This window comes from Phyllobates terribilis, unplaced genomic scaffold, assembly GCF_046119375.1.
Source record: "Phyllobates terribilis strain yellow unplaced genomic scaffold, ASM4611937v1 Scaffold_4__5_contigs__length_816908805, whole genome shotgun sequence".
Taxonomy (NCBI): domain Eukaryota; kingdom Metazoa; phylum Chordata; class Amphibia; order Anura; family Dendrobatidae; genus Phyllobates; species Phyllobates terribilis.
The window spans coordinates 559166919-559281621 of record NW_027362764.1 but is presented as its reverse complement, the minus strand read 5'-3'; the positions used below and the strand labels follow the sequence as shown (position 1 = coordinate 559281621).

General features: G+C 43.1%; 1 protein-coding gene across 2 annotated transcripts; it reads left to right on the top strand.

The window, feature by feature from the left end:
- The first annotated feature begins 2814 nt into the window (after positions 1-2814).
- Positions 2815-114100, top strand: PRELID3A (PRELI domain containing 3A). Of its 2 annotated transcripts, none has more exons than XM_073676706.1 (7): positions 2815-2952; positions 80824-80992; positions 90910-90999; positions 92000-92070; positions 98291-98393; positions 105803-105889; positions 113908-114100. In XM_073676706.1, exons 2-6 carry the CDS (start codon positions 80855-80857, stop codon positions 105854-105856), a joined length of 456 nt encoding a protein of 151 aa, XP_073532807.1. In that variant the 5' UTR covers positions 2815-2952; positions 80824-80854; the 3' UTR covers positions 105857-105889; positions 113908-114100. The 2 variants fall into 2 exon arrangements, with proteins under 2 accessions (XP_073532807.1, XP_073532806.1); XM_073676705.1 differs by lacking the exon at positions 2815-2952 and adding an exon at positions 21550-21884.
- The last annotated feature ends 603 nt before the right edge of the window (positions 114101-114703 follow it).

The window sequence follows — 114703 nt, the reverse complement described above, 5'->3', positions numbered from 1 at the left end:
TCAAAAGTCTCTTTGTGGAAACAGCTATAGTTGAAAGCCTCATATGGGATTGTGGGCTCTGCGAGATATGGCGTTGTATCAGAGGATATTTGGCTGTGGGTGCATATCCAGCAGCTTTTAAGAATGTCTTTAAAAACTATGTCTCGCAGCAGGGCTTGCTGATACTTATCAGTTTGTTGTCCCAGTCCTCTTTTAGTACATCATTGAGAGTTAGGGCAAGGGATGCAATTGCCATCAGCATGGTCCAAAGGGGCAGGGTCATCATCCTTGCTGCTGCCGGGGATCAGGACCTTTTTCAGTGGCTGGCGTTGATCCAAGTATCTTTGCCTTGGAGGTTGACAGAAATAGCGGTGGTCAGTAGTACTTAAAATGCCTCACTGTATCTGGGTCCAGTGGTCTCCTCATATGTCTCTTGACCACGACCCAGTCTCCTGGTACCCATGTGTGTGCCACTTATGCAGTTGGGGTCTGGGATGGAGGAAAGAACACTGTTATGAGTAACAGTCAGATATTTGTGCAGCTCCAAGACATATTCAGTGAGGGAACTGTAGGAGACCTGCAGCTGCAGCAAGAAATGCAACCCTGTCTTAGGGACACTACCAAACAGTATTTCATAGAGAGACAGCTTCTCTCTACCCCTTGGGGCAGTCCTCACTGAATATTATGCAATGGGCAAGCAATCTACCCAGGACAAGTGTGTTTCCTCCATGCACTTCTGGATTTTTAATTTCAGAGTACCATTAAGGCGTTCCACCTTCCCACTACTTTGTGAGTGATAGGGAACATGGAAAACCTGTTCGATCTGTTTCATCAGTTCCCCAGTGAAGTGTGTCTCTGTCACTCTCTATGGTTTCGGTTACCCCATATCTGCAAACCACCTCATTTATCAATTTTTTTTTTGTACTAACTTTTGTCACGGCCCAAGCCTCAGGCAACCAAGGTGTTACGCTCGCGCCCGGACTGACTGGCGTGAGCGTGATTAGTGATCCCACTGTACCATGAACCGAGGAGTGCCTGGAGGGGCGTAACTAAGTATCTACCTGATCCAACCAAGGTCGCACGGCGGCTAACGACTCCGTGAACCAAGGAGGAACCGAGCAGAGGGACCAGGTGCGACTCCAGGTCAGACCCCGGTCACAGCTGTTGACCCACACCGGAGAATGCAGGACCAGGCAGGTTAGGCTGGCATACAGACAGGTGGGTATTGGCAGGCACGGCTGGTATGCAGACAGGTGGATACTGGTAAGCACGGCTGGTATGCAGACAGGTGGGTGCTGGCAAGCACGGCTGGTATGCAGACAGGGGGGGTACTGGCAGGTTGGAGCACAGGCAGGATAGGGTCCAGTACAGACTGGGATTCAGAAACAGAACCGCAGATGCGGTAGACAGGCAGAGCAGAGCGGAACCGCCGGAGCGGTGAACAAGGCAGAGCAGGAAGGAACCGCCGAAGCAGTGAGCAAGGCAGAGCAGAGAGGAACCGCCGGAGCGGTGAGCAAGGCAGAGCAGAGAGGAACCGCCGGAGCTTTGAGCGAGGCAGAGCAAGAAGGAAGGAACCGCCGGAGCGGTGAGCAAGGCAGAGCAAGAAGGGAGGAACCACTGGAGCGGTGAACAAGGCAGAGCAGGGAGGAACTGCCGGGGTTGGTGAACAAGGCAGAGCAGAGAGGAACCGCCGGAGCGGTGAGCAAGGCAGAGCAGGAAGGAACCACCGGAGCGGTGAGCAAGGCAGAGCAGAGAGGAACCGCCGGAGCGGTGAGCAAGGCAGAGCAGGAAGGAAGGAACCGCCGGAGCGGTGAGCAAGGCAGAGCAGAGCGGAACCGCCGGAGCGGTGAACAAGGCAGAGCAGGGAGGATCCGCCGGAGCGGTGAACAAGGCAGAGCAGGGAGGAACCGCCGGAGCGGTGAGCAAGGCAGAGTAGGGAGGAACCGCCAGAGCGGTGAGCAAGGCAGAGCAGGGAGGAACCGCCGGAGCGGTGAGCAAGGCAGAGCAGGAAGGAACCGCCGGAGCGGTGAGCAATTCAGAGCAGGAGGAACCGCCGGAGCGGTGAGCAAGGCAGAGCAGGAAGGAACTGCCGGAGCGGCGAGCAAGGCAGAGCAGAGCGGAACCGCCGGAGCGGTGAGCAAGGCAGAGCAGGAAGGAACCGCTGGAGCGGTGAGCAAGGCAGAGCAGGAAGGAACCGCTGGAGCGGTGAGCAAGGCAGAGCAGAGAGGACAGGGCTCTGTTCACACTGAACAGACTGGAAGGGACAAGCAGAACCAGATACACACAAGGTACTTGCAATGAAGTAGCGAGTGGACTCTAAACTCACAACAGAAGTACAGAGACAACGAGTAGGAGTTAGGTGCAAGTTCAGACAATGCAGGAGAAAGGGAGGGTACGGACATAGAGACAAAACAGGTAACAGGCTAGGATACAGTTTAGACAGGAACTGACACTGCAACAAGATACAGGAGCGAGTCTGGGTATACGGCCCCCAAAGAGGCGGACAAACAGGCTAGGAGAGTGTTCAGACAGGCCAGGGAATACAGCCCCCAGGTTGGCGGAACAACAGGCTAGGGTACAGTTCAGACAGGAACTGCTACTGAAAGAGATACAGGAGCCAGTCTGGGAATACAGTCCCCAGAGTGGCGGAAACAGACTAGAAGACAGAGGTAACAGGACAGGAACTGGCAATACAGAATGAAAAGACAAACTGAGTGAAGGTGTTGCTCAGGCCCCTCCTACTGGGTGGAGGGGGTTTAAATATCCAGAGACTGACAGCAATAGGCTGGAGACGCAATAGGGGTGCGCCCACAGCAGCTATAAGAAGCAGGAAGTAACCGGGCCGCTGCCCTAAGCAGTCAGACCAGAGCATGCACACAGTATGAACAGGAGCACGGCTTACAAACTGGACTGAAGGCTAAGATTGCGATCTTGCATAGAGGGAGATGGTGCACTATGCAAGTACGCCGCCAGGTATGTTATACAAGGAACAAGATCAATGCATACCAGGATGTACTGATAAGTACCCACTTTAGGTAGCTGTATGTAGCCCACCTGAGGTCTCTGAAACTGATAATTTCGATTTGGTGTGCATTTTGGTGGGATTCGAATAGGTCTACTGGGGTTATGTTTCGCACAAACGAGACATACTTTGTAGCCTCATTCGGGAACGTCCACTGGGGCCGGTGCGGTGACAGTCTCCTCTGTGAAAAGGGGCTTCCCGCACTTTCGGTCACTGAGTCCCCTAGCGGGGCCGTGTCTGCTATGGCCAGTATTCCAGTCAGAGGTAGTCATGCTGCTTCCTTAGCCACCTGGTCGGCCAATTCAATCCCTACAGCAAGGGGAGTTTGTTCTGTGTGTGCCGATAGCTGTCCTTCGGGGAAGGGTGAGTGCTGGGAGTAGATGCTCTATCGCCTCATAGGCTTGCCAGCAGAGGTCAGGAAATTACAGCTCCGCCAAATGGCGCCAAAGTCATGTGCGACCCTTTAAAACATATCTCAAGTCTGAAAATACATAAATCTCTTTACCTTTTCCCAGATTGCATTCTGCAGCGAGCGCCTTCAGCTCAGCCTCTGGCATAGAGCAGCTGGAGGAGAGTGGTTCATGTATTACTGCCTTACCATTGTGGACTACTGCATACCCGGTGATGAACCATCCTTGATAAGTGTCCCAAGCTATGGGACCATCTACAAAATACTGAGCAGAGGGGTTAGTAAGGGTACATCAGTGATATCTAACAAGCCCTATGTGTCTGCATCCATCAGTGCCTGACAGTCATGTTCATGTGTCAATGTCACACTGAGCTTTCTCATCTGCTAGTTTACAGGGGCAGGTTTTGGCTCACAGTCCCTCCCTCTATCCCATCCTGATATTCTCCTCCCTTTTCTAAATCCATTGGTAATTGTGTACCTGGATTTAGAACATTACAGCGTTTGATAGCTATATGGAGATGTAATAAACGGGGAGATTATAGGGACAATAAGACCTACTCTCTGGAGCTACCGGATGTTGTCATGTATCACAGCATTCTGGACAGCACTTATAGAGTGCTACTTTATACAGGGGAATGGACACCTGGTTTAAGTTTTACTGTCACCGAGAATGGGCAGTTCTCCCACATCACATTTGCTACATGCCCACAGGTGGCTGGGTATGTTCTCAAACCAAGTATATAGGGAATGGGATTCAGAGCGTGTGCTGTCCAGGGCTGTCGGAAGTGTCAGGGACAAGAGACTACACAGGATGCCTTCATATAAGGGGGTCGTTATCTTGGGGCCATTTGGAGCGAATTCTATGCAGGCTCCAATTTTCTGCAACACTTCTGTCCCTTACAAATTAAAAGATTCATCAGAGAAACTAAAACCTTGGTCACAATTGAAATTGAATCATGCAAATTCAGTTGGAGGGGCTGAGGTCATTTGTAATTTAATAGCTCGTCCCTCTACCCCTTCACAAGTTACATATTTGGGGGACAGTATATCTTCTGATTTTTGTTCTTGCATTAATACTGTACAGGCTGCTCCAGTGTCTATCATGAATGTAACAGTCTATCCCTCCCAGTGAAATATCTCCCCCTCCCTCTTCCCTTTCTTGCTGCACAGGTCCTAATTAACTCTTTCTTTGACATGCTTTCTACTTCAGCCTCCAGGCTATTTCCTTTAGATCCACCCATTGCATATTGCGCCACTCCGGGCGACTAGTGCATTCTACGGTCAGGACTATAGGTCTAGGGCTGTTCATGAAACACTGCAGCAATAATAAGGGGTCACTGTAAAATGACTGAGACTAGACATGTGGCCCGATATGCCTCCTCAACACCATGGAGACACATTCTAAATGTTAGGGGGGCCAGGAGCTGGGTAACAAGAGTGATGAGCTCACTGGGGGACCAGGGCCAATGTATTATGCTATTGGCTCTACTTGTGGTGTGTTACGGATCTGGGTGGTGGAACCTCTGTGCTGTGATACAAGGAGGGACCAGAGGGGCGGAACTAAGTGCCTACTCGGACCGACTCTGGCCACACGGCGGCTTAGTCGACTCCATGAACCAAGGAGGGACCGGGAAGGTGAACCAGGTGCCACTCTGGGACCGACCTTGTGTGAGAGCAGGCGACTCCCATGGGACTGATGGCCGAAGCCGACAGGCCCAGCAGATGAGCATGGCTGGTAGACAGGCAGGTGATGTGAGTAGACAAGCAGGTGGGCACGGCAGATAGACAGGCAGGCGGGCACGGCAGATAGACAGGCAGGCGGGCACGGCTGATAGACAGGCAGGCGGGCATGGCTGATAGACAGGCAGGCACTGGAACCTGAGGGCTGAGGAGAGTGTTAGCACACAAACAACAACCTTGCACAGGCACCTCCATTCTGGAGGAGGTGCCTTATATAGGAGCAGTCCTCCGGCCACTGGCCGGGACTCTTTAGGACGGCACGCGCGGCCCCTTTAAAAGGGAGGGAGCGCACGCGCGCGCACCCTAAGTACAGTGCCCGGGGAACTGCGCGTGGTGCGCGCATCCTGGGCAGACGCAGCAGGGGAGCCGGAGGACACTGGACCGGGACCGCGGCAGTGAGGGGATCGGCGTCTCTGCCCGTCAGGAGGCAGAGACGCCGACGCTACAGTACCCCCCCCTTTTACGCCCCCTCTTCTTTACTCCCGCAAGAAATTTTTCTAGAAGACGAGGAGCATGCATGTTTTCCCTGGGCTCCCAAGACCACTCCTCAGGACCAATCCCCTTCCAATCCACAAGAAAGAAAATCTTTCCTCTTACCCTCGTGATGGCCAAAATATTCTCTACCTCAAAGACGTCCTCAGCGGAGACTGGAGCTGGAGTGGTACCTGGATCGTTAGAGAAAGGATTGAGGACAACAGGCTTGAGGAGAGACACATGAAAGGAATTGGGAACCCGTAAGGAGGCAGGGAGTTTCAGCTTGTACGCCACAGGATTTATTTGGTTCAGAATCTCGAAAAGACCGATGAACCGCAGGCCCAACTGGTATGATGGTATCTTGAGACGGACATATTTGGAGGAAAGCCAGACCTTGTCTCCCGGACAAAATAGAGGCGGATCCAGACGTCTCTATCAGCATGCTTCTTCATCAGATCGAAGGACTGAAGAAGCGCAGATCTAGTGTCTTCCCAAATCACCGAAAAGTCACTGACGAGAGACTCCACGGCAGGATTGTACACTGAAGAAGAGACGGGAAACGGAATTCTGGGGTGTCGACCGTAAACCACAAAAAACGGAGACTTAGCAGAGGACTCACTCACATGGTTGTTATGAGAAAACTCGGCCCAAGGCAGAAGTTCTACCCAATCGCTATGGTGAGCGTTGACAAAGTGCCGAAGAAAACTGGTAAGGATCTCATTAATACATTCCACCTGACCATTAGACTGAGGATGATAGACCGAAGAAAAATCCAAAGAGACATCCAGCAGCTTGCACGTGGCTCTCCAGAAGCGAGAAGTGAACTGAACTCCTCTGGCTGAGACAATGTGGAGGGGTAAGCCGTGGAGATGAAAGATGTGACGGATGAAGTCCTTAGCCAGCACAGGTGCGGACGGAAAACCAGGCAAAGGAATGAAGTGAGCCATCTTGGAGAAACGGTCAGTGACCACCCATATGACGGTAGAAACGGCAGATGCCAGAAGATCAGTGATGAAGTCCATAGCAATGTGTTGCCAAGGAGCAGAAGGCACGGGGAGAGGAAGAAGACGACCAGCTGGGAGGTGCCTAAGTATCTTGTTACGGGCATAGGAGGAACAAGCCGTGACAAAATCCGCAACATCCTTGCGCAGGCTGAGCTACCAATAATGTCGGCAATGAGCAGAAGCGTGTTCCTCTGGCCGGCATGACCAGCCAGTTTGGACGAATGACCCCAGAGTAAGACCCTCTTCCGATCCTGAGCCGCTACAAAGGTCTTACCTGGTGGTAGATGAGACAGGTCAAACGGAGCAACAGTCATTATTCTGAAGGGGTCAATGATGTGTAGAGGCTCCTCCTATTGGTCGGTAGACAGAAAAGAGCGGGATACAGCGTCAGCTTTAATATTCTTGTCTGCCGGGCAGTAATGGAGCGTGAAGCTGAAACGAGCAAAAAAACAAAGACCATCTGGCCTGACTAGGATTTAGTCTTTGGGCGGCCTGCAAGTAAGCGAGGTTTTTATGGTCAGTGTAGATGACCACCGAGTGCAGAGCCCCCTCAAGCAAGTAGCGCCACTCCTCCAGCGCTAATTTCATGGCCAGCAGTTCTCGATCTCCTATGGAGTAATTGCGCTCGGACGAAGAAAAGAGTTTGGAGAAGAAGCCGCAGGCCACCATTCGCCCAGACGAGGATTTCTGGGTGAGCACTGCTCCGGCCCCGGAGGAAGAGGCATCAACCTCCAGGAGGAACTGTTTATTGCAATCTGGATGATGTAGCACTGGAGCGGAGGAGAAGGCTTGCTTAAGAGAGACAAAGTCACTTTCCGCCTCGGAAGTCCATTCCCTGGGATTTGCTCCTTTACGGATGAGAGCAGAGATGGGAGCAGTCCGGGAGGAGAAATAAGGAATGAAGAGGCGGTAACAGTTAGCGAATGTTACGGATCCGGATGGTGGAACCTCTGTGCTGCGGTGCAAGGAGGGACCCAGAGGGGCGTAACTAAGTATCAACTCGGACCGACCTAGGTCGTACGGTGGCTAACGACTCCGTTACCAGGGAGGGACCGAGCAGAGGAGAGGGACCAGGTGCTACTCTGGGGACGACCTTGTAAGAGAGCAGGTGACTCCCACGGGTCAGATGGCTGGGACTGACCGATACAGCAGATGGGCACAGCAGGCAACAGACGGGAGCCTCTAGGTAGGCTGTCAGGTGGTCACGGCAAGTGACGGGCAAGGAGCCTCCAGGTAGGCTGACAGGTGGTCACGGCAGGTGACAGGCAGGAGCCTCTAGGTAGGCTGTCAGGTGGTCACGGCAAGTGACGGAAGGAGTCTCTAGGTAGGCTGTCAGGTGGTCACGGCAAGTGACGGGCAGGAGCCTCCAGGTAGGCTGACAGGTGGTCACGTCAGGTGACAGGCAGGAGCCTCTAGGTAGGCTGTCAGGTGGACACGGCAAGTGACGGACAGGTAGCAAGCAGGGGCCTCCAGGTAGGCACGGCAGGTAACAGGCAGGTGCTTCCAGGTAAGCAGGCGGGCAAAGCCCATAGACAGACTGGCGGACTGAACGGAAGACAGACTGTCGGGCTGGAGAGTAGTCAGGCTGGCGGGCAGGACAGATAGTCAGGCTGGCGGGCAGGACTAGTAGTCAGGCTAGCAGAGGGACCTGAAGGCTGAAGCAGAGGTAAGTACACTGTGCATCAACTATTGCTCGGGCACCTACATATTGGAGGAGGTGCTTTAAATATGGGAGGACCTCCGGCAATTGGCCGGGGACTCCTTAGGGCGGCGCGCGCGGCCCCTTTAAGAGGGAGCGCGCGTGCGCCCTAAGCACAGTGTCCGGGAAGCTGCGCGTGCCGGCAGAAGCAGGAAAGGGAGCGCTGGAGGACGCCGGGCAGGGAGCGCGGCGGTGAGAGGGACGGCTTCTCAGCCTGGCAGGCATATACCCCAAAAATGGTAGGGAGGTCTGCTCAAAGAGGCATTTCTCATACTTTGCATACAGGCGATTCTTCCGGAGCCTCAGCAGTACCTGACGAACATCCCTCCGGTGAGAGGGCAGATCAGGGGAGAACACCAAGATATCGTCCAGGTACACCACCACGCAGGAATACAGTAGATCTTTGAAGATGTCATTCACTAACTCCTGGAAGACGGCTGGAGCATTACAGAGACCAAAGGGCATCACGTAGTACTCGTAGTGACCATCCCGTGTGTTGAATGCCGTCTTCCACTCGTCTCCCTGGCGAATCCGGACCAGATTGTACGCCCCACGAAGATCGAGCTTAGTGAAGATCTTCTCGCCTTTTAGGCGGTCAAACAGCTCAGAGATGAGAGGCAGGGGGTACTTATTTTTTATGGAAATCTGGTTTAGGCCCCTATAGTCGATACATGGACGAAGAGAGCCGTCTTTCTTTTTGACGAAGAAGAATCCTGCTCCAGCCGGAGAGGTGGATTTCTGGATAAATCCCCTAGCAAGATTCTCTTCTAAGTACTCATACATAGCACGGGTCTCGGCCAGTGACAAAGGGTAGATTAGCCCGCGAGGAGGTGAAGCACCAGGTATTAGGTCGATGGGGCAATCATACGGCCTATGAGATGGTAGTGTCTCTGCCTCCTTTTTATCAAAGACGTCCGCATATGACCAGTAGGGTGCCAGCAGGCCAGGTAGGTTAGCTGGAGTAGACGGAGGTCGAGCAGGATGAACTGGAACCAGACAGGACTTATGACATTCCTGACCCCAACGGAGCACCTCACCCAAGCTCCAATTCAGGACGGGCTCATGTCTCTGTAACCAAGGCAGGCCAAGCAAGAGGGGATAAAAGAGACCGGACAGCACGTAAAAGGGGATCCTCTCCAAATGTAACATTCCCACCTGAAGAGTTACAGGCTCAGTGACAAACAAGATGGTCTCAGAGAGAAGCTTTCCATCCACAGAGGAAACCGCTAAAGGATCAGCCAGACGTATTGTAGGAATCGGATATCGCTCCACAACGGCCTGTTGATTGAGGTTCCCAGCGGCTCCGGAATCCAGATAGGAAGTCTCGAAGAAGTGGGTCTCATCACTGATAACTGAAACGGACAGAGTCTAGGGCGGAGAGGAAGAACTTTTGCCTAGGACAACCTCTCCGAGCAGTCCTAGACACTGGAGTTTCTCGGTCTCACTGGACAGGAGCGGATTACAACTCTATACTGCCACAGTAGAAGCAACTCCCCTTGGTGTGGCGGATCTCCTGACGAGACTTGACCATGTTAACTTGACCTATTTGCATAGACTCTGGAGAAGACACCGGAGGGGATGCTGGTTGCGAGACTGGCCTTTGGAAGGTTGGTGCAAGGTACAGGGACCTTCTGTCACGGGTCGCCTACTTAGAACGCTCCTGAAAACGGATATCGATCCGTGTAGGTAATGACACCAGGTCATCCAGAGAAGGAGGTATGTCACGACCGGCTAGCTCATCCTTGATCCGTCCGGAAAGGCCCTCCCAAAAGGTGGACACCAGAGCCTCATTGTTCCAGGCAAGTTCAGATGCGAGAGTGCGCTAACGCACGGCATACTGTCCCACAGAAAGACTCCCTTGGAGGAGTCGGAGAAGAGAGGAGGCAGTCGAAGATTTTAGTCCGGGCTCATCGAACACCTTCCGGAAAGCCGCGAGGATGGCCTGGAGGTCGGACACCAGAGGATCCCCTCTCTCCCACAGAGGGTTAAGCCACGCCAACGCCTCTCCGGTGAGATGAGACATGATGAATACCACCTTGGCCCGGTCAGAGGCAAACTGGTGTGCCAGGAGCTCAAAGTGCAACGTGCACTGATTAATGAAGCCCCGACATAAGGCAGGGCCACCACCGAAACATGGAGGAGCAGAAAGCCGGGGTCCTAAGCTGGATGCCACAGTGCCACTGGGTTGAGGTGCCTCCGGAGCGGGTGCCGCTTGGTTAGAGGCGGACACAGTCTGGGTGGACAGCGCGTCCAAGCGGGAGTTGACTGTCCGCAGTTAGGACAGGATAGTATCCTGTTGGGATCTCTGGCGATAGACCTCTTGGTAAGGTCTGAGAGCGAAGGAGCCTGGGAGCCACCGGATTCCATGGCCTGTGCAAACTGTTACGAATCCGGGTGGTGGAACCTCTGTGCTGTGATACAAGGAGGGACCAGAGGGGCGTAACTAAGTGCCTACCCGGACCGACCCTGGCCACACGGCGGCTTAGTCGACTCCGTGAACCAAGGAGGGACCGAGAAGGTGAACCAGGTGCCACTCTGGGACCGACCTTGTGTGAGAGCAGGCGACTCCCACGGGACTGATGGCCGAAGCTGACAGGCACAGCAGATGAGCACGGCTGGTAGACAGGCAGGTGATGTGGGTAGACAAGCAGGTGGGCACGGCAGATATACAGGCAGGCGGGCACGGCAGATAGACAGGCAGGCGGGCACGGCTGATAGGCAGGCAGGCGGGCACTAGAACCTGAGGGCTGAGGAGAGTGTTAGCACACAAACAACAACCTTGCACAGGCACCTCCATTTTGGAGGAGGTGCCTTATATAGGAGCAGTCCTTTGGCCATTGGCCGGGGACTCTTTGGGACGCCACGCACGGCCCCTTTAAGAGGGAGGGATCGCGCGTGTGCACCCTAAGTACAGTGCCTGGGGAACTGCGCGTGGTGCGCGCACCCCGGGCAGATGCAGCAGGGGAGCCGGAGGACACCGGACCGAGACCGCGGTGATGAGGGGATCAGCGTCTCTGCCCGGCAGGAGGCAGAGACGCCGACGTTACATGGTGGATCATGTACCAGCAGGTTATTTTCTATTCTAGGAGGTAGAAAGTGCACATGATTCGTGGTCCTCATGGGGACAGAGGCACCTTGGACATCCATGGCCTTGGGACCCACAGGACACAGTAATTAACCCCACAGGGATTCTATAAACAATATCTGAAGTTCTAGCATAAGGCAGGGTTTCAAGAAGGATGCAAGTTTTACATCAAGTACAGAGACTACAGGGGTCTCTGCATTTTCATGTATCATAGATTACATACACAGTTCTATGTCTATTTTCTCTGATTTATGTTCACTCATTGAGAAACGCTTTGAATACTTCTAACCAAATCCTAGCCAGCTCAAGTCTGCTCTTATCTATCTTCCAGTAATCCTTCCCAATTGCAAATACACTTCTCCCATTCCTTCTCTGTCTTTTACTATCTGTATAGCTGTTTTGGATCCCATAGGGGGCCCTGACTATTCTTCACACAGTTCACCTTTCTGCAAATGCCCTCTAAGTGTGCCTAGACCTTGTCCACAGGCCAGACTCTAGCAAGTCAGAATGAGCTGTCAAGGTGTAGCGGGAAGGCTCTCGTAGCTCTCTCACCCGGTAGACCGACAGGGTGTAACGTTGTGAAAGCTCTGGTAGCTCTCTCTCACCCAACGACTGTAATAGGAAGGCCCAGATGTGATAGGCCTCTTACCTACCACACCAGCTCCATGGACAGTGGGAAGGCTCACGCGGCTCTCTGACCCACTAAAATCCGGCTGACTAAAGTAGGAAGGCCCAGGTGTGATAGGCCTCTCACCTACTAGACCAGCTGTGCAGTTGGCTACCCCCCTCAGATGATCCTTAACCAGCTGTACAGCAACCACACAACACAACTGGAAGCAGGTACAAACAGACACTGATGCCCAATTAATCACTTCCAAATCTTCCTAAAATAGACACAATAATTTACTTTCAGCATCAAACTTCAACTTACAATTTTACTTTCAACTTTTGTACAGTACTGTCTCTTTAAAAATCCACACACTTCTCAGCACAGAAAACTTGCACAAACCTACAGCAGCAGCTTCACCCCTGCATGCAGCAGCACCAGCCCCTCCCTTCAACACTGCACTAAGGATTTTTCTCACACAGGACTAGGAAGAATGCAACAATTATGGCAGTTTCTTAACAGACTTAGGCTGCGTGCACACGATGCGTTTTTCATGCGTTATGCTGCGGAAATTCTGCAGCGGAAATGCATGAAAAACGCATCGTGTGCACGCAGCCTTAGGGCCCCGTCACACTAAGCGATGCAGCAGCGATCCCGACAACGATACGACCTGTCAGGGATCGTTGCTGCATCGCTAATACATCGCTGGTGAGCTGTCAAACAGGCAGGCTCACCAGCGATCAGGGGAGCAGCGATATCGTGGAAAGAATCGTTCCACGATGTCCTGCTCCCGTTACCAGCCTGCTGCAAGCAGGAGCAGGCTGGTAACTATGGTAAACATCGGGTTACTAAGTGCGCGTGTGCCCCTAGTAACCCGCTGTTTACCATGGATACCACTCTGCTACGGTGCGCGGGAGCCTCCGTGCACCGTAGCAGAGTGGTATCCATGGTAAACAGCGGGTTACTAAGTGCGCGCGTGCCCCTAGTAACCCGATGTTTACCATAGTTACCAGCCAGATCGTTGGTCCCGCTGGTCACACACAGCGATGTGTGCTGGCCAGCGGGAGGCCAACGACCAAAAAATGGCCCAGGACACTTTGCAACGATCAGCGACCTCACAGCAGGGGCCTGATCGTTGCAAAGTGTCACACACAGCGACATCGCTGGTGAGGTCGCTGGTGAGTCACCAAAACCGTGACTCAGCAGCGATATCGCTAGCGATATCGCTATGTGAGACGGGGGCTTTAGGGTATGAGCCCACGTAGCGTTTTACAAGCATATATGCTGCGGAATTTCCGCAGCATAAACGCTTGGGAAACGCTTGGTAATCCGCCCCCCATGGTCCCCAATGACAAGCCGCAATGTCAATGCCCATGCTGCGGATTTTTCCGCAGCGTTTGTGCTGCGCTCAAAAATCCGCAGCATGTCCATTAATTTTGCGGACACGCAGCGTAATCGCCGCCATTGACTTGCATTGAAACGCATAATATCCGTGTCAGTACATTTGTACACATGGATATTATGCGTTTCTATGTGCGGATGGTACCCAAGTCTGGAGGAGAGGAGACTCTCATCCAGACCTGGGTACCATAGAAACTGTAACAAAAAGAATTTAAAATAAAAAATAAAGTTTATACTCACCTTCCGATGTCCTCCCGGTGTTTTGTCTGCTCCGTCCGGTGTCTTGCAATGCTCACGCTGTTGTGAAGGACCTGCCATGACGTCACTGAGTCATGTGACCCATCACATGGCTCAATGACGTCACCACAGGTCCTTCACACCACCGCGAGCAATGCAAGACACCGGATGCAGCAGACAAAACACCGGGAGGACAATGGAAGGTGAGTATAAACTTTATTTTTTACCATTCTTTTTTTTTTTTTTTTTAACTAACTTGGTCACACTACTATAAATCCATGCCGGTTGCATGGATTTATATAGTTGTGATGCTAAAATCGCTTGGAAAAGCGCTTGATAACCCGCATGCAGAAATGCATGCAAAGACGCTTTACAAACGCTTCTACCTGGCAGGAAAAACGCATGTAAAAAACGCACGCGTTTTTTCTGCCAGGGAGAAGCGTAAAAAATATGCAGCATTTCTGCATCGTGGGCACATAGCCTTATTATAACACAGAAACTCCAAAAATTCCACATGAAACTCCTGTAGGGCTCAGCCTGGGCACCCAGGGCACCACTTCTGTGCACCTTTCCCAGAATGACAAGTGACGATTCATTCATGCGTGCTCATTCAGGGATCTACTCCACAGCAATCTTTTTTTTTTCTCTCTTCACGTAGAATCCCATATCTCAATCACTCCATCTGTTTCAACTCACGCCTAATGGGATCTCTTATATCAATCAAGGACTTATTTATTTGTCCCTTTATACTCAGTTACTCATCCAATTTCATTCAACAATTGTTAGTTATATATATCTAAAATCAATTTGAAACACATAATACACAATAAATTATCTTATAACTCTATAAGTTCAATCATACACACAAAATCCAAACAATGGCAAAGGTTTGATAAGAATGGTCTTGTAGGACCACTACGTACCCGTCTTGGACCACCAGAAAGCACTGAAACTTTTGTAACACAAAGGGCTACTCACTGCAGAATTATTTTCAGTGATTTATGGAAAGATCTGTGCAGTCGGGTCACAGAGAGGTCCAGTTAACATTCAGAGAGGTTAAAGATCAATTTTTGCTGCAATTCTCAAGAGAAAAGATTAGAATATCCATACATAGCAAATTTCACCCCTTATACTCTTTGGGGCCGATACATAAAAATGTTTAAATCAAGAAAACTGCCACAAAAGACTTTGAAAAGCCACAATTTTTGCGCAACTTGACGCAACTCAGCAATTTTGCTACTTTTGGTGTTTTCCCGCCAGTCTTGGCCGACTGCCAAAGTGGGTGGAACATAAATGGAGCATGGGGGCACTTGGCCTATTCATGAAAAGTTACACCACTTTAGTGTCGTGGTAGCCCTTTCAAGAAGAGCTCATTTGGATTGAGATAAATTATCTCTAAATCTAAATCAACGTTGTAAATTATGGAAACTGATGCAGATGTCCTTGAACTAAACTAGCTCTGTCCAATTAACTATACTTAAAAAAAAACAGAGGAAAGTGTAACGGAAAGACAACTGTATATAACATACAATGCTGTGTTATTGCTTTTATGAATAACACTTATAAAGCTAAAATACTAAATTATCAAATATATATGTAGATTTAATTGTCTAAAATAATAATCAAAGCAAAGTATAAATATTTACCACAATATTAGTAACTCACATCAGAAATGTTACCTCAGTCTCTGGAGCAGGGGTCCTCAAACTTTTTAAACAGGGGGCCAGTTCACGGTCCCTCAGACCATTGGAGGGCCGGTGTAACATACCTGGCGGCGTCCTTGCATGGTGGTCCATCTCCCACTGTGCAAGAGCGCGCACTTGATCTCCAGTCCAGAATGTCTCTCTGGCTTCCCTCCATGCTGTCTGTTTGTGTCTGTTTCTGCTGCTTAAGGGCGGCGCCCGATCACTTCCTGCTTTTTGTACCTGCTGTGGGTCACACCCCTTGTGCGTCCTCAGCCTATTGCTGTCTGTCACCTGGTATATAACCCAGCTGCTCCAATCAATCCCTGCCTGAGCATAGTGTTTCATTCAGTGTGTGCTTGCACTCTGAAGGTGCCAGGTCCCGTTCTGTGTTCTCTTGTCTGCCTATCCTGGAGGCTGTATTTCCAGGCCTGTCTGAACACGCTCCTAGCCTGTTCCTCCTGCCTTCTAGGGGCCGATTACCTAGACCCGTTCCTGTATCTTGTCTGTCCTGTCTGAACACGCTCCTTGCCTGTTCGTCCTGCCTCTCTGGGGGCTGTATTCCCAGACCCGCTCCTGTATTCCGCTGCAGTGTCGGTCTCCTCCGTACACTCAGTTCCAGTCTGAACTCTCTCCTATCCTTGACCTGTTTTGCCTCTATGTCCGTTCCCTTCCTTTTTCTGCAGAGTCTGAACTCGTACCTAACTCCTGCTTGTTGTCTCTGTACTCCCGTTTGTGAGTTTGTGGTCCACTCGCTACTTCTCTGCTAGTACCCTGTGGGTGTCTGGCTCTGCCTTTCCCTTCCTGTCTGTTCCGTGTGAACAGAGCCCTGTCCCCCCTACTCAGCCTAGCCTGCTCTGACTCCTTTGCTCACCGCTCCGGCGGTTCTAGCCTGCTCTGACTCCTTTGCTCACCGCTCCGGCGGTTCTAGCCTGCTCTGACTCCTTTGCTCACCGCTCCGGCGGTTCTAGTCTGCTCTGACTCCTTTGCTCACCGCTCCGGCGGTTCTAGTCTGCTCTGACTCCTTTGCTTACCGCTCCGGCGGTTCTAGCCTGCTCTGACTCCTTGCTCACTGCTCCGCAGCCTTGCTCCGCTCTGACCCTTTTGCTCACTGCTCCGGCAGCCTTGCTCCGCTCTGACCCTTTTGCTCACTGCTCCGGCAGTCCTGTCCTGCCCTGCCCGCTGCTCCGGCAGTCCTGTCCTGCCCTGCTTCTGCCCGCTGCTCCGGCAGTCCTGTCCTGCCCTGCTTCTGCCCGCTGCTCCGGCAGTCCTGTCCTGCCCTGCTTCTGCCCGCTGCTCCGGCAGTCCTGTCCTGTCCTGCCCTGCTTCTGCCCGCTGCTCCGGCAGTCCTGTCCTGTCCTGCCCTGCTTCTGCCCGCTGCTCCGGCAGTCCTGTCCTGTCCTGCTTCTGCCCGCTGCTCCGGCAGTCCTGTCCTGTCCTGCCCTGCTTCTGCCCGCTGCTCCGGCAGTCCTGTCCTGTCCTGCCCTGCTTCTGCCCGCTGCTCCGGCAGTCCTGTCCTGTCCTGCCCTGCTTCTGCCCGCTGCTCCGGCAGTCCTGTCCTGTCCTGCCCTGCTTCTGCCCGCTGCTCCGGCAGTCCTGTCCTGTCCTGCCCTGCTTCTGCCCGCTGCTCCGGCAGTCCTGTCCTGTCCTGCCCTGCTTCTGCCCGCTGCTCCGGCAGTCCTGTCCTGTCCTGCCCTGCTTCTGCCCGCTGCTCCGGCAGTCCTGTCCTGTCCTGCCCTGCTTCTGCCCGCTGCTCCGGCAGTCCTGTCCTGTCCTGCCCTGCTTCTGCCCGCTGCTCCGGCAGTCCTGTCCTGTCCTGCCCTGCTTCTGCCCGCTGCTCCGGCAGTCCTGTCCTGTCCTGCCCTGCTTCTGCCCGCTGCTCCGGCAGTCCTGTCCTGTCCTGCCCTGCTTCTGCCCGCTGCTCCGGCAGTCCTGTCCTGTCCTGCCCTGCTTCTGCCCGCTGCTCCGGCAGTCCTGTCCTGTCCTGCTTCTGCCCGCTGCTCCGGCAGTCCTGTCCTGTCCTGCCCTGCTTCTGCCCGCTGCTCCGGCAGTCCTGTCCTGCTCTGTTCTTGCCCACCACTTCGGGCGTTCCCTCTCTGCTGTGGTTGTCTACCGCATCTGCGGTTCTGTGACCCAGTCTGTACTGGGTCTTAACCTTTCTGTGCTCCAGCCCGTCCTTTCGGCCTGTACCCCTCTGCCTGTATTGTTCCTGAGTCCCAGTGTGTACTGGGTCCTATCCCGCCTGTGTTCCTACCTGCTAGTGCCTCCCTGTCTGCACTCTAGCTGCGCTTGCCTTTACCCGCCTGCCTGCATACCAGTCGTGCCTGCCTATACCCTCCAGTCTGTGCGCCAGCCTAACCAGCCTGTTCCAGTAATCCCTGTGTGGGTCAACCCCCGTGTCCAGAGTTTGACCTGGAGTAGCACCTGGTCCTTCTGCCCGGTTTCTCCCTGGTGCACTGGCGTCGTATGCCGTCGTGCCATCTTGGTCGGATCGGCCAGATACTTAGTCACGCCCCTCCAGGCACTCTCCGGTTCATGGTCCAGTGGAACCACAACACCCGCACACGCCAGTCAGTCCGGGCGTGTGCATAACAGCCGGAATATAGTTTTTAAAAAAAACTATGAACAAATTCCTATGCACACTGCACATATCTTATTTTGTAGTAAAAAAAAAACAATACAGGAACAAATACAATATTTAAAATGAAGAACAAGTAAAGTTAAATCAACCGGTATTTCAATAGGTAGGTAACTGTACCCAATAGGCAGCATAGGTCCTCAATAGGCAGGTAAATGTCCCCAATAGGCAGCATCGGTCCTCAATAGGCAGGTAAATATCCTCAATAGGCAGCATAGGTCCTCAATAGGCAGCATAGGTCCTCAATAGGCAGGTAAATGTCCCCAATAGGCAACATCAGTCTTCAATAGGCAGGTAAATGTCCCCAATAGGCAGGTAAATGTCCCCAATAGGCAGGTAAATGTCCCCAATAGGCAGGTAAATATCCCCAATAGGCAGCATAGGTCCTCAATAGGCAGCATAGGTCCTCAATAGGCAGGTAAATATCCCCAATAGGCAGGTAAATGTCCCCAATAGGCAGGTAAATATCCCCAATAGGCAGCATAGGTCCCCAATAGGCAGCATAGGTCCTCAATAGGCAGGTAAATGTCCCCAATAGGCAGCATCGGTCCTCAATAGGCAGGTAAATATCCCCAATAGGCAGCATAGGTCCCCAATAGGCAGGTAAATGTCCCCAATAGGCAGGTAAATGTCCCCAATAGGCAGGTAAATGTCCCGAATAGGCAGGTAAATATCCCCAATAGGCAGCATAGGTCTCCAATAGGCAGGTAAATGTAGCCAATAGGCAGCATAGGTCCCCAATAGGCAGATAAATGTCCCCAATAGGCAGGTAAATATCTCCAATAGGCAGGTAAATATCCCCAATAGGCAGCATAGGTCCTCAATGGGCAGGTAAATGTTCCCAATAGGCAGGCTGTTTCCCCCTTATAATGCCATATGCAGGCTATTCCACTCCTTATAATGCCCCATGCAGGTTGTTCCCCCCTTATAATGCCCCATGCTGGATGCCAAACCCCATATAATGCCCCATGCAGCATGTCACCCCCCCCATATTATGCCCCATGCAGCATGTCACCCACCCATATTATGCCCCATGCAGCATGTCACCCCCCCCATATTATGCCCCATGCAGGATGTCCCCCCCCATATAATGCGCCATGCAGGATGTCCCCCCCCCATATAATGCCCCATGCAGGATGTCACCCCCCATATAATGCCCCATGCAGGATGTCACCCCCCATATATTAAGCCCCAAGCAGGATATCACTCCCCTGTCTTTATAATGCCCCATGCAGCATGTCACCCCCCCATATAATGTCCCATGCAGCATGTCACCCCCCCATATAATGCCCCATGCAGCATGTCACCCCCCCATATAATGCCCCATGCAGCATGTCACCCCCCCATATAATGCCACATGCAGCATGTCACCCCCCATATAATGCCACATGCAGCATGTCACCCCCCATATAATGCCACATGCAGCATGTCACCCCGCCATATAATGCCACATGCAGCATGTCACCCCCCCATATAATGCCCCATGCAGGATGTCACCCCCCCATATTATACCACTTGCAGGATGTCACCCCCCCCCATATAATGACCTATGCCTCCATACATTAAAAAAAAAAATAAATCCAATACTCACCTCACTTCTCACTTGCTGCCGCTGCTCTACTCTGGTCTGGACTCCAGCGTCGCGGCGGCGTTGTCCCGCTCTGCGCTGCCTGTGACGGCACTCGGGAGGGCGCGGTGTAAAGACGTCACCGCGCCCTCTGACCTGAGACGTCACAGGAAGCGCAGAGCAGGAAGACAGCGGATCTGTGGAGGCACGGGGAGAGGTAAGTATCCGGCTGCCGGGGCCCTGAGCAAGCGGGGGAGAAGGGCGGGCGCTGACACCGCTCCCCTCTCCTCCGCCCATAGCCCGGTGGGCCGGATGAAAGTCCTCCGCGGGCCGCATGTGGCCCGCGGGCCGTAGTTTGAGGACCCTGCTCTGGAGTAACATTTCTGGAGAGGCACATGCCACTGAAACGGTGTGCCAAATACATTTAGTGATGTGCCCCTCTTAATTAGTTTGGGTCATCCTGCTCCAAAACACCGCTTAATTGAGGCTGGCGTGTACATCCAAGTTTTAAAGAATCTGGCCCTTTACCTCCTCAACATTATGTTTGACAGCCATATCATGCATCATTCGAAAATAACAAAGATTTTTTACAATAACTATTCAACTATGTCCGCTGTATGTCCGCTGTATGTCCACTCTATGTCCGCTGTATGTGATGTTTCTCTGTGAGATCCATGTGGAGACACCACTAGGAACGAGTTTAGCAGTTGTGATGTTTCGAGAGCCGCTTCCTCAGACAGCGGTCAATTTTGCAATGATGTAAGATTCGGCTGTCAATTTCAATATTTAGAAGATCAACGATATCAGAAGTGAAGCTTGCAAAGAGGTCATCTCTGCTTACAAACTACATAACTGGACTAGAAAAGTCCTGAAGGCCATCAGTAAGGCAACAGCCCCACTATAAGTATTTGGTCAGCATTTTTTCTCAGGAGTGGGAGCCAAAACCAGGTGCGGAACAATCAGAGAAAAGGTATAATAGAAAGATTACCATGTAGGGTAAGGGGGGAAGGATTATTACTGGTTTTGACCATTTAAATTGCTATAGCACCATGGAATGCTAAAAAGCAATCAGCTAAATATATTGTATGTTAAATTCTGCATGAGCTGAAAGATGAGCGTCCTCATGATGGTATAGACCGGATGAAGACGGGAAAATGAGTAATACACACACTCCTAATTAGTAATTAGTGTTGTTCGTATACTCTTCATGCATCAGTCTTCATAGCCAGACTTTTCTTTGTGAAAATTTAAAAGGGTCAATTTAAAGGGATCATTCCTTTTTTTAAAAGTAAATTTTAAAGGAAATCTGTCAGCAGGATTTCACACCCCGTACTATTTCTATATGTAAGTAAAGAATAAAGTCCTGCAAGTGATGATATGACCCCACAGACAGACTCCATGATGGTGAGATCAGGCTTTGTGGGGGGCCGCATCATCACTTCCAGGACTCTTTGTTCTTCTGTACCTAGAATTGATGCTTTGAAGGCAAACGGTGGTCACAGGCGGCAAATACTGATTTTAGATTTCTTTTGATCACTCACTTTACATTTTGTTGATAAATGATAACTCTTATTTTTTTCAAAGCATTCTTACGGCATGGTGGTGCCAGGTCATGGTGGGTGCTGAGCGCAGGTGAGGGGCGTACACAGACAGAAGACACCTGTGCAAGAACAGTATATGGGCACTTTGTGCTCCAATAGCTCAATATAATGTACTGTTAGGTAATGTGGTCCCCTGGGCCCCCATGGGGCTGCACAGGCTTCACCAATGATGTGTCTGCCCCTTGCACAGGTAACAGGAGGCCACAGAAGCTGTGATCAGGGGATCAGTTCTCCTTCCTTTAAGTCCCCATGAGCCATTAATACAAGAGCTGCGCTGAGAATGGCGGCAGCTCGGCCATGGCGCCCAGTGACAGCCCGTGCTGCAGTGAATGCCATCTGCTGGTATCCGGAGGCAGCCGTGCTCCTCCATGGGCCTCCCCCAGGGCAGCACAGAACACAATGCACTGGTCCAGCCCTCACAGTAATGGCAGGAGCCCCGTGGTGACGTGCGCTGCTGCTGCTGCTGATGCGACACGGTGGAGGGAGGGAGGGAATGCGCATCCTCAGCAGCCGGTAACCAGGGAGGCAACGGCGGAGCCGGGTACCCCGGAGCCCTCACACCCACTGCACAGAGCACCGATCCCCGACCGTCCCCCGTCCAGACATGCCGCATGCCGGACGCGCATCTACAGGGCTGAGGAGCCGTCCCCGGTGATGAGCAGCTCCACACCGCACTGAGCGCAGCTTCTCCGCACAGGGAGGAAGACATGAGGATCTGGAGCTCGGAGCATGTGTTCAGGTACCCGCGGCCATTGTCCTGGGTCTGCACAGCAGGGGCTATATATGTATATACATGATATGGCTGTATATAGGTGACACTATATTACTGTATACTCCTGACCGCCCCATTCATATATATATGTGATATAGTGACTGTATGTACCTGACCACCACCATTCATATATATATGTGATATAGTGACTGTATGTACCTGACCGACACCATTCATATATATATGTGATATAGTGACTGTATGTACCTGACCACCACCATTCATATATATATGTGATATAGTGACTGTATATACCTGACCGCCACCATTCATATATATATGTGATATAGTGACTGTATATACCTGACCGCCACCATTCATATATGTATGTGATATAGTGACTGTATATACCTGACCGCCACCATTCATATATGTATGTGATATAGTGACTGTATGTACCTGACCGCCACCATTCATATATATATGTGATATAGTGTCTGTATATACCTGACTGCCACCATTCATATATATATGTGATATAGTGACTGTATATACCTGACCGCCACCATTCATATATGTATGTGATATAGTGACTGTATATACCTGACCGCCACCATTCATATATGTATGTGATATAGTGACTGTATGTACCTGACCGCCACCATTCATATATATATGTGATATAGTGACTGTATATACCTGACCGCCACCATTCATATATGTATGTGATATAGTGACTGTATATACCTGACCGCCACCATTCATATATGTATGTGATATAGTGACTGTATGTACCTGACCGCCACCATTCATATATATATGTGATATAGTGACTGTATATACCTGACTGCCACCATTCATATATATATATGTGATATAGTGACTGTATATACCTGACCGCCACCATTCATATATATATGTGATATAGTGACTGTATGTACCTGACCGCCACCATTCATATATATATGTGATATAGTGTCTGTATATACCTGACCGCCACCATTCATATATGTATGTGATATAGTGACTGTATGTACCTGACCGCCACCATTCATATATATATGTGATATAGTGACTGTATGTACCTGACCGCCACCATTCATATATATATGTGATATAGTGACTGTATATACCTGACCGCCACCATTCATATATATATGTGATATAGTGACTGTATATACCTGACCGCCACCATTCATATATATATGTGATATAGTGACTGTATGTACCTGACCACCACCATTCATATATATATGTGATATAGTGACTGTATGTACCTGACCGCCACCATTCATATATATATGTGATATAGTGACTGTATGTACCTGACTACCACCATTCATATATATATGTGATATAGTGACTGTATGTACCTGACCACCACCATTCATATATATATGTGATATAGTGACTGTATGTACCTGACCGCCACCATTCATATATATATATGTGATATAGTGACTGTATATACCTGACCGCCACCATTCATATATATGTGATATAGTGACTGTATATACCTGACCGCCACCATTCATATATATATATATGTGATATAGTGACTGTATGTACCTGACCACCACTATTCATATATATATGTGATATAGTGACTGTATATACCTGACCACCACCATTCATATATATATGTGATATAGTGACTGTATATACCTGACCACCACCATTCATATATATATGTGATATAGTGACTGTATGTACCTGACCACCACCATTCATATATATATGTGATATAGTGACTGTATGTACCTGACCACCACCATTCATATATATATGTGATATAGTGACTGTATATACCTGACCGCCACCATTCATATATATGTGATATAGTGACTGTATGTACTTGACCGCCACCATTCATATATATATGTGATATAGTGACTGTATATACCTGACCGGCACCATTCATATATATATGTGATATAGTGACTGTATATACCTGACCACCACTATTCATATATATGTGATATAGTGACTGTATATACCTGACCACCACCATTCATATATATATGTGATATAGTGACTGTATGTACCTGACTGCCACCATTCATATATATATATGTGATATAGTGACTGTATATACCTGACCGCCACCATTCATATATATATGTGATATAGTGACTGTATATACCTGACCGGCACCATTCATATATATATGTGATATAGTGACTGTATGTACCTGACTGCCACCATTCATATATATATATGTGATATAGTGACTGTATGTACCTGACTGCCACCATTCATATATATATGTGATATAGTGACTGTATATACCTGACCACCACCATTCATATATATATGTGATATAGTGACTGTATGTACCTGACTGCCACCATTCATATATATATATGTGATATAGTGACTGTATGTACCTGACTGCCACCATTCATATATATATATATGTGATATAGTGACTGTATGTACCTGACTGCCACCATTCATATATATATATATGTGATATAGTGACTGTATGTACCTGACTGCCACCATTCATATATATATATGTGATATAGTGACTGTATATACCTGACCGCCACCATTCATATATATATATATGTGATATAGTGACTGTATGTACCTGACCACCACCATTCATATATATATATGTGATATAGTGACTGTATGTACCTGACCGCCACCATTCATAGATATATGTGATATAGTGACTGTATATACCTGACCACCCATCATTCATATATATATGTGATATAGTGACTGTATGTACCTGACCACCACCATTCATATATATATGTGATATAGTGACTGTATGTACCTGACCACCACCATTCATATATATATGTGATATAGTGACTGTATATACCTGACCACCACCATTCATATATATATATGTGATATAGTGACTGTATATACCTGACCGCCACCATTCATATATATATATGTGATATAGTGACTGTATGTACCTGACCGCCACCATTCATAGATATATGTGATATAGTGACTGTATATACCTGACCACCCATCATTCATATATATATGTGATATAGTGACTGTATGTACCTGACCACCACCATTCATATATATATGTGATATAGTGACTGTATGTACCTGACCACCACCATTCATATATATATGTGATATAGTGACTGTATATACCTGACCACCACCATTCATATATATATGTGATATAGTGACTGTATATACCTGACCACCACCATTCATATATATATGTGATATAGTGACTGCATGTACCTGACCGCCACCATTCATATATATATGTGATATAGTGACTGTATATACCTGACCACCACCATTCATATATATATGTGATATAGTGACCTTATGTACCTGACTGCCACCATTCATATATATATATATATATATGTGTGATATAGTAACTGTATATACCTGACTGCCACCATTCATATATATATATATGTGATATAGTAACTGTATATACCTGACCGCCACCATTCATATATATATATGTGATATAGTGACTGTATGTACCTGACCGCCACCATTCATATATACAGTACAGACCAAAAGTTTGGACACACCTTCTCATTTAAAGATTTTTCTGTATTTTCTTGACTATGAAAATTGTACATTCACACTGAAGGCATCAAAACTATGAATTAACATATGTGGAATTATATACTTAACAAAAAAGTGTGAAACAACTGAAAATATGTCTTATATTCTAGGTTTTTCAAAGTAGCTACCTTTTGCATTGATGAATGCTTTGCACACTCTTGGCATTCTCTTGATGAGCTTCAAGAGGTAGTCACTGGAAATGGTCTTCCAGCAATCTTGAAGGAGTTCCCAGAGATGCTTAGCACTCTGCGGTCCAGCTCACCCCAAACCATCTCGATTGGGTTCAGGTCTGGTGACTGTGGAGGCCAGGTCATCTGGCGTAGCACCCCATCACTCTCCTTCTTGGTCAAATAGCCCTTACACAGCCTGGAGGTGTGTTTGGGTCATTGTCCTGTTGAAAAATAAATGATGGTCCAACTAAACGCAAACGGGATGGAATAGCATGCCGCTGCAAGATGCTGTGGTAGACATGCTGGTTCAGTATGCCTTCAATTTTGAATAAATCCTCAACAGTGTCACCAGCAAAGCACCCCCACACCATCACACCTCCTCCTCCATGCTTCACGGTGGGAACCAGGCATGTAGAGTCCATCCATTCACCTTTTCTGCGTCGCACAAAGACATGGTGGTTGGAACCAAAGATCTCAAATTTGAACTCAGACCAAAGCACAGATGTCCACTGGTCTAATGTTCATTCCTTGTGTTCTTTAGCCAAACAAGTCTCTTCTGCTTGTTGCCTGTCCTTAGCAGTGCTTTCCTAGCAGCTATTTTACCATGAATGCTGCACAAAGTCTCCTCTTAACAGTTGTTGAAATGATGTGTCTGCTGCTAGAACTCTGTGTGGCATTGACCTGGTCTCTAATCTGAGCTGCTGTTAACCTGCGATTTCTGAGGCTGGTGACTCGGATAAACTTATCCTCAGAAGCAGAGGTGACTCTTGGTCTTCCTTTCCTGGGGCGGTCCTCATGTGAGCCAGTTTCTTTGTAGCGCTTGATGGTCTTTGCAACTGAAAGTTTTCCCAATTTTTCAGACTGACTGACCTTCATTTCTTAAAGTAATGATGGCCACTCGTTTTTTCTTTACTTAGCTGCTTTTTTCTTGCCATAATACAAATTCTAACAGTCTATTCAGTAGTACTATCAGCTGTGTATCCACCAGACTTCTGCACAACACAACTGATGGTCCCAACCCCATTTATAAGGCAAGAAATCCCACTTATTAAACCTGACAGGGCACACCTGTGAAGTGAAAACCATTTCCGGTGACTACCTCTTGAAGCTCATCAAGAGAATGCCAAGAGTGTGCAAAGCAGTCATCAAAGCAAAAGGAGGCTACTTTGAAGAACCTAGAATATAAGACATATTTTCAGTTGTTTCACACTTTTTTGTTAAGTATATAATTCCACATGTGTTAATTCATAGTTTTGAGGCCTTCAGTGTGAATGTACAATTTTCATAGTCATGAAAATACAGAAAAATCTTTAAATGAGAAGGTGTGTCCAAACTTTTGGTCTGTACTGTATATGTGATATAGTGACTGTATATACCTGACCACCCATCATTCATATATATATATGTGATATAGTGACTGTATGTACCTGACCACCACCATTCATATATATATGTGATATAGTGACTATATGTACCTGACCACCACCATTCATATATATATGTGATATAGTGACTGCATGTACCTGACCGCCACCATTCATATATATATGTGATATAGTGACTGTATATACCTGACCACCACCATTCATATATATATGTGATATAGTGACTGCATGTACCTGACCGCCACCATTCATATATATATGTGATATAGTGACTGTATATACCTGACCACCACCATTCATATATATATGTGATATAGTGACTGCATGTACCTGACCGCCACCATTCATATATATATGTGATATAGTGACTGTATGTACCTGACCGCCACCATTCATATATATATATGTGATATAGTGACTGTATGTACCTGACCGCCACCATTCATATATATATATGTGATATAGTGACTGTATATACCTGACCACCCATCATTCATATATATATATGTGATATAGTGACTTTATGTACCTGACCACCACCATTCATATATATATGTGATATAGTGACTGTATATACCTGACCACCACCATTCATATATATATGTGATATAGTGACTACATGTACCTGACCGCCACCATTCATATATATATGTGATATAGTGACTGTATATACCTGACCGGCACCATTCATATATATATGTGATATAGTGACTGTATATACCTGACTGCCACCATTCATATATATATGTGATATAGTGACTGTATATACCTGACCGCCACCATTCATATATATGTGATATAGTGACTGTATGTACTTGACCGCCACCATTCATATATATATGTGATATAGTGACTGTATGTACCTGACCACCACCATTCATATATATATGTGATATAGTGACTGTATATACCTGACCGGCACCATTCATATATATATGTGATATAGTGACTGTATATACCTGACCGCCACCATTCATATATATATGTGATATAGTGACTGTATGTACCTGACCACCACCATTCATATATATATGTGATATAGTGACTGTATGTACCTGACCACCACCATTCATATATATATGTGATATAGTGACTGTATATACCTGACCACCACCATTCATATATATGTGATATAGTGACTGTATATACCTGACCGGCACCATTCATATATATATGTGATATAGTGACTGTATGTACCTGACCACCACCATTCATATATATATGTGATATAATGACTGTATATACCTGACTGCCACCATTCATATATATATGTGATATAGTGACTGTATATACCTGACTGCCACCATTCATATATATATGTGATATAGTGACTGTATGTACCTGACCGCCACCATTCATATATATATGTGATATAGTGACTGTATATACCTGACCACCCATCATTCATATATATATGTGATATAGTGACTGTATGTACCTGACCACCACCATTCCTATATATATGTGATATGGTGACTGTATGTACCTGACCGCCACCATTCATATATATATGTGATATAGTGACTGTATATACCTGACCGCCACCATTCCTATATATATGTGATATGGTGACTGTATGTACCTGACCGCCACCATTCATATATATATGTGATATGGTGACTGTATGTACCTGACCGCCACCATTCATATATATATATGTGATATAGTGACTGTATATACCTGACCGCCACCATTCATATATATATGTGATATAGTGACTGTATATACCTGACCGGCACCATTCATATATATATGTGATATAGTGACTGTATATACCTGACCACCACCATTCATATATATATGTGATATAGTGACTGTATATACCTGACCGCCACCATTCATATATATATGTGATATAGTGACTGTATATACCTGACCACCCATCATTCATATATATATGTGATATAGTGACTGTATGTACCTGACCACCACCATTCATATATATATGTGATATAGTGACTGTATGTACCTGACCACCACCATTCATATATATATGTGATATAGTGACTGTATGTACCTGACTGCCACCATTCATATATATATGTGATATAGTGACTGTATGTACCTGACCACCCATCATTCATATATATATATGTGATATAGTGACTGTATGTACCTGACTGCCACCATTCATATATATATGTGATATAGTGACTGTATGTACCTGACCGCCACCATTCATATATATATGTGTTATAGTGACTGTATGTACCTGACCACCACCATTCATATATATATATGTGATATAGTGACTGTATGTACCTGACCACCACCATTCATATATATATGTGATATAGTGACTGTATGTACCTGACCACCACCATTCATATATATATGTGATATAGTGACTGTATGTACCTGACCGCCACCATTCATATATATATATGTGATATAGTGACTGTATATACCTGACCACCATTCATATATATGTGATATAGTGACTGTATGTACTTGACCGCCACCATTCATATATATATGTGATATAGTGACTGTATATACCTGACCACCACCATTCATATATATATGTGATATAGTGACTGTATGTACCTGACCGCCACCATTCATATATATGTGATATAGTGACTGTATGTACCTGACCGCCACAATTCATATATATATGTGATATAGTGACTGTATGTACCTGACTGCCACCATTCATATATATGTGATATAGTGACTGTGTGTACCTGACCGCCACCATTCATATATATGTGATATAGTGACTGTATATACCTGACCACCACCATTCATATATATATGTGATATAGTGACTGTATGTACCTGACCGCCACCATTCATATATATATATGTGATATAGTGACTGTATGTACCTGACCGCCACCATTCATATATATGTGATATAGTGACTGTATATACCTGACTGCTACCATTCATATATATATGTGATATAGTGACTGTATATACCTGACCGTCACCATTCATATATATATGTGAATGTGATATAGTGACTGTATGTACCTGACTGCCACCATTCATATATATATGTGATATAGTGACTGTATGTACCTGACCGCCACCATTCATATATATATGTGATATAGTGACTGTATATACCTGACTGCCACCATTCATATATATATGTGATATAGTGACTGTATATACCTGACTGCCACCATTCATATATATATGTGATATAGTGACTGTATGTACCTGACCGCCACCATTCATATATATATATGTGATATAGTGACTGTATGTACCTGACCGCCACCATTCATGTATATGTGATATAGTGACTGTATATACCTGACTGCCACCATTCATATATATGTGATATAGTGACTGTATGTACCTGACCGCCACCATTCATATATATATGTGATATAGTGACTGTATGTACCTGACCACCACCATTCATATATATATATATGTGATATAGTGACTGTATGTACCTGACCGCCACCATTCATATATATGTGATATTGTGACTGTATATACCTGACCACCACCATTCATATATATGTGATATAGTGACTGTATGTACCTGACCACCACCATTCATATATATGTGATATAGTGACTGTATGTACCTGACCGCCACAATTCATATATATATGTGATATAGTGACTGTATATACCTGACTGCCACCATTCATATATATATGTGATATAGTGACTGTATGTACCTGACCACCACCATTCATATATATATGTGATATAGTGACTGTATGTACCTGACCACCACCATTCATATATATATATGTGATATAGTGACTGTATGTACCTGACCGCCACCATTCATATATATATGTGATATAGTGACTGTATATACCTGACCACCACCATTCATATATATGTGATATAGTGACTGTATATACCTGACCGCCACCATTCATATATATATGTGATATAGTGACTGTATATACCTGACCACCACCATTCATATATATGTGATATAGTGACTGTATATACCTGACCGCCACCATTCATATATATATGTGATATAGTGACTGTATATACCTGACCACCACCATTCATATATATGTGATATAGTGACTGTATATACCTGACCGCCACCATTCATATATATATGTGATATAGTGACTGTATATACCTGACCACCACCATTCATATATATGTGATATAGTGACTGTATATACCTGACCACCACCATTCATATATATGTGATATAGTGACTGTATATACCTGACCGCCACCATTCATATATATATGTGATATAGTGACTGTATATACCTGACCACCACCATTCATATATATGTGATATAGTGACTGTATATACCTGACCACCACCATTCATATATATGTGATATAGTGACTGTATGTACCTGACCGCCACCATTCATATATATATATGTGATATAGTGACTGTATGTACCTGACCGCCACCATTCATATATATGTGATATAGTGACTGTATATACCTGACCGCCACCATTCATATATATATGTGATATAGTGACTGTATATACCTGACCGCCACCATTCATATATATATATGTGATATAGTGACTGTATGTACCTGACCCCCACCATTCATATATATATATGTGATATAGTGACTGTATATACCTGACCGCCACCATTCATATATATATATGTGATATAGTGACTGTATGTACCTGACCCCCACCATTCATATATATATATGTGATATAGTGACTGTGTGTACCTGACTGCCACCATTCATATATATGTGATATAGTGACTGTACGTACCTGACTGCCACCATTCATATATATATGTGATATAGTGACTGTATATACCTGACTGCCACCATTCATATATATATATATATGTGATATAGTGACTGTATGTACCTGACCGCCACCATTCATATATATGTGATATAGTGACTGTATATACCTGACCGGCACCATTCATATATATATGTGATATAGTGACTGTATGTACCTGACCGCCACCATTCATATATATATATGTGATATAGTGACTGTATGTACCTGACCGCCACCATTCATATATATGTGATATAGTGACTGTATATACCTGACTGCCACCATTCATATATATATATGTGATATAGTGACTGTATGTACCTGACCGCCACCATTCATATATATATGTGATATAGTGACTGTATGTACCTGACCGCCACCATTCATATATATGTGATATAGTGACTGTATGTACCTGACCGCCACCATTCATATATATATATGTGATAGTGACTGTATGTACCTGACTGCCACCATTCATATATATATATGTGATATAGTGACTGTGTGTACCTGACTGCCACCATTCATATATATGTGATATAGTGACTGTACGTACCTGACTGCCACCATTCATATATATATGTGATATAGTGACTGTATATACCTGACTGCCACCATTCATATATATATATATATGTGATATAGTGACTGTATGTACCTGACCGCCACCATTCATATATATGTGATATAGTGACTGTATATACCTGACCGGCACCATTCATATATATATGTGATATAGTGACTGTATGTACCTGACCGCCACCATTCATATATATATATGTGATATAGTGACTGTATGTACCTGACCGCCACCATTCATATATATGTGATATAGTGACTGTATATACCTGACTGCCACCATTCATATATATATATGTGATATAGTGACTGTATGTACCTGACCGCCACCATTCATATATATATGTGATATAGTGACTGTATGTACCTGACCGCCACCATTCATATATATGTGATATAGTGACTGTATGTACCTGACCGCCACCATTCATATATATATATGTGATAGTGACTGTATGTACCTGACTGCCACCATTCATATATATATATGTGATATAGTGACTGTATGTACCTGACCACCACCATTCATATATATATATGTGATATAGTGACTGTATGTACCTGACCGCCACCATTCATATATATATATGTGATATAGTGACTGTATGTACCTGACCGCCACCATTCATATATATATATGTGATATAGTGACTGTATGTACCTGACCACCACCATTCATATATATATATGTGATATAGTGACTGTATGTACCTGACCACCACCATTCATATATATATATGTGATATAGTGACTGTATGTACCTGACCGCCACCATTCATATACAGTACAGACCAAAAGTTTGGACACACCTTCTCATTTAAAGATTTTTCTGTATTTTCATGACTATGAAAATTGTACATTCACACTGAAGGCATCAAAACTATGAATTAACACATGTGGAATTATATACTTAACAAAAAAGTGTGAAACAACTGAAAATATGTCTTATATTCTAGGTTCTTCAGAGTAGCCACCTTTTGCTTTGATGACTGCTTTGCACACTCTTGGCATTCTCTTGATGAGTTTCAAGAGGTAGTCACCGGAAATGGTCTTCCAACAATCTTGACGGAGTTCCCAGAGATGCTTAGCACTTTTTGGCCCTTTTGCCTTCACTCTGCGGTCCAGCTCACCCCAAACCATCTCGATTGGGTTCAGGTCTGGTGACTGTGGAGGCCAGGTCATCTGGCGTAGCACCCCATCACTCTCCTTCTTGGTCAAATAGCCCTTACACAGCCTGGAGGTGTGTTTGGGGTCATTGTCCTGTTGAAAAATAAATGATGGTCTAACTAAACGCAAACCGGATGGAATAGCATGCCGCTGCAAGATGCTGTGGTAGCCATGCTGGTTCAGTATGCCTTCAATTATGAATAAATCCCCAACAGTGTCATCAGCAAAGCACCCCCACACCATCACACCTCCTCCTCCATGCTTCACAGTGGGAACCAGGCATGTAGAGTCCATGCGTTCACCTTTTCTGCGTCGCACAAAGACACGGTGGTTGGAACCAAAGATCTCAAATTTGGACTCATCAGACCAAAGCACAGATTTCCACTGGTCTAATGTCCATTCCTTGTGTTCTTTAGCCCAAACAAGTCTCTTCTGCTTGTTGCCTGTCCTTAGCAGTGGTTTTCTAGCAGCTATTTTACCATGAAGGCCTGCTGCACAAAGTCTCCTCTTAACAGTTGTTGAAGAGATGTGTCTGCTGCTAGAACTCTGTGTGGCATTGACCTGGTCTCTAATCTGAGCTGCTGTTAACCTGCGATTTCTGAGGCTGGTGACTCAGATAAACTTATCCTCAGAAGCAGAGGTGACTCTTGGTCTTCCTTTCCTGGGGCGGTCCTCATGTGAGCCAGTTTCTTTGTAGCGCTTGATGGTTTTTGCAACTGTACTTGGGGACACTTTCAAAGTTTTCCCAATTTTTCAGACTGACTGACCTTCATTTCTTAATGTAATGATGGCCACTCATTTTTCTTTACTTAGCTGCTTTTTTCTTGCCATAATACAAATTCTAACAGTCTATTCAGTAGGACTATCAGCTGTGTATGCACCAGGCTTCTGCACAACACAACTGATGGTCCCAACTCCATTAATAAGGTAAGAAATCCCACTTATTAAACCTGACAGGGCACACCTGTGAAGTGAAAACCATTTCTGGTGACTACCTCTTGAAGCTCATCAAGAGAATGCCAAGAGTGTGCAAAGCAGTCATCAAAGCAAAAGGTGGCTACTGTGAAGAACCTAGAATATAAGACATATTTTCAGTTGTTTCACACTTTTTTGTTAAGTATATAATTCCACATGTGTTAATTCATAGTTTTGATGCCTTCAGTGTAAATGTACAATTTTCATAGTCATGAAAATACAGAAAAATCTTTAAATGAGAAGGTGTGTCCAAACTTTTGGTCTGTACTGTATATATATGTGATATAGTGACTGTATGTACCTGACTGCCACCATTCATATATATATGTGATATAGTGACTGTATGTACCTGACCACCACCATTCATATATATATATGTGATATAGTGACTGTATGTACCTGACTGCCACCATTCATATATATATGTGATATAGTGACTGTATGTACCTGACCGCCACCATTCATATATATATGTGATATAGTGACTGTATGTACCTGACTGCCACCATTCATATATATATGTGATAAAGTGACTGTATATACCTGACTGCCACCATTCATATATATATATGTGATATAGTGACTGTATGTACCTGACCGCCACCATTCATATATATGTGATATAGTGACTGTATGTACCTGACCGCCACAATTCATATATATATGTGATATAGTGACTGTATGTACCTGACTGCCACCATTCATATATATGTGATATAGTGACTGTGTGTACCTGACCGCACCATTCATATATATGTGATATAGTGACTGTATATACCTGACCGCCACCATTCATATATATATGTGATATAGTGACTGTATGTACCTGACCGCCACCATTCATATATATATATGTGATATAGTGACTGTATGTACCTGACCGCCACCATTCATATATATGTGATATAGTGACTGTATATACCTGACCGCCACCATTCATATATATGTGATATAGTGACTGTATATACCTGACCGCCACCATTCATATATATGTGATATAGTGACTGTATATACCTGACCACCACCATTCATATATATATGTGATATAGTGACTGTATATACCTGACCGCTACCATTCATATATATATGTGATATAGTGACTGTATATACCTGACCGTCACCATTCATATATATATGTGATATAGTGACTGTATGTACCTGACTGCCACCATTCATATATATATGTGATATAGTGACTGTATATACCTGACTGCCACCATTCATATATATATGTGATATAGTGACTGTATATACCTGACCGCCACCATTCATATATATATGTGATATAGTGACTGTATGTACCTGACCACCACCATTCATATATATGTGATATAGTGACTGTATGTACCTGACCGCCACAATTCATATATATATGTGATATAGTGACTGTATATACCTGACTGCCACCATTCATATATATATGTGATATAGTGACTGTATGTACCTGACCGCCACCATTCATATATATATGTGATATAGTGACTGTATGTACCTGACTGCCACCATTCATATATATATATATGTGATATAGTGACTGTATATACCTGACCGCCACCATTCATATATATATGTGATATAGTGACTGTATATACCTGACCGCCACCATTCATATATATATGTGATATAGTGACTGTATATACCTGACCACCACCATTCATATATATATGTGATATAGTGACTGTATGTACCTGACTGCCACCATTCATATATATATGTGATATAGTGACTGTATGTACCTGACCGCCACCATTCATATATATGTGATATAGTGACTGTATGTACCTGACTGCCACCATTCATATATGTATGTGATATAGTGACTGTATATACCTGACTGCCACCATTCATATATATATGTGATATAGTGACTGTATGTACCCGACCGCCACCATTCATTTATATATGTGATATAGTGACTGTATATACCTGACCGCCACCATTCATATATATATGTGATATAGTGACTGTATATACCTGACCGCCACCATTCATATATATATGTGATATAGTGACTGTATATACCTGACCGCCACCATTCATATATATATATGTGATATAGTGACTGTATGTACCTGACCGCCACCATTCATATATATATGTGATATAGTGACTGTATATACCTGACCTCCCATCATTCATATATATATGTGATATAGTGACTGTATGTACCTGACTGCCACCATTCATATATATATGTGATATAGTGACTGTATGTACCTGACCGCCACCATTCATATATATGTGATATAGTGACTGTATGTACCTGACCGCCACCATTCATATATATATGTGATATAGTGACTGTATGTACCTGACCGCCACCATTCATATATATATATGTGATATAGTGACTGTATGTACCTGACCACCACCATTCATATATATATGTGATATAGTGACTGTATATACCTGACCGCCACCATTCATATATATATGTGATATAGTGACTGTATGTACCTGACTGCCACCATTCATATATATGTGATATAGTGACTGTATGTACCTGACCACCACCATTCATATATATGTGATATAGTGACTGTATATACCTGACCGGCACCATTCATATATATATGTGATATAGTAACTGTATGTACCTGACCGCCACCATTCATATATATGTAATATAGTGACTGTATGTACCTGACCACCACCATTCATATATATATGTGATATAGTGACTGTATGTACCTGACCGCCACCATTCATATATATATGTGATATAGTGACTGTATATACCTGACTGCCACCATTCATATATATATGTGATATAGTGACTGCATGTACCTGACCGCCACCATTCATATATATATGTGATATAGTGACTGTATATACCTGACCACCCATCATTCATATATATATGTGATATAGTGACTGTATGTACCTGACCACCACTATTCATATATATGTGATATAGTGACTGTATATACCTGACTGCCACCATTCATATATATATGTGATATAGTGACTGTATATACCTGACCGCCACCATTCATATATATATGTGATATAGTGACTGTATATACCTGACTGCCACCATTCATATATATGTGATATAGTGACTGTATATACCTGACCGCCACCATTCATATATATATGTGATATAGTGACTGTATATACCTGACCACCCATCATTCATATATATATGTGATATAGTGACTGTATGTACCTGACTGCCACCATTCATATATATATGTGATATAGTGACTGTATGTACCTGACCGCCACCATTCATATATATATGTGATATAGTGACTGTATATACCTGACCACCACCATTCATATATATATGTGATATAGTGACTGTATATACCTGACCACCACCATTCATATATGTATGTGATATAGTGACTGTATGTACCTGACCACCACCATTCATATATATATGTGATATAGTGACTGTATATACCTGACCACCACCATTCATATATGTATGTGATATAGTGACTGTATGAACCTGACCGCCACCATTCATATATATATGTGATATAGTGACTGTATGTACCTGACTGCCACCATTCATATATATATGTGATATAGTGACTGTATGTACCTGACCACCACCATTCATATATATGTGATATAGTGACTGTATATACCTGACCACCACCATTCATATATATGTGATATAGTGACTGTATGTACCTGACCGCCACCATTCATATATATATGTGATATAGTGACTGTATATACCTGACTGCCACCATTCATATATATGTGATATAGTGACTGTATATACCTGACCGCCACCATTCATATATATATGTGATATAGTGACTGTATATACCTGACCGCCACCATTCATATATATATGTGATATAGTGACTGTATATACCTGACTGCCACCATTCATATATATATGTGATATAGTGACTGCATGTACCTGACCGCCACCATTCATATATATATGTGATATAGTGACTGTATATACCTGACCGCCACCATTCATATATGTGATATAGTGACTGTATATACCTGACCACCACCATTCATATATATATATGTGATATAGTGACTGTATGTACCTGACCACCACCATTCATATATATATGTGATATAGTGACTGTATGTACCTGACTGCCACCATTCATATATATATGTGATATATTGACTGTATATACCTCACCGCCACCATTCATATATATATATATGTGATATAGTGACTGTATATACCTGACCGCCACCATTCATATATATGTGATATAGTGACTGTATGTACCTGACTGCCACCATTCATATATATATGTGATATAATGACTGTATGTACCTGACCGCCACCATTCATTTATATATGTGATATAGTGACTGCATGTACCTGACTGCCACCATTCATATATATATGTGATATAGTGACTGTATTTACCTGACCACCCATCATTCATATATATATGTGATATAGTGACTGTATGTACCTGACTGCCACCATTCATATATATATATGTGATATAGTGACTGTATGTACCTGACTGCCACCATTCATATATATATGTGATATAGTGACTGTATATACCTGACCACCACCATTCATATATATGTGATATAGTGACTGTGTGTACCTGACCGCCACCATTCATATATATGTGATATAGTGACTGTATGTACCTGACCACCATCATTCATATATATATGTGATATAGTGACTGTATATACCTGACCACCCATCATTCATATATATATGTGATATAGTGACTGTATGTACCTGACTGCCACCATTCATATATATATGTGATATAGTGACTGTATATACCTGACTGCCACCATTCATATATATATGTGATATAGTGACTGTATATACCTGACCGCCACCATTCATATATATGTGATATAGTGACTGTATGTACCTGACCGCCACCATTCATATATATATGTGATTTAGTGACTGTATATACCTGACCACCCATCATTCATATATATATATATGTGATATAGTGACTGTATGTACCTGACCACCACCATTCATATATATATATGTGATATAGTGACTGTATGTACCTGACCACCACCATTCATATATATATATGTGATATAGTGACTGTATGTACCTGACCGCCACCATTCATATATATATGTGATATAGTGACTGCATGTACCTGACCGCCACCATTCATATATATATGTGATATAGTGACTGTATATACCTGACCGGCACCATTCATATATATATATGTGATATAGTGACTGTATATACCTGACCACCACCATTCATATATATATGTGATATAGTGACTACATGTACCTGACCGCCACCATTCATATATATATGTGATATAGTGACTGTATGTACCTGACTGCCACCATTCATATATATATGTGATATAGTGACTGTATGTACCTGACCGCCACCATTCATATATATATGTGATATAGTGACTGTATATACCTGACCACCACCATTCATATATATATGTGATATAGTGACTGTATATACCTGACCACCACCATTCATATATATATGTGATATAGTGACTGTATGTACCTGACTGCCACCATTCATATATATATGTGATATAGTGACTGTATGTACCTGACCGCCACCATTCATATATATATATATGTGATATAGTGACTGTATGTACCTGACTGCCACCATTCATATATATATGTGATATAGTGACTGTATGTACCTGACCACCACCATTCATATATATGTGATATAGTGACTGTATATACCTGACCACCACCATTCATATATATATGTGATATAGTGACTGTATATACCTGACCACCACCATTCATATATATGTGATATAGTGACTGTGTGTACCTGACCGCCACCATTCATATATATGTGATATAGTGACTGTATGTACCTGACCGCCACCATTCATATATATATGTGATATAGTGACTGTATATACCTGACCACCCATCATTCATATATATATGTGATATAGTGACTGTATGTACCTGACTGCCACCATTCATATATATATATGTGATATAGTGACTGTATATACCTGACTGCCACCATTCATATATATATGTGATATAGTGACTGTATATACCTGACCGCCACCATTCATATATATGTGATATAGTGACTGTATGTACCTGACCACCACCATTCATATATATATGTGATATAGTGACTGTATGTACCTGACCACCACCATTCATATATATATGTGATATAGTGACTGTATATACCTGACCACCCATCATTCATATATATATATATGTGATATAGTGACTGTATGTACCTGACCACCACCATTCATATATATATATGTGATATAGTGACTGTATATACCTGACCACCACCATTCATATATATATATGTGATATAGTGACTGTATGTACCTGACCGCCACCATTCATATATATATGTGATTTAGTGACTGTATATACCTGACCACCCATCATTCATATATATATATATATGTGATATAGTGACTGTATGTACCTGACCACCACCATTCATATATATATATGTGATATAGTGACTGTATATACCTGACCACCACCATTCATATATATATGTGATATAGTGACTGCATGTACCTGACCGCCACCATTCATATATATATGTGATATAGTGACTGTATATACCTGACCGGCACCATTCATATATATATGTGATATAGTGACTGTATATACCTGACCGCCACCATTCATATATATATGTGATATAGTGACTGTATGTACCTGACCACCACCATTCATATATATGTGATATAGTGACTGCATGTACCTGACCACCACCATTCATATATATATGTGATATAGTGACTGTATATACCTGACCGCCACCATTCATATATATGTGATATAGTGACTGTATGTACCTGACCGCCACCATTCATATATATATGTGATATAGTGACTGTATGTACCTGACCACCACCATTCATATATATATGTGATATAGTGACTGTATATACCTGACCGGCACCATTCATATATATATGTGATATAGTGACTGTATATACCTGACTACCACCATTCATATATATATGTGATATAGTGACTGTATGTACCTGACCACCACCATTCATATATATATGTGATATAGTGACTGTATGTACCTGACTGCCACCATTCATATATATATGTGATATAGTGACTGTATATACCTGACCACCACCATTCATATATATGTGATATAGTGACTGTATGTACCTGACCGCCACCATTCATATATATATGTGATATAGTGACTGTATGTACCTGACCACCACCATTCATATATAGATGTGATATAGTGACTGTATATACCTGACCGCCACCATTCATATATATATGTGATATAGTGACTGTATATACCTGACTGCCACCATTCATATATATATGTGATATAGTGACTGTATGTACCTGACCACCACCATTCATATATATATGTGATATAATGACTGTATATACCTGACTGCTACCATTCATATATATGTGATATAGTGACTGTATATACCTGACTGCCACCATTCATATATATATGTGATATAGTGACTGTATGTACCTGACCGTCACCATTCATATATATATGTGATATAGTGACTGTATATACCTGACCACCCATCATTCATATATATATGTGATATAGTGACTGTATATACCTGACCGCCACCATTCATATATATATGTGATATAGTGACTGTATATACCTGACCGCCACCATTCATATATATGTGATATAGTGACTGTATGTACCTGACCGCCACCATTCATATATATATGTGATATAGTGACTGTATGTACCTGACCACCACCATTCATATATATATGTGATATAGTGACTGTATATACCTGACTGCCACCATTCATATATATGTGATATAGTGACTGTATATACCTGACTGCCACCATTCATATATATATGTGATATAGTGACTGTATATACCTGACCACCACCATTCATATATATATGTGATATAGTGACTGTATATACCTGACCACCACCATTCATATATATATGTGATATAGTGACTGTATATACCTGACCACCACCATTCATATATATATGTGATATAGTGACTGTATGTACCTGACCACCACCATTCATATATATATGTGATATAGTGACTGTATATACCTGACCACCACCATTCATATATATATGTGATATAGTGACTGTATGTACCTGACTGCCACCATTCATATATATATGTGATATAGTGACTGTATATACCTGACCACCACCATTCATATATATATGTGATATAGTGACTGTATATACCTGACCGCCACCATTCATATATATATGTGATATAGTGACTGTATATACCTGACCGCCACCATTCACATATATATGTGATATAGTGACTGTATGTACCTGACCACCACCATTCATATATATATGTGATATAGTGACTGTATGTACCTGACCACCACCATTCATATATATATGTGATATAGTGACTGTATGTACCTGACCACCACCATTCATATATATATGTGATATAGTGACTGTATATACCTGACCACCACCATTCATATATATGTGATATAGTAACTGTATGTACCTGACCACCACCATTCATATATATATGTGATATAGTGACTGTATATACCTGACCGCCACCATTCATATATATATGTGATATAGTGACTGTATATACCTGACTGCCACCATTCATATATATATGTGATATAGTGACTGCATGTACCTGACCGCCACCATTCATATATATATGTGATATAGTGACTGTATATACCTGACCGCCACCATTCATATATATGTGATATAGTGACTGTATATACCTGACCACCACCATTCATATATATATGTGATATAGTGACTGTATGTACCTGACCGCCACCATTCATATATATATGTGATATAGTGACTGTATATACCTCACCGCCACCATTCATATATATATATGTGATATAGTGACTGTATATACCTGACCCCCACCATTCATATATATGTGATATAGTGACTGTATGTACCTGACTGCCACCATTCATATATATATGTGATATAGTGACTGTATATACCTGACTGTCACCATTCATATATATATGTGATATAGTGACTGTATGTACCTGACCGCCACCATTCATATATATATGTGATATAGTAACTGTATATACCTGACCGCCACCATTCATATATATATATGTGATATAGTGACTGTATATACCTGACCGGCACCATTCATATATATATGTGATATAGTGACTGTATATACCTGACCGCCACCATTCATATATATATATGTGATATAGTGACTGTATATACCTGACCACAACCATTCATATATATGTGATATAGTGACTGTATGTACCTGACCACCACCATTCATATATATATGTGATATAGTGACTGTATATACCTGACTGCCACCATTCATATATATATGTGATATAGTGACTGTATATACCTGACCGCCACCATTCATATATATATATATGTGATATAGTGACTGTATATACCTGACCGCCACCATTCATATAGATATGTGATATAGTGACTGTATGTACCTGACCACCACCATTTATATATATATGTGATATAGTGACTGTATATACCTGACCACCACCATTCATATATATATGTGATATAGTGACTGTATGTACCTGACCACCACCATTCATATATATATGTGATATAGTGACTGTATGTACCTGACTGCCACCATTCATATATATATGTGATATAGTGACTGTATATACCTGACCGCCACCATTCATATATATATGTGATATAGTGACTGCATGTACCTGACCGCCACCATTCATATATATATGTGATATAGTGACTGTATGTACCTGACCACCACCATTTATATATATATGTGATATAGTGACTGTATATACCTGACTGCCACCATTCATATATATATATGTGATATAGTGACTGTATGTACCTGACCACCACCATTCATATATATATGTGATATAGTGACTGTATGTACCTGACTGCCACCATTCATATATATATGTGATATAGTGACTGTATATACCTGACCGCCACCATTCATATATATATGTGATATAGTGACTGCATGTACCTGACCGCCACCATTCATATATATATGTGATATAGTGACTGTATGTACCTGACCACCACCATTCATATATACAGTTATATGAAAAAGTTTGGGCACCCCTATTAATCTTAAGCTTAATGTTTTATAAAAATTGGTGTTTTTGCAACAGCTATTTCAGTTTGATATATGTAATAACTGTTGGACACATTAATGTTTCTGCCTTGAAATGAGGTTTATTGTACTAACAGAAAATGTGCAATCTGCATTCAAACAAAATTTGACAGGTGCATAAGTATGGGCACCTCACCAGAAAAGTGACATTAATATTTAGTAGATCCTCCTTTTGCAAAAATAACAGCCTCTAGTCGCTTCCTGTAGCTTTTAATGAGTTCCTGGATCCTGGATGAAGGTATTTTTGACCATTCCTCTTTACAAAACAATTCCAGTTCAGTTAAGTTTGATGGTCGCCGAGCATGGACAGCCCTCTTCAAATGATCCCACAGATGTTCAATGATATTCAGGTCTGGGGACTGGGATGGCCATTCCAGAACATTGTAATTGTTCCTCTGCATGAATGCCTGAGTAGATTTGGAGCGGTGTTTTGGATCATTGTCTTGCTGAAAGATCCAACCCTGCATAACTTCAACTTTGTCACTGATTCTTGAACATTATTGTCAAGAATCTGCTGATACTGAGTGGAATCCATGCGTCCCTCAACTTTAACAAGATTCCCGGTGCCGGCATTGGCCACATAGCCCCAAAGCATGATGGAACCTCCACCAAATTTCACTGTGGGTAGCAAGTGTTTTTCTTGGAATGCTGTGGTTTTTTTCCAACATGCATAACGCCTTTTTGTATGACCAAACAACTCAATCTTGGTTTCATCAGTCCACAGGACCTTCTTCCAAAAAGAAATTGGCTTCTCCAAATGTGCTTTTGCATACCTCAACCGACTCTGTTTGTGGCGTGATTGCAGAAACGGCTTCTTTCGCATCACTCTCCCATACAGCTTTTCCTTGTGCAAAGTGCATTGTATAGTTGACCGATGCACAGTGACACCATCTGCAGCAAGTTGATGCTGCAGCTCTCTGGAGGTGGTCTGAGGATTGTCCTTGACTGATCTCACCATCTTCTTCTCTGCCTTTCTGATGTTTTTCTTGGCCTGCCACTTCTGGCCTTAACAAGAACTGTCCCTGTGTTCTTCCATTTCCTTACTATGTTCCTCACAGTGGAAACTGACAGGTTAAATCGCTGAGACAGCTTTTTGTATCCTTCCCCTGAACAACTATGTTGAATAATCTTTTTTTTCAGATCATTTGACAGTTGTTTTGAGGAGCCCATGATGCCACTCTTCAGAGGAGATTCAAACAGGAGAACAACTTGCAAGTGGCCCCTTTAAGTAGCTTTTCTCATGATTGCATACACCTGGCTATGAAGTTCAAAGGTCAATGAGGTTACAAAACCCAAAAAATTGCTTTAGTAAGTCAGTAAAAAGTAGGTAGGAATATTTAAAACAAGAAAATTATAAGGGTGCCCATACTTATGCACCTGTCAAATTTTGTTTGAATGCAGATTGCACATTTTCTGTTAGTACAATAAACCTCATTTCAAGGCAGAAACATTACTGTGTCCAATAGTTATTACATATATCAAACTGAAATAGCTGTTGCAAAAACACCAATTTTTATAAAACATTAAGCTTAAGATTAATAGGGGTGCCCAAACTTTTTCATATAACTGTATATGTGATATAGTGATTGTATGTAGCTGACCGCCACCATTCATATATATATGTGATATAGTGACTGTATATACCTGACTGCCACCATTCATATATATATATATATATATATAATATAGTGACTGTATATACCTGACTGCCACCATTCATATATATATGTGATATAGTGACTGTATGTACCTGACCGCCACCATTCATATATATATGTGATATAGTGACTGTATGTACCTGACCGGCACCATTCATATATATATATATGTGATATAGTGACTGTATATACCTGACCACCACCATTCATATATATATATGTGATATAGTGACTGTATATACCTGACCGCCACCATTCATATATATATGTGATATAGTAACTGTATGTACCTGACCGCCACCATTCATATATATATGTGATACAGTGACTGTATATACCTGACCGCCACCATTCATATATATATGTGATATAGTGACTGTATATACCTGACCACCACCATTCATATATATATATGTGATATAGTGACTGTATATACCTGACCACCACCATTCATATATATATATGTGATATAGTGACTGTATATACCTGACCACCACCATTCATATATATATATGTGATATAGTGACTGTATGTACCTGACCACCACCATTCATATATATATGTGATATAGTGACTGTATGTACCTGACCACCACCATTCATATATATATGTGATATAGTGACTGTATGTACCTGACCGCCACCATTCATATATATATGTGATATAGTGACTGTATGTACCTGACCGCCACCATTCATATATATATGTGATATAGTGACTGTATATACCTGACTGCCACCATTCATATATATATATGTGATATAGTGACTGTATGTACCTGACCGCCACCATTCATATATATATGTGATATAGTAACTGTATGTACCTGACCGGCACCATTCATATATATATGTGATATAGTGACTGTATGTACCTGACCACCACCATTCATATATATATGTGATATAGTGACTGTATGTACCTGACCACCACCATTCATATATATATATATATGTGATATAGTGACTGTATGTACCTGACCGCCACCATTCATATATATATGTGATATAGTGACTGTATATACCTGACCGACACCATTCATATATATATGTGATATAGTGACTGTATGTACCTGACCGCCACCATTCATATATATATGTGATATAGTGACTGTATATACCTGACCGCCACCATTCATATATATATATGTGATATAGTGACTGTATGTACCTGACCGCCACCATTCATATATATATTTGATATAGTGACTGTATATACCTGACCACCACCATTCATATATATATATATGTGATATAGTGACTGTATGTACCTGACCACCACCATTCATATATATATGTGATATAGTGACTGTATGTACCTGACCGCCACCATTCATATATATATGTGATATAGTGACTGTATGTACCTGACCGCCACCATTCATATATATATGTGATATAGTGACTGTATATACCTGACTGCCACCATTCATATATATATATGTGATATAGTGACTGTATGTACCTGACCGCCACCATTCATATATATATGTGATATAGTGACTGTATGTACCTGACCGGCACCATTCATATATATATGTGATATAGTGACTGTATGTACCTGACCACCACCATTCATATATATATGTGATATAGTGACTGTATGTACCTGACCACCACCATTCATATATATATGTGATATAGTGACTGTATGTACCTGACCACCACCATTCATATATATATATATGTGATATAGTGACTGTATGTACCTGACTGCCACCATTCATATATATATGTGATATAGTGACTGTATGTACCTGACCGCCACCATTCATATATATATGTGATATAGTGACTGTATATACCTGACCGACACCATTCATATATATATGTGATATAGTGACTGTATGTACCTGACCGCCACCATTCATATATATATGTGATATAGTGACTGTATATACCTGACCGACACCATTCATATATATATGTGATATAGTGACTGTATGTACCTGACCGCCACCATTCATATATATATATGTGATATAGTGACTGTATATACCTGACCGCCACCATTCATATATATATATGTGATATAGTGACTGTATGTACCTGACCGCCACCATTCATATATATATTTGATATAGTGACTGTATATACCTGACCACCACCATTCATATATATATATGTGATATAGTGACTGTATGTACCTGACCGCCACCATTCATATATATATGTGATATAGTGACTGTATGTACCTGACCGGCACCATTCATATATATATGTGATATAGTGACTGTATATACCTGACCGCCACCATTCATATATATATGTGATATAGTGACTGTATGTATCTGACCGCCACCATTCATATATATATGTGATATAGTGACTGTATATACCTGACCGCCACCATTCATATATATATATGTGATATAGTGACTGTATGTATCTGACCGCCACCATTCATATATATATGTGATATAGTGACTGTATATACCTGACCGGCACCATTCATATATATATGTGATATAGTGACTGTATGTACCTGACCGCCACCATTCATATATATATTTGATATAGTGACTGTATATACCTGACCACCACCATTCATATATATATATGTGATATAGTGACTGTATGTACCTGACCGCCACCATTCATATATATATGTGATATAGTGACTGTATGTACCTGACCGGCACCATTCATATATATATGTGATATAGTGACTGTATATACCTGACCGCCACCATTCATATATATATGTGATATAGTGACTGTATGTATCTGACCGCCACCATTCATATATATATGTGATATAGTGACTGTATATACCTGACCGCCACCATTCATATATATATATGTGATATAGTGACTGTATATACCTGACTGCCACCATACATATAGTGCAGTGATGTCGAACCTTTTACAGACCGAGTGCCCAAACTGCAATCCAAAATCGACTTATTTATCGCAAAGTGCCACCGCGGCAATTTAACCTGAATACTGAGGTTTTAGTTTAGAAAAACAAGTCATACATTAGCACCATAGAGTCTATATCAAAGAGCTTGTAAGCGCTGCACTCCAAGCCTAAGATATCAGCCACTGATTGCAGTGGAGGTCTGTTCTCGAGGATGGAGAGGATTTTTAATCAAAAGTAAAATTGCAAAGTTTTTTATTTTTAGAACCAATTTGCAATTATAACCCTTTATCATGATGAGAATAACCCTTTAAGCCAGGGATGTCAAACTGAAAACACAGAGAGCCAAAATTAAAAGCTTGGACAAAGTTGCGGGCCAACCTTGATATTTATTAAAAAAAATGTCTACAATTGAGGAAGTTTTTCCTTTTCAAATAAAACAATTAACTTTTGGAATTATAGTGGAATATTATAATATGTTATGTAAGAGCAGTAAAAAGCATATGGCCCAATGGCCTCATTTAAATATGAATTGAATAAAACAGATAAAGTATGATGCAAACAAAACTGTCCCCAAACACAGTATGATACCCCCACAGTGAATTCTTCTACACGCACAGTATGATGACCCTGCACTTCTCTCCTTCAATCGCCCCAGCAAAGAATGGTGACCCCATCACAGTATGATTCTCCATCTGTAATCTCCACATAGTCCTCCATACAGTATAATGGCCCCATATAGTACTCAATACAGTATAATGACCTCACATAGTCCTCCATACAGTATAATGGCCCCACATAGTGCTCAATACAGTATAATGGCCCCACATAGTCCTCCATACAGTATAATGGGCCCCACATAGTCCTCCATACAGAATAGTGGGTCCCACATAGTCCTCCATACAGAATAATGGCCTCACATAGTCCTCTGTACAGAATAATAGCCCCACATAGTCCTCCATACAGTATAATGGGCCCCACATAGTCCTCCATACAGTATAATGGCCCCACATAGTCCTCCATACAGTGTAATGGCCCCACACATTCCTCCATACAGTATAATGGCCCCACATAGTGCTCAATACAGTATAATGGCCCCACATAGTGCTCCATACAGTGTAATGGCTCCACATAGTGCTCCATACAGTGTAATGGCTCCACATAGTCCTCCATACAGAATAATGGGCCCCAGATAGTGCTCCATACAGTGTAATGGGCCCCGCATAGTGCCCCATACAGTATAATGGGCCCCATATAGTGACCGTACAGTGTAATGCCCCCATACAGTCTTCCATACAGTATAATGGACCCCAGATAGTGCTCCATACAGTATAATGGGCCCCACATAGTGACTGTACAGTGTATTGCCCCCATAGAGTCTTCCATATAGTATAATGGACCCCACAGAGTGCTCCATTCAGTGTAATGGGCCCCAAATAGTCCTACATACAGAATAATAGTCCTCCATACAGTATAAAGGCCCCACATAGTGCTCCATACAGTATAATGGACACAAAAAGTCCTCCATACAGTGTAATTAGTCCCACATAGTCCTCCATACAGTGTAATGGCCCCACATGATGCTCTATACAGTAAAATGGCCTGACATAATGCTCCATGCACTATAATGGTCCCACATGATGCTCCACAATGTATAATGGCCCCACATAATGCTTCATAATGTATAATGGCCACACATGATGCTCCATACTGTATAATGGCCACACATAATGCTCCATACTGTATCATGGCCCCACATGATGCTCCATAATGTATATGGCCTCACATGATGCTCCATACTGTATAATGGCCCCACATAGTGCTCCATACTGTATAATGGCCCCACATCATGCTCCATAATGTATAATGGCCCCACATGATGCTTCATATTGAATACTGGCCCCTCATAGTGCTCCATACAGAATAATGGCTCCACATAATTCTCCATACTGCATAATGGCCCCAGATTAAAAAATAGTAATAACTACTCGCCTCTGCCCGTTCCAACGCTGATCTGGTCTCTTCATATATTGCAGTCCTACCTGTGGGCGCGAGTGCCATCACCTCACCCTCCTCAGCGCATCACTAGCACCGCAGCCACTCTCCTCTGTACATGCGCCCTTCCATCAGGCCGCATGCCTCCTCATCAGGCCGCATGCCCCCCCATTAGGCCGCGCGCCCTCCCATCTGGTTGCGCGCCCTCCCATCAGGTCGCCATTTCAGTGGTGTCGGCACTCTTCGGGGGCTCATGACATTATGTCACACAAGCCCGCTGGCCTCTCTCTTCCCACGTTTCGGTGAATTAATAATCAATAGGAAGTCAGAACCTCAGCTGGCTGCTCACTTCCTCATGATTACTGAGTTGTCTGATGCCGGGGAGAGAGAGAGTGATTGAATGAGGTCTGGGGCTACATATGTAACATTTCTTCTCCTCCCTCTCCTCCTCTCTGGTGTTGGAGTACTGGTGCACTGAGCACTTAGCCATACCGGGGGTGCACCAAAATCCCCTCATTTGTATTTGAAGTAAAAGTTATTTTCTCAGGAACTGTACCACTATTGTGCTCGTATGATTTTTTTTATAGGGGATCAGTCCCTTGTATAACTAGTGCAATATGCATTTTGGGGGTGATTGACTCCCTTTAAATATATAAACCACGCCATCACCACAAGTAGAACAGTACATGTGGGATACACAGTTTGTCCCATTTGGGACATTTATGGCAAATTGAAAGGCTATGCCATATAGCGTATGTCCAATAAATGCAGGTCCCAATGCTGAATGGAAAGAATGAGGAGCCAGTGGTGGCTTCCAGAAAAGGAGAGGTGGCTGCACATGTGCGGCTCGCTCCATTCATTTGTAATAGGAACCTGGCGGGACCTGTATGTATCAAACACAGATGATCTATCCCATCAATATGCCATAAATGTCCCAGATGGGACAAACCCTTTAATTAGGACAGACATATCCCTGACTAAAAGTACAAGTGTAAGTGTATACCAACATAATCCATTCTACCCCCATAACGTTGCCATATAGTGCTCAGAAGCCAGGTCTGTGCAGGCAGTCGCTCCAGTCTATACAGGAGAGTGCCGCGCTGATCAGACAGTTCCTGGGAGAAGGAACAAGGACCTTTCTGCTCTCCTCACTTGTCTTTCTTAGTCAATACTTGTATTCCCTATAAAACAATTATGGAGCATTACTTTTTTTCCCGCTGTGGCATTCTTCTGTTATTCCTCCTGGAAATATATGAATAAACTGACAAATAGTTGCTACCATTTGTGTGTCCCTACCCAGTCTAACCTTGCCTAATCATTGCTGACAGCACCAGACTGTGTAGATGAGAAGGAGAATGGTAACCCTTCGTTGTCAGTAAGGCCTGTGATGCTAATTTCGCAGTGCTACTCTTTGACAGCTGCAGTTCTGAGAATTGCATGCACTCTAGGAGATGGCATTGTACAGCTGCTGGAGCTATATAGGTACGAACAGGTAGTTGTGTCTCTGCTTACACCAGGTGCTATACACACATTTCCAGGGGTAACCACAGAGGAACTGCACAACACCGAGTCCACAAACATTATATATTACAGGTGCATCTCACTAAATTAGAATATCATCAAAAAGTTAATTTATTTCAGTTCTTCAATACAAAAAGTGAAACTCATATATTATATAGAGCCATTACAAACAGAGTGATCTATTTCAAGTGTTTATTTCTGTTAATGTTGATGATTATGGCTTACAGCCAATGAGAACACAAAAGTCATTATCTCAGTAAATTAAAATAATTAACAAAAAACACCTGCAAAGGCTTCCTAAGAGTTTAAAAAGGTCCCTTAGTCTGTTTCAGAAGGCTCCACAATCATGAGGAAGATTGCTGACTTGACAGATGTCCAGAAGGCAGTCATTGACACACTCCACAAGGTCCCAGAGTTCCAATTTTAATTTGGAAATCAAGCTCCCAGAGTGTGGAGGAAGAGTGGAGAGGCCACAATCCAAGCTGCTTGAGGTCTAGTGTGAAGTTTCCACAATCAGTGATGGTTTGGGGAGCCATGTCATCTGCTGGTGTAGGTCCACTGTGTTTTATCAAGACCAAAGTCGGCGCAGCCATCTACCAGGAGATTATAGAGCACTTCATGCTTCCCTTTGCTGTCAAGCTTTTTGGAGATATAAATTTCATTCCTCAGCAGGACTTGGCCCCTGTCCACACTGCCAAAAGTACCAACACCTGGTTTAAAAACAACAGTATCACTGTGCTTGATAGGCCAGCAAACTCGCCTGACCTTAACCCCATAGAGAATCTATGGGGTATTGTCAAGAGGAAGATGAGACACCAGACCCAACAATGCAGACGAGCTGAAGGCTGCTATCAAAGCAACCTGGGCGTCCATAACACCTCAGCAGTGCCACAGGCTGATCGCCTCCATGCCACGCCGCATTGATGCAGTAATTGATGCAAAAGGAGCCCTGACCAAGTATTGAGTGCATTTACTGAACATTCATTACAGTAGGCCAACATTTCGGATTTTAAAAACATTTTTCAAGCTGTTATAAAGTATTCTAATTTACTGAGATAATGACTTTTGTGTTTTCATTGACTGTAAGCCATAATCATCAACATTAACAGAAATAAAAACTTGAAATAGATCACTCTGTTTGTAATGACTCTATATAATATATGAGTTTCACTTTTTGTATTGAAGAACTGAAATAAATTAACTTTTTGATGATATTCTAATTTAGTGAGATGCACCTGTAAGTATCAGAACTCCATCATTCTGTACATGATATGCATGAAAGACAAAGAAGAAATACTTGTTAGCAATAAATATCATTATCAACAGAAAAAACACAATATCGCCCTACATGTTATACCTGTAATAAGTAGTCTACTAAGATAAAAAAGAGACTTTAGCCGCCCCCATACTGTAGAGCTGACATGACTCAATTAGCAAGGACCCTAAACCCAGACTCATAACTGAACCTTTATATAGTGAATTAACCACTATTAGGTCAATCGCTAGAATGACCATCAGGCCATGTTCACACATTCAGTATTTGGTGAGCTTTTTACCTCAGTATTTGTAAACCAGAAGTGGGTGATAAATACAGAAGTGGTGACGTGTTTCTATTATACTTTTCTTCTGATTGTTCCACTCCTGGTTTTGGCTTACAAATACTGACATAAAATACTGAGCAAATACTGAACGTGTGAACGTGGCCTAAGAATGAATATGTGAATGCAGAGCTATTGAATCATGTGTGTGCCTTACACAGGAGACCTCTTTGAGTGAAGAAAATCCACAATTGAACATATCCATTGTTTTGGACTCTTCATCGGTCAAGAAGTAGGAAGCACACACATTTCCACACATATTAACATTACTGATTGTAGTACATGAATGTTTGGGCTATACCCCCCAGTCCCATCAGTAAGGTACCTACCCACTGGGCCCAGTAGCCCAGATCGCTGAGTCTCCCACTGATTGCCAAAATGGTGGAGTTCTTTCCTCCATTTGAATGGAACTGTTGTTGACCAAACACACTACTATTGTGATATTTCTCTATAGAACTCCCATTGATCTAAAAGTTTTAGGTAGGTGTAGGGCAATATTTGGCATTCATACTGCCCTAGTCATTTTGTCATGCCCCCTGCTCGTAAGTCAGACTCTGGATATGTGAACACTGTGACGGGGTGTGTGACAGAGCAGTTAAGGACAGCAGGCCGGTGGACAAACCAACAATTTTTATTGGGACTGGGAAAATATAACACTAAAGCAGTTATGGTTCCTTAGAGTCTGCAAGGTGGCCACACAAAAGGAACAAATCGCCACCCGGTAGTCCGATACCAAGGAAAATACAACAGTCCTTAGACTAGTTCCTCAAATCCAGCAGGGTGGGCAAGACATCACAATCCAACGTGACAGCTGATCTCCAATCTCTTATAGTCCACACAAAGGCTTGGTGCCCGCAGCAGCAGATCCTAGCCCTTCACAAGACACCTCACCAACTACTGAACCAAACATATGGCTTATTGTTCTACCTCTCTTGGGAGCAGCCCCCTGGTTGGGCAGAGGTACCCACACCCACCCCTTTAAATATTTGCTACAGGTAGCTCAAAGTATGAAGAAGCTTCCAAAAGTCCAGTCTCCAGCCAGTCTGAAAAGTTGTGTATTAGCGAGGCCCCCTGCAGAGAGGAACATATGCCTCCCACATGGAATAAATATGGAATAAAAAAAATTCTGCAAAACACGTCCTAAAGTACCACAGAAAAGACGCTTCAGGGAACACACTGCTGGTGCTTTCCTTAAGCATTTTTTGTTTAAAAAATGATGCAGGTATGTCAGGATATACCTAACCGTATGTGTGACTTGTTTTACAGGTGGGTACTCTCTGTAACCCGCCTGAAAATGTGCTAAATAAACGCTAAAAAGAATGAGCATATGCACTGTATGGTAAAAACGACTTGCTATTCATATGTTCAGTCTTTTTGAGTTTCTTAACCACTTCAGGTTTCCAAAACAGTTCAAAGAAGTTACCGGTGCATTCTTCAGGAGGCTTATGCTTGGAAGCCGCTCACTACTTTATGAAATATAATTCAAATGAAAAGTGGACAGCCAAGATGTCAGAAAAAAAGACCGAAAAGATGCAAAAACAAACGCTTCAGGACTGAAAACACCAGCATGTCCAGAATCGTCTCCGCCTAAAAAATTTACCGGGTTTACAGAGGTCTAAAAGGCATCATATGCACATTCCATAGGAGTGCGCATACCAATTGGATAGTAACCAAAGTACCCATATAAGTACCCATATAAATTAGACTAACGGCGTCCGAATCCACCAATATTGATGGGTTCAGCCGACTTTAATGTGTACTAGAGCCTCTGACTGCTGATGTCTGTGGAAATATTGATCTCACATGTCCTATTTTGGATAGCAGATGCCTTTCTCGAGGAGAGAAGCCACTAGGGATGTCTAGCAGCGGTTATCTCATAGAAAACACAGGAGCGTTCAGTATAATTGGGCGACATAGCTGCTGGCTGAATGATTGGACAGCTGTCTAATGTGTATAGGGGCAAATCACACGTTTTTGGTTAGCATATATGGCCTCATTCAGACAGCTGTATTTTCAGCACTGTGATAAATTCTAAGCCTAATAAATTAAAGTTGACTACATGTATATTAATACAGGATCACAAAGAGGACATGCATGCATCATCAGAACCACCATCAGTAAAGGAATACATCATCAGAACCATCATTATTACATGAATACAGCATTGAAAAGACCATCAATACATGCATACATCACAAGAACCATCATCAGTACAGAAATACATCTCCAGAACCACCATCAGTTCATGAAGGCAGTCCTAGAACCACCATCAATACACGAATAGACCACAAAGCTTAGTAAGAGCATTCACTTGCAATGCTAGGTCATCCCTTGACATACACAATTGCAGACCATACAGAAGCCACCGTACTAATTAGACACAGGCCGTAGTATTATTAAACATTTAAAAGAAAAGTAACTTCTTGGAGATATCTTATATGCCTTAGGCCCTTTATTTCACAGCAGATTAGTGCGAGTCTTGATCTTGATGCTCTTGCCCGTCACTCAAAATACCTCTTAGGTCTTTTGAGCAATTGGTGAGGTCTCAGGATCAGGCCCAACACTAATTTGCTCAGAATTAAAGGCCCTAAAACATAAAAAAGTTGCTAAAATTTTAGTTACACTCTAATGTGCATTTACATTGGGCGATAATCGAGAATCAAATATTAGTCTCTCTTTACAGGCTGTCAATCACCCGATATGAGCAAAATGTTTGTTCTTCGTGTGAAATGATTTACCGTGGCGACCAAAAGTTTTGCATTTTTTTTAAAAGTGTTATTACTTCTGTATGGTTGTTGTGATGCCATTTCCCTGGTGATGAATTGAAAGTGCATGAAGTTGTCATCATGCAAGACCTTAATTTTAACCAAAATGCTTTTGAACATAGGTATGGTCATTTAATTAAGGAAAACTGATTGCCAAAAGTTTTGCATGTACTATTTATTGGTCACAACATAGAGAGTAATTCATTGTTTACAATGCCATAACTTAGTATTTTGTAGCATAACCTCTTGCTTTAATTACTGCACTACACCGATGGGGCATTGAAGCCACTAGGGTATTCAAGACATCTTGAGGGATCTTGCTCCATTCCATATGCAAATCTGCAAACAGTTCATCTTTATTGCTATGGGTACGGCCCCAACTCTTCACACTAACTTATCCCAAAGGAGCTCTATAGGATTTAAATCAGGTGATTGTCTTTGCCATTGCAACAGGAGAGTATTTTTCTTTGCTAACCAATTTTTCACTAAATTGGATGTGTGCTTAGGATCATTGTCTTGCTGGAATTTCCATCCCTTGCCTACGTTGGTTTTACCACGTGGCAGCATTACATTCTCCAGTATATCCTTGTACATGGTAGCATTCATATTTCCATCAATTCTATGCAGAGGGCCAATGGCAGATGCATAAAAGCAGCCCCAAACCATGACATTGCCACCACCATGTTTCACTGTAGGTGTTTGGTACCTTACATCATTGCGTTTTCCAATTGGGCGGTATATATAGTGCTTGCCATCACTGCCAAACAGATTGAACTTGGATTCATCCGACAACAACACCTTAGACCAATCTGTCTCTTTCCATTGGCTGTGTTCTTTGTCAAGCTCAAGTTGGACCTTCCGGTTCTTTGTAGAGATGAAAGGCCTCTTGACTGGACCTTGTGCATTCAACCCTACTGCTCTTAGCCTTCTCACCACAGTTTGGCAACTCACTTTGAACCCATATTCTTTGTTCATTTCGTGCGAGATCTGTACAGTATTTTTATGGACATCAGATACTGACTTTTTCTTAATATTGTGATCAACTCTGGAGGAAGTTTTCCATGGTCATCCACTTCTGGGTTTGTCAGCTGTTCCATAGCCTTCATTTTCTTGACACTTGACTCTGAGAACAGTTGAATTCCATAGCTACCTCTTTTTGGCTTTTGGCTGACTTCACTCTCAGAATAATAAGCTTCCTGACACCTGGTGATAAATTTGGCTTTGTCTTTGCCATGTTTTAATCTAAAAACACACACACAAAAAAAGTAGGCAAAATTCGACTACCCATGACAAAATATGCAAAACATTTGGCGCAGCAAATGTTAAAAGCTAACACATAAAAGGATAAAACAATGTCAAATACAATTTTCATCCTTATAGCTGACAACCGTTTGCTTCCGGATTACTAAACTCACCAGGAAAATGGCATCGCAACAACCAGACAGAAGTAATCACACTTTAAAAAAAAAAAAGCAAAACTTTTGGTCACCACTGTATAAGCTTGCTTAAATTTCAATATTCTCGGCAGCAGGTCATCCAGTCTAAACATCAGGGCCGGCGTCACCACCCGGCGCACCCGGGCAAGTGCCGGGGCCCTGCACAGCGCCGGGGGCCCACTCACCTCGGTTGCTATGTGAGTGCTGCCCGCGGCGCCTCAGGTTACTGCCAGCAGGCAGATCCTTTTCTGGACAGCGGGGGGCCCACACTCACCTCGGCTGCTATGTGAGCGCTTCCCGCCGCGTCCTGGGTTACCACCGACTGGTTGATGCATCCTTAGCCTCCCGGGTTCGGCTATCGAGTGCCGCAGAGCTCATGCGCCGGCAGACATCCAGTCTGATGCTTGGCACGGCACCATCTCAACTACAGGGCATGCACTGCCTTCAGCCTGGGTCCTTCCTCCGAGCTCGAGCTCCTCGCAATTCAAGCGCCAAACATTGCCGGTAACTTTATCTGTGTCAGAGACTGGGGGATTTGTAGGAAGATTTGTGGTGAACACGTATGAGGGCTCTGTAGCTGTCACTGCTCTAATACGGGAATTGGCTGTGTATCCATTGCGTGACCTCTGTACTCAGTATTTATGAGGCCTAAAGCAGGTCCAACACTCCTCGGACCACATGCAAATGCCATGTTATTTTAGTTTTTGATCTACACTCATAGCAGAACTATTTTGGCCAATAAAATAGTGTTGCTAAATGCATAAAAAAATGATTAGCCTGTACCAATAAATCCTGTTGTCAGCACAAACCTATGTGATAGGCTGTAGGCATTAGTTTCTATTGTGATTTACATTCTGCCATTGCTAACTGTGCACTCAGCACTATGTGGCACTTGGGGATGGGTTATCAGGGACTATTTTGATCAATGCTAATATATTAAAGCACATATTTCTAACCTTATTTTCAGCATAGCAGATCATGGCCAAGCCCTTTTTTTTGCAGAATGTCATCTGGATTTGGCTTGTAGCCTGGTATTTAATGCTAACTTATGTGATCTCATAACCGATAATATTCATTATGGATTTTTCTTCTGATGAGTAACTGTGAAAACAATTTACGGTTATAAAACTAAAGTTACATTACTGGAGATTCCAAGAATTTTTTTGTAGTCTGCTTAAAGGGATATTCACATTTCAGTCATTGACAGGAAATCCTAACCCATATGACCCAAGCAGTTAGGCAGTTAGGCATGCATGGACATTCTCTATTACAATCTATGGTGGGGCTTCTCAAATAATCTTTATTAGGGCCTTATAGGGTCGGTGTCAGCACCCAGGCAAGTGGCGGGGCCCTGGACCATCAGAGGGGCCCACTTGCCATCGGGGCCCGGGCCGCGGTCCTGCACTGCTTGACTGCTGTCACTTTACTGGACATGGCAGCGCACAGTGAGCTGTGTCTGCTAATAATGACACGGCAGGGGCGAGACACAAGAACAGTTAAAGGCGCAGTGTCACCCCTGCCGTGTCATTATTAGCAGACACAGCTCACTGCGCGCTGCCATGTCCGGTAAAGTGACAGCAGTCAAGCAGTGCAGGACCGCGGCCCGGGCCCCAATGGCGAGTGACACTGCGCCTTTAACTGTTCTTGTGTCTCACCCCTGCCTCGTCATTATTACTAGCAGACACAGCTCACTGCGCGCTGCCATGTCCGGTAAAGTGACAGCAGTCAAGCAGTGCAGGACCGCGGCCCGGGCCCCAATGGCGAGTGACACTGCGCCTTTAACTGTTCTTGTGTCTCGCCCCTGCCTCGTCATTATTACTAGCAGACACAGCTCACTGCGCGCTGCCATGTCCTGTAAAGTGACAGCAGTCAAACAGTGCCAGAGGTCCTGCACAAATGCTGGGGGGAGCGGCCCTGCACAGCTACATGCCTGAGGAGCTAGACAGGACACAAGCCGGGGGCAGGTGAACGAGGCTTGTTGCCAGCTTCCCCAATCCGCATATTACAAATATTTCTAACGTGTGTGTGTATGGATGACGTGAATATCTGTGTATTCCAGTGTGTATGACTGTGTATATATATTTATGTCTGGTTTATATGTGTTTTTAAGAATTTGTGTTCAAATATGTATGTATGTCTGTATGAGTTCGTATCTGTGTATATGTTTGTGTATGTGTGTGTCTGCGTATTGTATGTGTGCATATCTGTGTACCATGTGCATGTGCGTGCATGTCTGTGTACTCTGTTCATGTCTGCATATGTGAAGGATGAGGGAACAGCTTGAGCCCTGTGTTGCATACCTATATTTCTCTGCGGTATCTGTGCATCATGAATCGTGGTATGTGTTAAAGGGGCCCACTGAGACTCTTTCGCCCGGGGCCCACGAAAACCTGGAGCCGGCCCTGCTAAACACGTGCTGCCAAGAAAAATGCTTTTCTATGGACACAGATCGAATAAGTTAATGACTGGTCTGTGCTTCTGTGCTCATGGAAGTGTGGTCGGCCTGTCTGACTATGAAACGAATTGTGATCGGCTTAATGTACCAGTTGCTGATTTTTTTTTTTTAAAGGCTGTGATTCTACAGTGTAATTGCACCCTGAGCCCCCCATGCTGCCTCACTTTACATAGCAAGCTGCCATGCTGCTCTTTCTCCATACTAAGTTCACCATGCAACGTTCTCTCCACACTGAGCCCCGCATGTTGCCCTTTCTCCATACTAAGATCCCCGTGGTGCCTCTTTTCTACACTTAGGAGCCTATCACACCGCCTGACTCTCCATACTGAACCCGTCACACTACCGCACTGTCTATTTTGTGCTGTCCATGCTGACTGCCTCCATGTTGAGCCCACTAAGCTGCCTCTTCTCCATACTGAGCCCCCCACTTCTCAACTCCCCATACTTACCCAGGGAAAGGAATAGTCCAGCTCACCCACATGCACTGTTTGAAGATCCGGAGCACAGGAAACGTCCATGTCTTGGACGTGTATAATTGCAAAGAAAGAAAAATCCAAAAATCCAGCTCCACAAAAATACAAAACTCTTCTTTATTGGTGTGAATAGAAGCTCTTCGGTTGGTCAATTTAAAATGCCATAGTGGTAGATAAAACAACTAGTTTCAGGTAGGAAAACGCTTAATCATCTTACTATACAATAGGATGGGTTGGAAGATATATAGGACAAAATTCTGTTTTCACATTTGATGCCTAATTAACAATTAATCAGATTAACCCCTTCACATGCATAGAAAACAAAACTCATGATAATACTGACAATAACAGATGACATACAGTGGTGGCCAAAAGTATTGGCACCCCTGCAATTCTGTCAGATAATACTCAGTTTCTTCCTGAAAATGATTGCAATCACAAATTCTTTGGTATTACTATCTTCATTTAATTTGCTTGCAAGGAAAAAACACAAAAGAGAATGAAACAAAAATCAAATCATGGATCATTTCACACAAAACTCCAAAAATGGGCCAGACAAAAGTATTGGCACCCTCAGCCTAATACTTGGTTGCACCACCTTTAGCCAAAATAACTGCAAACAACCGCTTCCGGTAACCATCAATGAGTTTCTTACAATGCTCTGCTGGAATTGTAGACCATTCTTCTTTGGCAAACTGCTCCAGGTCCCTGATATTTGAAGGGTGCCTTCTCCAAACTGCCATTTTGAGATCTCTCCACAGGTGTTCTATGGGATTCAGGTCTGGACTCATTGCTGGCCACCTTAGAAGTCTCCAGTGCTTTCTCTAAAACCATTTTATAGTGCTTTTGGAAGTGTGTTTTGGGTCATTGTCCTGCTGGAAGACCCATGACCTCTGAGGGAGACCCAGCTTTCTCACACTGGGCCCTACATTATGCTGCAAAATTTGTTGGTAGTCTTCAGACTTCATAATGCCATGCAAACGGTCAAGCAGTCCAGTGCCAGAGGCAGCAAAGCAACCCCAAAACATCAGGGAACCTCCGCCATGTTTGACTGTAGGGACCGTGTTCTTTTCTTTGAATGCCTCTTTTTTTTTCCTGTACACTCTATGTTGATGCTTTTTCCCAAAAAGCTCTACTTTTGTCTCATCTGACCAAAGAACATTCTTCCAAAACGTTTTAGGCTTTCTCAGGTAAGTTTTAGCAAACTCCAGCCTGGCTTTTTTATGTCTCGGGGTAAGAAGTGGGGTCTTCCTGGGTATCTTACCATACAGTCCCTTTTCATTCAGATGCCGATGGATAGTATGGGTTGACACTGTTGTACCCTCGGACTGCAGGTCAGCTTGAACTTGTTTGGATGTTAGTCGAGGTTCTTTATCCACCATCCGCACAATCTTGCGTTGAAATATCTCATCAATTTTTCTTTTCCGTCCACATCTAGGGGGGTTAGCCACAGTGCCATGGGCTTTAAACTTCTTGATGACACTGCGCACGGAAGACACAGGAACATTCAGGTCTTTGGAGATGGACTTGTAGCCTTGAGATTGCTCATGCTTCCTCACAATTTGGTTTCTCAAGTCCTCAGACAGTTCTTTGGTCTTCTTTCTTTTCTCCATGCTCAATGTGATACACACAAGGACACAGGACAGAGGTTGAGTCAACTTTAATCCATGTTAACTGGCTGCAAGTGTGATTTAGTTATTGCCAACACCTGTTAGGTGCCACAGGTAAGTTACAGGTGCTGTTAATTACACGAATTAGAGAAGCATCACATGATTTTTCAAACAGTGCCAATACTTTTGTCCACCCCCTTTTTTAGGTTTGATGTGGAATTATATCCAATTTGGCTTTAGGACAATTCTTTTTGTGTTTTTTCATTGAAGACAAATTAAATGAAGATAATAATACCAAAGAATTTGTGATTGCAATCATTTTCAGGAAGAAACTGAGTATTATCTGACAGAATTGCAGGAGTGCCAATACTTTTGGCCACCACTGTATATGAAGTGCTTCTATTCACACCAATAAAGAAGATTTTTGTATTTTCGTCCAGCTGGGTTTTCCTTTCTTTGCAATTCTCCATACTTAGCCCCCATGCTGTGCCTCTCCGTACTGAGCCCCCCATGGTTTACCTTCTCCTTACTGAGCCCACCCCACATTACCTCTTCTCTATACTGAGCCCCCCCCAACTTCTCTCGCTTCATTCTTAACCCCGCACACTGTCACGCATCCATTTTGTCAATTGTACTATCCCTCTTTCTGTAATCGCCAATAACAGTTGAAAAAGATCAGTCCATGATGGTCCAGCTTCAAGTTTGAGCCATGAATAGTTGAAATCCATTATTTATTGGTTGCGATTAAATCCTGGTCATACATTGAATATTTTGTGCACTGAATCATTATGTTTTAATTGCAATCAATAAATAATGAATTTTAACTATTGAGGTTTTAAACTTGAAGCTGGACCAGGTGAACTGGCCTTTTTCACTAGAAGTCCCACAACCCCCCAGTCTACAGTAAAACTTCTCCTAAACTCCAGTCAACAGTAAATGCCCCACTGAAATTTTGACTTTATATACCTACCTGCTCCAGTTTAGTTTCCATTTTGTGTCTCATTCTTCAGTTACTTCTGCAGCGTGATGAGATGACCTTATTGTGCTGCAGCCATGTCAGCAGCATGAGTAGGCTCGCGCATTAGGGCAGGAAACTGATTGGAGCGCCTCTGCCCCCGGCAGTGCCGGCACGCTCAGAGGTTCATTTGTGTTGATGTCTTGCATCCTGGTGCAGATCCCCACAACCTGCTGCCCTAGTCATTGGAACTTCGGTGCCTAGGGCCTGGATAGGTGATAACTTCTTTTTACCGAAAAACGTATTATTTAAAAAGAAAACAAGTTCCCTTTGTAATTATTCGTGACTTGGTTGTCAGATTGTATAATAGGTTTCCTTTTACTTTTCTCACTTAGCAGGCAGTGCCAGAGAGATAGTGTCAGGCAGATTCTGCATCTCAGAAATCGGAAGTTCCTGAGGATGGCCACCGGATGTAGGAGTAGGATACAAGGAGATCAGGAATACATATTTATTTGGGATTGGGGTGAGGAAGTAGAATATATTTTTATATGGTTAGAAAGGTTTTGGTATAAGGTATAATTGTAGTTAACTTTCTTATGTTTACTGGTTGTTTTTTTGCTGATTTTATTTTTTTTTTATCTTATAACATTTTCTCAGCACACTCTTCCTCCTCTACTGCAGTAGGCCAACGGTTGGTATCATTAGTTGCTCTTCCGGGCTTTATGGGGAGTCTTGCAGACAACTCTCCATTAGGATATGCAGGAGTTGTAGACATAGTCTCAGCTTGGAGAAGTCACGTTGTCCACCATGTACATAGCCTTCAGAATAGCATGCAGGCCGTGAGTAGGATTTTTAGTTTTGGAAGAAGAGGTCCATTCTTGGTCGTATTCTGTGAATGTGGATAATAGGAATGACTTGTTAAAACAATAATAAACTTATTTTATATAGTAAGGACGTATAACTTTATGAATATGATCATGTTTGCACTCCTATGTCGACTAAGTTATTACAGAAAAAATTTCCTTTGCTCACTTGTTATTTCTTTTAATACTGACTGTAATCTTAATCTGCCATTCAGTCTGATGCTGTGAGTAGATAAAACAATGTTTCTATAGGAAATTTGTTTCCTGACATGTACTGACGATTGTATAAATGTTGTGCATACTGTTACTATACAACTTTACCTTAAAAAAGATATATACTTACACTTAGTAATGGAATCAATAGATTGCATCCAATTAATAGTGCAACCAGGATTGAGTTTCTGCAGGTTTTATTGGATTATTCCAGATTCTTGTCTAATATCTGATATCTGGACTACAGTTCTATCTCAGCGTCTGTGTGGATAGAGTATGATGACTATGAGATAAACGGTCCTCATCTTGGGTGTTTAGTATGAGCCGTCTACCTCTCCATTTTCTGCAATATGCTCTCTTATCATCAATACTTCTCTATGGAGAGAGACAGAACAGATATTAACCGAAAAAAATTAACTGGAGTATAAATTGGTATGCATGCAAAATATAGGAGCATGTTCACACTGGCCATTAAACAGACAAAACCCAAGATAGAAACAAAATGAACAAATACCCTGCTATAAGTAAAAATAACAGTGCATATAAATAATGTGGGACACTTATTAAACACAGTTTTTGATAATAAAAAAAAGTGGAAAAGACATCCCACCAGCATCACTGTGTACCCAAATCAGGATGGTCCAAACCTCTAGTATTAAAACCTTACCATGTGTCAAAGTAGTGTCAATGTGAATAAGGGCTGAGCAGGAACCGGGTCACGAATATAGACACCCAACAATGGGAAGCTATCTACGCTGCTCAGAAAAATAAAAGGAACACTTAAACAACAGAATATAACTCCAAGTACATTAAACTTCTGTGAAATCAAACTGTCCACTTAGGAAGCAACACTGATTTACAATCAATTTCACATGCTGTTGTGCAAATGGAATAGACAATAGATGGAAATTATTGGCAATTATCAAGACACCCTCAATAAAGGATGGCAGGTGGAGACCACAGACCACATCTCAGTACCAATGCTTTCTGGCTGATGTTTTGGTCACTTTTGAATGTTGGTTGTGCATTCACTCTCGTGGTATCATGCAACAGACTCTACAACCCACAGAAGTTGCTCAGGTAGTGCAGCTCATCTAGGATGGCACATCAATGCGAGCTGTGGCAAGAAGGTTTGCTGTGTGTCAGCATAGTGTCCAGAGGCTGGAGGCGCTACCAGGAGACAGGCCAGTACACCAGGAGACTAGGAGGGGGCCGTAGGAGGGCAACAACCCAGCAGCAGGACCGCTACCTCCGCCTTTGTTCAAGGAGGAACAGGAGGAACACTGCCAGAGCTCTGCAAAATGACCTCCAGCAGGTCACAAATGTGCATGTGTCTGCACAAACGGTTAGAAACAGACTCCACAGCTCACAGCCCAACACCGTGCAGGACGCTTGCCATTTACCACAGAAGACCAGGATTGGCAAAGTCGCCCTGTGCTCTTCACTGATGAAAGCAGGTTCACACTGAGCACATGTGACAGACGTGACAGAGACTGGAGACGCCGTGGTGAGCGATCTTCTGCCTGCAACATCCTTCAGCATGACCGGTTTGGCAGTGGGTCAGTAATGGTGTGGGGTGGCCTTTCTTTGGAGGGCTTCACAGCCCTCCATGTGCTCACCAGAGGGAGTCTGACTGCCATTAGGTACCGAGATGAGATCCTCAGACCCCTTGTGAGACCATATTCTGGTGCGGTTGGCCCTGGGTTCCTCCTAATGCAGGACAATGCCAAACCTCATGTGGCTGGAGTGTGTCAGCGGTTTCTGCAAGATGAAGGCATTGAAGCTATGGACTGGCCCGCCCGTTCCCCAGACCTGAATCCAATTGAGCAAATCTGGGACATCATGTCTCGCTCCATCCACCAACATCACGTTGCACCACAGGCTGTCCAGGAGTTGGCGGATGCTTTAGTCCAGGTCTGGGAGGAGATCCCACAGGAGACTATCCACAACCTCATCAGGAGCATGCCCAGGCATTGTAGGGAGGTCATACAGGCATGTGGAGGCCACTCACAATACTGAGACTCATTTTGACTTGTTTTAAGGACATTACATCAAAGTTGGATCAGCCTGTAGTGTTTTTCCACTTTAATTTTGGGGGTGACTCCAAATCCAGGCCTCCATTGGTTAATAAATTTGATTTCCATTGATGATTTTTGTGTGATTTTGTTGTCAGCACATTCAACTTTGTACTGAACAAAGTATTCAATGAGAATATTTCATTCATTCAGATCTAGGATGTGTTATTGGAGTGTTCCCTTTATTTTTTTGAACAGTGTAAATGTTGGTAAAATGGCTTTTATGCTTTTTTTTTTCTTCCACAAACTGTGTTTACTAAGTACTTGGTGTTATTTATTTGCACTATTGAATTTACTTATGTACTTACAGTAGGGTATTATGTTCATTTTGTTTCTATCTTAATATACATTAGTAGATAGAAAAATGCAGGAATATCAGTTGTTAGAGGAAGGGCATGGATTATTAATGGAATATTAGATCCTTGCCTTCAGTGATCTCTTGGTGTCAGTGTACAAATTGCATTAATATACTTTCTAATTATATGAAAATAAAATATCTTTTTACCTGTTTTCACACCTTGCTCACATGTAGTTGTCATCAATTGTGTGATACATGCTCACTGATGGAAGCCTGGATGAACACTTGTGACCTTTTGAGTGTAGGACATCCACAGTGAACCATGTCCATCATCTTGCACTCTGTCAAAACGCCAGCAGGCGGCATGGCATATTTCTGTGCTAATGTGTCTCTAAGAAACTCTAAAGATAGAAAATATACAATTAATATTAGTTGGAAAGATACTTTATATCATAAGTGTCAACCTGCTAGGTCATATTATAGGGAAGGCTGAAAAGACAATTGTCCTGGAGTTTTGGAGTTTTCACCAACTATATGACAACTCCATCACCCAGGCTGACTCTTCTGATCTATTGACCCAGCAATTTCTAGTTAGTTTTCAGTCCCTTGATTGTCCGTGTCCAGCGACTTTCCGTGTCCCATTTGCCCAATCTATCTGGTGCACCGACGCCCGTGTGCCCACCCGGACCTTGGGCTTGGAGGATCCACCTCACCTGGTGAGTCTAACATTATAATATTAATCTGCCATCCTTTCTAATGTTGTGAGTTTATAAAACATTGTTTCTGTAGGATATGTTTCCTGACATGTACTGGACACTGACTATTGTATAAATGTTGTGTTTGCTGTAACTATACAATTTGCAGAACATATATACTTACATTTGATAATTGAAGCAATAAATCACTTCTGTTTATTAGAACAGCCCTGATTACGTTTCTGCAGGTTTTGGTGGATTTTTCCAGATTCAGGTCTCATATCTGGACTACGGGTCTCCGTGAGGTGTGGATGGTCCTCCCTGAGATGGGTGGTCCTCATCTTAGGTGGTGTTTTGCATGAGAAGTCTGCCACAACATTTTTGGCAAAGTGCCTTCTCTTCACTGATCTTTGTGAAACGGCCGACCCTAAGGAGACAAAAAGAGCAGGGATTAGCAGACAGGAAAGGACAGGAATATCAGTTATTAGTGGAAGGGAATGGAATTGGATCTCAGTCTTCAGCGACCTCCTGATATCCTAATATTAGTTGCATTAATGTATTTTTTTTATAATTATATAAAAATTAAATATTTCCTTACCTGTGTTGACACCCTACACACACATAGTTGTACGTGTATTTAAGGTCATAAGTGTGATAGATGCTCACTGGTGGTAATCGGGATGTACACTTGCTACCTGTTCAGTGTACCCTACCCAGAATGGACCATGTCCATCAACTTGTACACCATTTAAATGCCAGCAGGCGGCATGAAACACATTTCATGCACTAATGTGTCTCTAAGGCGCTCTAAAGATAGAAATTATACAATTACTACAAGTTATAAAGATACTTTACATCACCAGTGCCAACCTGCTAGGCCATCTCAAGAGAGATTTGCCCTGGAGCTTTAGAGATTTCACCAACTACAGGATCTGAAGGATCTCCATCACCCAGCCTGACTCTGATTCATCGTCCAAGTAATTTCTAGTTACAAGCCTGGCAGTTGCTATTCATGTGTATTTTATCCACTGTTCACCTCCGGATCCCCCACACTTAGGGAAATAGGGGCCCCTGAAGGTTTTTCATTGATCCTATCCAGTTAAGAACTTATAGCCACGTATATGTGTGTTTCTCTGGTTTGCAAGCAATGAAAGTGTCAGTAACATCAGCCTGGCCCTAACAACCTGTTACTTCTATCAAAATGTCACATTTTTCCCATGTGATTGTCATATCAAACTTACCTGCGGAGTCACACACTTTTTCAGACAGTTCAATTGTGGAATGTAGATCCCCATCCTTAAAGTTGTTAATGCAGTGTGCAGCTGCAACCCTCAGTCTTTTACTCCACTTTATATGTATACTTGACTCGGGAAGCTAAAGATGAGGAATGAAGAAATAAAATACATTATATCTGTAAGTCAATGAAAAACAGTGGAAAATGCTGTCCCTTCTAGGACACTACAAAAGGGAGGTATAATTTGTGACTACTGGACCTAAAGACTCCCTTAGTCACCAGGTCCCGGGGTGACTGCTACCTCCTCCGCACCAGTATAACTGGGCTTTTACATGGAGGTATAGTAAAGGTTATTGATGATTTATTACACAGACAATTATATGAAGAGTTACAGATAGCAGAATATAGATGAGGATGTACAACCCGGGGGATTATAATATTTTACCTCGTTCCCAAACACGGTGCTGTTGTAGAGCTTGAACAGCCGTGTTACCAACTCGTGTTTGGTCTTCTGGAAGTCCTTCACATACGGAGATACCGGGGATGTGATGTCCTCTAGGAAGCAGCCCTGGATGTTACAAATAGGACTGGAAGGAACAGAAGATCATGCATGTGTAGCACCCTGAGGATTCGGCTGCTACAGGGGTATTGCACCTCAACCAGAGGTGTGATATTCCACTCCCGGGTAAGGATGGAGTGTGGAACTGAGCTCAGTAAGCTGCATGCACTACACACATCCCATTTCCGAGGAGCAGACCAACGGTACTCCCACTTAGAAATGTGCAGGTACGACCGAGTCTGTTCCTGGCTGGAGTGGGAGGGGGGTGGTACATCCCAGTAGTGTAGGGGCAGATAGGGGGAGCAGCCTGGGTAAAGATAGTAGCTCATTGGGTGCTGGTCACCTGAGCTCACACATAGAGGGAGTATTTAAGGTGGGCACCATCTAAGATCAGGGTCAGTCAGCCACAGTCAGTCAGTCTGTGAGAAGCCAGAGGAGGAGAGCAGAAGAGCAGCCCCAGCCCAAGAGAGAGAGTGAGAGAGGAGAGAAAGAGAGACCCAGAGGGGGAAACAAAAAGGAACTCTGAGAACCCATATACAAACCTAGGGTGAAGAGTTGGCAATAGGGTACCGGATCCCAAACTGGTGGGGGCTAAAGCACACCTCAGCCAGAGACCGGAGGCCGTGGGCAGGATCTGCCACGGCCACCCACTAAATCCACCCTGAAGGCAAACCACGTGTAGGGTCAGGGAACCCAAGGCCAAGGGTCTCCCAACAGAAGGCCCGAGGGAGCTGGACCTAGGTGGATCCCTGGTGGGGACGGCCAGAAGAAAGGACAAGAAGGAGGGCTCAGGGACACGCTCCGGACTTGCTTGGGGGTTGGCTGAATCCAGGACCTGGTGGACGCAGCACGGCTCGGGTGGTCACTCAAGGCCGGAGTGACCGGAATATCTGCAGTAAGTAAACACCCTGAACTGCACAACCCGACTCTGTCTTTAATTATCATCTACGCTGCACCACCACAACCCCCATCCTCTGTTCCTGACCCCCTGAGGCCATACCCCTCCCGTTGGGGGTTATACTATCTAAAGCTGCACCAACACCATCAGCCTCAGCGGACCCTGCTGCAGCGGCGGCCGTAGTGACCGCAATCCAACGGGTGGCGTAGTCGACATAAAGAACTTTGTAACATCTGTAGGACTGCCACATACTCTGAGCTTGACACCCTGGGCACGGACCGGGTCACAGCCACTCGGAGACTACAACCCCCATCTGATCCGGCTCCGGGTATTCCCCTAAAGAATATGGCCCAGGGGGCGCGTCACATGAAACCTTAAGTTATATCTCAGAACATACAGGACATACTTATTCATTCCTTTCCTCTACAATTTGGAAGGGATTTTACGATTAAGGATCAAGTCACCTCAATGGTAGAAGGTCAGGGGTACATGTACAATAGGGGCAGCCAGCAATAAGCCATGAGTCCGGGCAGGTGGAAGTATCAGCACTGACATAAATCTCCCAAAAATGGCAATGCAAGAATCCAGTATCATTGCTATGTGAGCGAAGCTGTAAGGTTTCATTGAGTGCCAGGAGTTATACAGGACAGAGAGGAGGGATTAACTAAACCCTGACATGGATTGGGTTGTAAAACAATCAAAGAGATGTGAGAGTGCTGGATTTTGTGAGCTGAGACGATGGCTGATGATGTCCACCAATAGGGGGCACCACTTCTTAGATTATAGTACAGGTGCATCTCACTAAATTAGAATATCATCAAAAAGTTAATTTATTTCAGTTCTTCAATTCAAAAAGTGAAACTCATATATTATATAGAGTCATTACACACAGAGTGATCTATTTCAAGTCTTTATTTCTGTTAATGTTGATGATTATGGCCTACAGCCAATGAAAATACAAAAGTCATTATCTCAGTAAATTAGAATACCTTATAACAACAGCTTGAAAAATGTTTTTAAAATCCGAAATGTTGGCCTACTGAAATGTATGTTCAGTAAATGCACTCAATACTAGGTCAGGGCTCCTTTTGCATCAATTACTGCATCATTGCGGGGTGGCATGGAGGCGATCAGCCTGTGGCATTGCTGAGGTGTTATGGAAGCCCAGGTTGCTTTGATAGCAGCCTTCAGCTCGTCTGCATTGTTGGGTCTGGTGTCTCTCATCTTCCTCTTGACAATACCCCATAGATTCTCTATGGGGTTAAGGTCAGGTGAGTTTGCTGGCCAATCAAGCACAATGATACTGTTGTTTTTAAACCAGGTATTGGTACTTTTGGCAGTGTGGACAGGTGCCAAGTTCTGCTGGAGAATGAAATTTCCATCTCCAAAAAGCTTGTCGGCAGAGGGAAGCATGAAGTGCTCTAAAATCTCCTAGTAGACGGCTGCGCTGACTTTGGTCTTGATCAAACACAGTGGACCTACACCAGCAGATGACATGGCTCCCCAAACCATCACTGATTGTGGAAACTTCACACTAGACCTCCAGCAGCTTGGATTGTGTGCCTCTCCACTCTTCCTCCAGACTCTGGGAGCTTGATTTCCAAATGAAAATTGGAACTCTGGGACCTTGTGGAGTGTGTCAATGACTGCCTTCTGGACATCTGTCAAGTCAGCAGTCTTCCCCATGATTGTGGAGCCTACTGAAATAGACTAAGGGACTTTTTTAAAATCTTAGGAAGCCTTTGCAGGTGTTTTTTGTTAATTATTTTAATCTACTGAGATAATGACTTTTGTGTTTTCATTGGCTGTAAGCCATAATCATCAACATTAACAGAAATAAACACTTGAAATAGATCACTCTGTTTGTAATGACTCTATATAATATATGAGTTTCACTTTTTGTATTGAAGAACTGAAATAAATTAACTTTTTGATGTTTTCTAATTTAGTAAGATGCACCTGTATATCATAGCTTTTTATAACTTACTGCTCCTCTGAGGTGGATCTCTCCAGGTATCCAGATGATTCTGTATCTGGAAGAAAACAAGGAACAGTGAAAATCTTTTCATCTTTGGTCATTTTTACATTAGGGCATTTATATAATATTCTTATAGAGATTAGCAAAATCTGCAGCCCTTGATTGAAAGGGAGTGAAGAGGCACCAGATTCATGGCCACAATTCCTTTTACTCTAAAGTGCCATGGCTGTGACCACTTCCGGTAAAGGTGCACCTCTCTATTGTTAGATTATGTTTAGGGGAAATATATGTAATTTTTATAGATTGTGATATAATCCATAGTTTTTGACACTGACCATTGACAGGAGATGATGGTGTTGTTATTATATAGTCGTCACCATCGGTGTCAATAAATATCTCTGGAGATCCGCACAGTTAAGGGGCATCGTCAGCTTCGATGTCACAAGTCCAGAGTCCTGTGAATAACATAGAACAGAACAGAAAATCGATTAATGGACTGTGTCAAATACCATAAATCTAGGTTGTGTCTAGAAAACTCAGCTAATTACTTCTTACTTTTGCGAGATGGTGTTTCCTTCCCAATAGAATAATCCTCGTCATCAGATACAACAATGACATTGATGTAACTGTGAAAACAAATATAGAAATAGGAATCAGTGGGGAAAATTCCAATATTAAAACTAAATTAAATTATGGATGAAATTATTGATATAAATGAATCAGATAAAATGATCCAGAGCCCAGGAACCACCAGGGTCTTATAGGAAGCCGGGATGAAGGACACTGATTGTCCCCAATAGAAATGTTTCCCAATGGAACCTGAGCTCAGAGTTGGAGAAGATGTAATTCATCCTACCTGTAGATGTCATTGCTGGATGACGGTAAAGATGTAATTAGATCTGAGGAAGTAAAAAAAAAATATGTTAGACGGTTATTATAGGTATCAGCAATAAGTGATAATTAAGGGGATCTTCCAGGACGTAAAGATTGGTAGCGGTATAGTGGGGGAAAAAAGTATTTAGTCAGCCACCAATTGTGCAAGTTCTCTCACTTAACAAGGCCTGTAATTGACATCATAGGTGGACCTCAACTATGAGAGACAAAATGAGAAAACAAATCCTGAAAATCACATTGTCTGATTTGGAAAGAAATTTTTTTCAAATTTTGGTGGAAAATAAGTATTTGGTCACCTGCAAACAAGCAAGATTTCTGGCTCTCACAGACCTGTAACTTCTTCTTTAAGAGTTCCTCTGTCTTCCACTCATTACCTGTAGTATTGGCACCTGTTTGAACTTGTTATCAGTATAAAAGACACCTGTCCGCAACCTCAAACAGTCACACTCCAAACTCCACTATGGTGAAGACCAAAGAGCTGTCGAAGGACACCAGAAACAAAATTGTAGCCCTGCACCAGGCTGGGAAGACTGGATCTGCAATAGGCAAGCAGCTTGGTGTGAAGAAATCAACTGTGGGAGCAATAATTAGAAAATGGAAGACATACAAGACCACTGATTATCTCTCTTGATTTGGGGCTCCACACAAGATCTCACCCCGTGGGGTCAAAATGATCTTAAGAACGGAGAGGAAAAATCCCAAAACCACACGGGGGGGGGGGACTAGTGAATGACCTGCAGAGAGCTGGGACCAACGTTACACAAGATAACCATCAGTAACACACTACGCCGCCAGGGACTCAGATCCTGCAGTGCCAGACGTGCCCCCCTGCTTAAGCCATTACATGTCTGGGCCTGTCTGTAGTTTGCTAGAGAGAATTTGGATGATCCAGAAGAGTATTGGGAGAATGTCATATGGTCAGATGAAACCAAAGTAGAACTGTTTGGTAGAAACACAACTCGTCGTGTTTGGAGGAGAAAGAATGCTAAGTTGCATCCAAAGAACACCATACCTACTGTGAAGTATGGGGGTGGCAACATCATGCTTTGGGGCTGTTTCTCTGCCAAGGGACCAGGACGACTGATCCGTGTATATGAAAGAATGAATGGGGCCATGTATCGCGAGATTTTGAGTGCAAACATCCTTCCATCAGCAAGGGCATTGAAGATACAACGTAGCTGAGTCTTTCAACATGACAATGCTCCCAAGCACACCTCCAGGGCAACGAAGGAGTGGCTTTGTAAGATGCATTTCAAGGTCCTGGAGTGGCCTAGCCAATCTCCAGATTTAAACCCTATGGAAAACCTTTGGAGGGAGTTGAAAGTCCGTGTTGCCCAACGACAGCCCCAAAACATATTCTATGGCGCTTTACATGTTAAAAAGGGGGTATACATAGCAAAAACAATTACAAAAATCTTGAACAAAAACGCAACGGCAAACTGGTACAGGAGGAGAAAGGACCCTGCCCTCGAGGGTTCAGTCTACAAGATGATAATTTCTTAGAAAAATATGCACACGGACGCCAGTTACTAGGAGACACACACTGCGACAACACAGCCCCCACCCCTACTTCAGATGCATCATCTTCAACAGTAAATGGCTGAGTGACGTCAGGCTATATAAGGATTGGCGCCGACGCAAAACATTTTTTCAAGGTATCAAATGCCTTCCGGGCCAGACTGGACCAATTGGAAAAGTCCGATCCTCATATCCGTGAAAGGTTTGGCCACCACTGAAAAATCTTTGATGAACTTTCGGTAGTAGTTGGCGAAACCCAAGAACTTTTCTAAGGCTTTTCGTTCCCCAGGACAATCCCAATCCAGTACTGCCTGGATTTTCGCCGGATCCATGCGAAAGCCGGTGGACGATAAAAAATAACCCAGAAAAGGGATCTGATGAACCGAGAACATGCATTTCTCCAGTTTGACAAATAATTTATTGTCCCTGAGTATCTGAAGGACCTGCCTGACATTAAACTGATGTGACTCGAGGTTAAGTGAATAAATTAAAATCTTATCAAGGTTGATCACAACAAACCTGCCTGTCAGGTGACTAAAGCTGTCATTAATAAAGTGTTGAAAGACGGTGGGAGCATTTGTCAACCCAAATGGCATTACGAGGTTCTCATAGTGTCCCTCAGGGGTATTGAAGGCTTTCTTCCACTCGTCCCCTTCCTTGATGCGAATGAGATTATATGCCTCCCTGAGGTCTAGTTTAGAAAACCATTTGTCTCCCACAATCTGATTAAAGAGGTCCGGGATGAGAGGGAGAGGATATGGATCCCGGACTGTGATCCAATTAAGTTCGCGAAAGTCTAAGTAAGGGCTTTCTGGCTGCAACCCATTCTTAGCAAGCATTAGGATGGGTTGCTGTCTAAAGAAACTCTCCTCAAAACATGTGTTTGAGCTACTGTAAACCTGACAGGCTTACACCGAGACACTCAACAAAGACAACAGTAGGTAAATAGACATAAAACAAAGGAGGAAATGGAGTGATGCAAAAATGAGAGGGAGGGAAAGGTATATGAATTATTTGGTATATTATCAGACAACTGACAGGTACCGGGGTAAGTTAGCCTGTAATATTGCACAGTATCATTTTGTAACACCACTATGGTTTATAAACATTAGCTACATTACTTGGATAGTGCGGAATGTAAAAAACAGAGATATGGTAACTCTCACAAATATGTAAGGGGATCCGCAAAATGGTCCATTCACATACTGTACCAATATGGGCAGCTACGTCAAGGTGTATTGTGCTATAAAGAAACACATGCACTGGATATCCTCTATTTTTCTGCCTATTCGTAGTCACTTTCACCCAGGCAATATCTACACTGACAAGTAAGTGATAGCACTTCAACAAACAAGCATTGGGGTCAGTGCAAATGATGCATTTTCTATGTATGCTGCACAAAAAAACACAAAAAGGCGATTCAATTTCACATTATTGTGTTTTTTTACTCATTATTTTATGCAGATTTGTGGCTTTGTGTGTTCTTGTGCTGCATTTTTTCATACAATTTTTCTGTCGACCATTCTTGCCGCTGTGACATCACATCCTCTATACAAAACCACACCTGCAGTATTTTTTAGTGCGAAAACGCACATAAAAGACAAAAAAAAATACAACATTTGTACATGTTTTTTTGATGCAGAAATTGAGCTCCTCATTAAAATCTATGACTTGATTCACAAACAGGGATTTTTTGATTTTTTTTTATGGTCTAAGACACTGCGGCCAGTTTCTAAATTAAAATCTCCAATTGTGGCCTAGTTTTGTGACTGACACAAATTTTGGTTTTCACAATTTGCTGATTCAGTATTTTTAGATCTATTAGTCGAATGTTTCTATGGTTACTGAAGAAAAATATAAGCAATTCATACGTTTTTAAACTTTATTGACAAAGACATGAAGTTTATACAAAGACTCCATATTTACAGTGTCCCTGATTTTTCAAGATTTGCTCTGGCAGCTGGATATCATCTTCTGGGCCAAATCCTGACTGATGATGACCCATTCTTGTCTAGTCAGTGCTTAAAGTTTAGCACAATTTTCTTTGTTTTTGTTTTTCCATTGTTTGAAGATTGACTACAGGCTGTCAATGGGATTGAGATCTGGGGAGTTTCCTGGCCATGGACCCAAAATTTCAATGTTTTGTTCACCCTATCACTTAGTTATCACTTTTGCCTTGTGACATGGTGCTCCATAATGCTGGAAAGAGCATTGTTCATCACCAAATTGCTCCTGGATCGTTGGGAGAAGTTGCTCTTGTAGGATGTTTAGATATCATTCTTTATTCATGGCAGTGTTCTTAGGTAAAATTGTGAGTGAGCCCACTCCCTTGGATGAAAAACAACCCCACACATGAATGGTCTCAGGAGGCTTTACTGTTGGCATGACACAGGACTCGTGGTAGCGCTCACCTTTTCTTCTTCAAACAATCTTCTTCCAGATGTCCCAAACCGTCTGAAAGGGGCTTACATAAGTGAAACAAACATTTATCACAGTTCTCTGCAGTCCAATACCTGTACTTCCTGGGTAATGTCAGTCTGTTCTTGATGTTTTTCTTGGAGAGAAGTGGCTCCTTTGTTGTCCATCTTGACACTAGACCTGCCTCCAAAAGCCTTTGGCTCATTGTGAGTGCTGATACATTGACACCTGCCTGCTGTCATTCATGAGCAAGCTCTGCACTGGTGTTGAACCAATCCCATAACTGAATCCTCTTTAGGAATTGATCCTGACACTTTCTAGACTTTCTTGGGCACACTGAAACCTTCTTCACATGATTGGAATTCTCTCTTTGAAGTTCTTGATAATCTGATATGATTGATTTATGGGCAATCTTACAAGTAGCAATGTTCTTGCCTGAAAACCCTTTTAATGTAAAGCATTGTTGACTTCACTTGTTTCCTTGGAGGTATCCACAGTTAACAGAATACAAAAATGTCAAGCACCAGTTACTTTTTAAAGCAACTAATCTGCTTTTACAAATCCAATCAGCATGACAGAATGATATCAGCTGCCTTGCCCACTTTAACACTTATTCCTGATCTAAGGAGAAGATCGCTGGAGTGATGTTATGCAGAGCATTTTATGTCAGGATTGAAATTCAGTGGACATGAGGTTTTTGTGATTTTGCTAATATTCATATTAAGGAATGACTTTTCAATTTTTTTTACGATTCATTTGAACAGTCAGCATAATAATCTAGAGTTAACACAAATTGCCATTGTAAAAAACTGAAGCAGCAAATATTGTAAAAAAAAAAAAATTGTCAGTTTCAAAACTTTTGGCCACGACTGAATGGTAAAATATAGACATACTATACAGAGTTTTGGTTTATGACTTTATTTTCTTCAAAATGCAATGCTCTGATTAAGACATTTTCCTGGCATTTTTTCCCCCTAAACCTTTCTATAGGACTTGGAAAACATCTTTTTTTTTTTTTACAAATGATTAAATACGCTGATGAAATGATGTGCTTGGTTATAGTGTGGTGGTTTAGATGATCTCGTATTCCTTTTTCAGTATTTTTCACTATGCTTAGCTCACTGGGAGGTGAAGGTTTTATATAATTAATAGTCATGTTGCTTTTGGGATCATAGACGTCACCATTGTCTACCGTAGCTTCCATACACAAAGACATAACCTTTGTCGCCTACTCACTCTTTTATGTCATGCCTGTCACCTCCCGGATATAAACCCTTTTGGAACAGTATAAGTCTTGTCTGGGCTGAGTGCTGCTGTGTCCTGAATATCAAGCAGTTTAAGTCACAGCTTCTTTTATGTATCACACATGGCATTGCACTTATGTAATGGGAAAGGAATGGTTTTTGTTCTAGTGGCAGTGCCAGATTAACTGAAAAAAAAAAAATTGTTATGTTTCTTCAACTTTTCTCATTATCATCCAGCGTATACACCGTAACAACAGCTTCCAGGCTTAACTAACTCAAATAATGTCGCCAATGGATAGCTATGGACAAAGGATCTGGCATAATAAAATCTAATCTGTCTACAGTCTCTGGGATGCATTGGCTGTAAGATGATTTTATATATGAAAAATACAATTTAACAGAAACTGTCTGAGCTTTGTTTCTTAGGTAGCAGCATTGGCTAGCTTACGCAGTTGTCTGGGACTAAACAGTTGTTGACTTATCCACAGTATAGGTAATCAATATGAAATCAACCGGGGTCTTATGCTTGGCACATCCACTGATCAGCTGAAAAAGTAACCGCCTGCATGTAAGCAATGTATAGGCCAGAGAGCAGTCCCGTACATTATATAGTGACTGCTGCTGAGTACTGATGTTTCTCTTTCATATCACTTTGTGCATTGCATCCAGATGATGCTAGAGCAGATTTCAGCTTATGGCTGGAATCATACTGACGTATGACATTCGATGTGAGAGCATTGGATGCCATATGCTAATGACCCACAGCTCCAGCTCTGCTGCGAGCGGGAGCCGAGTGTCAGTGCTCTGTGCTACGGTCCTCTTGAATGAGAGAATCGCAGCACAGGTACGGAGGAGACGGAGAAAGTAATTTCTCCATCTCCTCCATTGCCGGTCTCGGCGTATATCGGACTACACTGGGATGATCCAAGTGCAGTCCTATGTTTCACATGCACCCATAGACTTGTATGGGTGCGTGTGAGCCGAGTCTCGCTACCAAATGCAGCATGCTGCCATTGTTTTCTCATGTCGAATCGACATGAGAAAATAATCACAGATGTGAGGCTGCCCCATGGCATAACACTGGTCCGAGTACTATCCAATAAAACATCGGATAGCACTTGGCCATTTTATACTCTCATGCGAGCGAGGCCTATAAGTGAATATGTTGGGTGTTGGACCCTCACCAATCTTATATTGATGACCAGTGGCGTAACTTGAAGCTCATGGACCTCAATGCAAAAGCTGCAACGATGCCCCTGATTATTACATAGTCTTTAATAGCATTGGTCTCCCCTGCACCTTTTGTAGTTACATCCTTTTTGATGACCTACTATATCCTGCGGGTAGGTCATCAATTGTTTAGTCCTTGATAACCCCTTTAGCATCTTCCAGTATGGCTCAGAAGAGTTGGTGCAAATTAATTTACATTACCCGGTGGCTCAGCCTTATCAGTAATCTGTGTCCGCAGAATGGGAGCCCTGATAACCGCCTTATTCGCATATGCTCTTCTTCTGATTAGCCATCTTGGCACAACGTATCATGTACCTAACGCTGCAATAATGACGCCGCAGCAGACTGACTAATCAATAAAAGAGCCGCAGATGCCGGAAAGTAGGAGGCTGTTCTCAGAGCTCACCAGCCGCAGGACCGGGTCCTGTAAAGCGATTCACACCAATTCTATGGCTGAGCGTATAGCGCGTGTGTGCCAGTCTGTTAGGCACTGCATCTGAGGAATCTTGGTGGGCTTGAAACACTGTGGGAACAAACGGTGATAAGGGAGTGGTAAACACTTCCATTAAGACCTTGAAATTCTATTGCATTGACTCACATTTGTGGTTTGTTAGTCAAGTTAGGGAATGGTCGCCACCGATCTGTGTCTAGTGTTCACCGTATAAACTGTATGTGCATTAGTCTGTAGTCAGTACTATTGTTGTAGCCCTCCATGTATGATATTCCTGACTCACAGTTGTCCTTGGAAGTCATTTTTCTTTGCACCCAGTAAAATTTAGTAGAGTTATGAGTCTTTCCACAGTAATAAATGATGGCTATAGTTATGATTTTAATATTTTCTATACTATTACCTACAGTCACCCATGGGACACAGTAATAAAGGCGGCTATGAAGAAGTACCCTAATCCCATGAATCCATGTGTAGTCGGTGTGGACGTGGTTGATCGGAAACTGGATAATCAAGGAAGGTTACACAGTTATCGTCTTCTTAGCACTGAGTGGGGTCTGCCGAGTCTTGTCAAGGCAGTAAGTACAATTTGGTAGAAATTATTTGACCAAACTCACCAGAGGGAAAAAGTCATGTCACATACTAACGGATTCTTTCATTATCCATCCAAGTCAAATGCTATATTAGCCTCACAAATATTGGGTCAAAAATCTAATACTGCCCAAAAGTTGTGAAATCTGATTCTCCATACATTGCTATATATTCAACATATGCATATTGCTTTATTCTTGTTAAACTGTGGGAATAAGGCCAGATTCACACATCTGTGTTTTGCGGTCTGTTCTCAGATTGGCCTCTGCTCCACTCACCCATATATATCATGATGCTGTCGTGTTCGAGTCAGGAAACCCACAGCCCGTCTGTGCATTGCAGTCCTACTTAGGCCACAAAACACTGATGTCTGTATCCAGCCTTATGCTTAAACATTACTAAGATGCCTTCACATGTTGCGGCTGTATTTCACTTTTTTGCTACAATCATGGTAGAACTACACCGTTTTTGCCGAGATTTTGGAAAATCACGGCTGAAGGATGTGTTTTCTGTAAACGCAACCTTCACCCCTTTACCCCTGAAGGCTGTTGCACGTTAATGACCGGGCCAATTTTTACAATTCTGACCACTGTCACTTTATGAGGTAATAACTCAGGAACGCTTCAACTTATCCCACTGATTCTGATATTTTTTTTTCATGACACATTGTACTTCATGATAGTGGTAAAATTTCTTCGATATGACTTGCGTTTATTTGTGAAAAAAATGACTTCTAATTTTTCCAACAAAATTTACAAAAACATTTTTTTAGGGACCACATCACATTTGAAGTGACTTTGAGGGGCATTTATGACAGAAAATACCCAAAAGTGACACCATTCTAAAAACTGCACCCCTCAAGATGCTCAAAACCACACTCAAGAAGTTTATTAACCCTTCGGGTGCTTCACAGTAATTTTTGGAATATGGAAGAAAACAATGAGCATTTACATTTTATTCACAAAAATTTTACTTTAGACCCAAATTTTCTTATTTTTGCAAGGGTAACAGGAAAAAATGGACCCAGAATTTTTGTGCAATTTCTCCTGAGTATGCCAATACCCCATATGTGGTCGAAAACTACTTTTGAGGCACAGTGCAAAGCTCAGAAGGGAAGAAGCGCCATGCTCGAGTTCCGATTTTGTAGGGCTGGTTTGACATGCCATGTCACATTGACAGAGCCCCTAAGGTGCCAGAACAGCAGAATCCCTCATAAGAAACCCCATTTTAGAAACTACACATCTCAATGAATTCATCTAGGGGTGCAGTGAGCATGTTGGCACCACATGTGCCTCACAGAATTTTACACGATTGGGAGGTGAAGAAAGAATAATTACATTTTTACCACCAAAGTTGTGAGTACGCAGATACCCCATATGTAGGGGAAAACTACTGTTTGGGCGCACGGCAGGGTTCAAAAAGGAAGGAGTGACGTTTTGAAACGCAGACTTTGATGAAATGTCCCCTTAAGGAATTTATCTAGACGTGTGGTGAGCACCTTGAACCCACAGGTGCTTCACATAATTTTACAACGTTGATCTGTGAAAATGAAAAAAAATATATTTTTCCCATAAAAATGTTATTTTAACCCCAAATTTTTTCATTTTCACGAGGATAGCAGGAGAAAATGGACCTCAAAATTTGTTGTGCAATTGCTCCTGAGTACGCCAATACCCCATATGTGATCGAAAACTATATTTGGAGGCACAGAGCAAAGCTCAGAAGGGGAGAAGCTCCATATTAGAGTTCTGATTTTGCTGGACAGGTTTGAGGGTGCCATGTCAAATTGGCAGAGCCCCTGAGGTGCCAGAACAGCAGAATCCCCCATAAGAGACCCCATTTTATAAACTACACCTTTCAATGAATTCATCTAGGGGTGCAGTGATCATATTGACACCACAGGTGGGTCACAGAATTTTATACCAATGGGCAGTGAAGAAAAAAATAATTACATTTTTACCATCAAAATTTTGTTTTAGCCCCAGATTTTACATTTTCACACTGGGAAATGGGTAAAAATGGCAGCAAAATTTGTCACACAATTTTTGCTGAATGTAGAAATACCCCATATGTGGCTGTACAGTACTGCTTAGCCACACGGCGAGACTCAGGAGAGACAGAGCGATATTTGCCTCCTGGAGCGCAGATTTTCATAGAATAGTATGCAGACTCCATATACAGAGACCCTAAGGCTATGTGCACACAGTGCTTTTTTGGTGCGTTTTCGCAGAGTTTTTTCCACGCGGAAATGGGTCAAAAAATCCATGTGCCAGCTAATACAGTGACAATCCTGAAGTGCTGTGCACATGATCAGGAATTTTCCTGTCAGGATTGTCATTGCGTTTAAATCTGCAGCATGTCAATTCCTTGTGCGTTTTTGCACCGTTTTTCACCCATTGACTTCATTTGAGTCAGTCACATTTGCAGCAGAAATGCAGGTATAAAAATGTTTGCTTTATATTTGACTGACTCAATTCAAGTGAATAAGTCAAAAATGCAGCAAAAACACACAAAGAATTGCTCACAGGAGACTGTTCCTCCCATAATCCTACGGCCACTCCCGCTGATGATAGCGGGAGCAGGCGCCGCTGAGGGGAGAAGTAGTCTCCTCAGCCGTTGTCTGCACACAGTGTAAAAAAAAAGTAAAAATAAATTGCTATTAAAATAAAAAGCACCTTATACTCACCTATCCGCCGTAATCGCGACTGTCCCACGGCGATCCCATCACCCGGCAGCACTCTATACACTGACAGGAGCGCAATTGCTCCTGTTAGCGTATAGTGCTGTGCTTCCGGGACAGAGGTCACTGGAGTTCAATCAGCTGATGATCAACTTACGACCCCGGTGTTGCGTGAGAACACCCTTAGCCTCAGAGGGGGCCAGGATCCATGGCCCCTTCTCTGGCTATTAATATCAGCACTCAGAGGTCTGCCTAGCCTTTGTTGGTTAGATTTTATAGGGGGACCCTACATCAATTTTTTTCTGGGGTCCCCCTGTAATCTAGTCAGTAAGGCTGTGTGCCCAAGATGCATTTTTGGTGCTTTTTTTCGTGCGTATTTGCAGCGCGTAAACGCTCCAGAAACGCATTGCATACCTTATCCCATGACTTTCTATGACATTCTGCAAGTTGTGTGCACATGGTCAGGATTTTTTCTGCGCAGATTTTACTCGCAGAAAAAATACGGACATGACCATTTCTTGTGTGTTTCTGCATTCGTATTTGCCTATACAATGCATTGGAAAAACGCATGGCAAATACGCGTCAAAAACGCATGTAAAAACCGCATGCGTTTTTCTGTCAAGGAGATGCAGAAATGCTCAGGAAAATTTCTGCTTCATTTCTGCATCGTGGGCACTAAGCCTAAAGGCTAAGCAAACAGCTATGGGCTGTTTTCTTAATAGCCAGGGAACATTTTTGGCTAATGGCCCCTTCCCCAGCTAGTAATATCAGCCCCCAGTGTTTGGCTTTCCCTCTGCTGTTTATGAAAATAACGCGGGAGCCCACGCCATTTTTTTTAATTTTAGGCTATGTACCCACGATTCGGACGTAGCAGCGCTTTGAACGCAGCATATTTTTTGCTGCGTCCAAAACGCTGCATTCTATTGAACACAGGTAAATCTGCATGTGTTTACTGAACCATGTGGATTTACCACATTCAGTACATTTTAGTGGTCAAATTTCTGTAGCGGAGACTAACGACCTCGCAAGTGAATTTGACATGCTGCAGTCTTGAAAGACGTGCTGCATGTCAGTGTCCACGGGTGATCCGCAGCCTCAGATGCTGACATAGAGAGGACATGGGATTTCTAGAAATCCCATCCACTTTACTGTAACATCTGGCCGCTGCGAGTTTGATGCTGCATAAATATGCAGTGTCAATCCAGCAGCATTTCCTGATCATGGGCACGTACCCAAACTCACCCGCAGCATGTCAATTTCTGTAACGGAGACGCTATGTCCCACGTTTGTTTTTTCAAATATCTTTATTTAGCTCCAAAAAGCATTCACTGCTGTACAAAAACGCATAAAAAAGCACCAAAATCGCTGTAAAACGCGCATTTTTGCCACAGTGTTTTTGCTGCCAAGAGATGCAGAAACCTTTGCTGAAATTTCTGCAATCAAATTCTGAACGTGTGCGCATAGCCTAAGTGCTAGAAGAGCAGAATCCCCCCTCAAGTGACCTGATTTTGGAAATTAGACCCTTTTGTGAATTTATCTACAGCTGTGGTGAGGATTTTTTATTCAATCTGTTTTATTAAACATCAATTAAACATTAATTATTACTCATTTTGCATTTTGCAAATCAAGAAAAATATATTGTATTCGACTTTGAAGAAAACATGATAAAATAGAAATATAGAAAATGTCCAAAGTTCAAATGAGACCACTTTTTTCTAGAATAATTCAAATGGTAGTAAATTACACAACATAGTGTTCATATAATAACCTCCAATAACAGGATCACATATTGAGGTCATTTCTATATTGTATCTGAAAAGACCATATAAAGAGTAGAAAGAAAGAGAGAGAAAGAGAGAAGAAAATACAGATTGTAAAGGGAGTGGGGGAGGGTCCTTATGCCCATGTAACTAATTCTGAGCACAATCACATGTATCTGTTGAAACTATTAGAACAGGTTATGAAAATCAGGTGAGTCCTGAAACAGAATCCATCCGCTGCAAACCCTTCTAAATGTATCATTGGTTCCATTACATTCTGCAGACAGTTCTTCCATTCTACATAGATTCACCATTTCCTTGTACCAATCTAGTACATTAGGGGGTTTTTAAGTTTCCAAAACCGTGGAATTACCATCCGTGCCGCTGATTATTTGAGGAGACCTTGTTACTCTGTTACCTGTGATACGTTGGTAATTGTCAAATACCTTCTCCCAAAATGGTTTAATTCTAGAACACTCCCACCATATATGAATCATGGAACCCACTTCTATTTCACATCTCCAACATGTTTCCGAAACTGTAGGGAACATTGCATGTAGTTTAGATGGGTAGTGATACCATCGTGTAAGTATTTTATAGTTCTTTTCTTGTGCAGTCCCAGCATTAGCAAGCTTATGTGTGAAGATGAACCCCTTTCCCCACTCAAGAGGGGACAAACTAACCCCTAAGTTCCTCTCCCATGCTTGCTGAAATGCCAGTTTCTCCGTTCCCTCCTCTCTAAACAATCCCTCATATATCACAGAAATAGCGTGAGTCGGTCCGCTTTCCTGAAGGAACATGTTTTCAAAGATGGTGTAGTTTGAGAATTAATTTATATTATGGTTGTGTGCTACTAGAAAGGATCGCATTTGCAAATATTCAAACCACTTCATTTTCACATTTGGAAATTTTGTTTGTAAAGATACAAAAGTAGGTATCATGCCATTTTCCAAAATCTGAAACAATCTGGTATCCGCCACTGCCCACCGACCGAGGAAAGACTTTAGTTTACGAAAGAAGCTATGGGGTGGAGAGTTCGGAACTTTTTGAAAAATGTACAAGAAACGAGGTAAAATGTCCATTTTCTTCCAAACCAAGATAACTACAGTTTGCCATATTTCAATAGATCGCCATATGTTCTATGCAGTAAAGCTTGATGCTTAAGCTCAAATAATTTATTAGGGTCCGAGGGAATATGAACCCCTAAATATTTCAATGATTCTCTCTGCCATTTAAATGGAAATTTAGTCATAACTTGTGAGACTTCAGTCTGTGGGAGAGATATGTTCAAGGCCTCTGATTTAGAGTAATTGACTTTAAAATTACTGACTGATCCAAACCTATCAAATTATTTTAGGATCATTGGAAATTATATTGTGGTTGAGATATATAAAGAAGCAAATCGTCTGCATACAGAGCTGCTTTATAAGACTTAGATCCCACTCTGTATCCATGAATATTGTTATTATTTCTGAAGGCATTAGCCAAATGCTCCATTATCACTACGTATAGCAAAAGAGACAAGGGGCACCCTTGTCTGGTTCCATTGTTAATTGCAAATGGGGCAGAAAGAGAATTATTTACTCTTACCCATGCCATTTGGCTTTTATATAAGGCCATTATTTTCTGTAGGTAACAAGGGCCCAAGCCTATCTGTCTTAAATCTTTCTCCATAAACCCCCAGTGAACTCTATCGAAAGCCTTCTCTGCATCTATAGATAGAAGACCTAATGGAGTGGAGCCACTTCTTGCTTTGGAGATAATGAGTAGTGTCTTAATGCTTTTATCCCTAGCCTCTCATCCTTTGACAAAGCCTACTTGATCGTTATTGACTATAGAGGGGAGTAAAGGAGCTAACCTGTCAGCCAGGATTTTTGAAAATAGTTTAATATCTATATTTAATAAAGAGATTGGTCTAAAATTAGCAATTATTGAGGGGTCTTTACTAGTGATGAGTGAGTATGTTCGGTTAACCCTTTCGGCGAGTATGCTTGGGCGAGTACCGAGTATCTTCAGCGTACTCGGTGATATGTTTGAATCACTCCCGTGTGCATGATTTGCGACTGTTTGACAGCTTTAATACTTGTGAGGAATGCTTAAGAAACAAGCATTCCTCACATGTATTAAAGCTGTCGAACAGTCGAAAATCATGCACATAGGAGTGATTTAAACATATCACCGAGTACGCTGAAGATATCAGGTACTCACCCGAGCATACTTGCCGAAAGAGTTAACCAAACATACTCGCTCATCACTAGTCTTTGCCTGGCTTGGGGAGTTCGCTAATGTGTGCCTCTAGAGATTGGGGGACAAATCCAATATTTCCATCAATTGCACTAAAGATTTTAGCCATTATTGGAGAGAGTTGCTCTCTAAACTGTTTATAAAATGCCGGCGGAAAGCCATCCGGGCCAGGACATTTACTTGACGGGGAGGCCCGTATCGCAGAGTCAATTTCTTCTATGGATATCACCTCTTCCAGAGCTTCCACCATTGAATTGCTCAGCATGAGTAGAGGCGTTTCCTGGATATATTCTTTGATCTTATTGGAGCGATCTAAGGCAGACATGTCTGCAAATTGATTCTTAATATTATATGAATTCTCATAGTAAGACCGAAAAAGATCTACAATTTCTTTGGGATTATGTTCATTCCTTCCCTCTGACATATGGGATAAATGTAGCTGTCATAAGTGGGTGGAGCAATCTGGCGAATGGTCTCGCGCATTTCGTAGAAGAAATGTTTTGATTTTCCCCTAGATTGCAAATATTTTTTATCTGAAATTTCTTTTAATTTGTCTCTTTTCTTTGTCAGATCAACAAGAGTGGAAGCATAGAGGATTTGTTTATGTAGACTCTCTAGGGAGTAAATTTGATTTAATAATTCTTCTATTTTCCTTGCCGTCTCTTTCTTTAACCTTATACCATGCTTTATCAGGATCCTTCTCATGACACATTTCAAAGTCTCCCACTGTAACGGGATTGAGGTTTGATCACCTCCAGATTGAAGCCAGTCAATCTGGAGGTCACGCTCCTCTTTCCTCCATTTTTCATGCCAAGGTTGTGAGTCTTTCTTCTCTGGAGGCGAGGTGTGTCCCTTCCTCTAGGAAGGCCCGGCCACTCTGAAGGGAGCACCTGGACCGATGGTGGTGAGTATTTTAACTACATGGGTGTTTTCCAGAAACAAGCAGCAGTGGACGTTGCTGAGTGAAAATTGCAAACTGCCGTTGTAGTGACTAGTATGTTATGGCCAGCCCGTGCTTCTAGAGACATGCACCCGTAAATTAAGCGGGCTCTCATCACTGCAGAAATGCCAAACATGTGGACGCTAAGTGCGGTTTAGGCACACTATGGCGCTCAAAAGGGAGGTGGGCATTTGTATTTGGGAGCACAGAATTTGCTGAATTTCTTTGGGGGGGGGCAAGGGCCATTTTTAGCTTTTCCAGAGCCTTTGTGCTACTTGTAATGTGAAAGCCCCCTATATTTCCATTAACAAATGATGGACCTGAGTGGGGACTTGCTTTTTTTTTGGATTGAGTCAAAGCTTTTATTGTGAGCCGAAATGTTATGTAAAATGTTCCCATTTATCCTGTGTTCTACTCTGATCACTGATATTGGGGTTTCTATTTAAATCTCCAAGTGATGTAATTCAGATAAAACACCCGAGGGATCCATTCACTATAATGAGGCAGCAGAGTTACTCTGGACTCCGTCTGGCCTCTGTTTTGTCCTTTTTTTCAGAGGTTCACAAAACTGTGGCCGACGGCACTTTTATGCACTCCTAATAAAAAGATGGACACCGTGGGATCACAGGCCAGACAGAGTCCACAGTGCCTCCATCTATCTCATTATAGGGAATCTTCTGCTGGGGATTCCTTATGAATCACATATTTCAGAGATTTACACGGAAACCCCGCTGTAAGCGCTCAGCCCAGAGCGCGGGATAAGTGTGAGCCGAGCCATACTGTGATCTTTGGGAGGCAGAATGAACTAATCAGCAGCAGGTGAAGAATTGGTTTTATTTATTTTTTATGCCGTTCCTCGTGCGGTATAATTGATTAGGTGACTTTATTCTTCAGTCCGGTGCGATTACAATACCAGATTTATAATGGGTTTTTATGTTTGGCAGCTGTCACACACTAAAAAACACTTTTTTTGCAAAAACTAGCTTCATCGCCATATTTTGAGAGCTTAAATTTTTCTATATTTCGGCCGACAGAGTCATGTAAGGGCTTGTTTTGTGCGTGACAAGTTGACATTTCTATTGGTACCATTTTTGAGGCAAATGACATTTTTTAACTCTTTCTGTTCCGAGTTTTGGGAGACAGAATAAACAAAAACCAACAATTCAGGAATTGTTTGTTGTTGTTTTTTATGTTGTTCTGCATGTTGTAAAATTGATAAGGCGGCTTTATTCTTCGGGTCAGTACGTTTACAGCGATACTACATTTATATAGTTTTTTTATGTTTTGGCGCTTTTACACAATAAAAACTATTTTATAGAAAACATCTTTTTTTTCCATCGCTTTATTCTGAGAGCTATAACTTTTTTATTGTTCGGCTGATGGAGCTATATGGTGGCTTGTTTTTTGCGGGACTAGATGTTGTTTTCAGCGGTACCATTTTTATTTACATTCGTCTTTTTGATCGCGTTTTATTCCACCTTTTGTTCAGCAGTATGATGATAAAGCATAGTTTTTTGCGTCATTTATTTATTTATTTTTTTTACAGTGTTCACTAAAGGGGTTAACTAGTGGGACAGTTTTAGAGGTCAGGTCATTCTGGACTCTGCGATTCCAAATATGTGTACTTTTATTGTTTATTTTTTTCATAATAATATTTATTAATGGGTATAATATATATATTATTATTTAGTGATTTATTATTATTATTATTATGTGATTTTTAAAAAAATATTTTTACAACTTTTTTTTTTCACTTTTTTACTTAGTCCCACTATGAGACTTTCACTTTCTGCAGTCTGATCGCTGCTATAAGGCATAGCAGTGCAGAATCACTGCTATGCCTCATAGCTGTCAGCCCTGCAGACACAAGATAGTTAGATCATGCACTGCGCATGATCTAACTACCTTGCTAGTGCCTGGTGACCCGGACGACATCGGGTCACCATGGCAACAATCGGGATCCCGCGTTGACGTCGCAGGGTCTCTGATCCAAAGACAGAGGGGCTTTCTTCCCTCTGCCTACACACTTAGTGCTGCGATCGCAGCATTTGGGGGGGTTAAAGTGCCGGTGCAGAATCAGCTGACACCCGGCGGCGATCGCATGTGCACAGCATCTGTGCGCGCAAAATTGCCGAGACGTATCCATACGTTCCATAGCGGTACGTACCAGGCCACAGGGGCGTTTGGATACGTCTCACGTCAGAAAGGGGTTAATTGGCTAAATTATATTACCAAATTGGTGACAAATTTAATTGGAACATGATCTATCATTCATTACAGATTCTCGGAACCAGCAGAACGCTGACGTATATAAAAGAACATTCTGTAGTGGATCCAGCAGAGAAGAAGATGGTGTTATGTTCAACTAATGTGAGTGTCATAAGGATATGTTTCCCCACTAGTATTCTGTAATAATCACATAGGGCGAGGAGACACGAGACAATATAACTTTTGCCTCTGGCAAGTTTGTAGTTTGGTGTGTTTTGTATTGTACCATGTATCTATTATTTATTTATTATGCTTATATAGCGCCATCATATACCACAGCAATTTACAGACATTTTCATCACTGTCCGACAGACCACACTGTGACTCCATCTACATCATTATAGTCGATGGCCCCGTCAGCACCCATATGCCCAAATCCCCTTTTGCGGGATTTCTGACGTTATCCCCGACAGAGCAACTGAACATATGCTAAGAGATTTAGAAGTAAAGGAGAAGATAAACCAGTTGAAAGGAATCTGACAGCAGGGTTTTCTACCCCAAAGTAAACTGCATCTAAGTAAAGTCACTGTAAAGGAGATTAAATTCATACCTTTGTTGCATAAAAGCGATTTCCCATTTTTTAGTAATCACTTGCACAATATTTATGCTAATGAGCCACAAGTACAGCGGACCTGGTACTCCACTTATAGCTCGCCTGCCTCTCCCCTTTTTACTTCACCGGCCTCTGGTCATTGACTTGACAGGTCACCCTGGTCTGAATGACCTGCCTCCCCCGCCCCATGATCTCATGCAGGCACTGTCATTCCCTGGTCTTCAGGACCTTACTCCACATGCTCTGCCCCCAGGAATGGCATCACGTGCGCGAGATCTCGGGAGGGGGAGGCAGGTCACCTGTCAAATCAATGACCAGAGTCCGGCGGCGGGTGGAGCGCTGTAAGCGCAGTGCCTCCTTTACGACTTTACAGCGGCTTCGCTTAGATGCCATCAATTGGGGTAGAAAAACCTGCTGACAGATTCCCTTTAATTGATTGGAAACAGGATGTCGGATCATAAATACAACATTTTCAGTAGCATGTATAGAATTGAAATTAGTTTCATCCAATATGGATCTAACAATGTTATTTTATTTTTTTCATTTTAGATTTCACTTACAAATTTAGTATCTGTGGATGAAAGGTTGGTTTACACTCCTCATCCAGAAAATTCAGAAGAGTAAGTAAAGTAAAAATAGACATTTACATTTATATTTGATTGTTTTTCACATTTATTGTATATCTTATTTAATTTAGAGGTAAATGGTATGATCACATTTGCAATGATTTTCTTATTGCTACCAATAGAGAAAAGCTTGGAAGGCCTAAAATTAAAAAAAATCTTTATTTAAAAGTAAACTGACAGCTGATTTATGCTACCCAAACCAACACTGCGATGTTTCAGACAAAATATACATTAAAAAGCCTGCTGGAGAACATGCAGCTCTGGTGACTTGTCCACTTCTCCCACCCTGCTCCCCTTAATGGATAGATCTCTCCCTATGTGTGTGTATAGGGTGAGACCTGTCACTCAAGATGAACAAGGTGGGGAGAAGCTGCCAGGTCAGCCTCGTGGACTAATCACCTGAGTGACAGGATCCTCAGCTGACTTTTAAATGCAGTGTTTGGCTATGTGCCCACGATGCAGAAATGCTCCGGATTTTTTCCTGAGCGTTTCTGCATCTCCCTGGCAGGAAAAAACGCATGCGGATTGTACATGTGGATTGTACATGCTTATTGTACATGTGTTTTCCTGCCAGGGACATGCGGATGTGAAGCGTTCTTCACATGCATTTCCGCATGCGGGTTGACAAGCTCTTTCCAAGCGATTTTAGCAAACTGTTCACATGTTCATATTTTTGGTCTGACTGTGTGTCTCATAAAAATCATGGAGACATGTCCATTTTTAATCTGAGTCACTGATCAAATTACCCATACAAGTCTATGGGTTCATGAAAATCAATGACAGTTCACGGATACCATGCATGTGCAATCTGTATGGGGTCCATGATTTACATTCTAATGGGAAGGAGAAGAATTACAGTTTTTTTTCTTTTTTCTTATGTGATAATCACTGATGAAACACTAAGGCCACGGCCCCACTATCAGTATTTGGTCAGTATTTGGTCAGTATTTTTTCTCAGTAGTGAGAGCCAAAACCAGGAGTGGGTGATAAATACAGAATTGGTGACTTGTTTCTCTTACACCTTTTCTCTGATTGTTCATCACCTGGCTTTGACTCCCACTCCTGAGAAAAAGTACTGACCGACGAATACTGACCCAATACTGATAGGGGGCTGTTGCCTAATGGTAAAAACTGATACACTGACTAAAACTGGTGAAACTCTGATCCAAAACACTGATGCAGAATGGTCTGTGTTTTTACGTATAATAAAAATCAGACGTCTGAATGAGGTCTTAGGCGGCTAAGTGAATGGACTCCATGTGCAGTTAAATGCAATTAGCCTAAATGCATCAGCCTGGAATTCAGACTAGTTTACAGAGGATTGCCTGGAATGGATACAACTGTAGAAAGCTCTTAAAGGGACTGTCAGCACAGAATGACTGTTCCAACCAAGCACAGGCGCTTGGCACTTCACAGCGGGGCCAATCATTTATATACACCTTCCCACCTGCTTGTTTTCCATCTATCGCCTCCCTTCTCTGTCTCTATGAAGCCAAAGCTGTCAATCAAAGAGGGGTAGAGGGGTTGGAAATAAAGGAAAAGCAAGCAGGGAGGAAGGTGTATATAAATGATTGACCCTGCCGTGAAGTGCCAAGCGCCTGTGCTTGGTTGGAACAGTTATCCTGTGCTGACAGTCCCTTTAAAGAAGACATTTCCATTGCCATAAATATGTATTATTTTTACCTGGTGTAAATGCTACTGTTCTGAACCCAGCGTTGTTTTTCTTTTGTCTCTGTGCTCTCCATCCCTGAGATATTGCCCTTTCTTCACTGTATAAATCTGTTCATTTTGCAAGTGGGCATCCTTAACGCTTTAAAAAAATAGCTTTACATACAGGGAAGAGGGGGCATATATCAGGGATGGAGGGGCACTCAGACAAAAGAAAGACAATGCCAGATTCAGAAGAACAGAAATGTTTTACACCAGGTTAAATAACAAATTAAATATTGATGCTAGTGACACAGCCTCTTTAAATATGTTTGCATAGTTTTCTTCCTTTGTTTCATTCACTGACAGTTGTCAGATATTATAAAAAATTGAAAGGAATTGGAACACAGGAAATATTGGAAAGTTTTATACCTTTATATTAAACTAGCTATTGAACCCGTTCTACGCCCAGGTGGTGAGCATTTTTATTGGTATATGGTCTCCCATGCTGGTATGTGCTGCACCCCTCCTGGTATTTGTGCTGCCCCCATCCTGTCCCCACCATCCTATCCTGGTATGCATGGCACCCCTCATCCCCAATCCTGGTATGCATGGCACCCTTCACCCCCAATCCTGGTATGCATGGCATCCCTCACCCCCAATCCTGGTATGCATGGCACCCCTCACCCCCAATCCTGGTATTCATGGCACCCCTCAACCCCAATCCTGGTATGCATGGCAACCCTCATCTCCAATCCTGGTATGTGTGGTACTCCTCATCCCTATCCTGGTATGCATGGTACCCCATCCCTCATCCCTATCCTGGTCTGTATGGTATCCCTCATCCTAGTGTGCATGGGCCCCTCACCAACATCCTGGTATGCATGGCACCCCTCACCCCCATCCTGGTATGCATGGCCCCTCATCCGAATCCTGGTATGCATGGCACTCCTCATCCCTATCCTGGTATGCATGGCCCCTCATCCGAATCCTGGTATGTATGGCACCCCTCATTCCCAATCCCGGTATGCATGGCACCCCACATCCCTAATCCCGGTATGTATGGCACCCCTCATCCCCAATCCCGGTATGCATGGCACCCTTCACCCCCAATCCTGGTATGCATGGCACCCCTCAGCCCCAATCCTGATATTCATGGCACCCCTCACCCCCAATCCTGGTATGCATGGCACCCCTCATCCCCAATCCTGGTATGCATGGCACCCCTCATCCCCAATACTGGTATGCATGGCACCCTTCACCCCCAATCCCGGTATGCACAGCACCCCTTACCCCCAATCCTGGTATGCATGGCACCCCTCATCCCCAATCCTAGAATGCATGGCACCCTTCACACCCAATCCCGGTATACATGGCACCCCTCATCCTCAATCCTGGTATGCATGGCACCCCTCATCCCCAATCCTGGTATGCATGGCACCCTCATCCCCAATCCTGGTATGCTTGGCACCCCTCATCCCCAATCCTGGTATGGATGGCTCCCTCATCCCCAATCCTGGTATGCATGATACCCCTCATCCCCAATCCTGGTATGCATGATACCCCTCATCCCCAATCCTGGTATGCATGATACCCCTTATCCCCAATCCTGGTATGCATGGCACCCCTCATCCCCAATCCAGGTATGCATGGCTCCCTCATCCCCAATCCTGATATGCATGGCACCCCTCATCCCCAATCCTGGTATGCATGGCACCCCTCATCCCCAATCCTGGTATGCATGGCACTCCTCATCCCAATTCTGGTATGCATGGCACCTCTCATCCCCTATCCTGGTATGCATGGCTACCTCATTCCCAATCCTGGTATGCATGATACCCCTCATCCCCAATCCTGGTATTCATGATACCCCTCATCCCCAATCCTGGTATGCATGATACCCCTCATCCCCAATCCTGGTATGCATGGCACCCCTCATCCCCAATCCTGGTATGCATGGCACCCCTCATCCCCAATCCTGGTATGCATGGCACCCCTCATCCCCAATCCTGGTATGCAAGGCTCCCTCATCCCCAATCCTGGTATGCATGGCTCCCTCATCCCCAATCCTGGTATGCATGATACCCCTCATCCCCAATCCTGGTATGCATGATACCCCTCATCCCCAATCCTGGTATGCATGATACCCCTTATCCCCAATCCTGGTATGCATGGCACCCCTCATCCCCAATCCAGGTATGCATGGCTCCCTCATCCCCAATCCTGATATGCATGGCACCCCTCATCCCCAATCCTGGTATGCATGGCACCCCTCATCCCCAATCCTGGTATGCATGGCACCCCTCATCCCCAATCCTGGTATGCATGGCACTCCTCATCCCTATCCTGGTATGCATGGCACCTCTCATCCCCTATCCTGGTATGCATGGCTCCCTCATCCCCAATCCTGGTATGCATGGCTCCCTCATCCCCAATCCTGGTATTCATGATACCCCTCATCCCCAATCCTGGTATGCATGATACCCCTCATCCCCAATCCTGGTATGCATGGCACCCTTCATCCCCAATCCTGGTATGCATGGCACCCCTCATCCCCAATCCTGGTATGCATGGCACCCCTCATCCCCAATCCTGGTATGCATGGCACCCCTCATCCCCAATCCTGGTATGCATGGCACTCCTCATCCCTATCCTGGTATGCATGGCACCTCTCATCCCCTATCCTGGTATGCATGGCTCCCTCATCCCCAATCCTGGTATGCATGGCTCCCTCATCCCCAATCCTGGTATTCATGATACCCCTCATCCCCAATCCTGGTATGCATGATACCCCTCATCCCCAATCCTGGTATGCATGGCACCCTTCATCCCCAATCCTGGTATGCATGGCACCCCTCATCCCCAATCCTGGTATGCATGGCACGCCTCATCCCCAATCCTGGTATGCATGGCACTTCTCATCCCTATCCTGGTATGCATGGGCCCCTCATCCCCAATCCTGGTATACATGGTACCCCTCATCCCTATCCTGGTATGTATGGTACCCCTCATCCTGGTATGCATGGCACCCCTCATCCCTATTCTGGTATGTATGGTACCCTTCATCCTGGTATGCATGTCACCCCTCATCCCAATTCTGGTATGTATGGCCTCCTCATCCCAGAAACCTGGTATGCATGACACCTAATTCCTCATCCTATTATGCATGGCACCCCTCATCTTTATCTTGGTATGCATGGTACCCCCTCATCCCTATTCTGGTATGCATGATACCCCTCATCCTTGTATGCATGGCACCCCATCCCTCATCCTGGTATGCATGGTACCCCGCATTCCTATCATGGTATGTATGGTACCCCTCATCCCTATTTTGGTATGCATGGCACCCCTCACCCCCCAATCCTGGTATGCATGGTCCCCTCACCCCCCAATCCTGGTATGCGTGGTCCCCTCACCCCCCAATCCTGGTATGCATGGTCCCCTCACCCCACAATCCTGGTATATGTGGCCCCCTCATCCCTTTCACGCTGTACACACATACAAAAAAATAAACACTTATACTCACCTTTCTTCCCTGTGCTCCAGCGCTGCTGCCCCCTGTTCTGCCGGAGGCCAGGGGAGGAGTGTGGCGCCGGAGCACTGCGCTGTCCGGCGCCATTTTGCTTAAGACACACTGCAAATGTGTCTTCAGTAAAATGGCGCCGTATAGCTCTATGTGCATGCGCCGGTCCGACGTCTCACTCCTGCCCCGGTCTCTGGCGAAGAGAGGTGCCGTGGCAACGCTCCTACCGGTCAGGTAAGTATGGCGCCGGAGACTGCAGTATGCGTTCAGTGCCTACGCATACTGCGATCTCCGGCGCCATACACTCCTCTTACCTGTAATGGCTGGATGCCTGCTTCTGTCTGGAGCCAGACTGCACGTCATGCATGCGTAGTCTATTGAGGCTTCAGACAGAGATACGCAACCCCAGTTATATTATACATATCTAGATCAGTTTACTTACTGAAAAAAAGGAAGAAAAAAAAATCCATGTGAAGTTCTTTTGTGCGGCTGCCTGTAGGCACATGGTGAGTCTATACAAAGCCTTACTGAATATTCACTCTTTCCAATAAGAATGTCCTTATGAAGATGTGCCTCTTAGGACTCATATTTTCGGTGCCAATGCTGTCTTTAAAAAAATTGACAGCACACAGACCAGCGGGGCAGTGCTGAGCGATTTTTTTCACTGACCGAATCTGTTTTTAAAAAATCGCAGCAGGCACTAGTTTCTTCCGTAAATCTGATGAGACTCACCCATTCAGGTCTATGGGTGTGAGAAAATAATCGGATTCTATATGAAGACACAGTCCAGCATCCAATTTTTACGGATACATTGAAGTTCTGTAACATAGGAAACTAAATTGTCCTGTAAATGATTAATAGCTCCTGTAAAAAAACAGATTGTACATGGATGACAAATTAGAGAAAAATAGTTTCACTTTTTTGGATGAAACTCTGACCAATTTTCTTTTTTAGATGCTCTTGTGAATCTATCCTGATATACATTATTACTGGTTTAATAATGTGTCATTTAGACTTGGTTCTCTATGTGGTTTCTCATTGTAGGACGGTACTGACACAAGAAGCCATAATTACAGTAAAAGGAGTCAGCTTAAGCAGTTACCTAGAAGGACTAATGGCCAGCACCATCTCATCCAATGCAAGAAAGGTATAAAGAACACATGAAATAATGAAAAAGCCTCACTGATACATAAATAATAAAGCCCCCATACACTTTAGATAGCTGTCGGATGAACAATGGTTCAGTAGCTTTCTTCCCTGACTCCTGATATACAGGAGTGCTGCCTATGTCGAGTGTTCCTGTGTTCTCTATGAGAGAGACAATGCTAGACATCTCTAGTGGCCCTAACCTTTAAAAGAACACCAGTCTGAAACCAGAAATTTCAGATCCTTCTGTCCTCCAACATCTTCTACTGAAGGACACTTGTGAGGCCCCAGTACACATTAGACAGTTGGCCACAACCTTTCAATTCAGAAGTTTCAGCCAACATTAGTCTGATATCTATGGGGGCCTTAAGACTCTGTTCCCACCAGAAAGAACATCCCTGCCTCACACATTGCTCTAATGTCCCGGTCTCCTAGCTAGGCTCATAGGAAGCCAAGCACACGGCACATGGTGCAAGAGTGTCTCTCACCAGTAAAGTTTATAAAGCACATTTATTATACCCAAAATTAGCATAAAATCAGCTTGAGTAGGTGAAAGCTAGGATGGGCTGCTCGGAATGAACTCACCACATGGAGAGGAATATGTGAATATGCTTTGATTTTATTCTCATTTGTGAGTGTAAATTAAAGGTACATGGCAACAGGATAAGATCAGTAAAAAAAATACTTTTTAACAGGTTGGAAAAACATAGTTTGAACCTAGCTTTAGGGCCTATATTTCCTTACACTTATAAATGTGTCCATAGTTAGCTATATTCTACTCGCAAATCTCCAGTAAAATAAGATATGGTGGAGATAGCCGGTAGATTTTTTGCGAAAGCAGAAAAGTGCCACTGGACACCTCTTTATTATATGTAAGCAATTCCACTGAATCTGTCAGCAGGATTTCACCCTCCAAACTACAGTGCTGCTCACCATTATTGGCACCCTTTCATTTTTTTCATAGACATTACAATATCTTCAAAAATAAATGGAAATATACCAAAGTTATATCCTCAGGATTTTTTAATTAGTGGTCCAAAGTAATACAACAATGAAACATTGTTTTTCTACTTCCATGTTGCAATTTCAAAGAAGAAACAGAATAAACAGCATGTGCAGCAATAAAGGCACCCCTAATTAATACTTAGTGCACACCCTTTGGCATTGCTGACAGCCTCCAAATGTTTCTTGTAGCCATCTATAAGCTTCTTGCACTTCTCAACTGGAATTTTCTCCCACTCTTCCTTTGCAGTTTGTTCAAGCTCTTGAATGTTTGCAGGGTTCTTTTTCCCAATGGCTGATTTCAGCTCACCTCAAAGACTTTCAATGCGATTGAGGTCAGGACTCATTGCTGGCCATTTTAAAACAGTCCATTTTCTCTTTTTCAACCATTCCTGTGTACTTTTGGATGTGTGCTTTGTTTCATTGTCTTGGTGGAGGACCCATGATCTTGGACTCAAACCAAGTTTTCTTACACTGGGTAGGACATTTTGCTCTTAAATTTCTTGATAATTCTCTGCTTTAATGATTCCTGTGATACGGTCAAGGCCTCCAGAACCAGACGCAGCAAAGCAACCCCACAGCATTATGGATCCTCCACCATGCTTAACTGTTGGTAAGGTGTCCTTTTTTATAAGCTTCATTGCGCCTTCTGAAAATAAACTGTTACTATGCATTGCCAAAAAGCTCTATTTTTGTTTCATCTGTCCACAGAACATTTTCCCAGAAGGATTGTGGTTTGCCAAGGTACTCTGTGGCAAAGATCAGTCTTTACTTTTTATGTCTTTAATTCAGCAATGGTTTCTTCCTGGCCTTCGCCCATAAAGCTCTGCTTGGTTTAGTGTGTGGGGCATGGTACTTGTTGAAACCATGACCCCAGACTTTACCAGATTGGCCTTCAAGTCTTTGGATGTTTGACATGGTGTTTTTTCCACCATTCGCACCGACCTTCGAAGACATCTCTTGTCATTATTCCTCTTTCCCCCACGTCCAGGCAGGTTCTTGACGGTTCCATGCTTGCCAAACTTCTTAATAACACTGCACACTATTGAAACTGGGATACCAACGTCTTTGGAAGTGGCCTTATACCCTTTGGAAGTCTTGTGTTTGCTAATAATAGCAGTTCTGATTCCTCAGACAGCTCCTTTATCTTCACCATTGTGACAAAGGAACAGGGCTTACCATGTGGCTTTTTAAAACACTGAAGTCATCATTCATTGGCTAATTCATGTCACATGGGCAATGCCAAGTAATCACAGGAGAATCTCTTTTTTTACCACAGGCGAGTCAAAATGGGCTTCCATACTAAATTAATGTAAAGGGTTTTAGGTTTTTCTATTTTTCCCTCCCATTGTTTTTGGTTTTAAATTATTGTGTATCATTTGCTCTTTTGCATTTAACACGAGTGCTCTATACAAAAAAACTGTTTCAATTGATTCATTATTTTCAGGAGATATTCCACATTATATAGTTAAACTTCATGGGTGCCAATAACGATGAGTAGGTCTGTATTTATATGCACATGTAGCTCTTTCAAAGACAAGTCCACTCCTTACATGGCCAGTCTGTTCCTCTATTACTGAGAAATGAGTGTTTGAATTGATGTGCAAATAGCTATAGTAGATCTGCAACCTCTGTCACTCCGGCTCTATTCCCCCCCAGCTCCGCCTCCTCCTGCTTGACTGGCATGCTGACTCCTCTATGCTGTGTGACTTAGGGCAAAGGAGCCGTAAAGGAGAACTAATCAGATACCCACATACTATTTACATGTTGTATAGTGTTGCCTGAAATGAAATGCAGCTTTTATTATACTAAATAGGGTATAATATAAACAAGAAGGAAAAAGTGCGTTAGAAACCAATACGCTTGGCCCTGCATTTGCAGTAATATATGCAATGTGAAACCGATCTTTATTCAAGTGTAACTATACTTCAAGAATATTCTTTGCATCAAGGCATTGAGAGCTTGTGTACGTGGCTCAGCGTTTCTATTTCTAAGTAAATGATTGTAATGCTATGCTACATATGTACAATGGTCATTGAAAGTTTGTGAACCCCCCAGAAGTTTTCAGCTGTCTGCATAAACTTTACCTAAACCTTCATCAGATTTTCACACAAATTCTAAAAGTAGATAAAGGGAACCAAATCATACAAATGAGTCAAAAAAATTAGACTTTGTAATTTTTTTTAAAAAAGGGAAAATGATCCAATATCGCCTGTCTGTGAGGGGCAAAAATATGTGAACCTGTAGGCTACATTCCCATGATGAGCTTTTGATGCGTTTTTGACTATGCATATTTTTGCTGCAGCAAAAATGCAGCATGTTACAGTTCCAGTGGATGGGATTTATAGAAATCTAATGCCAACTGTGCTTTTACTTCAGTCTGCCTAAACTGACCTGCGGTGCATGTTTCAAATCTGCAGCATGTCAATTTCTCTTGCAGGTACGCTCAGTTTTCTGTGCAGATCTTTCCCATAGACTTGCACTAGATGCAGAAAAATTGCAGGTAAAAACTGTACATGCGTTTTTAGTGCACTTCTGCTGCGGAAATGCATTAAAAACGTATGTAATTCGCATCTAAGTATAGTTCTGTCAAAGCCAAATACCAGGAGGTATCGGAATAGAAAGTGATCAAAAAATGTCATGAGCCCAAAAATGGTACCAATAAAAACGTCAACTCATCCTGCAAAAAATAAGACCTCAGAAGAGTCTGTTGGCCGAAAAATGGAAAGATTATAGCTGTCAAAATAAAGCGATGCAAAAAAAAAGTGTCTTTTAGTGTGACAGCTGCCAAACATAAAAACCCCAATATAAACCTGGTATCATTGTAATCGCACCGATCCGAAGAATAAAGTTGTCTAATCACTTATACCGCACAGTGAACAGCGTAAAAATAAATAAAACCAATTCTTAACCTGTTGTTGATTTGTTCATTCTGCCTCCCAAAGATCACAGTAAGGCTCGGCTTACATGTATCCTGCACTCAGCGCTGAGCACTTACACCGGGGTTTCCTTGCAAATTTCTGAAATGCGTAATTCAGATGGAACCCCTGGCAGAAGATTCCCTATAATGAGGCAGATGGAGGCACTGTGGAAGCTGTCTGGCCTTTGATCCGGTGGTGCACGTCTCTTTAGGCATGCAAAAAAGCACGGTCCGCCACAGTTTTGTGCACCTCTGAAAAAAAAGGACACCGCTTAACAGAGGCCAGACGGAGTCCAGAGTAACTCTGCTGCTTCATTGTAGTAAATGGATCCCTCGGGGGTTTTATCTGAATCTTGTCACTTGGAGCTTTAGAAGGAAACCCCGACATAAGTTCTCAGCGTAGAGCACAGGATAAATATGATGCAAAATGGGGTTAATTGAGGGGGATTCTGCTCTTCTAGCACTTAGGGGCTCTGTATATGGAGTCTGCAAAGTATTCTAGAAAAATCTGCACTCCAGGAGGCAAACAGCGCTCCATCCCTCCTGAGTCTTGCCGTGTGGCTAAGCAGTACTGTACAGCCACATATGGGGTATTTCTACATTCAGCTGAAATTGTGGGACAAATTTTCATGCTATTTTTACCCATTTCCCAGTGTGAAAATGTAAAATCTGGGGCTAAAACAAAATTTTGGTGGTAAAAATGTAATTATTTTTTTCTTCACCGCTCATTGGTATAAAATTCTGTGACCCACCTGTGGTGCCAATATGATCGCTGCACCCCTAGATGAATTTATTGAAAGGTGTAGTTTGTAAAATGGGGTCTCTTATGGGGGATTCTGCTGTTTTGGCACCTCAAGGGCTCTGCCAATTTGACATGGCAACCTCAAACCAGTCCAACAAAATCTGAACTCCAATATGGCGCTTCTCAGAAGAAATTGCACAACTAATTTTGGAATCCATTTTCTCCTGCTATCCTCGTGAAAATGAAAAAAATTGGGGTTAAAATAACATTTTTGTGGGGAAAATATATTTTTTTCATTTTCACAGATCAACGTTCTGTGAAGCACCTGTGGGTTCAAGGTGCTCACCACAAGTCTAGATAAATTCCTTGAGGGGACATGACACCCGCAGTCCATTCCATCAAAGTCTGCATTCCAAAACGTCACTCCTTCCTTTCTGAACCCTGCCGTGTGCCCAAACAGTGGTTTTCCTCTACATATGGGGTATCTGCGTACTCAGGAGAAATTGAACAACAAATTTGGGGTCTATTTTCTCCTTTTACCTGGGGATTCAAGGTGTTCACCACATGTCCAGTTTCCAGAATGGTGTCACTTGTGGGGGGTTTCCATTGTTTAGGCACATCAGGGGCTCTCCAAACGCAGCACGGCACCTGCTAATTATTCCAGCAAATTTTGCACTCAAAAAGTCAAATGGCGCTCCTTCCCTTCCAAACCCTGCCGTGAGCCCAAACAGTGGTTTTCCCCCACATATGGGGTATCAGCATGCTTAGGAGAAATTGCACAACAAATGATGTGGTCCATTTTCTACTATTACCCTTCTGAAAATAAAAAAATTGGGGCTAAAAGAACATTTTTGTTGGAAAAATTAGATTTTTTATTTTCACGACTCAATAATATAAACTTCTGTGAAGCACCTGGGAGTTCAAGGTGCTCACCACACATCTAGATAAGTTCTCTGAGGGGTGTAGTTTCCAGAATGGTGTCACTTATGGGGGGTTTCCACTGTTTAGATACATCAGTGGCTCTTCAAATGCGACATGGCATCCGCTAATTATTCCAGCAAATGTTACATTCAAAAATTCAAATGGCGCTCGTTCCCTTCCGAACCCTGCCATGCGCCCAAACAGTAGTTTTCCCCCACATATGGGGTATCGGCGTGCTTAGGAGAAATTGTCCAACAAATTTTGGGGTCCATATTCTCCTGTTACCCTTGTGAAAGTAAAAAAAATTGTGTCTAAAGAAACATTTTTGTGAAAAAAAAGTTAAATGTGTATTTTTTCCTTCCACATTCCACTAATTCCTGAGAAGCACCTGAAGGGTTAATAAACTTTGTGAATGTGGTTTTGAGCACCTTGAGGGGTGCAGTTTTTAGAATGTTGTCACTTTTGGGTGTTTTCTGTCAAATAGGCCCCCTAAAGTCACTTCAAATGTGAGGTGGTCCCTAAAAAAATGGTTTTGTAAATTTTGTTGGAAAAATGAGAAATCGATGGTCAACTTTTAACCTTTATAACTTCCTAACGGAAAAAATTATAGTTCAGAAATTGTGCTGATGTAAAGTAGACATGTGGGAAATGTTATTTATGAACTATTTTGTATGGCACGACTCTAATTTAAGGGCATAAAAATTAAAAGTTTTAAAATTGCAAAGTTTTCCAAATTTTTGCCAAATTTCCATTTTTTTCACAAATAAATGCAATTCATATTGAAGAAATGTTACCACTATCATGAAGTACAATATTTCATGAAAAAAGTCTCTCAGAATCAGTGGGATCATTTGAAGCGTTCCAGAGTTATTACCTCATAATGTGGCACTGGTCAGAATTGTAAAATTTGGCCTGGTCATGGAGGTGAAAACTGGCTTGGGCTGTGAAGGGGTTAAAGTGTGACACACCAAAAAGTCAAATAATGCAGCATCAAAAACAAAAAATGTGATAAAAATGAATGTTAAAAAAACTCACATAAAAGCGCAATGAAAAAACACAAGTAGCATAATTTAAAATAATAGATGCAGAAATTCTGCAGCGTCAAAGACTCATCAAAAGCTCATCGTGGGAACGCAGCCTTAGGGTTAGCAGATAATGTGAAGTTGAAATTAGAGCTGGTTTTATCAATGGGATGAAAACCAGGAGTAAGTGTATGAACTGTTTTATGGATCTATCAAATTCTCATGTTCACACCACGTGTTTCTGAATCAGATCCTGGCTGCAAGATTATAAAATATATTTTAAAGATCATGCTAGGGGACTATAGCAGGGGACAAGACTAGTCTGACTCCGCCCCGGCTAGCTTCTCTTAGCGCAGCTAGAGGTGATTGACGGGTTTCTCATAATAGAAGAGACCTGTCACTCTCCTGCATCAGGACTCCGAAAAGCTGGCAAGGGACGACAACGGACTAGTCTTATCCCCAGCTATGGTCCCCTGATATGATCTTTAAAATATATTTTGGTTTAAAAGAAAAATATACAAGGCTGCAATCGTGTAGCCAGGGTCTAATTCATGCTGCCCGTGATTTTGGCAGCATGAATAAGGTGACAGGTTCCCTGTATATAGGGCTGAGCTGCAATACTGCACACAAGTAGAAAACAGTCGTATCTTCCTATTCCAGGATAACGCGTTGAATGGGACTATATTGCAAACACAGCTGTGCTTCTTGATCATTCTGTAGATCTAGAAAATCCTCAATGCTTTTTATGGATCCACTTACTGTGATTTCATCTGTATACTAACTTATTTTCTGTGTCATCCTAGGGGTGGGATGCAATTGAATGGGTCATTCAGAATTCTGAGAGCACAGTAAGCTAACAGTGTCTGCCTCCACTGCTTATACTACTAAGGGTAATTATACAAGTCTTCTACATGTTTTACCTGTGCAACGTGTAAATGAAACATGAGTGGTACGTATGATGGTGACTACAGGGGTGAAACATAGGACGTTGCCAGGTCAGAGAGTAGTCCTCATGTGACAATAGAGGTTTCAATTAAAATCCCCAATATCATGAGTTATAATTATCTGTAAGTATCAGGTAGAAGCATGCAGAGCTCCAGCAGGACCCTCCTGTAATTGGTCTTAATTAGTGTTGAGCGATACCTTCCGATATCAGGAAATATCGTATCGGATTGGATCGGACCGATGCCCAAAAAGTATCGGATATCGCCGATTCCGATACCGGAAACCAATGCAAGTCAATGGGACACAAATATCGGAATGAAAATAAACCCTTTCTTTCCTTGTAGGTTAATTCTACATGAAGTAAAACAACTAAGAATAATGTAGAATGTATTATGCGAAAAGCCGGCAATTCATCAGCGGCATACACCGGTACCCGACAATTTACAACAGAAAGAATGGAGCTTCACACATAGATTAGATAGATAGAAACATGTCAGTCACATATATAAGAAGTACAGTGACAGTGTTGCTTACTGTACTTGTCATTTAGTGTAAAGGATTTATTTAAAAAAATAATAGTGTTTTCATGCACCGTCTCTTTAAAAAAGCCGGCCGGCAATTCAGCAGCGGTACCCGACAATTTATAACAGACAGAATAGAGCTTCACACATAGATTAGATAGATAGAAACATGTCAGTCACATATATATGAAGTACAGTGACAGTGTTGCTTACTGTACTTGTCATTTAGTGTTAAAATAAAGGATTTATTTAAAAAAAAATTGGCATGGGGTTCGCCTTAATTTTAATCTCTAGCGGAGGTTAAGCAGACGGCTGGGGCAGATGTTTGAAGCCTGGGAAGGGGGTAATACCCACGGAGCTTCCCAGGCTACTAATATGAGCCCCCAGCTGAATACCTAGCCTTTACTAGCTATTAAAATGGGGGACCCCCTCAAAAAAATGATGTGGGGTCCCCCCTAATTTAATAGCTAGCAAAGGCTAGGCAGACAGCTGGGGGCTGATATTAATAGCCCAGGAAGGGTGCCATGAATATTGGCCCCCTCCCAGGCTAGAAACACCAGCCGTCAGCCGCCCCAGAAATGGCGCATCCATAGGATGCGCCAATTTTGGCACTTAGCCTCGCTCTTCCCACTGCCCTGTAGCGGTGGCAGTGGAGTAATAGGGCAGGGGTTGATGTCAGCTTATAATGCCAGCTGACATCAAGCCCAGGTTAGTAATGGAGAGGCGTCTATAAGACACCCCCATTACTAACCCCATAGTCAAAGTTAAAAAAAAAAACACAAACACCCAGAATAAAGTCCTTTAATTGAAATAAACGCACAATTCTTTATTGTTCTAAATTAAACTCTACTTACCATCACGCCCATTCCAGCTGAAGCCAACGATCTCCTGCAATAAAAGAAAAATAATAAAGCAACCTCATCCTTACCTTTCCATGGTTCCCAGGACAGCTTCAGCTCTGCTACATCGAGATGACAGGCTGGACCGCAGCAGAACGCTGCCATCCAGCCTGTCATCCCGCAGACACTGAGAAGCGCAGGCTTGCTTGCGCTCCTCAGTGTCTCTCTGTGACGGCATCCAGATGAGCCGAGGTCATGTCCAATGAACTCGGCTCACCTCATGTACGTCACTGACAGCGTGGGAGAATTCTCCTGCACTCAGCGCTTCAGCGTGAGAATTTTCCCACGCTGTCAGTGACGTGCATGAGGTGAGCCGAGTTCATTGGACATGACCTCGGCTCATCTGGATGCCGTTACAGAGAGACACTGAGGAGCGCAAGCATGCCTGCGCTTCTCAGTGTCTGTGGGATGACAGGCTGGATGGCAGCGTTCTGCTGCGGTCCAGCCTGTCATCTCGATGTAGCAGAGCTGAAGCTGTCGTGGGAACCATGGAAAGGTAAGGATGAGGTTGCTTTATTATTTTTCTTTTATTGCAGGAGATCATTGGCTTCAGCTGGAATGGGCGTGATGGTAAGTATAGTTTAATTTAGAACAATAAAGAATTGTGTGTTTATTTCAATTAAAGGACTTTTTTCTGGGTGTTGTGTTTTTTTTAAATACTTTGCTAGAAATTCATGGTGGTCATGTCTAATATTGGTGTGACCCCATGAATTTCGGGCTTAGGGCCAGCTGATAATGCCAAGCTGGCCCTAACCCCTTTATTACCCAGTGAGCCACCACACTAGGGCCCTGGATGAGTTGGGTACAGCGCCAGAAGATGGCGCTTCTATGAACGCGCCATTTTTCGGGGTGGCTGCGGACTGCAATTTGCAGCGGGTGAGGCCCAGAAAGCTTGGGCCTCCCTGCGCTGCGGATTCCAGCCCCCAGCTGCCTAGTTGTACCTGGCTGGACACAAAAATAGGGCGAAGCCCCACGTATTTTTTTTTTAAATTATTTCATGAAATTCAGAAATTAAGAAAAAAAGGGCTTCCCTATATTGTTGTGTCCAACCAGGTACAAATAGGCAGCTGGTGGTTGGGGGAGCCCGTTTCTGCCTGCTGTACCTGGCTGGACACAAATATAGGGCGAAGCCCCACGTCAATTTTTTTTAAATTATTTCATGAATTTCCTGAAATAATTAAAAAAAAATTGACGTGGGGCTTCGCACTATATTTGTGTCCAGCCAGGTACAGCAGGCAGGAACGGGCCGCGCCCAACCACCAGCTGCCTATTTGTACCTGGCCGGACACAACAATATAGGGAAGCCCTTTTTTTCTTTATTATTTCATGAATTTCATGAAATAATTTAAAAAAAAAATACATGGGGCTTCTCCCTATTTGTGTGTCGAGCCAGGTACAACTAGGCAGCTGGGGGCTGGAATCTGCAGCGCAGGGAGGCCCAAGCTTTCTGCCCCCCCCCCCCGGTGCAAATTGCAGTCCGCAGCCACCCCGGAAAATGGCGCGTTCATAGAAGCTGGATGCTGTACCTGGCTGGCATACAAAAATATGGCAAAGCCCACGTCAAAATTTTTGGGAAAAATTAATTAAAAAATAAATAATAATTTAGGGACTGCATCTTTATTAACTCCTCAAATGTCATTTAGTGTTAAAATAAAGGATTTATTTAAAAAAAAATTGGCGTGGGATCCCCCATAATTTTAGTCTGTAGCGGAGGTTAAGCAGACGGCTGGGGCAGATGTTTGAAGCCTGGGAAGTGGGTAATACCCACGGAGCTTCCCAGACTACTAATATCAGCCCCCAGCTGAATACCTAGCCTTTACTAGCTATTAAAATGGGGGACCCCCCCCAAAAAATGATTTGGGGTACCCCCTATTTAATAGCTAGCAAAGGCTAGGCAGACAGCTGGGGGCTGATATTAATAGCCCAGGAAGGGTGCCATGAATATTGGCCCCCTCCCAGGCTAGAAACACCAGCCGTCAGCTGCCCCAGAAATGGCGCATCCATAGGATGCGCCAACTCTGGCACTTAGCCTCGCTCTTCCACGCTGCCCTGGTGCGGTGGCAGGGGGTAATAGGGTTGGGGTTCATGTCAGCGCCAGCTGCCATGAAGCCCAGGTTAGTAATGATGGGCGTCTATAAGACACCCCCATTACTAACCTACAAAGTGTTAAAAAGAAAAAACACACTACACCCAGAAAAAAATAATTTATTTGAAATAAAACACACAATATTATTTAATTCTTAGTTTACTAAAAAAAAATAGTTACCTGTCCACGTTCCTGCACTGATCTCCCATGCACAGCTGTCACATCGGAGATGGACTACTACGGAGGGGTAAGGATAAGGTTGTGGTTTATTATTTTATATTTTATTACAGGAGATTGATGGCTTCGGGGAATTAGGTGTCTAGGTGAGTATAGGTGTAGTTTTTTATTTTTTACTTTATTTTTGGTGGCGATCGGCGGGGACAGGTAATGTATGAACTAATTTATTGTAGGCAACCACTGGCCACCAATGACATGTATTTAAAATTTATTGGGGACACAGTAGGGCAATTTAAATAGCAGGATCAGGCTGATGGGAACTACTGCTCCCATCGAGCTGATCCTGCTGGCAGGAGTGGACGGGGGACAGACATAGGCCGATGGGAGTAGTAGTGTCACATCGGCCTATGTCTGCCTGCACGCACACACCCGCAGACATCGCACAGACACCGCGCACACTCGCAGACATCGCACAGACACCGCACACACTCGCAGACATCGCACAGACACCACACACACTCGCAGACATCGCACAGACACCGCACACGCTCGCAGACATCGCACAGACACCGCACACACCCGCAGACATCGCACAGACACCGCGCACACTCGCAGACATCGCACAGACACCACACACACTCGCAAACATCGCACAGACACCGCGCACACATCGCACAGACACCGCACACACCCGCAGACACTGCACACACCCGCAGACATCGCACACACCCGCAGACATCGCACACACCCGCAGACATCGCACAGACACCCCGCACACACTCGCAGACACACGCACAGACACCCCGCACAGACACCCCGCACACACTCGCAGACACACGCACAGACACCCCGCACACACTCGCAGACACACGCACAGACACCCACACACACCAATCATGACGGGCTGATGGTCTGGGAGGTGAGGCTGACCTGTGCGGCCGTGGGAAAGTTCATATGAGTTCATGCAATGCAGTCAAGCATGAACTCACATGAACCCTCTGAGGGCACCGCGGTGACTTCAAATGAACAGCTGATCAGCATCACCTGATACCTCAGCTGTTCATTTGAAATAACCGGCGGGAAAGCGCAGCACAGAACGGGAAAGCCGGCGGTGAAGTCTTTTCACTGCCGGCTTCCCCGCCCGGGTCCTTCGCTCCCCGCTCCTTGGTGCTGCGCTCCCCGCCCGGTCCTAACTCACGATCGGGATGGGAGGTGGCGAGGGGAGCGGAGGATCGGGGTGGGAGGCTGCGGGGAAGCAGTATGGGGCTGTGTGATTGTTTAAAAGCCGGCGGCTTTTTACCGCCCGCCGGCTTTTAAACGATCAGGAGAATTCTCCCACGCTGGGATGGCATTCTGATGACAGGCTGGATCTCAGCTGAGCGCTGCCATCCAGCTTGTCATCCTTCAGAGACACTGCAGAGCGCAGGCATTATGGGAACTTCCGATTCCGGTATTCGATATTGTAAAAGTATCGGAATTAAGTATCGGAATGCTCAACACTAATCTTAATCTCTTCCTATTGGATACATAGTTGTGATAAGAGGAGTCCACGTCTCCTGCCGACATGTCTGGCCAGCAGGTGGTTCACTTTACAACCTGGCGGATCGTATGTATTATTTATGTTCTATGTATATGAAAGCTAATAGGTGTTAAATTATAATGCAAGCTACCTGTTCTGCATCCTGTTGCTTTTCATGCACAGAGAAACCTCCCAGAATGCAATATCTTTTTCACATGTGAGAAATAGATTACTAATATAAATGTCAAAGACTAAAGGGTAACTGTCAGCACATTTTATATATAGTGGTAGGACCCCAGTAAAAATTATACCTTTTATGTAGAGATCTGATGTGCCAGTCATGAGAAATCTAGTGTAGAAGCAATATGTAAAGCAGGCAGGTAGCGCACTAAGGGCGTGTCTGTTCACTTGGAAGAAGTCTAAGTGCAGTGACACACCCCTTATGCACTTCCATCCTCTTTTTCTTTTCTCATGACTGGCACATCGGATCTGTACAAAAAGGTATCATTTTTTATTGGGGGTCTAGCACCTATACAGTCATAACACTACATGTATAAAAACATGCCATCAGGTTGCCTTTAATGTATTTCTGCTTATATTTTGGTCTTGTTGGTCACAGACAATGTGCTGATTGAAGTGGCCCAATAACTCTTATCCAATGTCTTTTTCATTTCATTATTGTACTCACTAAATAATTAAAAATGTCCCTTCATATGACCATATTTACGGTCAGAGTGCTGTCCGTGAAAAAAATCAGACAACACTTGGACCAATGTTATTTAATGGGGCAGTGCAGATGAGCAATTTTTTTTCACTTACCGAATTTGTGTGTGAAATAAAAAAAAAGGCCGCCTGCACTAGTTTCTTCCATAACCCGGATGAGACTTACACATTCAAGTCTATGGGTGAATGAAAAAAATCAGATACCATACAGAGACAGAGTGGAGCATCCAATTTTTACAATACATTGCAATTCTGTAACATAGGAAACTATAAATGGTCGTGTAAATGATTAAAGCTGCTGCTGTAAAAAACGGACTGGACACGGATGACAAGTGAGAAAAAAATTGTCCCACTTTTTTGAGTGAAACTCTAATTATTTTTTTACGCAGCGTAAAGTGACCAGCGGAGCAATTTTGAAACCTGCAACATGTTAATTTCTCTTGCGGATACGCTGAGTTTTATGTGCAGATTTTCCCCATAGAATTGCATCAGATCTGGAAAATCCATATGTAAAAACGTATATGTGTTTTTAGTGCATTTCCGCATGTAATGTGCACATGACTGTACAATAAAGTTTTGGCAAAGCCACATACCAGGAAGTATCAAAAGCAAAGCAGCTTTATTTAAAACATGACATACCGAAAAGAAACAAAAATCGCAGCGTAAAAACACTATAAGAACACAAAAGGAAAAAAAAAGAAATGCAAGTAACCTAATTTACCTAATAGGTGCCGAAATGCTGCAACATCAAAAACTCACTAAATACTCATCGTGGGAACATAGCCTTAAAGGGTTTGCCCATGATTAGGAAAAAGAGTTGCTTTATTTTCTCAGGAACTGAGCCACCCTTTCAGTGGGTTGTGTCTGGTATTGCACCCTAAGGCTGCGTGCCCACTATGCGTTTTTCAAGCGTTTTTCCTGCGGAATTTCTGCTGCGGAAATGCTTGAAAAACGCTTGGTAATACATGCCCCATGGTCCCCAATGACAATCCGCATGTTCTGTCCCCATGCTGCAGAATTTTCTGCAGCGTATTTTATGTGCGGAAAAATCCGCAGCACGTCCATTATTTGTGCGTTTACGCATGCAGAATTGCCGTCTTCAATGCATTAGAAAAACGCAATTGCATGTACAAAACGCGTGAAAAACGCGTGTTAAATTCCGAACGCGTTTTTTCTGGCAAGGACATGCAGAAATGAAGCGGAAATTTTCCGCTTCATTTCTGCATCGTGGGCACATAGCCTAAGGGTATGTGCCCACAATGCAGAAATGAAGCAAAAAATTTCTGCAACGTTTCTGCATGTTCTTGGCAGTAAAAACGCTTGCGGATTTTACACGCGTTTTTGACACGTTTTTACATGCGAATTTGACTTGCGTTTTTCAAATGCATTGGGACCTCAAATCCTCATGTAAAAACGCACAAATAATGGACATGCTGCGGATTTTTCCGCAAGGAAAATCCGCTGCGGAAAATTCCGCAGCATGGGCACAGAACATGCAGATTTTCATTGGGGATCATGGAGCAAGGATTACCAAGCGTTTTGCAAGCGTTTACGCTGCGGACATTCCACAGCAAAAACGCTTGAAAAACACATCGTGGGCACGCAGCCTTAGATGAAGTGAATCTGGTTTGGCTTCAAAACTCAACATGAGCAAGGATGCCATTGTTTCTGGGGGAAAGAAAAACAGCAGGTTGTCTTCAACCAGACCACACTCAGTAAAGGGAATCTGTCAGCAGATTTTTGCCCTGTAATATGAGAGTAGCATGATATAGGGGGAGAGAGCCTGATTCCAGTGATGTGTCATTTACTAGTCTGTGTTTTGCAGTTTCAATACAATGCATGTTAGTGGTGGATTTAGGTGAAGTAACTGTCTTCCGACAACAACTGCTTGTCTATGGCCTCCTTTATTCCAAAAATGTTAATCCTGTCATGGTAATGTATGAAGTCTGCCTTTTTCTGTACCGTCGATAAAAAATTAGACCACAAAGGGGAATAGAAAACCTACAATTTACTGCCTTTGTCTTTCTCTTCTACGCAGATTCAGGAACAGTCATTCACGCACTACTGACATTGCGAATGTAGCTTCACAACCGGATCCAGTCTGCTGTATGATCACCATCATGGAACAACGACTCTCCCTCCATCAGAAAGATCTTCTAATTCACATTTTTTATAAATAGTTTTTAAATGACCACTGGATGCAATAAACGAACATTACTTACACTTTCATATCCAAGATGTCGACATATTGCTTAGCTTGTTGTATTTTATATCAGTCCACTGTGAAGATCAAGGTTGGCTAGGGGTATGTGCACATGGAGTCTTTTAGACGCCGGTGTACCCACATTGTTTTTGACACAGATGACACTTCAAGAAAATACCAGCAGGGTTTTCCTGTAGCGTATTTTCTGACTCTTTGGACTCCCCGGCGCCTCCGCAACAGAGCACTGCGGCACTGTGCTCAGCCAAACGGGCCCGGGGGGAAGCAAAGCGCGCTCCCTGTGACCTACACTTTGCGGATATGTCGCAGGTGAGGAAAAAAAGCGTACGTCACAGGGACCTGTGACGTGCGGGGAGGGGGGAGTATGGTAAACGTGGACATAGGCGGGGAATTGGTGGAATAAGCAGATGGGCGGGGATAGCTTGGCGTCCGGGGGATAGCTTGGCATCCAAGGGACGCCAAGCCTGTGAGAAACCAAGGAAATAGAACTACATTTCTCTGCATTCAGACCTCCGCCATGGGCCATACAGGTATGTACTGATTTACTTTTCTATACCCTGTATGACCATAGTGGAGGTCTGATATCTCCCAGAGGGTGACAGATGCAAGCATT

Excerpts from the sequence above, each read along its gene's own strand:
- PRELID3A (XM_073676705.1), top strand. The coding sequence starts at position 21,853 with ATGAGGATCTGGAGCTCGGAGCATGTGTTCAG. Across the intron at positions 91,000-91,999 it reads TGGTGTTATGTTCAACTAAT|ATTTCACTTACAAATTTAGT; the intron begins GTGAGTGTCATA and ends TTTTCATTTTAG. Across the intron at positions 92,071-98,290 it reads CATCCAGAAAATTCAGAAGA|GACGGTACTGACACAAGAAG; the intron begins GTAAGTAAAGTA and ends TTCTCATTGTAG.